Source organism: Mya arenaria, chromosome 6, assembly GCF_026914265.1.
Source record: "Mya arenaria isolate MELC-2E11 chromosome 6, ASM2691426v1".
Lineage (NCBI taxonomy): Eukaryota > Metazoa > Mollusca > Bivalvia > Myida > Myidae > Mya > Mya arenaria.
In genome coordinates, this window is record NC_069127.1 from 17,049,415 (window position 1) to 17,184,944 (window position 135,530).

Below are 135,530 nucleotides of genomic sequence, written 5' to 3' on the forward strand. Positions count from 1 at the left end.
TGTCAGAGTCGCAGCCAGCAATGTTACACCGAATATTTTAGCCTAACCTGCAGTAACCAACCACAATTAATCCTAACAATAACCCGCCGTTACGTAACCCTTATACAAATGAAGAACTTACATTTTTATAGATATTTTTGGGAAACTGATAATATTCAAATTGAGTATTGAGTTGTGCCCATTTACGTTATAGACGACACCCCGAACCAAGATGCAGAAGTTGCTGTTGTTCTTGGTCGCCGTTGTGTGCACGCTGCTTCTGTTCCTGCTTATCATTTCAGGTACCCCTCGATTTAATAAACATAAGCATTATTTTGTATCAAAATTGAGCATACATCGTTATTGTTTAGAGTACTCCGAGTGGATTCTAACCCGTAAACTGAGATCGAGAAAAGATTACGATATAAAAACAACAACAAATATCATTACGAGATCCTTGTTTGACTGAAACTATGCGTAGAGACTGATATGTTTTTTGCAAGGAATATCTTTTTTTATTGACTTACAAGCAGATAAATAATAACTGGTGTTGCTTTTTATTTGTAAAACCATCTGCGAATTAAATAATTTTGCAGTTCTTTTCATGAACATACAATCGGAAGATATTTCATTCGGAAGATGATTCATTGTAATGTGTTTCCATGTCCAGATGCTGAGGTATCTTCGTTCAACATGTCCTTAAAAAGGATTGGTTTTAACGACCTATGGGGTATGGGCTATGCTTCTGGAAAACGGGATACTAGAGTTCAAAATTAAGTAAGCTTTGATAAAAATATTAAATATGTACAAGTTTAACAAGTGAAACAAATACATTTTTTGTAAAAGTGCGATACATTCTTGTCAACAAGGAGAGGAAAATGCCAAAGAGGAACTCCTAAATATGAAAGCGCGGGCGATGAGAGACACCCTTCTGTTCTACGGAATATCCGAATATACTCGAGAAAATAGTGAGAACTGCGAATAGCTCGTAAGACTTAATCAAGTTATAAATAACAGCTTGGCACAGACGTAATGAGTTTCGACCAATCGCTTGGGCTCGATGCAAGGGGACATGTATGACTTGCCCTATTGTGGTTAAGCTCCACAACTACAACTCCCGAGAGGCAGTAAGGGGGATCCCTCGAATTGGACATAAAAACTACTCTTAAATCGGAGTTCAATCCTCACAGGAGTACGGTGACGCTCTAGCCCATCGTGAAGGTCGCTAAAGAGTGGAAACACCGCCCGAATAATCGGAAATAACTTTACATCAACTGAAATTCAACAAAAGAAAATGTATTCGGAAAACTACGTGACCTTTAAACTAAAGTGTTAAAGACAGTCGAGACGAGTCAGAGAGCTTGGCTTTATATTATGGAATGTCAATGGTCTTTCGAGAAAAATGTCTGATATTCGCTTTAGACATATATACGTATAATATTCTTATATACATTACTAAAAGTATGACATTTTGTTCTTATCAGAAATTTCCAAACATACTTGCTTAAATCTAATTATTAAAGATTATTTATGTGAACATATAACTGGGAATAAGCCAAACAACACAATTTAACACATATAACCCCCAAAGAAACTCTAAAATAATAGGGAAAGACAGATTTGATTTTTTTGGAAGAAATATAACTTGGTTTTGAGAATTATCACCTTTTATTTGACAGATATATTGAAAATGATTATCATATTATTGGTAATGGTCGACTGCACAGCGATCAGCGTGTGCGCGATTATACGTTTCGTTCAATGAATTGGTCAGGCGTAGTGGATTATTCACTTCTTATGCCAAAAAATATCATTCATGAACGAATACGAATTTATTGAGGCAAAGTCCAACTAAAGGTTAAACGCAAGTATAAAAACAAATTCAATTTAAAGGAAAAAGAAACTGAAATCTGAATAAATCCAAACCTAGGGAATTTTGGAATAGAGTTATGAGTCAATACATAAGTCCCCCCCGCATTTATGGGAATCTAAATACGTCGGATATTAATGATCATTTTAAAACGCTATTGAGTACAACAAACAATATTTAAACCCCAACTTCTATTCCCTAAATGAAATGCCTTTCGGCATTTGCGTTTATCAATTGATGAACGCAACATCTTCTGATATGTTCGGATCGCAAGTCGTCGCATAACAATAGTAAACATGAACATTGCTGATCTTGTTATTGTTTGAATTGTGTCAATAGGTGCCATAAAAATAAAATAAATATTTTAGAAAGAGTTAAATTATGATATGTTAAATGTATCGTTGCCATAAGTGTCTCAATTTTTCGTTTAAAGGTGATTTCAACTGATTGATCTTTTCCCGCGTTATCTTGACGTCATTTGATAAAATTGCGTTTATACCCCGATAATGACATCAATCCCGCAATTCGTTCCTTAAATAATATTAACCCAGAATTAAGAGGATATATTAGCGATGATTATCTTGATAACGAAGTGAATCATAAGCGGAGATAATGGAATTAGTATTTTAATACTAGCAGTTTAGATGGAATAGTCGCAAAAATGTATAAAACTGTATTTACCGATATATCACCGTTTTTATTACAACTATTAAATCGAATATTTCAACAGGTGAATGTTCAAATCCTTTGAGGAAGGTATTAAAATGTCTGTTTTGAAAGGGGGCAGTGTGGACGATCCAAAGAACTATAGAGGAATAGCCCTCATTGATATTCTTTCTAAAATTTACTCTAAAATATTGCTTTATAGACTGACACAGTGGAGCTTTTCTAACCATGAAATTATGAGAATCAGTTTGGTTTTCAAAACGAAAAGTCTACGATTGATTGTATACAATACATTCAAATATTGCAAAGAAAAGAAATGGTGGAAAAGTCGGATGTTGTTTTCTTCGTGAATTATATATTTTAAATGTTAATAATACTATTAAAGGTATTTGCGCCATTAATGATGTTAAATTATAACTATTTTTATTTGTCGATGACGCTGTTATATTTGCTCAGACACCACACGCCCTGCAATCAATATGCAATGATCTACAAGACTAAAAGTAAATACATCAATAACTTAAATAATGATATTCGAAAGAGGGATAAAAAACTAAGTACACTTTCAACTTAAAAACGCAAATCTAGAAATAATTGAATCATCCAAATATTTTGGAATAACGTTGCTCAAATCAATTCTTAATTACGGATCAGAAATCAAGGGATATCATCCAGCAAATGACATAAAGTTAATTCAATGAACAAATATGAGAAAAAGCTAAACGTCAGAAAAAGTACCAATCTATCTGCGCTATACGGTGGATTTTGTAGACACCCAATGATCATTTAACGAAAAATAAGAATGCTTAAATATTGGATAAGAATTTTAAAATCTAAATACACATCACCAATGAAATAAAACGTATGCAATGTTAAAAAGTGAAGTTAAATTTTTTATACTTACAATGGACTGAATTGGGCAGAGATAAAGAAAATATTGTATGCAATTTGAATGTCAGTGATTTGCTTGAATCAAGGTATACAAACCATTCCGATCCAAATATTAAAACAAAGACTACTCGATATATATAAACAGTCATGGAATACAGATATTTATGAATCAAACAAACAAGACACATGGTTAGCTGGTTAAAGAATTAACTTAAGGAAGAAAAATATCTAATAAGACCAAATAGAATCGAATATGTACATTTTGCAACATGAATGTCCTCGAGAATAAATATATCATTTTCTCTTGGTATGTCCAAAATATAATAATTTACGAAAAGAATACCTAAAACATATTTTTCCATTGGCAAACAAAACAAATATTCGTTACACTTACGTCATCAGGCAGCAGAAGAAGTGTGCAAAATGTAAAAATAAATATTTCATGCATTGTTTTACGATCGAGAACTTAATATTGTTTAGAATATTTTTTATACTAAATAATCTACTTCTCTATGGAATATGTCTTTATATGTGATTTGTTTCAAATACTATGTCTTACGGCTATGAATGCTGCAACATTGTATATATGCATGTATGTATTATGTATATACGTATGTACGTATGTATGTAATATGAATTGCATTAGTCGACTATCTATGGCATTAATTGATTAGTAAACAAACCTATTTAAACAACTTTTTTCCGAACGCTTAAAGTAAATTTTATTGCAGCAATTTAAGCTTGTTTTTTTTCGATTTATTAAAAGCTAGTATTCTGACCTAGATTAAACTTAATGTTATAGAACGTTTAATGTAACGCTAAATTTATAATATGCTTTTAGATGGTTTATAGAGATTTATCAGTGAATAAAATTGATAGTAAATCCTTTCAAATAGTTAAAACATTAGTCGGATATTATTGTCAATTGTTTTGAAATCAAGTTAAGCCTTCTCTCACTCAGCGCACAGGCTGGGGCACAATTTCAACGTTACGTTCGCATACAATATAGCCGGCTTTACCGAAAAACACAATTAAATGTCCTTATATGAACGTTGAAGGAATATACTAAACAGAAAAGAAATATATGTTTCAATGTAAGATCGCATTATTTTTACCTCATTAACACCAAAGTAAACATTTCGCTCGTGGCTTCTCCGATCGAGATTATAAGGATCTTCCATGGCCGAGAGTGTAAGATAGGCTCATTCCGACCCGAGCGTAGGGTGTTTTCCGCTTTTTCTCTCACCTCAGTTAAACAAAATTAAGTAAAAATGTATTTTTCGCTGGAGCTCTTTTGTGCTTAGTAAAAATAATTGCGTAATGATATGCGATCATTCGTGGTTGTCATGGATATGCGCGCAATGATTCAGATTATGTTAATAGTCAAATCGGTCTTCAAATAGTTCTAAGGGGAGTGAAGCATTATTTCTTGAAAGGTGCGTGAAAACTGTTTTATGGTGACATTTGAAGCGAGAAATAATTAATTAGCGTTCTAAATATTGACAAGGTTTCCATGATGCTACAGACATTCTTTAACATACAGGAAAAATAGTTCATACCTAAGTCGAAATATACCAACATTACTTTACACTTTAATGAACTTAAATATATCGTCATCATTATACTTGAATATGAAAATGTAATAAATCAAAATGTTCGAAAAGGTCTAGAGATTCAATATTGCTTAGAACCCGATCCAGGCGTTCCATCTGAATAAACTAAAATACTGCCGGCGATAGCATTTATTGCTTATTTCACCATTTTAATCTAAACCCATCCGTATATAACCAAACACCTCCTCTGTCACATGTGCATTACAGCTTATACCAGCCTTGACGATCGACCCCCGGAAAGATATGACCTGCTGGTGAATGCCTACCAGAACGGAGGATCCCGATTCACATCGAATCTCTTCGGCTTTAGGTACATGTTGAGGAGAGTTTTCAGAGAATTCACTGCTTCATATCATTGTTGTTTAATTAAAGTGGGTAATTGTTTTCATCGTTCAGGTTTCAAACCTTGATTTAATTTTTTCAGTAAATCTGGTATTTTTAATGCCTCCTCAGCATACACCAACGGTAAATGACGTTGTTTTGCCTGTATGTTCCAGGCCTGATGCATTCTACTTTTACGAGCCGCTTTGGCGATTCTCTGTGCAAGAGTACTTCCGGTCGCCTGGCACCGTCTGCAGCATTCTTAACAACACGTGCAGGTAAGTTGCTGCAATGTGTACAACTACATACACCTGAAAAAAGTGATTAAAAACTGTCCACAGTCCATGTTTAGAGCCAGACATAGAAAATTGTTTTGCAAATTGAGTCAGAATATCTCTTTTATTGCTATCGGCTTCATGAAGCTGTTATCTTCACAATATGTGACTTTCTTTTATGTTTTTTGCTTTTCGATGAAATATGGACTTATATCAGTAAAATAATAACAGTGTTTTTTCACTACAAACTAAGGAGTGAATGTATATTATAGTGTCAGACCTATAGGGTACAGGCTCGCTGTTGAGCTAATTTCTATAGCAAGGCGGTTGTGGTGTCGACCCGAAATGTACCGGGTTCAAACCCCCGTTCGAGCATAAACTCTTTCTTCACTTTAATTGTGTCAAACGTAATTCAGTAGCGCATGGATGCAACGGTAACGGAATCTGTACTGGTCAGTGTATCCAGGTTTAGGGGTCCGGTCCGGTCAGTGTGGCTGATAATAACAATTTTATCTTAAAAAAGGTTGCATATGATTAAATAAAGATATGTCTGGAAATAAACATCACTTGGATTTTATTAGAAAATGTTTATCTTGTTTTCCAAACTCTTTTTTTCACTTACAAATGAATGTTCTTACATTTGATTTCGTAAAACAACAAATTACGGACGAAAATATATGCCAGAACATAAATTCGATGTAATGTTATGAATCATTTGTTTTTCACGCAACATTTGCCTAATCATTAAAATGTTTATTCCATCCACCAAAAAATAGTCAACAACCAAGCGTGGTCTTTACTTTTTATCTGGAAAACGACCCGTCTTCAAGCATATCAGACCGATGTTTGAAAATGAGTGTTGAATGAATATCCATGTAGCATAAAACAAGATCTAAAACTGTTATATATGCAATGTTTATTTGCAATAAACTGTTTACATTGACCAAAAAGGTACCTGTTTGATGAACTTTGTGTTAACTTCGCTAGTAGTAACATCGAAGTTGACGGCTGTATGAATACATTATAAGATATTGCATATGATATGTCATATAAGCTACATGGCATAACTTTTATCAAAGCGAAATCATGCAAAGTATAATAAAACAATAAAGCTACCTGGTTAAATAATGGTCGTTCGTCAAAATATGATTTTCAACATCACTCGTGAAATAAAAGCGATCTTTCACTGATATCAACAAGCATCTTCTTTATAGTTGTTATTATATCTTAGGGAACTAGGATTGGCTGCTGTAAACCGTGCACGCGACCTTAGGGACATGAAGCGGCTGGTGGCTGAAGTACCCATGTGAGTACCTATATTGTTGGGTATACTAGACATTTAAATATAAATCTTTATAAATGTACACAACAAATCTCGGAGAAATGAAGACTGTCGGTAAAAGTTTTTGTTTTGCCGTTGTCTGGTTATGAGCGTGTGAAACGCGCATAGTTTTGGCAACCTCATTTCCAAGTGAAATATAATATTAAGGGCAATATCAAAATGTTGTATATTTCGACTTGGAAAATGATTGAACAACAATAGATAGATGTCAGTATGACCTTTGAATAAGCTTTTTTATGAGCAGATCGTTGCAGAAACTGCGTTGTTAATATTGACACTAAGGTCAATGTCATTTTACAAAGAGGTTTTTAGACACCCAGGGTTGTCGTGAACATTCCGTGTAAATATCATACCAACTTATGATATACATTAAAAAGCATCGTTATACCTTGTATATATCACAGTTCCATTCAAACCATCATTTAATGCACGGTGATTGGAAATGTGACCTTTTATTATCTGACATGACGTCACAATGTCGAATTGTACATAAAAAGACCACGAAATGTAATAATAATGAACTACACTCCTTCTTTAAAACACAACTGAGATTTAATTATACATTCTTATTTTCTAACTGTGTGTATTATTATATGATTAAATACATGTTTGTACCTACCCGTGTTGTATTTTGTGTGATGCTTTACAGGAACTCCACCGTAGGCGACCTGATGACGGATGTGTTCGCGGACATCTTCCGCTGCGACTTCTCCCGAATATCCAGTCTCGTCCAGCAGCAGGTCACAGACAACCTCAAATATGCAGGTCTGTATAGCAGGATGCTTGTTTGACCATAATCCGCCGCTTGCCACTTAAGAAATGCTAGTCACGCTTATGAAAGAACGATGAATAAATTTATAAGTAAGCATAAAGAAATAACAGCGCGTAAACTTTGTAATTTAAAAACCCACAAACCCAAAGAGTACTGGTCGTATCTTAACAAAGTCAATAAAAAAGTGCTTTACTCCCCCCCCCCTTATCAGATATGTATAACCATTTCAAAACTCTGAATGATAGTAGTAATCAAGAAGTTTTCGAGTTGCCTCCCTTAGACCGCACAATAAATAATGACATATTAAATCGGCCGTTCTCCCGTTGTGAAATTAAAAACATGTATTAACAATTTGAATAACGGAAAATGCCCGTCTCAATTTTATTGCATCCTTAACGAACACATTAAAGCTACGTGCTCTTCTCTTATGCCATGTAATGTAAAACCATTTAATATTATCTTGGAGACCGGTCATATACCCGAAGTTTGGACAGCGGGTATTATTCGGCCCATTTATAAAAATAAAGGGGTCCGACAAGGAGAAAATTTGTCACCGGTAATGTTCGCAATTTTTCTAAATGATTTGGCATCCTACATTCTTAATCTGAACAACACAGGAGTCGAAATAAGTGTACGCAATGAACAAAATTTAAAAATACTCGCCCTACTTTACGCTGACGATACAGCGCTACTTAGCGAAACTAAAACTGATTGGCAGCAAATGATTGATGATTTTGATAATTATTGCAGTACTTTTGATTTAAAGGTCAATATCGATAAAACAAAGGTAGTTGTTTTTGGCACTAATAGGCCGACTCGCTATAATTTCAAAATAGGAGAAAATATAATAGAAACGGTTACTAAATATAAATACCTAGGAGTATTCTTTTCAAGCTCTGGAAGTTTTCTAAACGTAAAAAAATGACATTTAGTTGAACAGGCCAAAAAGGCAATGCACTTACTTTATCAACGTATTTACAATCTAGATATACCGACAGACTTACAATTACAATTATTTGACCATACAATGTTGCCAATACTAGTATACTCTGCTGAGGTATGGGGCTATGAAAACCTAAAAATTATTGAGCAAGTTCATCTTATTTTTTAAAGAAAAATAACAAAAACTAAAATGAGCACGCCTGCTTATATGCTGTATGGTGAAACTGGACGATACCCATTAGAAATTACCATAAAATGTAAAATGATAACAGTCTGGATATCCATTCTTCGAGGTAAACAAACTAAATTATCACATATTTGCTATAATTCTATGCAAAATGATAAATTCAGATCTTTTAAATGGACAGATCACATCAAATCAATTTTAGATCATACTGGGTTTTCCAATGTATGGTTAGAACAATCTACAAATATAAACCCTAATTTACATAATTGTGTTAAACAAGTCCTTATCGACCAGTTTAAACAAGATTGGCACTCTGTAATGAATAACTTTTCTAAAGGCAAAAACTACTCACTGTTCAAGGAAACCCTCGAATTAGAAAAATACTTTTTAAATCTTGTTCCTAATTTGAAACTCTTTATGAGTAAATTCCGTATGGCGAACCACAAATTCCCGATAGAAATAGGAAGGTATAATAATGTTGACTACGCAGAAAGATACTGTCATATTTGTAGGTCAGACCTTGGTGATGAATACCACTACTTATTAGTTTGCCAATCCTTTTCAATTGTCAGATGAAAATACCAACCAACCTATTATTTCAATAGGCCAAATACAATTAAATACAAGGAACTGTTAACTTGCACAAATGTTAAACTATTGACAAGAGTAGCCTTATTTGTGAAACATTTAATACGCAACGCATGTCAGCCAGTATAATTGCTCTAGGTTTTTGTTAAATTGAATTAATTATACTGAGTTCCCCAATAACGTTTGTAATTTATCTATACGATATGCTTGTCCAAGGCACAGCCTTTGAAATCTGGCACTATATTGAATATCCCTTTTATCCCTCATATTTTGTAAAGATATTTAAAATGATTGTCTCCCTCTTTTCCATGATAAGATATATATTCGATACATGTACGACCATGAAAAAAAATACAAAACCATTGTATTTCCGCCACTCGAGATAAAGCCATCGTTCTTCCTATTAGTATAATGAAGCTTTTATTGACACTGCTGACTAAACTTATTTGTCCTCATGTTGTCATGTATGTATGACCTGAGTGTAATAAAGATATTTGTTGTTGTAGTTATTGTTGTTGTTGCTGGTATGACATTAGTATAAGTTATTAATAGATTAATACATAGTTGATCGTGGGATTTGGTTGATAATTGCCCAAGTGGTAAAATAATTGCCCGAGGGATAATTATCAACAAAAGCGATGGTCAACCATGTATTATCCTGTATAATACATTTGTTATATCATTTATCAATGAATTGAACTGATTTAACCATTATTTTGTGGAATAATAAAATATATGATTACCATAAAACTGGGACATAGCAAATTGCTTATGAATGGTATTAGCTGTGAAAATAACGAGTGACTGGAAATTAATATAGCCAACCTTTTCATAGCTGTTTTCAGAATAAGTCTGCAATATTGCCGTTCTTCAAATATTTCCTTTTTTCTTCGGCTGATTTTGATGTTCATTACAAAAGGAGAGCAAAGCTAGGGTCGATAAAGCCTAGGAGAGTTCGGACAAGTATGCCATAATCGTTCTCATGTGCCGTGATAATCTCACGGGAGGAAACGATAATCAATTTTGGCGAGAAAAAAATCTATAATAAAATGTTACTATAAATAGTAACGTGTGCATTAATTAAAGCATATATTACTGAATACAGAATCACTGTTGAACAGGGTTTTAGCGATTATTTTCATGGCGATTATATGTTTTGCCTCCCGGGCCTATAATCGATATCATGTGACGGCCCGTAAACAGATTAATTGTGAAAATCATAAAAGGAGGCAAACGCGAACGCATTTTAGGAAAATGGCTAGTGTTCGATAACTAGTGAATACTATTAGGGCGCCGTTTTTAATCCGCTTTGCCATTCAAAAACAAAACAAACAAAGCCCCAAAATTGTACAAACTTGAAAACAACAACGTTGTTCATACATATTGACAACAAGACTACGAGGTCGACCTAATTGTTTACCATATAATAAAAAGATGTTCAGCTTGCTACGAGTTCATTTTTTATTAAACAGAATTGTGAAATTCAAGACATAAAAAGGTAGATGTCAGTGATTCCTACGCAATAAATTCGGATGAACGTGTTGCTGGAAAGTTGAAACTAATGGAAAAATAAATTGGCGACAAAGAGTTTTTGCCTTTTACCAAAATTGTGCTAGCTCTCAAAAACTAGAATACATTTGAGAGTAAGTTTACTCATCATCGTCAAGCCTAAAATAGATAACAATGTACAACTGGAGTGTAGGTAAACCATACGAAGAATATAATAAAATTATAAAAGAAGACTAAAGAAGGAGGTTTTTAAAAGGTTAATACATGTTGGAGCGGGACGTAATGAGGTACTCGGGCCAATTTTTGCGCGACGGCCCGGCTCCGCCATGTTTAAACCTCAAAATATAATAATTCATTTTAAATCATCTGGCTGTATACTTGCTACCCTACAATTTGTCAAAGAAATTTGAATTCATAAATTCCTAGGTCCGAGTTGGCGGCGATACGCGGAGTGCCGTTACAGCAAACGACATCCGAGGGACATCTGTCTGCCGATGCAGGCTCTGTACTGCTCTTACTATCGGCACCTTGTTGTCAAGACGCTCCGAATCACCACGGACTCATTGGGTCCTCTCCTCGACCGAAAGCCAAATCTCAAGGTCATCCAACTGTTCCGTAACCCATTCGCTATCATGAATAGCCGCTTGGAGAGCTCCTTCCATTCGATTGTCAGTGACTTCGTTGAAATGGGAGAAAGCCTGTGCAGAAAAATGGAAACAGACTATCAAGGCTCCATAGATCTAATGAAGAAGCACCCGGGCAGGGTAAAAATGGTGTTTTACGAAGATCTAAAGCGTAATGTGAGTGGGAAAATACAGAGTCTTTACGGTTTTCTGGGCATGAAACAGCGACCGGAAGTCGTGACGGCACTGGACGTCGTTATCCCGAACGAAGGCGACCTTAGCAACAAGACCATCGAGGACTTACGGAAGAAAGACAACACACAGTGGTGGAGGGTAAGGATTGACTTCAAACTGTACAGAGAGATTTTTCAACGGTGCACAAACGTTGTTAAAATATTCAGACTCACTGATTTCAAGACTGAGGAAGATTTGAGGAATTTGAACATTCCCGATATGCACCTACCTGATGTTTTCAAGATAAAATGCACGTGTTAATGGTGCTAGGACGAACTTTTGTGGCGGGGCTGTTTATTTCAAAGAGGTTAGCCGACATAATATTAACTCACGACCTCTAAACGCCAGCTCCACCACATGACGGTGGTGCAAAGAAAAAGAGCTGTCGACACTTCCGTGGTGGAGCTGTGCCCTATGTTTACATGAACAAACGTGAGTATGATTTATAATTTATTTAATAATTTCATTTAACGGACACATTTTGAAAATCGGAGAATGTGGCACCGTGTAAGAACACTTCTACTGTAGGCTGTTTACTATTTCGTTTCAATATTGTGCAAACTGTTGTGCCAGGAGCTTTTCTCCCGAATCGGACTTGTGCATATTTTGAGATCTGATTGCATAGCAAGAACATTTCGGTGCTTACACTCCCCGTAAGAACAGTCTCACGCATGCAAACATAACTGTTATGTATAATACCAATGCAGGAACACAACAAAATGACTCATATTTATGAATGTGGTGGCGCTGTTGCCTTAGTGGTGGCGCTATCGAGTATGTTTTGCGCGTGAAGTAATATAAAAAGTAAACGCTTTTGGAATGAATACAAAAGTTGCTATGTTTATCATATAACATTATGCAGGTTATACATACTACTTGCGGAAACAAAACTCTACGCGAACTACCTTAACATTACTGAAAACGGTCAGGTGCTGTTAATTTTACCATAGAACTATATGTCACAGAAGTCATACTCACGTTTGTTCATGTAAACATAGGGCACAGCTCCACAACGGAAGTGTCGACAGCTCTATTTCTTTGCACCACTGTAAAGTGGTGGAGCTGGCGTTTAGAGGCCGTGCAACTGTCTCGTTGAACTTCTCATTTAGTATTTCAAAAGAGCACTCAAAACTCACTTTTTCACTGGGATATATGGAAACTGATTACTTATAACATCAAGTAGATATAATTAGACTATATATAATTTTAAAACTGTATCATACTTTTTAAGCTTTTAAAATGTCACTACCTTTTACGAGTGAATGAATTATTTTGTAATGCTGTATAAAATGTTTTTGTTGATTGTGTTCTCTGTTTTATATTACCATAAGGCGTTGTGTTTGTCAAGTGTTACATTATTAAGAAAGGTTGTTTTGTTTTCATATCATTTTGTATTGTTTGTCTATAATCTGTGATATGAAGTTTTGATTTGAACGTGTATTTTTATATGGTATTAGCGCTATAAAATATGGTAATAAAATAACAATAATTATTATATTAGATGATTATAACAATATGAAAATCAATGCAAAGTTGTATAGTACAGTTGAACAAGTAATCTTAAATCCAAAAATGGGCAACGAGTGTTACCATTATCAGCTACAACCCTCTGCACAATGAGTTCTCATTTGTAATCAGGTAATCTAGCTCATCAGATCTACAGCTATTATAATCAAAATTAGGCTGCTGCCAAAATATCTATCTTCAACATTTTCAACAGGACGTGCAATGTACTAGTAGACGTATTGTGCATGATTGTGATACACGTTTTTGGTGTTGATCAACTATTATTTAGACGCCCATCTATATTAGTGTCCAGGGATCAATTGTTGGAACTAGAATTAACAGTTAGTTAACACTAAGACGGGAATATACAGCTAGATAATCTGGTGAGTGTATTTTCCTGTTGATATAAACTTATAAAACTGTTTACACTGAACTTCTGTAAACATTCAGTCCAATCCAAATCGTATTTTTTCTTTGTTTTGCGGAATAATTGAACTGATTTTTTTTTAAACAATTTTAAAGAGATCTTTGGGAAACTTCATCAAATGATACCCAAATAGAGTATTGAGTTGTGTCCATTTACGTTATAGAAGACGGCCCGAACCGCGATGCGTATGCGGAAGCTGCAGTTGCTCCTGGTCGCCGTCGTGTGCACGCCGCCTCTAGTCCTACTAATCATTTCAGGTGCCTCCTTGATTTCAAAATCATAGGCATTTTTTGTATTAAAATCCCGCCCCCATTATGAGCATACATATCCATCTTGTGATGTTCCTCAAGTTGATTATACTCCTTAAACTGAGATTGTCGAAAGATCACGATGTGAAAAACAACAAATATCATGACAGTGTTCTTGATTGACTGAAACTTATAAGCTTAGTGACTAGCATGATGTTTACAAGAGATATCTATAAAATATTGCCAAACTTAAGAGATAAGGTTTGTTCATATAAGTTTTATTTATTTTGGTGAAAAAAAATGAGATAAAGAAAATTGTAGTTATCTTCATTCTCATACATGAAAATATATTTCATTTTAATGTGTTTCCATGGCTAGACGCCAATTATTTGAACATATCCTCAGCGCAGGATATTTGAACACAATATACTATAAATGAGCATGATTAAATAAGTTCGAAATAGTTATTTCATGCCTGAAGTAACATGAGAATAAAAATAATACCCGTATACAATGGGTTCAAGTCAAACACAATATGTTGGACCTAGTAACGAAAATTGTATGCTTATATATTATAAATATAATCAACTAACGTACTGCATGGCGTGCATGCACAAATTCGAATGTTTCAGTAGTATTTAAACACAAGCGAACGTTTCTTATATATTGAATGCATGTTGTACAAAATGAAAACTGAGCTTGCATAACAGCAATTGTTTACAGTCTTCATCTTGTATGTAATTGCTCCCTAAGACAAACTCTCTGAAAATGGTCGAACCTTTTTTTAGCTAAGTCGGATCCGACTTGTTGACTAAATATTAAGTATTGATCACAATAAATAACTTTCACGTACGTTGCTGTGAGTTAACAAGCAGGAAAAATATGTCCAGTTTTGTCTAAGAAAACCTTATTTGCTAACTTACAAGGAGTACGGTAAAAACGGCTTGTCTAGCCACAAGATAGCAATGACGTGCGCAAGTCCGAGCGATTATATGCGGACTACCACACAGCACATGGTTCAATTTGTTTAAGGAGATTTTTGAACAGTAGAAAGTCTGTGTCACTGGTAAGTCTTTCGCGCCATAAAGTAAATTCAGCCTGTCTAACGGTTTTATGGACAGTGTTTTTTAGCCTGAACTCAAACGTTCTACATTATGCAATACGAAATCGTTAAGGCTATCTTGTAAGCGGCATTTGTTTACCAAAGTGCATATCAAGTCAGGTATAAAACCAAATATTGGAGTTTTTGTTTGGCGATTAAGAAATGTTATATATTAATAGCTGTCGCGTTAAACTATCGGAAGGCAACGTCATTATCTTTTGCAGAAGAGATCATTTGCGGATCACGACTGAGCTTATTAGGCGATATAGTCCAACCATTGGCTTACGCATTTCGGAATGAGTGAGTTATTAAAGCCTTGGACCATTTTAACAGCATGATGTTGAGTTCTATTGATAATATCGAGATCCGATGCCTGAGCTTATTTCACAGTATACTTCCATATGAAATAGTTGGGATAATGACTTTTCAATAATTATATGCTTACCCAAGTGATTGGACTCAGACCTTCGCCATGTAAGACATAACCTTTCATAGTGTGGAATGAGTTTTGGCCCTTTTATACCGTTTATCTATACGTGTTGTACTTAGCATCCCATATTTAGAGTTCAATTATCCCTAAATGAGTGGAAGATTCGACATAATAAAGCGGTTGTCCGGCAAATGTTACTGACAATGGAACTGACAAGCGTTTTGTGGAGAATGACAAGCCACAAATTTGTAAAGGACCTGAACGATATCAAGCTTATATTGAAGACCAGAGGGCGTTAAATGAACGAGTGTAATGGCATTTGCGGGGGTAAGACTCCCTGTAGCAATTGTACCTATATTTGCACCATAGCCAGACCTTTCTAATCGATTAATTATGTCGTTAATAAACACTAAATAACAAAAACCTGATAATACTCCCCCTCGGCGGACAGATCTACGTAAATATAAAGAGTCGGATGTTGAATCAGACCTCTTCACGTATGTTGTGAGGTTTGTGCGTTTACCCTTTGCCATTAAACGGGGTTATGCTTAAACTTTCGGCTACAGAGCGCTTGTTTCTGTAGTTTTTCATATATATATATATATATATATATATATATATATTGGTAACAACTGATAAGGGTTTTCCAAACCTTCCCTTAAATTCCAAAATCGTATAATTAAAAAAATAAGGAGTGGTGCCAGACAACTTCAAAGGTGGCTTTTATATCTAACTAAGCTACATAAACATTACCTACACTTTTCGAGATCACCTGTTTTTCTTTTAAGTATCATTAGTGCTGTCTCAACGAATGATTATTGGCTGTTACTTAACGTATTTGTTACATTGGTATTTTGGCTAAACAATGTTGCTTTAATGTCAATAAACTTTTTTTATAAATGATTCGGCATGATTTCTGAAGCCTAACATAAGTTTTCTGTAATTCATCTTTCTGCTGGCTTACATCCTGCGCAGGAAGACGTGCGCGTATTCCATAAATAAAACAAATCAAAACAACCTGCTGGGGAAATACTTTTGTAATTCTTTCTTTTTTATCGAATAATAAATCTGTAAACTTCTTTTGCTGAAACTTTACATCATCAACATTAGCTTGGAGCTTGAGCAGTGTGACCAAATCATCCGATTTTTGAAGGCAGCTGGAAGCGGCGTGACCTTCATCGGTGTCGCCATTCCGCATGATTGACAATGAGTCATTTAGAAACACGTTTACAATACAATGTCGTGAATCTCCGAGGTGCTTTCGCCGTCAATAAAGTATTGTAAACATAACAGCTGGATTCCAGTTTTGCAATTTCGAGCTCGCATGTGTCGATTTTCTTGACTTCAGGAGGCCGGACGCGCACCCAAGAGATCCCCTTAGCCTAGGCTGTCCCATAGGTATTGGCGGTATTTGCTGAGCTACTGAGGGTTCCTTTTGTAGTGTTTTTAAATAATCACCTCGCGGTTGGCATAAAGTTCGTTCTTAGTTTCTTGAAGGAACTGTTCCCAAGGCAGTATCTATGAAACCAGAAGTTCTTCATCGTCGTTGTTTTCAGACAGTTGACTCTCTGCCTTGAATTTAGCAATCTTTCGTTAATAATCATCGATTTGGCGAGGCATAACTCAATCACATTAGTGATGCACAAAGTATCATCAATTATAGGGTTATTATCGTATATCAAGTAAGCTTTGATAAATATTTAATATGAATCACTAGTCGACTATTTATGACATTATTTGATTAGTAAACAAACCTATTTACCCTTTTCCGTACGCTTTTAAAGCGTACGGAAAAGGGTAAATACTTAATAAGTGAATATTGTTTCAATAATTCAAACTTGTATTTTTCGATTTATTGCAAGGCAGGAGACGTCTTCTTTTCTGACCGAAAAAAAATAAATAATATAATATAAAGTTTAATGTAACGCTAAATTCGTTAAATTCTCTCCGATGGTTTATAGAAATTCGTCAGTGAACAAAAAATGATATTAATAGCATCCGGTATAAGTTTGCAAATCCGGTTTACTTGCAAACTTAGTTTTTTTTATTATCTTAGATATCAACTTCAAAAGCGACACGTAGAAAGTTTGTCCATTAAATAAGAAATATTTTAAGTAAAATTAAAAAAAAAGTTTTAAGAAATATGAAAATTTTAATTCCAAAATTGATTTCTCCCGTTGGCCACCAATTGGATTTTAGGTCCCCCGCGGGGTTTTGGCAAACTCCAATTGGAGAACTTTCCATATGAGCCGAAACGGGGGAAAAAATCAGCAATTTGAAAAAAATCAAATATTACAATTTGGAACAGAAAATTACATTTCTATTTATGTTTTGAGTACTAGAGTTATTAACTTTATTAAAATCTAAAAAAAAATCAAAAATTATGATTTTGTAAAAACGGTTCTCCAATTGGAGAAATTTCCAATTGGAGAATTCCACAGTCAATTTCTATTAATAAAATTCACCAATTGAAGAATACAGAAGTTGGAGAACACAGAAGTTGGAGAAATCACCAGTTGGAGATTTCCACAGTATTACAGCTGCTGGGTTAAAAAAAGTTGGGATATATACATGTCATCATATAATTGCTAATTAATTTAATATTGATAGAATATTCAAGAAAATAACAATGCAAGATGTTAGTTGTTACCTGATTTCGCGTATACCATCGGCATTTTCAACTTGTGTGCAATCTAAAGCAGTTTTATTATATACAACTGCGTCAGATGTGTAGTTTAATTATTCCTTTTCAGAAAAATGTTTTATCAAAATGCATATTTCACTAATAAATCTAAAAAATCAAACTGTTTGCTTAATTTTGCATTTTCCAAAGATACTTCCTGGTGGTACTTGGTTATAATATTGAATTTTAATCGACGTTAAGGTTAGAGAACACTGAATGTATTCCTTAAGACCACTCGGTCAAGGATTACCCGTGAAAGCGCAAGCACTTGCTTCAAACAGGGTCCTTTAATTATTTTTCAAAGCACCGATGAAGGGGTACAACTTTCATTGGTTAAATCTAACTTAAATAAACAAGCTCGATTTTGCTAAAGGTGATTAGCTGATAAAATCACTCTCGAATCCGTTTCCTGGCTAGAAACTGTTACTGTGTCATTTTTGAGAGGCCATCCATGAGATAGTACCCCTGGTGGGGATCGAACCCACATAGTCGTGGGTAAGTTGCAGAAACCTACACCACTAAACCAATTTCATCCTTAAAGTACCGAGAGGCAGGCATCACGCGGCAAAGGGATCGAGCTAAATGTACCATGGAATGAACCCACGATTACGACTTCAATAGGCAACGCCTTAACCAATAGGCTACGGAGACGGTATTAATGCATGTACTCAATTGCAGATTTGCAGATTCAGGGGGGGGGGATCGGTCCCTCCACCCCTTTGAATCGTTCGTTTATACATTCTCAGTCAATATCGGGGGAAATACAATATTAAGATAAAAATGCCTTATTTCGGACTATAAATTAGAGGAGTACACCTACCCCGGCCCAACATTTTAAGCCATTCAATTTCTGTTCTGAAGCAGGGGCGGATGTGGAAAGATTGAGCCAATGAGTTTCTGTAATCAGAATTGTTGTTTCATAATGTTATAGTTCCTTTAAACAGTTTAAACGTTTTAGGACATCGAAATAAACAGACGCATGTTCAGTTTAAACATACTCTGTATACAACGTTCTCGTACTCCAGTGCGATGATGCTATGCATTATATTTATCATCCGACCTCTGATGAACAGTGTTGCGTTGGGTTATGGTGCGTTGAAGTACAATTCGAAAACAGTTTAACTTTTAATCAACTACATATTTTAGGTTCCAGACAACATACATCCATAATCATGCAGACAACAGTTTTACATCAAGTCTATAGTGCCATGAATTATATCCCTTGCTAGATACTACAACTCCTCCCTTCTTTAGACTAATACAAACTTGTATTACAACTCATGAAGTTCTAATAATCCTTAAAATCAAATGTTTACTTTAACAATTGACGATGATTATAATTCTTTAACAATCATTAAAGATCTCACTAATGCAATAATAAACTCTTATAGCAAATGTCTGCATAATGTATCTTAAACATCTTTAAACAATTAAATGTAACTATAATATTCAGAATGAGACAAAATCATACATAATCTCATAAAACAATTATGAATAGCTCAAGAATTTCAAATGAATTTTTCAATGGCCCTTACTTAAGGCAATTTAAACAATAATAACAATGAACAGTCTCTATGTCTTGCACAATAACCAATTAACTTTATCAGCCCATGTCATAGTCTTTGAATTTAACCGGTACACGTCGATCCCGCTGTGGTCTAGTTGATAGAGTATCCGACAGCGTAGATGGAACATCCGTGAAAGCATCAGCGTCTCCATGTGGTAGACTTAACGCAGGTGGATCATCATTGGTTACCTCTGACGTCTCAACTTCTGGTTCCCGGAATTCCTTCACATGTGTGGAGTTTCTGACTCGTGTTACTCCAGATGGCGATTCAAGTGTTACTTGATTTCCGTACTTCTCCACAACTCTATACGGTTCTGGTTCATAATTAGTGCTCAGTTTGTTCGTTTTGTCTTGTTTCAACAACACTTTCTGTCCTTGTTGAATATTTCTCTGTTCAGCACTTCTCTTAGTATCTGTATATACCCTACTTTTCTCCTTCCTGAACATGTCTCTATCTCGTACTTCCCCATCATTCAACGAAAACTGAATTTCAGGTAACTTAGTTCGGATCTTTCGGTTGAACATCAATTCCGATGGTGGTACACCTGTCGTACTGTGTGGTGTTGTGCGGTAAGCTAGGAGAAACTTTCGGATTTCAATCTTCCAATTCTTCCCTTCGGCATTCGCAATCTTGATACGTTTCAGCAGAGTTCGGTTTTGCCGTTCTACTTCACCGTTGGCACTAGGATGAAGTGGCGTTGTTCGTCTATGCTCAATATTGTTCTCGAACAAATACTTCTCAAACTCATCTGACACAAATTGTCTACCATTGTCACTAGTTATGGTCACTGGCAGTCCATGAATGATAAACATTTTCTCTAAACAGTCAATTATCTTCTCAGACGTAATAGTCTTGATAATGTCTATTTCATAGTATCGACTATAATAGTCAACACACACAAGTATGAATTCTCCTGAAGGTAATGGACCCATCAGATCTATCGCAACATCCTGCCAAGGCCCAGCTGGCAATGGAGTTGGCGTCATTGGCTCTGGATTACTTGATCCACTGACTAGTTGGCATCCGTGGCACGTTTTGACGAAACGTTCAACGTCTTGATCCATCTTAGGCCACCACACTTTAGTCCTAAGATTTTGTTTAGTCCCTACGATTCCTAAGTGTCCCTCATGTGCCAATTCTATGCACTTAGTTCTCAGTTTCTTTGGTACCACTATACGCGTTCCCCTCAACACTAACTTTCCTAGAGTGCTAAGTTCGAATCTCACCGGCATATATATCGAGTTTTGCCACTGATCAGTATGAATTGACTCATACAAGTCACACAGCTCTTCATCTGTAGCTGAAATTCTCTCGACTTCCCGTGTAGACAACGCACTTGGAGTTGCATTGGTTGCAACAAACCGAATAAATCCCTCTGTTTCACTCTCGTCTTCGCTCTTGTGTACAAGTCGATCCTTGTCAACTTTAATCCTAGATAAGAAGTCTGGAATGTTTACTTTGCCTGGTGCATATCTGACAACGAAACTATATGGCAGCAATCTGAACATCCATCTCTGGATTCTTGCAGATAGTTTGGACTTTGCAGAGTAAATGACTTCAAGCGGTTTGTGGTCCGTAACAAGTTCAAAATCAACACCATACAAGTATACATACAAGTATACATGATATCGTTCGCACGCCCATACAATAGCTAGAGCTTCTTTCTCTGTCGTCGAGTATCGCTTTTCACTGTCACTAAGTGTACGGCTAGCGTAACTGATAACTCTCTCTTTTCCGTGTTGTTCTTGTACTAACACTGCTCCGAGACCAACATTACTAGCATCTGTCACTAATTTAGTCTTACATCCTGGCTTAAAGTATGCCAATGTTTCTGTGTTTGCCATTCTTCTCTTAATCTCATTAAATGACTTCTTCTCTTCACTTTTCCACTGAAACTGTGCATTCTTCTTTGTGAGTTTTCTCAATGGTTCAGTTACTGTAGCAAGATCAGGTATGTATCGCGCACTAAAGTTCACCAATCCAAGGAAACTTCTGACTTCTGAAGCGTTCTTAGGTTCTGATGCATTGATAAGGTCTTTAACACGCTCTTCTGTAGGCCCTATGCCTTTATCAGACACAACATGTCCCATGAAAGTTATCTTATTCATGTTGAACTGTGACTTTTCAAGGTTCACCGTGAGACCTTTAGCTTTCAGTGTTTCCATACAGGTTTTGAGATTTGCATCGTGATCTTTCTGACTTTGACCATGTACTATAATGTCATCTGCAATGTTTGCAACTCCGTCACATGACTGTAACACCTGAGTTATTATGTGCTGGAACATTTCCGGTGCTGCGTTTACTCCAAAACTTAACCTCTTGTAGCGGTATAAGCCCTTATGCGTGACAAAAGTAGTTATGAAACGTGATTCTTCGGCCAATGGAATTTGGTAGAATGCCATATTTAGGTCAATCTTACTAAAATAACAGCTATTATTCATCTGTACCAATACTTCATACGGTTGGAATCGGATGTCTCTCTCTGGTTATAGCTTTGTTGGCTTGTCTCATGTCAACGCAAATTCGTATGTCCCCTGATGTCTTTGGCACCACCACCACCGGACTCACCCACGGCGTCGGACCCTCGGCCTTTTCTATAATATCTTCTTCTTCAAGTTCTTCAAGCTTTTCAGCCACCTTCTCTCTTAGTGATATAGGCACAGAATAAGCTTTCTGAGCAACAGGCTCTACATCTTCATTAATGTGAAGCTTCAACTCAAAGTCCTTGAGCTTGCCGATACCCTGAAAACAGTCACCATACTCAGTCCTTATGTCTTCAACATTATACACTGTCCCTATTTTCAGAATGCCTAACTCCTCGGCAGTTTCCCTACTGAGCAGAGCTGGAGCTTTCCCCTTTATAACATAGAAAGTCACATTGGTTAAATTGCTAGAATTGTCGTTTAGCGACACATCAGCTTCGAATTCTCCCAACAAATTTAAGGGTGTGTTGCTCCCATATGCATACAATTTCTTCTTAGTTCTTTTGTTAGAGTGACACAAGATTTTCTGTTCTTTTAAATGTTCCCATGCGTCTTCGTCAATAATATTGGCAGAACTCCCACTGTCAACGATAATGTTAATTGGAATCTGTCCGATCTTGATCTTGTATCTTGTGAGCTTACTATCTGGAATCGTAAATGCATACTGTCTCTCTGAATCATCGTCTTCAACATTTCTCACATACCCTTCCTTCTTAAACTTGTGTTTTGCCTTAGACTTACAACATTTCTGAAAATGACCTATGTTGTGACATTTGTGACATTTTCGCGACTTTGCCGGACAGGCTGGATCTTTACCAAAGTGTCCAATAGATCCGCATCTATAACATGATGGACCGTTTAGACGTTTGCTCGCAAATGGCGCTACTCCATTAGCTTTTGAACCCTTGTGTTTACTTGTCTCGGCATAGACCCTATTTACTGAACTGTCAATATTTTCAATATTTTTACTCCGGATATCATTGAGTTCCATGGTACTTGCCAATAACCTTACTTGATCGAGTGTTAATTCATCCCCCTTTTCAAGTAATTTTGCCCTAAGCCTGTGCGAATTGCATTTTTCAATTACCTGATCCCGAATTGCTTCGTCAGCATTGTTAAAACTACAATGTACAGCTTTGCTCCTTAGTCTAGTTATATACTGATCAACCGTTTCTGTACTTTCCTGACTAGTGTTCCTAAATTCATAACGTTCATACGCAATGTTTTTCTTTGGGGTAAAATGTTTCCGCAAAGTTTTCACACATTTGTCATACTCATCGTCCCCATCTACCTCGGTTAGAGTAAAATAAATGTCCTGAACAGCTAGTCCTGCACTATGCAACAATAAGGCTCTTTTCTGCTTTGCATCAGTTATCCCTTTCCCCGTTGCAAATAAATCAAAAGCACGCTCCCGTCTAACCCAAGCTTGACCTAAGTGGGTGGGGTTTACATTTGGATCAAATTTGTCCACTCCTAGAACATCAACCGTCGCCATTTTCCTGTTCTGTATTTAAACATAGGTTTGGCCGTATTTAAACATTGGTTCTGCTCCTCGTCGCCAGTTGTTGCGTTGGGTTATGGTGCGTTGAAGTACAATTCGAAAACAGTTTAACTTTTAATCAACTACATATTTTAGGTTCCAGACAACATACATCCATAATCATGCAGACAACAGTTTTACATCAAGTCTATAGTGCCATGAATTATATCCCTTGCTAGATACTACAAACAGGAATGACAACGTTTAAAAGCTATTATTTATACAATTATGATCATCTGACTGACTGAGTATCTGCCAAAACTTTTCTGTTTAATGAGACTCTCTCATGTTTTGACACCAGACATATTTTTTCACGTAATGCATCTGAACACTAATATTTATTTTACTCCTTGGTATTGAATTTGCAGAAATAATAGTAACCAGGTTGATTTTCTTTTATACTTCAATTGCATTCTTAAAAAAACAGATGGGAGCAAGCCCATGCCGGTGCAGATAACACATACTCGAAGATTATGTCAATCAACTGATTGTGCAACAGCCTTTTGTTGAATCGTGTTTGTAACGCATTTCAAAATTTTGGACTTCAAAGACTATATATTTTAGCACATATCAACATTTAGGGTTCCAGCCATCAATAGCTTAGCTTTAACACTTAGTTTGATTCACAATACTTTATTTCGTAATAACAATCTATAAAATCCAAGTAAAAGATGCATTTTCAAAACCCTGTACGCTTCGCTTAAATTCACTCAAAAACTCAAGTTCGAAAGATTTAAAAAAGTATGTCATAAACATATCCCCTTTAGCGGCTGAGGAAGCCGGTCCAAACCATTCACATACTAAAAACGGAGTTTCTTAATATATAAATCTCTAATAAATATGCCAAATAAAATTCAACATGGGTAAACAATTATAAAAAACTAGAAATGTGTCCATAGGACACGGATGCCCCCACTTCGATTTTTTGTCACAGAAAATAAGCCATAATGATTATTCAGGATAATCTGAGGGCTCTAACTCCTAAATGATTAAAGCGATTTCCATGGCTATCGAACTTGATCAAGATATTATGGTCACAAACATGTGTTAAAAGTTTGGTGAGGATTGGACAAACAGTTTTCAAGAATTAGATCGGAAACAATCTTCGGGACGTATTTTTCAAGTCTTTTTTTGCAAATAAAGGGCCGTAACTCCTAAATGACAAAAGCGATTTCCATGGCTATCGAACTTGATCAAGATATTATGGTCACAATCATGTATGTAAAGTTTGGTGAGGATTGGACACATACTTTTCAAGAATTAGATTGGAAACATATATTTTTGAAGTATTTTTGGCAAAAAAGGACCGTAACTCCTAAATGACTAAAGCGATTTCCATGACTATCGAACTTGATCAAGATATTATGGTCACAAACATGTGTTTAAAGTTTGGTGAGGATTGGACAAACGGTTTTCAAGAATTAGATCGGAAACAATCTTCGGGACGTACGTACGTACGTACAGACAGACAGACAGACAGACGTACGTACGGACAAGGGCAACCATATATGCCGCCACTTTGTGGGGGCATAATAACGTATTTTATGTATTGCAACATATTTATAAAAAGATAAAGTCAACTGAATCAAATGAATATTTTCAATATACTTTCTTTCCCGCCGTAAGTGGACTTTTCATCTTACTCCAACAAGTGAGGAGTATGGTTGATTCTCTTCGTGACTGAAATCAACTTTATAAACACTTTGTGTATTTCAAATCTAGTCCATATAAACATCCCCTTTAGATTCTTTGACGATTGCATTTTCCATGGGAGATCACTGCGTAGGATAAACATACAAGTGTTGTTTAGCCACACTGTGGTTTCAATAATGTCTGGGGCGTAGCTACCCCTCTATTCATGTGGATTCATATATGTGCTGGGGGGTTCGGGGGCATGCCCCCCTTAGAAAATTTTGAAAACTATGGTGCAATCTAGTGCATTCTGGGCCTTTCGATGTGCATTATTTTATACTGGAAAATAACCAGTTTTTGGATCATGTAGTCAAGTTCGCATACTGCTACTTCGGTGTTTTTTTTCAGAACTATGTTTTTTCAGCCGCGTATTCACGTATAGGCGGCTACACGCCTGTATGTTGTGCATATGAATGTATAATTTGGTTTATATGATGCATCCTTCATGTAACACCTCCTTGCTGCTACACCAATAGAAGCTTCATTGGATATAAGCAGTAAAAGAACTAGCACTGACGTTCCCAATTTTCGTCTGGGTCATTTAAATAATAGAAAACAAATTACATGATAAACAAATTAGTTTTGACTTCTTTAATGAATTATATAAACACATTGTACAAACATATCATGACACTTTTAAACAAAAAGTATGGCTGTCAATTAAACAGTATGCTAGCTTTAAAGATTGAGGCAAACCATTGGAATTTTACAGCGGTCTTAAAAAGGTGTATTTAAAGCTGCAATCTCACTAATTGATCGTTTTGACTACCGGCACTCTTTTATTGTTGGTCTATAAATAGACCATTTTTTGCATAGACAGTTTAGACCCAATTTTAAGTGATATAAGACTGCTGAAATAAGATCAGATTGCATTTTGTCATATTTATGGCTAAATGATGTTTTATGGGTATAGTAGCATTACGAACAATTTAATGTAAATGAACTTTTCGGCAGTCTTACCAAACATTTTTGATTGGTTCTATTGTGAATTATCTAATATGACTGAATTAAAGGAATGATAACCAAATCAGCTTTTGAGACAAATTTTTTAAAGTGTCTAAAATGACAATCTGTGAAAGTGCAGCTTTAAGTTTCATTTACACATTGTTATATTATAAATAACTGTTTAAAAGGTCTCATGTACAAAATAAGATAATAATTTTCATACAAATATCTAAAATTGATTAAAATAATAAAGTACCATTAACATATTTCTTAATAGTGCTGTTTCTCAACTGACAATACCATTCAAAGCCATCATTTCAACTATGAAGTTATTTTTAACTTTTCAACTTTTTACAGCATATAAGCAACAAAATATACCATAAATACAAGCCATGAACTATATGATTGTTCAACTTGCATTGTCCTTGACCTTTTAAAATGACCATTTTCCTGTTCTGTCTATTTGTAAGTTGTGCCCTGAGGAATGAAGTATGACTGTATGAATCACAAAAAGCAATAAAAACACTAAAAAAATCCCCCATTACCCCTGTAATTTCTAATACAGCAGTAAAATTAAGCAATTTTTAAGATTGATTGTGCTGCCAAATCAAAAACATGTTAGCCAAAACATTTAGAGCTGCATTCTCACAGATATACCGTTTTAACAACTTTTGTTTTGTCTTGGAATGAGCAAATTTTTGCGTAAATATCAGCAAACCAATGGTAAAAGATTGCTGACAAAACACCAAATCCCAGATTTCATATTTATGTCTCCCCCTCTCTGGGGGAGACATATTGTTTTTGCCCTGTCCGTCAGTCCGGTAGTCCGTCCGTACGTCACACTTCGTTTCCGATCGATAACTGGAAAACCGCATGACCTAGGATCACCAAACTTGGTAGGGAGGTTGGTCGTGAGGTGTAGAGGATCCCTATTGTTTTTGGGGTCACTAGGTCAAAGGTCAAGGTCGCGGCGACCCCCAATATAAAAAACATTTCTGCTCAAAATCTTGAGAACGGTTTGACCTAGGTTCACCAAACTTGGTAGGGAGGTTGGTCATGAGGTGTAGAAGATCCCTATTGTTTTTGGGGTCACTAGGTCAAAGGTCAAGGTCGCGGCGACCCCCAATGTAAAAAACATTTCCGCTCAATATCTTGAGAATGGTTTGACATAGGTTCACCAAACTTGGTAGGGAGGTTGATCATGAGGTTTAGAAAACTCCTATATTTTGGGGGGTCACAAGGTCAAAGGTCAACGTCGCTGTGACCTCTAATGTAAAAAAATATTTCCGTGCAATATCAGGAGAATGCTTTGATCTAGGTTCACCAAACTTTGAAGTGAGGTTGGTCATGATGTCTAGATGATCCCAATTGTTTTGGGGGTAACAAGGTCAATAGTCAAGGTCGTGGTGACCTTCCATGTAAAAATCATTTGCGTGTAATATCTTTATGTCTCCCCCATTCATGGGGAGACATATTGTTTTTGCCCTGTCCGTCAGTCAGTCCATCAGTCTGTCAGTCAGTCAGTCAGTACGTCACACTTCGTTTCCGCCCAATAACTATAGAACTCTTAGACCCAGGAACTTCATACTTGGTATGCTAGTTGGTCATGACTAGTAGATGACCCCTATTGAATTTGGGGTCACTAGGTCAAAGATCAGGGTCAACGTGACCTTGAGGTGAAGAAACGGTTTCCACTCAATAACTAAAGATCCTTTGGGTCCAGGAACTTCATACTTGGTATGCTAGTTGTTCATGACTATTAGATGACTCCTATTGATTTTGAGATCAAAAGGTCAAAGGTCAAGGTTACCTTCAGGTAAAAAATGTTATGTTGGCAGTGACCTTAAGCTTAAAAATGGTTTCTGCTCAATAACTAAAGAAAGCTTGTACCCAGGAACTTCATAGTTGTTCATGACTAGTAGATGACTCCTATTGATTTTGAGATCAGTAGGTCAATGGTCAAGGTCACCGTGACCTTGAGGTGAAGAAACTGTTTCCGCTCAATAACTAGAGAACGCTTGCAACCAGGAATTTCATACTTGGTATGCTAGTTGGTCATGACTAGAAGATGACCCATATTGATTTTGAGATCACTAGGTCAAAGGTCAAGGTTGCCATGACCTTGAAGTGAAGAAAAAGTTTCCGCTCAATAACTAAAGATCCTTTGGTTTCAGGAACTTCATACTTGGTAAGCTAGTTGTTCATGACTAGAAGATGACCCCTATTGATTTTCAGATCAAAAGGTCAAAGGTCAAGGTTACCTTCAGGTAAAAAATGATACGTTGGCGGTGACCTTAAGCTTAAAAATGGTTTCTGCTCAATAACTTAAGAACGCTTGTACCCAGGAACTTCATTCTTGGTACGCTAGTCGGTCATGACTAGTAGATGACCCCTATTGATTTTGAGATCAGTAGGTCAAAGGTCAAGGTTGCCATGACCTTGAGTTGAAGAAATGGTTACCGCTCAGTAACTAAAGAACACTTGCACCCAAGAACTTAATACTTGGTATGCAAGTTGGTTATGTAGATGATCCCTATTGATGTTGTGATCAGTAGGTAAAAGGTCATGGTCACGATGACTGTGAGCTGAAAAATGGTTTCCGATCAATAATTGAATAACGCTTGCGCCCAGGAACTTCATACAATGCAAACTTCGTTTACATTTTCCATGATTAATCAACAACACTTTCTTCTCTTCACTATTTAATATAATCGAATAAACCAAACTTCACTGTTGGTTTGTCTCCAGTCCAAAGTTACAAATTTCATGTCCATCATTTATTTTTTCTCAGCTACGACCACACAATAGGGGAGACAAGCGCTTTTTCAAAAAAGCAATCTCTAGTTCCTTCGAAGATTAATGTTACTAAAGGTTTAAGAAAAATGCATAAAACATCAATGTTTTAACTTAAATAGAAAAGTCTGCGATTTAATTTTTTGTCAGTAGTCTTATATTACTGGTTTCCATGCATTTTCGCAAAGATTGGATGGTACCAATCCAAAACAAACAAGAGGCCCAAAAGGGCCTATGCTCTACTGGCTGGGTTTGTGTGGTCAACATCACTGTTTTCGAAAAGAAGCAACCCCTTATGGTTATCTGAATACTCAAAACTGAAGACTGTATCATATTCGCAAGCATTTATTACAAAATAGCATTTTTTTTATACTATCAAGGCCCATCATCTAATAATTTCAAGGCCAATAATCCAGGACACATGGGCAGATCAGGTTTTTGAAAGGAACTGCGCTCTAATGGATATACTGGACAAGTTTCATCAAGATACAATCAAAACTGAAGACTGTATTGTGTTACCGAGCAATTGTTTACTGGCACTGTCACACACTATTTTTTTTATTATCAAGGCCCATAATCTTGGCATGCATGGGCGGATCTGGCTGGTTTTCGAAAGGAACCGAGCTCTAATGGATATGTAGATACTGTACAGGTTTCATCAAGATACAATCAAAACTGAAGGCTGTATCATGTTAACGAGGATTGTTTACAGACGCACATACTACGTACACATTACCATCGCATAAGCTCTTCTGGCCTTTGGCCAGTAGAGCTAAAAATGAAAAAAGTTGCCAAAACATCCAAAGTGTGAGAGTGCATCTTTAACATTTGAAAGTAACTCTGTTTGCCTCATGCCCCTAAACAAGGTTTAATCATATTATATGAGCAGTGGGTTTGTCCCTGTATTTTTTATTGTATGATTGCAGTAATGGATACTGGTCTCATTACCTTCTGACAATTTTTCATCAATATTAAGGAAACAGAAAACACATATTAAGCTCATATAACGCTGTACAAATTAAATCTATTTCATTACGTTGAGAAATAGTCCCTAAAAATATTAATTGTGGAAACATATCCTATTTAAATACATACAAGAAATGGCGACATCATTTACCCTTTAGTATGAAAAATGCAGTTTCCTGATATTTGAATAGCGGTTCTTTATTTAAGCATCTCAATTCATTCAACATACACATAGTATGTATCAAGTTTCAAAAGAAACCAAATCATTGTAACAATTGTTTTCAAAGCAAATATTCACACTCTTGACAAACTTCTTTTCCTAGTTTCAACTTTGAGACTTTTTGATGAGCCTGCACCTTCCCTCCTCTTATGCAGTGGCTTCAAGCAATAAAGCTAAAAGCTCAAGTTGCGCAGCTGGTGAACAAGACTGCTGTGTTGATAGTTAGTTGACAAACTGCACACTTGATGCCATAAATCATGTCCATCAACCTCCAGAATGAAGAAATGACGCAGCACACAATTGATTTCAATTGGACCTCTCTGTACTTTCATCCCCTAAGGCCTTGTTGTAGTCAAAGACTATGTCTTAGTGTGCAGTGCGTGATTTTGAGATTTTTTTAAATCTGCTTGTCTGAGGAAGTAAGTCTGGCAGAGTGTGAAACTCCTGTCTACTCATATGGCTAGACGCCTGTGATCTATGTCTTCTTGTGTGTGCCCAACCATCACCTGAAGAGAATTTAGAGGAAGTTAGTGCTTGATTACAAGTTAATGTGACAAAACAAGGTCTTTTATTTATTCCACCAAGATCTAGTATTCCAAGTGTCATATCTTGTATGTTAACTCAAAGCAATTGAGCATAAACTGTTTGGTAATTTATTTTAAGTCACTGCTTCCACTATAGACGAATTTCACGTTACGTAATATTTACACGGCGGCCATCTTGGAGGCACATGCGCAGTGCCATACACTATTCCGCTACAGCTGAGTAACCAAGCAGAACTGTCAAAACCAACAAGTCATTATTATCTTGTTCCCGGGGGCTTTAAATGTCAAAATATGATAATTAAGTGTTCAGTAATTGGTTGTTCGAACAGAAAGGATCGCGAGAAAGACTTACAATACTACAGAATACCTGCAGTGATCAAAAATCAAGGTGATGAATGTGAGAGGCTATCTACAAATCGGAGACGACAGTGGTTAGCACAACTTGGGCAGAGCTTTGAAAACAAAAACATAGATAATGTCCGAATATGTTCAGCTCATTTTGTTAAAGGTAAGAATATTACAAATGATTAGCAGTACATTCACAAGAGATGTTTTCATGCAGTTACTAATTATATATACACTGAATCATTACAAATATTTAGCTCTTACCAGTTGAGTTCATGAATACTGTAGAAAAACATTTACAATTTCATGGTTCAAGGAAAAAGTTCATGTATGATAGTAATAAAAAATATATGTGACTGTTTCCCTCATTCTTCAGGAAAGAGGGCAGACCTGTACGATCAGCTCAATCCGGACTGGATTCCTACCATTAACCTCAGGGGATGTGCTACACCGAAACCACCAGTCCATAATGACAGCACAACTCCGTCTACCAGTCGTTACAATCGCCAGAAAGACAGAATACAGCGAAGATTAGATATGTCCCAGTTTGCCACAGGTAATCAACTTAATTTAGCAGCATACTGTATATAACGGCTTAACCATAGGGTATATAATATAGTTACCAGTGAAGTTGTGGGATTTAAACCTGTGCCAAATGGAACACTCATTATAACCTTCAGTTGACCTGTTATGGTCATTGTTATAGCACAGCTGTTATACTTCCTATGTGTTTTATATAAATTTTAGTTGCACTTCTTATTTTGTTCATGTGATGTTTCAGCTGAGCTGACAGACACAGGCCCAATGGATGAAGATTCTGAGACTCCATGTTCTTCAACCAAAACAGACATCAACGGGCAGTACATAGAGGGAATGAAACATGAGATTGAAGCACTCCAATCTCAAAATCAGCACTTGAAGTCTCAGCTATCAGACAAGTTCTCAGAGAAAGACTTTGAAGGGAATGATGAAAAGGTGAACCACTTGACCGGTTTGTCATCTCATGAAACTCTGATGTTGGTGTTTGAGTACCTCCTTCCCTATTTGCCATCTTCATTTGTTATGACACAGTTCAAGATGTTGATCATGACTCTTATGAGACTAAGACTCAACTTGTCAGTGATGTTCCTGGCATATGAATTTGGTGTTTCTCAGGCGACAGTGTCACGAGTGTTTACCAATGTAATGGACTGCATGTTTGCTAGACTACACCCAATGGTACATTGGCCTCAGCGAGAAGTGTTACAAAAGACAATGCCAATGCAGTTTCGAAAAAACTTTGGGAAGAAAGTTGTTTCCATTATAGACTGTTTTGAAGTGTTTATTAAAAAACCTTCTAATTTACAGGCTTCGGCAGAAACCTACAGCTCCTATAAACACCATCATACAGTTAAATTTCTTATAGGAATAACGCCTCAAGGAACTGTGTCTTATATTTCAAAAGGTTGGGGTGGTAGAACCAGCGACAAGTATATAACTGAACACTGTGGGTATTTGAATAAACTGTCTCCAGGTGATTTGATCTTAGCTGACCGAGGTTTTGATATAAGTACAAGTGTTGGCTCACTTGCAGCGTCGGTTAACATACCAGCTTTCACAAAAGGTAGAGATCAGCTGTCAGCGGCAGACATTGAATCAACAAGAAAACTTGCCAATGTCCGAATTCATGTAGAACGGGTAATTGGGACTGTCCGTCAAAAGTACTCATTTTTAAATGGAACTGTGCCTATAAGATTTCTAATGTTTAAGGACGAAAATGATTTCACTGTACTTGACAAAATTGCCCATGTGTGTTGTGCATTAGTTAACCTAAATGCATCAGTTGTTGGATTTGATTAAAAGTGAACTACATGTTGTTGTTTGTTTGCACATCATGTTAGTATTGTTATTGCAGGCGCCACTGCTACATGTGCATAATAAATATAAATATGAAATGTATTGCGCGTAGTTGTTACACCCTGCTGATATTCTTGACCATGTGTTCACTGTTCAACATGGAACCTTGGTGTCTTTAACAGCTCAAACAGGTTTACGACAAATATTAAACGTTCTCGAACATGTTCCGTGTAGAACCAGTACTAAGCATGCTTGTTAAATGCCATTATAACTTGTTCAAACTTGCACTCTGCAACCTTTGAGCACCAAAAGCCACATTTACCTGAATTTCACAGGCTGTGACCAAAGAAAGCATAAAAAAGAAAAAAACAAACTTTTGAAATCATTTATCTTTCAATGAACAATAATTATACTGGTAAGGTATGAAATGCAGCAATAACAAGTGAATTGTACATGTTAAGAATTGACTATTATTGTACATATAAAACATAATCAAAAACTTGCCAGTCACAGAACAAATGCAAGTACATGAATGTGTTAACTTCTGGAAATACATTTACATATGATAGATCAAATTCACTTATTAAACAGTCAACACAATGATCCAGTTAATGACGAGCAAGACGCCTGCGCTTAAACTGTGGCAGCTTCCTACATACATGGCAAAACCATTTCCCAGCTGGAGCACTTTCAATATTTACACAACCATAATGAAACCACTCAATTTCACAATCATCATTGTCACAACCTATCATTTTACCAAACTCAACCTGGTTGCACACACAATAAAGTTTTTCATCACTTTTGACAGGGCTTTGGATGTTTTCTGATGATTTGAGCAGAGGAGTACATAAAGACTGGTATAGATCATTTTTGTCAACAACCAGAGTTGTATACACTTTAGCTACCAGCTCGGGCAGTATAGCAATTCGGAACAAATTGTCAGCTTTCATACAAATATTTTCATAGAAGTTTTTGTCAAATGGAATTGTCTCAACAAACAAATCCTTACTGGTCCACACTACAAAGTAAGTAACATCCATTTTACACACTCCCATTTGTGTCTGAACCTGGTAGAAATAGCTGTGTTCCCGGTTTAGTGTCAACTGGCCTTCTTTGATTTCAAGGCATGTACAATTGCTCTCTGAAATGATATCATCCCTTATTGTATATGGGCATTTAACTTCCACACAGGCAGAGCCGCAACACGCACATGTGAGAATTCCGTCAGGTGACGCCCCAAGAAATGGCCTGTCTGTGCTGATGAAAAAACCACAGTCTGAAATGCACATTCCCTCGTGCTCATGGCTCACATGCTTTACAAACTGGTCACGTGCTCTGTTTTCATTACTTAGACCCCACTTTGTTGCAATGTTTTCAAATCTGCTACTTTCGGGGTAGCAAATACTCTTTACAAGGCTTTCAGATGGCTTCAGTGGGTTGGTTACACATGCAGCCTTCATTTTTGAAGCAGTTATCCGACCAGCTCTAAATCTAAACCAAAGTCCAGATTTTGACTGTTGCCGTGTCTCCATTTCCACATTTGCAGCTTGCTCAGCTGTGCAAGTAATTGTAACTTCGGAACATTTCAAAAGAACAGTTGTAGTGTCATTGCCGATGAGGTCTGGATCACGAAGTTTTGTCAACTGTTCTGGCAAGTCAAGTTTGTCTGCTTTTGGGATGAACTCATCAGCAAAAGGATCAATGACAGAGAGAAGGCCAGGTTTTTTCTGCAACCGTTGGGCTTTCTCACAAAATGACATTAAGTCTGAATATGAGGCTTTCGGAAAGCTTGCCTTTCGTGTGGTTGGTGTTTTCTCTGGCATTTCCGATGTTGATGTCACCTTCCGGGCTGCGGATTTCTTTGATGTGAAGTCAATCTCACTTATTTCTTTATAGTTGATCGCCTTTGTAGCTGTTGGCTGTATCCACCAGCATTTGCTTTCTGTCACAGACTTAGAGTCTCTTACTTCCACAGCAGCCATGATAGAAAACAATAGGGCTGCAATGTGAGTACACGCCTCGCCAAGACCAGCCATGCAGTTGCAATGGGCAGCAACAACAACACCATCTGGCTTTGCGATGACCCATGGTTGTAGCGGCTTTTCTCGCAGCCTCTGTGAATGCAGGACCTGAAGAAATAAGAAACTGAATGAATATGAAACCAAATAGTTTTCCATGCTGGAATGGTTTACAAAGACCACAGCATTTACCCAGCACTGTCGGGCCACCTGGAAGGTAAAAACATGACCCATTTCCCCAGCTATCCCCGATATACCCCCAGACCAAGGGGGCGGGGGGCGTTCTTAAATAAATATTCCTTCATATATATAGTTTAATTATTTACCATGAGTTTACTTAAAAAATATTTTAATAGTAGTCAATAACTGATAACCATTAGCTAAGGGAATTTATATCATTAATTACCTTTGTCTTCACAACGATATGCCCTGCTGTGTCTATGGCACCTCTTTCTCGAACCCAACCAAAGCACAATTGGTTTACAGCTTCTAAAAATTTCCAGGCTTTCAAATCATCAATCTTAAATCTACTTGGAGTGAATATCAGGTAGTTCACAATGTCTGGATAGGTAACAGAAGGAAGAATGGCAACATCTGTTGACCACTTCAAGCTGCTGTCATAGGGGTCAAGTCCACCAATTACATCCAACTTCGTTTCATACCGTATTCTATCAGAAGATTCAAGTCCATCCTTGTAACTAGAGTTTTTTTTGTTGTTTTCCTGATGTTGTATCCATACCTAGAGTTCATTTATCGTGTAACAATGTGAAAATAATCAACAGAAATACTGCCGATTAGTCATCGTTCCTTGAATGCCTCCAAGATGGCCGCCAACTGGTGCGAGGGTAAAAATTTACCCCGTCGTGAAATTCCTCTATACTATCAGTAATATTGAACATGAACCGACTGACCCAAATATTATTCTAAATATTTTTATGTGCAGAAACCTTAATCCTATTAACCCAAAAGTAATCCAATTGTATGTCTTCACAAAACATTTTACAACAATATTTGTCAATTTAACTCAAATATTGATTATTGTTTTTTTGTCAGACAAACACAGAGATGGCCCTATATATATTGCTCACCAGATTTGAGAAAGGATTCTAAATTAGTTATTGTTTGAACACTTACTGGACACTTTTGGTCTGACTTTATAATGCAGCTGGTGAAAATATTTTAAAAATGTCCCTTTATAATGGGCTTACAAAAACATAAAAAAATGTATTTGTTTAAAAATTACAAAGGGCCATAATTCTTTCAAAATAAGTTTGTATTGAGCAGAATAAAAAGGCTTTGCCTAAAATACAACCTCAGAACTATATTTACAAGTAAAACAAAAAAATCTACAACTTGAAATATGTTTGCTATATCTGGTTTTGAGAGAGAATGATCAAAAGAAAACATCACACATTCACAATCATATAAAAAAATAATTTAGTTTTTTTTTTTAATAAATTCTATTTCAAAAACACTGCAAAAGACAAGACACTTACATTTCAATTTCTTGATTTAATACATTGATGATTATCAATTCTCATGAAGCGAGATGGGTCTTACACTCTAACCAGTGCAACTTGCATGTTCTTAGTTGCTCAGTTATTACCTTTTTTAAATTTCTCCTCTTGATCTGAGCCACGCCAAAATGATGGGAGATGCTTTTGTTGTCTTTTCCATCAGAATGTATAGCACCTCTGTGTTTCTGTTTATCTCCTGAAACAATAATAGTTTATGAATAATAATAACAATAATAATAATTAGTGACTTTTATTGGAATTATTTTCACCGCTTGTGCCTTGCACATTGGGGAACAAAATTGACTTTAAGAAAAATACAAATTCAGGCCAGCATCGATAATATATTGGTAAAATATACATATTTTATTTATAACAGTATGCAGTTGTTGTTTTTTTCAAATCCTACATAATTATATTATCAATGATATTTCATAATACCATATAATTTATATAAAAATTGAAATAACATGGCATAGTTGTTGACAGAACATGAACAAATAAATGTGTAAGACTACTACTTTATGGGGTGTAAATAACTCAGGGCTTTCACTTTAGGGACATTTGAACACTTTTGGTGAAGATCCACTACCACACCCACTAATCCGCCCCTTCTGAAACCATATTTTTTATGGATCAACATATGGTAAAGGAATTTGACAGATGGTAACCTTAGGAACATTTCTGTGACATTATTTTGAAAACAGGCCAGCAGGATCTGAGGAGAAGATTTTTCCATTTAGACATATAGCGAAAAGTAGCTCAGCACCCTACAGCAAGTTTTTTATGAATCAATATCCGGTGAAGAAAATTCATACAGGGTATTGAAACATTTTTTTGCTTCATATGAAGATAACTTAACTAGCTCTTCATCATATTAAATAAAAATTAGCACAGTCTATGCCGCACACACAGAGCCCCGCATTTGATATTTTACCAAAGTTTGATTGACTCTCTGAGTTTAGTTTCTTGGCACACTATGACAAGTCTTTACAGGTCTTAATTAAAGCTGCACTCTCACAGATTGATCGTTTTAAAAAAGTTTATTTTTTATCTTGGTTTGAGCCAATTTATGCGAAAATGAATGGAAACCAGTGATATAAGAGTGCTGACAAAAAATCAGATCACCGATTTTAATTTTTAATTTAAAAAATGGATACTTGTGCATTTTTCTTCTGTTAGTAATGCTTTATGCCATTAAAATTAGTTTATTTAGATCTTATGTCAGCAGTCTTATATCACTTCTTTGCAGATATTTTGGCAAAAATTGGCTCATTCAAAGACAAAAAATAAAAGATTTGTCAAAATGGTAAATCTGTGAGAGTGCAGCTTTAAAATGTTTGAGAAAAGTAATCACCTTATCAACACCGGTAAGAAAACAAATACAGGGCTCTTTGCAGCTGTATAGTCTGTCCTTTACTTAATTCAAAATGGTGAAGAAAAATAAAAGTTGTCTTCTGTTTTAACTTTTAAGTCATTCAAAGGAATATTGCCTACTGTTGCAGCTTTTGTGACTGCACATATCATGTGGTATACACACACTGATATATAACAAAACCAAGTTCATTTGTCTCAGTATTTGCCAATTTTGGGCTTTCACTTCTTGAACATGTTTTGAGTTTTAGTGATCTGAATAGGCTAATGTTTTTTACGACAATGATGCAGGTGATCTAAAACATATTTTTTTCATCAAAAGATCCAGGAATGAACAAATATTTTTTGTGTGAAAAAACAACAGTTCAATTCATTTTTTTTCTGTATTTTAGTTAAAAACAAAATTTATTTAAGTTTAACTATATATATATCTCTATATAATTCTATTATTTATTCCACAAAATATATTCCAATGTTGTTCAGCAAATTTTAATGATATGCTTTTTTCAACCATTCCAATTTATTTTGTCAATAAGATCATTTAAACTATTAGCAGGCAATAACCACCCTTTTGTTGACTATATTTAATAAATATCAGTAGGAAAATGACCAACTAAGATCTTAATTATACACAGTAAAGACAGTTACCATGACAATACTTGGTGCTTTTAGATGAATGCAAAGATAACAGTCAGAGAGTTGCTACTGAAAAATTTCTTATCAAAATTTGATCAGGGTCAGTAGCCTTCAATGATATATTATGTCATGGACCTATAAACCATAGTTTATGACATAATATATGACGTGATTTATGTATATTGAATTAAAAATAAATAAAAATGTACATTAATTTTACTATATTCTTCTTTATAACTTAAATTCTGAATAATACAATTTTATTGTTTTATGTCACTGAATGCATGACTTGTGTTCTTTTTTAGTTGCTAAACTTTTAATACTAACATGCCACACATATATATTAATGTTTTATGCAGTTTTCTTAAATCGTTAGTAAGGCTTAAGCCATTAATCATTAATTTCCGAACGAAATATGCCAATCTTTGATGTTAGCTTTTGTCAGCAATCTTCAATCATTGGTTCGCAGATATTTACCAAAAATTTGCTTTTTCCAAGACAAAAATAAAAAAAGTTGTAATATTGGTAAATCTGTGAGAGTGCATCTTTAATTTATTATAATTTGGCGATTAATTCACATTTACATATCATATATGTATTTCAAGAAATGGAACTTGATTGGATATTTTAAATATCAAAATATATATTTGATAATCCTATGTGAGTGTCAACAATTATTAAAGTGTGTCAACGTTAATATACCATCCTCCACAGCTCCAACCCTGAAGAACACTAGCACAATATTGTCCCCCACCGCCACTAAGGAAAGTCCCAATAAAATTTAAAACATATTGACCTTAAAACTACTTGTGAATAATAATTTATAATTAATATACTGTCATTTAAACCTTAAAGTTGTTGAAATTATAATAGCTGCATTTTCCACATACTAATAAGTCATTTAAATAGCATAATTCTAGGCACCACCATACTTGTAAGTTTTCTTTTTCTAAGTCTAAATTTAAGTTTCTATGAAATGGCCTTATTTATTGCCTTTCCTATGTATTGAATGACTTCATTCTTTGAAAAAGGCCTTTTCATTGTTTTTATGATCCTTGTGGGAAACAGTGACACCATTCTGTGTATATCATAAACTTGTCAGACACTTTTAAAAGCCCCCCACAGTAGGACTGCAGGAAAAACCTTGACACTACCTAGTACAGAAAAGATGCTACACTAAATATTAAAAGTTGTAAGTTTCTGGTTCTCAAGCTCTTCAAATTTGTTTAAATTATTACATATAGCTCGATATTTTTAGAATCATTCAATTTTTAAATTATTATCAAAGTGAAGAGTTTGATAAAGATTTAATTTAATACTTTTAATCAATAGCCTTTTTGATACTATAAAATCTATTACTTTAATTATTTTTCCTCCAGAAACCATTCCCTTATATTATAACAAATTGTTCAATAAGGGTATGATTAAGTAAAATCTCCTATTATAAAGAGTACCATATATATTCATAAAAGAAACACAACTTTCACTGCACTACAATTAAAAAGACAAAGCATTTGCAAAGCAAAGCAGAACATTAGGTCTCTGACTAACTGATACATTCACTTAATCATATGACTGAAAATTTTCTTTCTAAAATTTCTTTTTCTCAAGTTCTTCAACTTTCTTTAAAAATTCTAAAATGGAAAATATGACATCCTTTAAGAAAAAAAAATAAATAAAAAAAAAATATTTTTCAGGTAAAGAGTATGATTTAGATTTGAATTTTAACAACTTTTTTATGTAAAATCTATTATTTTTCATTGCCTACATTCTTAAAGCAAACCCCTTAAATTTCCATTTCCAAAATCTCCAATTATAAAGAATTCCATATTCATTACAGAAACACTGTCTGTTTCACTATTAACTAGTCTAATAAATAAGCAAAGCAATTATTTAAACATAAAATGATATGATGATGAAATAAGAAATGCTTACAGCAATACGGGATTTTATTTACTTTTAGAAATGGGATCACAGATGAGACTTGACATTCTAAATGAACGAGAATGCTTAGAAAATATACAGAAATATGGAAGATAGTTTTGTTTCTTAATGACACAAATTCAAAGTAATGTTCCTTTCTTGATTGGGTGGGACTAATTTAGCTCCGCCTAAAAATTGTTTTGTCATCAGATTAGGTATAACAAACAATCTGATTGGATCAAAATCCTGACCAATATAATAAACTCTGAATGGAGGCATCCAATCAAAATCTAGTAATATTTCCATTTGTTTCCAATTGATTGCACCATCAGTGATTTACACAATCAGTGATTTATGGCCTTTTAACTTGTAATGGTCTAGTGGCAAGTGCAAACATGACTTATGTTAAATCATGTTTTAAGAGCTAATTAGAATTTTAAAGTCTAAGCTATATGTGACAGAAAATTAATACCAAAATCTTTTTTTGAATTGTAGTAACTGATTCTTTTGCATTTGATAAGGTCAGACATTTTAAGATATATAATATTCAGTGGATATGTGTTGCAACATGCCACAAAGCAGAATATTTATTAGGTCATTTTTTTTTACTTCAGACCCTGGGGCAAGTTTGGAGAGTTGCACAGAATGCTTAAAGAACTTAAGTGTTGGGAATCAGTTCCTGTTTGCAGTGTGTGTATACCACGTGATAAATTGCGTCATAAATGCTACGTCAGAAGGCAATATTTTGATTTGAAAAAAAACTTTAAACAAAGATAACTTTACTATTTCTTCACCATTTTAAATGAAACAAAGCGCAGTCTACGCCACCTACCGAGCCTTGCTTTCGGCCATTTACCAGCGTTTGATTGCGAGTTTAATTTCTTTAAACACTTCGACAAACCTTTTCACAATACGGCCGTCTGACGGAGCACTGTCAAAACATGATTTTGAAAACAGGTTTGTCGAAGTGTTTGATGAAACTAATGACTTTATCAAATGTCGGTAATAAAACAAATGCGGGGCTCTTTAAGCGGCATAGACTGCCCTTTGTTTCATTTAAAATGGTGGTGTAAAAGAAAAGGTATCTTTAATTTAAGTGTTCATTTTAAGCAAAATGTTGCCTTCCGACGTAGCATATATGACGTAATTTATCACGTGGTATACACACACTGGTTTGACTATTGGTAATCGGTTCCACTCACGTTGCTGTTAATTAATAGAAGAAATGTTTTTTGACAATACCTGGTACCGTACTTGTAATTTTATTCTTGTACAAAAACTCATCATCCTTTACTCTACTTATGTTAGGTAAAAGATTGAAAATATCTTGTTAGTGTATTTTATGGAATTATTTTTACCACCTGTACAATACATTTTGGGAAAAAAAGTTGACATTGGGAAAAATACAAAATCAGGCTTAAATATCTAATTTAGATTTTAATGGCAAAATATATCATCGAAATTAGAGTTTGGGATGAACAAGCCTGAAATATTACTCTATTGCTTGGCAAGCCCTGCTATATTAAATTCAGAATTAGAACAAGCCCGGATGACATAATTTTCACCAGTGCAGGGTTGTGGGCTTGTGCTAATTCGATATACTACATGTTTTTAAGATTTTTATGCATATATTATTTTGTTAATTTATAGTAAGTCTTGTCAAGATTTTTTATTTATTAATGTTATGAAAACTCCACTTATCAAATTTGGAAAACATAAAATATGGTGAAAAATGGACAAGTTTTCACTTGGGAAGAAGGCAGTAAGGCACTAAATTTCACCAAAAAAACCACTATTAATGATGTTGTTGCTTTAGCCATATTGTTAATGACTACAACTGAACAAAATTGACAAGATGAAAGAAGAAAAACTGATTTCAGGAACATACCAGTTATTTTTTCATTATAATTGATCATCAGAACATCACTAATTAGTATAGTCTATATATAAGCAATAGTGTTGTGCCGATGACCAGTTATAATCGACAATTGATCGGAAAGGCCTTCATCGGCGACAATTGATAGTGATATTTGAACAATCGATTATAGAAACAAGAGACATAACCACTACCGACTACCAGTTAAAAGATTGCCTTGAAAATATATTTTGTTTCTGGTCAATACATGTTAATGTTGAAATGTACATGTGGTACTATGTTGTGTTATCTAGTCATATTATCATGTCAGTAGCTCACTACAGTACCTTATTACAAATTTTCTTTGCAATTTAACTGCAAAAGGATTGGTTCTCAACATCACACTTTCGTGGTTTTAAAATGTTATTGTTTACTTCTTATATCATGTAAGAATTTAGTTTTCTCAGTTTTCTGAAAGAAAATGTTCTTATAAAACATACAGAATATTCAACTGCTTGTTTTACTTGTTACTGACTGATTATCAAAACGAAATTGATATTTTTCTTTGTGTTTACTTTACACATGTATTCAATACCGTACACAAAATTTAGAGCCTGCGGTCTCATGATCTGTAATAGTAACTAGTAAACACTAAAGTATAGTTGCGTTCTGAATAAATAATGTAATTTATACAAATAAATGTACAAATAATATTGTAAGGGAACATTTTTTCTTAAACTGGTTCATGTAGTTTATCTATATGCCTTATATATGATGACCAAAGATAGTTAAATAATGATTAAAGCGATTAATAATCAATCATTGATTGTTTTCATAAACCGATTATCTATAGTAATATTTCAGTCTGATTCCCAACACTAATAAGCAATAAAAACAGTCAATTGTATAGATAATATATATCAACATCTACAGATACTTAGCCATAAGTTTTCAATTTTGGATAAAATTAACAAAATTAGAATTGCATACCTTCCTGTGCACATCTGTTTAATAAAATGAATAAATTTCCTTTATCATTAAGTAAAACAGTTTTTAAAATAACAATTGAAGGATTAAAATTTTGAGCTACTAATTGCATTACCATAGATCTACTCAAATTTTGACACTTTTTAAAGAATAACCAATAATAATTTCCAAATTTTCAAATGTAAAAGATCTACAGCATTCTTCCAAAATGGAAATATTTCATACTTGACTGAGTTCTTATTGAAAAATTGTCCTGAGGTAGAATGGTATTATTAAAACATGTGCTAACAATATTCCCAAATAATTTGGTACAGTATGACAAACAAATAAGCTCATGATTGTGACGAATCACTGTTTCTATGTCTGCATAAGCTCACGATTGTGACGAATCACTGTTTCTATGTCTGCAATCAATTTTTTGAAAAAAAAGGTAAAAAAGTGTTATTGTTTATCCTTCAAACTAAATTCAATTGATGCCAAGTCTATTGCTAACTATTGCACTAGTCTAAAATAATAGACGTGTTATACGGGATTCTTCCAATCCCTTACGTCTAAACGGGAATGTGCAAAAAACGGGGGTGTTTTAAAAATATTGAAATTGTTTTAAGTGAAGTATATTATGGTTGAAATTGATCATAAAGAGTTATTTTCATATTTTATCATGTAAGTGAAATGTTATTTTGCACTTAACAAGCATTTAATGCATTAAAACAAGTTGTTTACCTTTCCAATAAAACGAAAGTTGACTGACACAGAAAACAATTATGCGAAGGGGAACAACTCGATACAATCGTAATAACTCGGCCTCCTCCGACAAAGCTTCGAGATAGACCTCGTTGCACAATCGTAACAACTCGGCCATGGCCGAAATGTTCCGAGCGATTAAAACTGTGCCCTAAAGCCTTGCAGGTGCCCTTCATGTATATATCGTTATGTTTTGACAGAATGAAATGAAGAAAAGCCGTCAAACTCATAATTATAAGTTCGATATTTATTTTTTGTGTACGGAACTAATATAAAATAACATTATCTGGTAATATTTCTTGTTTTTATGATATTTTATAGACGCTATATGCTTTAACCCGGAATCCTGATCGGAACAACTACCCACTTTTGATACTAAACAATTTGTACGTGAAGGATTTGCCATATCAAAAATCTAAAAAAATCCGTCAACGTACAATTATTTGGACTAACTATTGCACCAGTCAATTGTAACCATGGCCTCCCCAGGTCCGGGGAATAGTGGGGATTTTCGGTCCAGCCAACCCCGGCTTTATAAAGCTACAATAATTAGCGATCAGGGATACTTTTTTATTACTTTGACATTTGTTATTAAAGTAAACCTGGGAGGAAAAGTGCTCCCCGTGTGGGGCTCGAACACTCGACCGCCGGAATACTAGCACGGCACTCTAACCAAATGGGCTACCCGGGCGGCTGGTTCTAACCGACACTAACTACATTATATATCCCTGTCTCGAGTCTGTCATAGTCTAAAAATCTTCAAAAGACTCGTTGAAGGCCATTTAGGTTGACTAACCCCCGCTTAAATTCCTTCCCTGCAGGGATGAACTGATGGTAAAATGTCCTCGCACCAAAGGGAACCTAGGTTACGCCCATTCCCAGGGAAATTTTGCGGGGAAAAAGCAGACAAAGCTTTGCGGAGTAATGTCACTATGTGGGGGTGGGTGGGCGCATACCTGTGCGTGATCAAAAATAACAAACAATTCTTATCATTTAAACCATCATGAAAACAAACGGCATTTAGACTTACCATACAGTTGTCTTCAATAAGTCCATAGCCCAAAATTTTATGATTGTCCATATCAATCCATTTTTTACACAAATATTCGTCTGAGGTCACCGGAGTAGGTCCATTCGGAACTCCTCGGCCGTTGTTTTTGAAAAAAATGGCTGAGGAGCTCCGAATGGAGTAGGTCCTACTTCATTTGATGCTAAACCGGTTTAAGAAAATGTTCGTCTCCTACGCAGTAACCTCCCCTATTGTAAAATCTTCGCCTAACTCTCATAAATGTGATTTAAAAATATGTTAATATTTAATCAACGCGTTTAACGATCTAGCATTCATCTTTGAAACATTATTACAGTATCTTTATCCTCCATTCACAAACACGTGGACATGATAAGCAAAGTACATGCGTATATTTGATAAACGAACAAAAACATGCAAACAGGTAGCAGAATGAAACAATATGAACAATATCATTCATAATGCTTAGAACGTATACTTGATCAAAGATAATGACATTCAAGACATGAGTTTTTAAACTATCATGAATTGCGTGAAGGGCTATACACTTTTGCAAAAAAAAATACCCCTTGCAATAGTATTTGGATATATTTACTTCTTATTTATCAATGTAAAACTATCATTCAGTTACGGCAGGTGTTCAATGTAACTGAGCACAATTTAAGAGTGTAAACGAATTTCGTCACTGCTTTTAGCTACAGCTCCTAAACCCTGACAATAAGTGAACCGAGAAAATGGCTCCTTTTCAAAGAATCATTTGAAATGGATGAATTCTGAAACAAAGAATGATTGTTGAGCTTATTTTTTACGAAGTATTAAGTCAATACACAATATTATAGAACATTTATAAATAATATCACTGACTTATAAATAATTGTTTAACCTATAATAGGTTTGTGATAGTGCTATCATACATATATGCACCCATTTCATATGGCAAGAAAAATAACATACCGTGGGTGATGGAAACGAAATAATATAAAGAAGCCACTTTTGCATAGGATAAAAGATACACATCGAAAGGTTTTTTTCTTTAAATTGGAGTGATCAAATTAAGTTTGTCACTAAGTCAACATAGTTTAATGTACCCAATGTGTACACACCGGTCTCAAAAAATAGTCAGTAAGACCGGTGTGTACACAACGTAACGTACCTACTGACAATAAAAGATGGTGTTCTCTAACCTATTCGATTAAATGAAAGACACAAATTGAGCCGACCAGGAACAGTACAGACATACATAGAAATGTAATTTTCTGTTCCAAATTGTAATATTTGATTTTTTTTTCAAATTGCTGATTTTTCCCCCGTTTCGGCTAATATGGAAAATTCGCTTTTGAAGTTGATATCTAAGATAATAAAAAAACTAAGTTTGCAAATAAACCGGATTTGCAAACTTATACCGGATGCTGTTAATATTATCTTTTTAAACCGCGAACACATCAGTCTGATATTTGTCACTTGTTTTGAAATTTAAGCCATTTCTCACTTCCGAAACAAACACAGCGCACATAGACTGGGACGCAGTTCATACAAAACATAAATCTTTTAATCAAAGGAACTTTATCATCTATATGTTAGTGCATTATGTTGATTTCTATGACGGCTGATAGCAGTCAACAAAATATGCATCGTGCAATTTCACACGGGTAAAGTAAATATTCTGGTACAGCTGCGCTGATAACGTTCAATTACCTAAACGGTAGTGAGTTGGAGCTTCGCCGTAGTTGACGATGTTCAAGTAAGGCATAATGCCCCGAATAAAACCAAATCATTGACATGTTAACATTAAAATTTCAAATAAACTCATAAAACTACTTTTAGAACTGCAAGTGAATAAGCGCATTTGAATTGAAAACAAATCTGCATCGTAATCTGCTGGAAGCTATCGGATGTATATATATTATATAAATAACATAAATAAGCAAAACAAATTTTAGCTCTATAATTCAATATTTCTCAAGGTGACGAACAATGCCCTTAACATGGACAAAAGGTAAACATCATAAAACTAAAAAAAAACACACATTATCTTAAGAGCAAGACTTTTCCTAACAGATATGCACAAAAGTAAGTTGATCCGTTAAAAACTTGAAATACTAATCCTTAAGATTTGTTTAACCTTTTCTCCATATATAACTCTTAAGGCAATTTCACTACACTGGATTGTTAAAAAAACTGGCATTAAAGGCTTTTTAATTGTTTCATTTTCATCGACCACACATGTTTTGCTGATAATACTTCATTATCTCTAATAAACCCTTGTAAAGGTTTGTAAAAGCAAATGCGTCAACCATGTACTTCAAAAATATTTGTTGCTTGGATCAGAGCTGCGAATCAACATCTTAATCTGTGGACGGGGACACGTGCCCACTTCTAAATACATACATGTGACGAAGCTTCCTCTGTTTGGGAAGGAAGGAGTCGGAACTAATCTGTCTCAGGAAAAAGTCCCATAGATGTTCTTTTGGTTTTAAGTCGGTCTTGCGGGCTGTCCAATCCATACAATCAATGCCCTCATGTTCATATACGTGTTGACGCCAAGAGCTCGGTATTGGCGACGGTGATCACCCATAAGCACAAAGAAGCCACCAAAAGCACCATCATACAGGCTCACAAATTCATGTAAGATTTCTTCGCGATAACTAATACCGGTTAAAAACCGTTACGGGTCACATACAGGGCTGTAGATCCATCACAGGACACCCCATCCCAGACCACCATAGGTGGACCACCGAACCAATGTTCCATGAACCAACCATTCTTAAAACGCTCATTATTCTGCCTCCGCACACGTTAATATCCGTCATTAAAATAAAAACAGAATTGGGTCAAAAGTGAACGAACAGCTGGCCTTCGCATGAATATCTGGCGTCTAGCGTAACATTGACTCTGTCCAGCCAAAAGCCTCCCAATGATTTGCTCCATTTCACCCATTGGTAAAAGTCTTCGAACATGCATTATTAGTCTATAAACTTTCAGATTAAGAACAGCAACGGTTTCAAAAACCAACATGTAAAAATCGACAACAGTCTAAAACCTGTTTATTTAGGGTATATCTGTTCCAATCATAATACTCGGTTTACTCGTGAGGTTACGCACGATCGATTTGGTTTACATGTAGGCATTTTACTGAAATGCATTCATAAGCAAAAGAAAGAAAAAAGTAATCTTTGTTTTGGTTATTGATTCAAACCTAAGGTACCTAACTTATTGAGGAGTATATACCACAGTTGAGTAAGGTCTTTTTTACGCAAGTTAAAGGCCTTCCACGTTGCAAAAGTGGTATGTGATGGCCAAAAATTAAAACGTTTCAAAAGTTCATGTTTTATTTAGCTTTGAGGAACATTTTCTTTTTTTTTGGGGGGGGGGAGGATAAAACATACATCCTTTGCGACATTTTTTTGTGGTAATCAGCAGTTTCTATATTCGACGAAATATTTTATCAGTATTTGGATCAAAAAGCATTTGCATGATGTATTTTTTTAGAAAAGTTTGTGCACACTATATTGATGTCTATATCTACTATCTAATCATCAATGTATTGTGGGTTTTTGATGATATCAATATCAATAAAAAGTGAAAACAGATTTTTATTTCTGTTAACAAAGCCACAATTTAGTGTTAATCTGGTATTGTCCTTGTAACTCGGTTACTTCCCCTGATTTATAAGGGAGGCTACTCCATTTCCTACTTCCGGGTAATACATTTTGCAAGATGGCTGACATAGACAATGAGATCACTGGTGCGTGTATGAATAACAATGAGTTGACACCATTTAAGGTCGTCGATTTGAAAAGATACATTGCGAACCGGAAATTGAATGTATCAGGTGTTAAATGCGAATTCATTGAGAGAATAAAAGGCGCATATAGACTTTCTATAACTGACAAACGCGTGCTGGAGGAGAGAGTAGCTACAATAATGAGGGATCAGGGATACTTTTTTTTTATTATTTTGACATTTCTTATGTATCCCTGTAACGCTACAACTCTCTACCATTTAACAACGGGCGAAATGATGTACTGAAATAATATGCATTGATGTTGAAAAATAATGACAAAGTTGTTCAATTTTTATCCGACAGTGATCTGAACTGGATTAAATTTGTCATTAGAGTTGTTATTTTCACATTGATATATTATGGGTCACAAATACCGTTATACATGTACACAACCAGTCAGATTTGTCCCAGATTTACCGATATCGGGATACTTGATAAACAATCGACACTTGTAAGTGTTTTATGATAACTTAACATGTTTTTTGGGCATACTGACATAACTTAATATGTGTTTAATACTGTAGTAGGCAATAATATTTTCGTAGAAATTTGAATTTATAACGGAGATAATTTCAAAATTGTGGCCGCGAGGATTCTCTGCGCAAGGACCGCTTGCTACTTTTTGCTGGGATGGTGGACGTCACGAGTCTGCCATATAAAAAAAATCGTCAAAAGACTCGTTGACGGGCATTTAGGTGGACTAGAGGAGAGAGATCGGGAAGAAAGAGAGAGAAGAGCAACCGAACGGTTTATCCTCCCATGTGGCGAGGGTGTTTCACCGCCATCAACACTGAAGGCATGGAAGTCCACTATTTATCTGTTTCCTGCTGTAGAGGAAAAGGATATATACAACTACATTGTTCTGAAAAGAGACTCGAAACGTCAATTGAAGGCAAGGACTTATTATGTGGACGGACATGTACAGAAAGTTGAGGTATGTGAAATAGTGAGTTTATAATAAGTCTGAGGCTGTTTTTTTTCTGCTATGTTTACTTCATCCAGTTATATAATTAGCTCAAGGGGACTATTTTGACTTGGACATAAAAATAATTTGGTGTGAAAAATTTACTCAAATTTTTATGTAGGCGGGGCTAGCCACAATTAAGGGAGGGGGGGGGGTTGGAGACAAGCACAGGTCTGTTTCGAACCACACCGACTATATACCTATCTTAATTTAAAAAACAACAACATATTTTGTACAATTTTCATATGTTCTATGATGTACGTATTCGTATGTTGTTTATTTATTGTCATTTGAATTAAAATATTATTTATAATTTATTCTTCAGGTCCATCTCATAAGCGAAGAGTGCAGCCACTGTTATGTTCAAGCTTCCGTGCTGCCATCATTTCCAATTGCAGACAAAAGAAAGTCACCAGTGTACCAACCCTGGATCCTTCTGTCGAAAGTCTCTGTCTCTGATCTGCATTGATGAAAGGTGTCCAACCCACATACGCTAGGCTATTTTGTCAGTATTATCAAATACTTAAACTTGGGGCATTCTTCAAACTGTTTCATATCTTCTTATCGAACTTGGTACACTTGTTACAAGAGACAAATATGCACATGTTATAACTGTCATAATTGTGGCTTTCATGGTTAGCTGAGTTTTGCTATTGTTTTCTAAATGAAAGAACAGGCGAGCTTATGTATTGATTCAATGAACTCCCTTCACCGTGTTGGTGTTTACTTCATGCACTCTTTGTGTTTTGTATGTTCATGGTCTACCAGGAAATACTAAGTGTAAAATACTGTATATTCACCTCCATTTTCAAACTTTAATGTTTTGGGATATACATGTAAGTATAACAAGTAAAAAGGCAGATGTAAATGTTTTTTTTTTATTTTATTTTAATCTAGTGAAGGTGAATGCTGCAACCATATTGGGGCCTTGCTGTATGGACTTGAAGACCTGACGCGTAAGAAAACCCTTGCTCCAACATCCAAAGCTTGTGCCTCGAACAACTTCAGCATGCTTTCTGCACAAAGGAAACGTAAGCTGTAGCCTAGGAAATCTGAAGATCTTATGTTCTCAAAGAAGAAACTGTACAACGTGTCAGTGCGTAAAGTTTCTGTAAACAAAAACCATGAACTGTACTCTATCAATGGATGCACTGTTAACATTGACAGATTTAGGCAGAAACTGGTTGGTTCGAAGCTGAATGTAGGCTGGTTAAAAAACTTTGAAATTGAAACAACTGAAAATGAACCAGATCTCCCTGTATTACATTCTGTGCCATTCAACTACCATGAGAACTTGAGAGACAGTTCTAGTAAGACAGTGTTTTTGGATCATTTTGACTCTTTGAAGCAAAGCGCTGGAGAAATTTAATTAACTGAAATCTTAACAAGGGGCCAAAAAAGTGGGAAATGGCAAGAGGCCAGAAAAGAACGCCTAACAGCTTCAAACTTTGGCAGCATCTGTCGTAGGAAAGAATCAACTGAACCTGACGGACTCCTGCGGCAGCTGTTGTATTCCAATTTCACAAGCAAGTACACATAATATGGAATTAAACATGAAAAGGCTGCAAAGAGAATGTATGCGAAAGCAAGGCAAACTGACCACAAAGGACTAGCAGTTAAAGACAGTGGTCTTGTTGTATGTGCCGACAGACCCTACCTTGGTGCCAGTCCAGATGGGCTTGTGTTCTGTTCACATTGTACAGAAAGTGTTGGTCTGGTTGGGATTAAGTGTCCTGCCTCTAAGAAATGGAGAATGCAAACGCCTAAGGAATGCTGTGAAGACAATGATTTTTTTTTGTCAGATAGAGAATGGCCAGGTGTTACTCAAGGAAACACACAAATATTACTACCAGTTCCAAGGGCAGATGGGAATCACCGGGAGGAAATGGTTTGATTTTGTAGTTTGGACATGTGTAGGTCTTTCTATACAGATAATTGCATTTTGTGAATCATTTTGGCTGAAAATGTTGTGTCAACTTGACAGATTTTGCCTTGAATCATACATTCCTGAACTGTACGCACAACGTGTTCAAAGGGGAATGAGTCTGTTCAATTGATTTGTACATCGTCTGGTTTATGTGTTGTTCATACATGTACATTTGAATGATCAATAATGACAAATTATGTGAATATCTTGTTTGCTTTCAGTTATTTTCATAACTAAATTCAAAATGAAACTCCAAAATGACTGTATTGTCACTATGAATTTGAAACAATGAATAGAAAAGTTGTGGAATAGAAAAGTTGTAAATCTAAATAAATGACAGTATTTTGGAAGTATGTGTACTTTTTGTCAACATATTGTGATCATGTGATGCTGTAAATCTACTTTAATTATTTCCTTGTTTTATGTTTGACCTTTTCTACTTCTCCTTTCCATTTATCTAGTTTGCAGGGATGTATTTCTGAGCTTAATAAATGGACATATGTTTAACCTTTCAGATGTGTTATTATTGCATTTTTTTGTGCAGGATAGTGATAGCGTTTATATCGCCATTGTTTAAAAAGGTAGCTGATTTTTACTGAATATTGGTTTGCATGTAGCTACTGCATGGCCCATAACTCAAGACTGTCGAGTTGTTCTCCTTTTCTGACTTGCTAATTAAAAAACAACAACAAATGAGTGTTACTTTCTTATGTTTGCATAATGCAAAACTTAAAGGGGCTATACACCGTGTGATGAAATAGCGAAAAAAAGAAACTTGTCAAAAACTGACATAAACTTGGTATCAATATGTACAATGCATTGAAACTAACTAACTGAAGTACCACATAGTATACAATTAATTTATTTTCGCATTTTTTTCCCATATTTCTCCATTATTTTTTTTACTGGGTATGTAAACCTAGTAGAATCATTCTTATGCGTGATTTGCTAGTTGATGATATCATGGGATATAACCAGGTTAGGTATATTAGCTTAAACATTCATATGGTTTCGGGTAAGCCTTCGTAGCAAAGTGGATACAACACTGGACAGCTATTTTGGTGACACTGGTTCGAACAATAGCTCATTTTTCTTTTACATTTTGGTATTTCTTTACAATTATGATATCAGAAGAGTAAAACATTTTATTAAATAATTTGTCCTGAGATTTGTTACAGAAAAAAAACTTTATTGGTGCCAATCTGGTGTACAGTCCCTTTAAACATTGGGACATATCATGGGGCTAGTTTTTTTAATCTAATGTATCTTAAAGTTAACATTGTCGGGCATTTCAGTTTTATCTATGGCACTCTTGCCTATTCTTATTTCCACTTAGTTCAATTATGAAACTGATATGTAAATGGTTCATGCTGAAGAATCCTAAGAGATAAGCAATTCAATACTCATGATTTGAAGTACGTGGTAGATCAATTACACATGGCAAATAAAAAAAAACTCATTTCAGAGCCAAACTTAATAAGTGATCTTTGACTTTTATTCTTAGAAATGTTACAAATAATAAAACCACAAAATACAAAGCAGATGTTTCACAAACAAAAAAATATATCAATAAATTGATCACTTAATGCATGTTTCAAATCAAATCTTGAAATCCATTCACATGAGCATATTTCCTTATCCATTGTTTTCAAACCTGAATCAAATGTGTAATCTCATAATTATATCATATAACTTGCTCGAAAAATGGATTTAAAAACAAAATTACAATTTCATTAGAAGAAAGATCAACAAGTTGTTCTAGTTAGAAGTATACAAGTTTTATCCCTAAATCTAATGCTTGATATATACAAACGCTTTCATTGACACATGAGTTATTATTGAACAAGTGGTGGCCATAGATCTGTCAAATATGTGCATATTTTGAACACTTTAGAAATTCTCCTTGACTGTGTTATTGGAATATTGCCATGCAATATTCGAAAGTTCTTGATTCTCTCCATTTGCCTTTCAACATGTATTCGTAAACTTGCAAAACTTTTGTAAGGAGAACCTCACGTTTAGAGAATTGTTTTCCTTTATGTTTAAATGGTGGAATAATGAGATGAATGCCTCTTGGAGTAGTAAGGTCTGTAATAGTGAAACCCTTACCAACCATATGGCGTCTCCTTCTTCAAGCAAGCCCAAGAGTCCACATTTTGCTGTGAGTTTCTTGTCACTGGTACAGCCCACCCAACAGTCAGAAGCAAAATTTACAACACCATTTGGGCTTATACCCACCAAAATCTTATGAGTCATGTGAGACTTGTAATCACTGTACATTAAACTTTTCAAAGACAGGAAACTGGATGTTTCACTGTAAATTTCAGTGCAGTCGATAATAACTCTAGTGTTAGAATATTTCTCTTTAAATTGTTCAGGCATGTTATTTGTCACTACCTGACGAGATGGCCATTGAACAAGAAAGGATAATTGTTCATGTAAATAGTTGATCAATCTTTCAACAATGTCACTACATTGTGAAGTGGATACGCAAAACCTAGTACCTAGATCTTCAAATAACAGACCTAGACGTAGGCGCATCAGCACCATGAAAAAATAATCCAGAACACTTAGAGTTCTTGGCCGTCCTCCATCTAAATCTTTAAAGTTAAGTTTCCGCCTTGATGTCCGCACTTCAGCTTCATCCTTGATTTCATCAAAAAAAGCTTCAAACACAACTCGATTAGAGATTCCGGTGTACAAACTGTGTTTTACGTCATCACATGTGAGCATAGGTAGCTGACAGTGTACACCAAAGTCTTTAGTAGAATGTTCTGTTTGTGAACTGAAGTGTGCTGTTTTTCCCAGGAAACTTTCTTCGGTTTGTACTTCCATCTCTGCACAGTTGTTCTCAGTCTGTGTGTCACAACATCTGAAACATATACAAATTGATCATGTACCCATTTACCACATCTTACATGTACAGTCTGGTAACCCGAACCAAATGTTTGATTTATTGGCCTTAAACATTTACAAACACTTACATTTTCCTATTTTTGTTAAAGAATGAAGAAAAATGATCAGAAGTAATTAAATAATCAGATCGATTTTATAGCACAACAAGCAATATCTATATATTGAACAATACCTAAAGGACTGATTCTGTGGCTGTAGTACTGGTCCGATGCAGTAATCATGCAGGTGGACCGAGGTATCAATGGCATGTCCGAAAGGGTATACAAATGACAGTTGTGGCTGTATACTATCATCATTTGACAGTTCTAGGTCTAAATCGTCATTGACCGTATCACCATCATCATCATCATCACCTACGTCTTCATCAAGGTGCTGAAATTGCAAAAGAAACTGTATAAGATAAATGTTTTGGTACAAATTCTGCCAGGCTATATGGTACACATTTATCAAGGCTGTATTTGAAAACAATTCTTTAATTATTTCTAAAATTACAAAAATTACAAATAAATGCAGTGACATTGTTTTTTGCACCGTTGATATATCATAATTGCACCGTTGATATATCATAATTCATTTTGAGGTGCATGTAAGGAAGAATTAAAATAACATAAGAAAAAAAATACCGTTGGTTGGAAGGTTTTGGTAGCACCAGTCTCAGTTGGAAACATAAATGGAAGTGTATGCTGGGAAGAAGGTCCTCTGAAGCCAACAAAATGCTCACTACACAATCGTCTGTGTTCATTCCAGTGGAACGATATCATGACCGTTTTACATCGCTGCACCCACACACGTTTGCATAAACGTTTGTTCTGAGGAAAACGGTGCAATGACACTTTTCTCCCATCAATAACCTTCCCTCTGTAAATTCCTTTACAAATACAACAGTACTTAGGGGTTTTCCTGCCCGTTTTCTTTATATGTTTTGAATCTTTACTTTCCATTTTCACTTGTTGCTGTTTAGTTCCTGGTTTGTGTAGTCCCCGAAAGTAAATTTCCGCTTTCTGCGCATGTCCACTTGAAGAGTATTCAGGGAAAGATAATCGAGTTATCGGAAAGGACAATAGTACTGATCGTATTGACACAAAGGCATACTCATTTCTGAATAAAGACATTTTTGGAATTTACAAGCAGTCATACTTATTTACATAAAGGTAAAATAGGTCATACCTAAGTCGAAATATATCAAAAATCATTTACACTTTAATGAACTTAAATAAATCGTCATCATTATACTTGAATATGAAAATGTATTAAATCAAAATGTTCGAAAAGGTCTAGAGATTCAATATTGCTTAGAACCCGATCCAGGCGTTCCATCTGAATGAACTAAAATACTGCCGGCGATAGCATTTATTGCTTATTTCACCATTTTAACCTCAACCCATCCGTATATAACCAAACACCTCCTCTGTCACATGTGCATTACAGCTTATAACAGCCGGGACGATCGACCCCCGGAAAGATATGATCTGCTGGTGAATGCCTACCAGAACGGCGGATCCCGATTCACAGCGAATCTCTTCGGCTTTAGGTTCGTGTTGAGGATAGTTGTACAATTATTTGATTCATATTGAACTGAAGTTTTATATAAAATTTGAATTCTAACAGAGCGGATACAAATTAAAGCCCGAACATGTATTTTCAGAGTGTTCATTGCTTCATATCTTTGTTGTTTAATTACAGTGGCTAATTTGTTTTTATCATTCAGGTTTCAAACCTTGATTTAGTTTTTTCAGTCAATCTGGTATTTTTAATTACTCCTCTTCATACGCCAACGGTAAATGACGTCGTTTTGCCTGTATGTTTCAGGCCTGATGCATTCTACTTTTACGAGCCGCTTTGGCGATTCTCTGAGCAGGAGTACTTCCGGTCGCCTGGCACCGTCTGCAGCATTCTTAACAACACGTGCAGGTAAGTTGCTGCCATGTCTACAACTACATACACCTACAAAAAGTGATTAAATACTGTTCACAGTCCATGTTTAGAGTCAGACATAGAAAACTGTTTTGCAAATTGAGTCAGACTATCTCTTTTATTGCATATAATTATATAAAGATATGTTTGAAAATAAACATCATTGAATTTTATTAGAAAATGTTTATCTTGTTTTTCAAACTTTTTTTTGCACTTACAAATGAATGTTCTTACATTTGATTTCGTAAAAAAACAAATTACGGACGAAAATATATCAGAACATAAATTCGATGTAATTTTATGAATCAATTTTTTTTCACGCAACATTTACCTAATCATTAAAATGTTTATTCCATCCACCCAAAATTAGTCAACAAGCAAGCGTGGTCTTTACTTTTTATCTGGAAAACGACCCGTCTTCAAGCATATCAGACCGATGTTTGAAAATGAGTGTTGAATGAATATCCATGTAGCATAAAACAAGCTCTGTTATATATGCAATGTTTATTTGCAATGAACTGTTTACATTGACCAAAAAGGTACCTGTTTGATGAACTTTGTATTAACTTCGCTAGTGGTGACATCGAAGTTGACAGCTGTATGAATACATTATCAGATATTGCATATGATATGTCATATAAGCTACATGGCATAACTTTTCTCAAAGCGAAATCATGCAAAGTATAATAAAACAATAAAGCTACCTGGTTAAATAATGGTCGTTCGTCAAAATATGATTTTCAACATCATTCGTGAAATAAAAACGATCTTTCACTGATATCAACAAGCATCTTCTTTATAGTTGTTATTATATCTTAGGGAACTAGGATTGGCTGCTGTAAACCGTGCACGCGACCTTAGGGACATGAAGCAGCTGGTGGCTGAAGTACCCATGTGAGTGCCTATATTGTTGGGTATACTAGACATTTAAATATAAATCTTTATAAATGTACACAACAAATCTCGGAGAAATGAAGACTGTCGGTAAAAGTTTTTGTTTTGCCGTTGTCTGGTTATGAGCGTGTGAAACGCGCACAGTTTTGGCAGCCTCATTTCCTAGTGAAATATAACATTAATGGCAATATCAAAATGTTGTATATTTCGACTTGGAAAATGATTGAACAACGATAGATAGATGTCAGTATGACCTTTGAATAAGCTTTTTTATGAGCAGATCGTTGCAGAACCTGCGTTGTTAATATTGACACTAAGGTCAATGTCATTTTACAAAGAGGTTTCTAGACACCCAGGGTTGTCGTGAACATTTCGTGTAAAAATCATACCAACTTATGATATACATTAAAAAGCATCGTTATACCTTGTATATATCAAAGTTCCATTCAAACCATCATTTAATACACGGTGATTGGAAATGTGACCTTTTATTATCTGGCATGACGTCACAATGTCGAATTGTACATAAAAAGACCACGAAATGTAATAATAATGAACCACACTCCTTCTTTAATACACAACTGAGATTTAATTATACATTCTTATTTTCTAACTGTGTGTATTATTATATGATTAAATACATGTTTGTACCTACCCGTGTGGTATTTTGTGTGATGCTTTACAGGAACTCCACCGTAGGCGACCTGATGACGGATGTGTTCGCGGACATCTTCCGCTGCGACTTCTCCCGAATATCCAGTCTCGTCCAGCAGCAGGTCACAGACAACCTCAAATACGCAGGTCTGTATAGCAGGATGCTTGTTCGACCATAATCCGCCGCTTGCCACTTAAGAAATGCTAGTCACGCTTATAAAAGAACGATGAATAAATTTATAAGTAAGCATAAAGAAATAACAGCGCGTAAACTTTGTAATTTAAAAACCCACAAACCCAAAGAGTACTGGTCGTATCTTAACAAAGTGAATAAAAAAATCGCAGTGCTTTACCCCCCTTATCAGATATGTATAACCATTTCAAAACTCTGAATGATAGTAGTAATCAAGAAGTTTTCGAGTTGCCTCCCTTAGACCGCACAATAATTAATGACATACTAAATCGGCCGTTCTCCCGTTGTGAAATTGAAAACAATTTGAATAACGGAAAATGCCCGTCTCAATTTGATTGCATCCTTAACGAACACATTAAATCTACGTGCTCATCTCTTATGCCAATTTATGTTAAATTATTTAATATTATCTTGGAGACCGGTCATATACCCGAAGTTTGGACAGCGGGTATTATTCGGCCCATTTATAAAAATAAAGGGGACCGACAAGGAGAAAAATTGTCACCGGTAATGTTCGCAATTTTTCTAAATGATATGGCATCCTAACTTCTTAATCTGAACAACACAGGAGTCGAAATAAGTGTACGCAATGAACAAATTTTGGTTACCTATTTAAAAATACTCGCCCTACTTTACGCTGACGATACAGCGCTACTTAGCGACAGTGAAACTGATTTGCAACAAATGATTGATGATTTTGATAATTATTGCAGTACTTTTGATTTAAAGGTTAATATCGATAAAACAAAGGTAGTTGTTTTTGGCACTTATAGGCCGACTCGCTATAATTTCAAAATAGGAGAAAATATAATAGAAACGGTTACTAAATATAAATACCTAGGAGTATTCTTTTCAAGCTCTGGAAGTTTTCTTAACGCAAAAACCCCATTTAGTTGAACAGGCCAAAAACGCAATGCACTTGCTTTATAAACGTATTACAATCTAGATATACCGACAGACTTAAAATTACAATTATTTGACCATACAATGTTGCCAATACTCTGCTGAGGTATGGGGCTATGAAAACCTAAAAAATATTGAGCAAGTTCATCTTAGTTTTCTCAGAAAAATAACAAAAACTAAAATGAGCACGTCTGCTTATATGCTGTATGGTGAAACTGGACGATACCCATTAGAAATTACCATAAAATGTAAAATGATAAAATTCTGGATATCCATTCTTCGAGGTAAACAAACTAAATTATCACATATTTGCTATAAGTCTATGCAAAATGATATTTCCAGATCTTTTAAATGGACAGATCACATCAAATCAATTTTAGATCATACTGGGTTTTCCAATGTATGGTTAGAACAATCTACAAATATAAACCCTAATTTACATAAATGTGTTAAACAAGTCCTTATCGACCAGTTTAAACAAGATTGGCACTCTGTAATGAATAACTCTTCTAAAGGCAAAAACTACTCACTGTTCAAGGAAACCCTCGAATTAGAAAAATACTTTTTAAATCTTGCTCCTAATTTGAAACTCTTTATGAGTAAATTCCGTACGGTGAACCACAAATTCCCGATATAAATAGGAAGGTATAATAATGTTGACTACGCAGAAAGATACTGTCATATTTGTAGGTCAGACCTTGGTGATGAATACCACTACTTATTAGTTTGCCCATCCTTTTCAAATGTCAGAAGAAAATACCAACCAACCTATTATTTCAATAGGCCAAATACAATTAAATACAAGGAAATGTTAACTTGCACAATTGTTAAACTATTGACAAGAGTTTCGTTATTTGTAAAACATTTAATACACAATGCATGTCAGCCAGTATAATTGCTCTAGGTTTTTGTTAAATTGAATTAATTATACTGAGTTCCCCAATAACGTTTGTAATTTATTTATACGATATTGTCCAAGGCACAGCCTTTGTAATCTGGCACTATATTGAATATCCCTTTTATCCCTCATATTTTGTAAATATATTTAAAATAAATGTCTTCCTCTTTTCCATGATAAGATATAATTCGATACATGTACGACCATGAAAAAAATACAAAACCATTTTATTTCCGCCACTCGAGACAAAGCCATCGTTCTTCGTATTAGTATAATTAAGCTTTTATTGACACTGCTGACTAAACTTATTTGTCCTCATGTTGTCATCTATGTATGACTTGAGTGTAATAAAGATATTTGTTGTTGTTGTTATTGTTGTTGTTGCTGGTATGACATTAATATAAGTTATTAATAGATTAATACATGGTTGATCGTGGGATTTGGTTGATAATTGCCCAAGTGGTAAAATAATTGCCCGAGGGATAATTATCAACAAAAGCGATGGTCAACCATGTATTATCCTGTATAATACATTTGTTATATCATTTATCAATGAATTGAACTGGTTTTAACCATTATTTTGTGGAATAATAAAATATATGATTAGCATAAAACTGGGACATAACAAATTGCTTATGAATGGTATTAGCTGTGAAAATAACGAGTGACTGGAAATTAAAATAGGCAACATTTTCATAGCTGTTTTCAGAATAAGTCTGCAATATTGCCGTTCTTCAAATATTTCCTTTTTTCTTCGCCTGATTTTGATGTTCATTACAAAAGGAGAGCAAAGCTAGGGTCGATCAAGCCTAGGAGAGTTCGGACAAGTATGCCATAATCGTTCTCATGTGCCGTGATAATCTCACGGGCGGAAACGCTAATCAATTTTGGCGAGAAAAAAATCTATAATAAAATGTTACTATAAATAGGAATGTGTGCATTAATTAAAGCATATATTACTGAATACAGAAACACTGTTGAACAGGGTTTTAGCGATTATTTGCATGGCGATTATGTTTTACCTCCAGGGCCGATAATCGATATCATGTGACGGCCCGTAACCGGCTCGCGCGTTAATTCAATTTTCGCCTTAAAATCAAATTTTGCGACTGTGAACTAATGTCTTAACTAAATAATCACAATTTATTGATCTGCTTGAACAGATTAATTGTGAAAATCATAAAGGGAGGCAAACGCGAACGCAGTTTAGGAAAATGGGTAGTGTTCGATAACTAGTGAATACTATTAGGGCGCCGTTTTTAATCCGCTATGCCATTCAAAAAACAAAAAAAACAAACAAAGCCCCAAAAAGGAAAGTTGAAACTGATGGAAAAATAAATTGGTGACAAAAGTTTTTGCCTTTTTCAAACATTGTACTAGCTCTCAAAAACTAGAATACATTTGAGTGTAAGTTTACTTTTCATCGTCAAGCCTAAAATAGATAACAATATACAACTGGAGTGTAGGTAAACCATACGAAGAATAAAGTAAATTTATATAAAAAAAAAAAGCTGTTAATGCATGTTGGAGCGGGACGTTATTAGGTACTCGGGCCAACGGACCGGCTCCGCCATGTTTAAACCTCTAAATATACTGCTGCATTTTATATCATATGGCTGTATACTTGCTACCCTACAATTTCTCAAAGAAAATTAAATTCATAAACTCCTAGGTCCGAGTTGGCGGCGATACGCGGAGTGCCGTTACAGTAAACGACAGCCGAGGGACATCTGTCTGCCGATGCAGGCCCTGTACTGCTCTAACTTCCGGCACCTGGTAGTCAAGACGCTCCGAATCACCACTGACTCATTGGGTCCTCTCCTCGACCGGAAGCCCGATCTCAAGGTCATCCAACCCGTAACCCATTCGCTATCATGAATAGCCGCTTGGAGAGCTCGTTCCAGTCGATTGTCAGTGACTTCGTTGAAATGGGAGAAAGCCTGTGCAGAAAAATGGAAATAGACTATCAAGGTTCCATGGATCTAATGAAGAAGCACCCGGGCAGGGTAAAGATAGTGTTTTACGATGATCTAAAGCGTAATGTGAGTGGAAAAATAAAGAGTCTTTACAGTTTTCTGGGCATGGAACAGCGCCCGGAAGACGCGACGGCATTGGACGTTGTTATCCCGAACGAAGGCGACCTTAACAACAAGATCATCGAGGACTTACGGAAGAAAGACAACACACAGTGGTGGAGAGATAGGATTGACTTCAAATTGTACAGAGAGATTTTCCAACGGTGCACAAACGTTGTTAAAAAATTCAGACTCACTGATTTCAAGACTGAGGAAGATTTGAGGAATTTGAACATTGCCGACATGCACCTACCGGATGTTTTCAAGATATAATGCACGTGTTAATGGTCTAGGAAGAACTTTGTGGCGGGGCTGTTTATTTCAAAGAGGTTAGCCGACATAATATTAACTGTCTCGATGAAATACTCATTTAGTATTTCAAAAAAGCACTCAAAACTCACTATTTCACTGGGATATATGGAAACTGATTATTTATAACATCAAGTAGATATTATTAGACTATATATAATTTTAAAACTGTATCATATATTTTTTAGCTTTTAAATGTCACTACCTATTACGAATGATTTCATTATTTTGTAATGTTGTATAAAATGTTTTTGTTGATTGTGTTCTCTGTTTTATATTACCATAAGGCTTTGGATTTTATAAGCGTTACATTATTAAGAAAGGTTGTTCTGTTTTCATTTCCTTTTGCATTGTTTGTCTATAATCTGTGATATGAAGTTTTGATTTGAACGTGTATTTTTATATGGTATTAGCGCTATAAAACATGGTATATAAAAATGTGACCGAACAAGCAGAAACAATATGTTCAGTTTTATCAAAGAAAACTCATTTGCTAATTAACACGGAGTTCAGTGAAGAGGGCTTGTCACAAGTTAGCAATGAAGTGCGCAAGTTTTAAGTCCGAGCGAATATTTGCGGTCTACCACTCAGCACATGGTTCAATTTGTTTATGGAGATTTTTGAACAGTAGAAAGTACGTTTCACTTGTAAGTCTTTCGCGCCAGAAAGTACATTTAATCTGTTAAACGGTTTTATGGACAGTACTTTGTCAGCTTGAATTGGAACGTTCTACATTATGCACTACAATATTTTTGTTTTGACGATTAAACTATCGGATAGCAACGTCATTATCTTTTACAGAAGGGATAATTTGTGGATCACGACAAAGCTTATTAGACGATATAGTCCCACTATTGACTCACACATGTCGGAATGTTATTTTAAGTCGTTTATTAAAAGCTTGAATCATTGTAACAATATAATGTTGAGTTTTATTGATAATATTGAGATCCGATGTCTGAGGTTTTATCACAATACACTTCCATATAAAATAGTTGGAATAATGACTTTTCGATATATGCTTACTGAAGTGAGTGGACTAAGACCTTTGCTGTATAAGACATAACCTTTCATAGTGTGGAATGAGTGTTTGCCCTTTTGGCACCTTTCATTTATACGTTTTGTTTTTCACATCCCATATTTAAGTGATAGAGTTAACTTATATCCCGAAATGAGTGGAAAATTCGACATAACCAAGCGGTTGTCCGGCAAATGTTACTGACCATGGAACTGATAAGCGGAAGCGACAAACAACTAGATTTTGTAATATTAATTCCAATTTTGTGAAGGACTGCGTAGTCTTAAATGATATCAAGCTTAAGCTGAATAACAGATTGTGTCAAATCAACGAGTGTAATGTCGTTTTCGGGGGTAAGAATCCCTGCAGCAATTGTACCAACATTTGTGCCATAGCCAGAATTTTCTAATCGATTTAGTAGGTCGTTAATATGCACTAAATAACAAGATCTGATAATTCGCCCAATTTGCGGACATATCTACGTATATATTAAGAGTCGGAAGTTGAAACAGATCTCTTCACGTATGTTGTGAGGTTTTGGCGTTTACTCTGTGCCATTAAACGGGGCTATGTTTAAACTTGAATAAAACTTTTCAGACCAACTTGCAGGAAAAATACTTTTGAAAGTCTGTCTTTTTCATCGAAGAATAAATTTGTATTCTTCTTTTGTTGAAACTAAGGCATCAATGTCAGTTTGGAGCTTGAGCAGTGTGGCCAAAACATCCAATCCTTTAAGGCAGCTGAAAGCGATGTGACCGTCATGGGTGCTGACATACCGCACGATTGACAATGAGTCATTTATTAACACGCTAACGATACAATGTCGTAAATCTCTGAAGTGATTTTCGTTTATACTCTTCGTTTTAGCTAGGCATGATAACCTTACATATCCTAACATATCTGATCAAAGCCAATGGATTTAAACAATACAAAAGGTATGTCATATTTCTCTTAAGAAAATTCACCCACTTTGAAGTTAGGCACTGTTAATTATTCAGCCAATAATTGTTGTATTGGGCCGGAAGTCAGCAAGAGATTATTTTTGAGCGATTGACGACTTCTTTTCTCTCTGATAGAAGGGGTTTGACTGAATTTCAAAGAATAACTACTATTAATAATTGCATTTCTCTAACTTAAGCAAACTATCAATTTCAAGTAGCATCTTAATTTGTGAGACCTTTACCACATTCACCGCATTTTTTTTATAACACAGACGTTTACCGATATTGGTATAAATAGAGGCTATTTGTTTATTTCAGTGTAAGATCGTATTTTATTTCACGAGTGTCATAGAAAAACATATTTTCACGAGTGGAGAATCCACGAGTGAAAATGTAGTTTTTTATGACCACGAGTGAAATTATATACGATCTTACACTGAAATAAACAAATTTTCTGTTTCTTTTATGCTTATTTTCGGAGTTTTATTTGTTTTTTTATTTATTTCTGAATAACCCCCTTTTTTTGAAAAGGGTGGGCTTTACGCCGCTACCCGTGGGGCGCCCCTCATGCATAATTATAGCTGTCAACTTTTCTACTTTCGGTTTGCTGAGAAATAGTTCTCTGCTATTCATTCTTAAAGCTTAATATTCGCTCGTTTTTTTGCAAAGCTTTAAGAACAGTAAACAATGAAGTATTATAAGTGCACATATGTTCCAAAAAAAAATGAAAAACTTTTTTATTTTAAGATGGGCATGAATACATAACCAAATTACTACGCCGCTATTTAAAGAATGAAAATTTGGAAGGTCAAATGTGTTAGCAATACAAATGTGGATACTCATTGGATTTTAACCATTCTTCTTAGTTTAAGGCTGCATGTACGCTTGTTTTTATAGTAAGTTAATATTCAGTCATCTTACTGTCAGAGACAAGTCTGTTTCGCTCTAAAATGTCTGTTTTCCAGATAAAGAGTAAATGCCACGCTAGTTTTTTGACACATTTTGAGGTGTGGGTGGGGTAAAAATATCGAATCTATCTGTAAATTATTGTGTGAATTCTCCAGGAAGCTCATTTTACGTTCTACAACGGCAAACAGTACAAAATACATTTGAACGATGATATAAAATTTTATTTATGTTTGAACAGTTGATTTTGTCTGTAATTTGTTTGGTATGAAAGCAAATGTTCGAACATTCATCGTCAAAGATCAGTAAAATGTTTGATAAACGGGATAACCGGTAATAAACGGTAAGTTATTAATTTCCAATTATATATTTATTTAAATTTATAAAACATCAAATTGATATTTTCACTGTTGTTATTTCACTGTTAAAACCCCATATTTCATCGTTAGGCATGAAAGAAAGCCAATTAAATACCTCGATACAACCATATTTGGGTTGTTATGTCAATTATTTGATGGGATTCCTAAAAAGATATTTAGAAGTGCTTGTTAATAATATGTTTACCTATGTTAAAAGTCGATGCAATTCTAAAGGTTTATTCCTGATAACTTATCATAATTATATCTCCATAAAAAAGTTTGATATTGAACATTCAAAAGGTCCATTATGCCATGGTTTACCTAATAATATGGAAATGTGGCCATGGCATCTATAATTAGGTAATTACTGTTCATCACATATTTCTCTTATTAGACCTAGTGTCCTACTTGTTAACTCGACAAAACATATATTCCATCTTTACATAGATTTAATGAAGACAGCTGATGCTACCGTGAACATTATTAAATTTTAATCTCTTAGTAGATCTTGTTGCTGTTATTTACTCCCGATTTGACCCATTTTCGAACTTAAACAATAATTACTGAAGGCAATCATTTTGTTCAATGCTGGCCTCTTTTGCCTCCGCGGTTTAGGATTGACAGTTGCGTACGCCCGATTGCCTACCTCATATTGGAGTGTTTTAGTGGGTTCAGGGCAAGTTAACGCCGCGGCAACATCATCACGCACACGAACCACTAGTAAATCCGAAGCCAGAGGCAAATCTATTACAGGCGGAAAGAATTTCACACTACACTTCCAAGGTCTGTGGATGACTGGTTATAAAAACCGTTATGTAGGGGCCGCGGACTTGTCCAAAGCTTACTCCAATATTATGGTATCACAGGTGTAACATGTGGTCTCCTGAAAAGTTACTTCTTAGAAAGAAAACAAGGAGTCAAAGTAGGCAACCACACAAGCACGAGACATCCCATTCTCAAGGTTGTCCCTCAGCGGTCCATGCTGATCAACAAGATATGTGTATTTACAAGCTATACCCATCTCAACAGTTAGACTAATGACAGCACAATTTCCTACTGGCAACTGAAAACAAAAGTATTAAAGTCAATACTAGAGACAGAAAGCAATCAAGGCCTTGACTGGTGGTCTTTTAATAAAATGCAGGCAAACACTTTATTAAATTAACTCATTCATCTTATCTAACAACACAATACATAGTGACAAACAGGTTAAATTTCAAGGAGTAGAACAAGATAACATGTAAAAATTTGACACACAAATATCAGACATGTGTGAAACAGCGGCAACTCAACTGAGCATCCTTAAAAAATAAGCAATAATATCACAGAAAATAACAGACCTATGATTTTTAAATCTGTTAACAGATAAAATCTTAACCATTATTTGGCAATTACTCTTAAACATTAGAAAAAACTTCAAAACAGGCAACTTCGAGTAGTCTTTAATGATTTTTATTATCTTATGAATTATCTTTTAAACTTCTATTATTACCTCTATTTAAAATGCTAGCATGGTATTTTATCAGAATAACTACATAATCTTGTTTCATAAAATAAAATGCATACATACAGTTTTAGACTTGCAAACACAGTTGGCATTTCTAGGGTAAGAACTTCCACATATGGCAATTACATGCCAAAAGATTTTCGACCAGTAGACAATTGTATTTAATTCAAAATACTTAAAACAGCGTGTTTGAATTTTAGTGATAAATGCTAGGTCTGAAGGCAACATTTTGCTTCAAATGATGACTTAAAACACAAATATCTTCTTTTTTTATCTTAACCATTTTAAATGAAACAAAGGGCAGTCTATGCCCCCCAAAGAGCCCCGCCTTCGTTTTGTTTGCCAAAAGCTGATTAGGTGATTAGTTTCCTCAAACACTTCGACAAACCTGTTTCCAAAATAATGTTTTGACAATGCTCAATCAGGTGGCGATTTTGCGAAAAGTTTTGTCAAAGTGCTTTAAGAAACTAAACATTCGATTAAACACTAATAAAATACCAAAGGCGGGGCTATGTAATCGGCACAGACTGGGTTCTGTTTCATTTAAAAGGTGAATAGCGAAACCATCCTTGTTTAAGGTCTTCCTTTAAATAAAAATATTGCTTTCCGATGTAGCATTGATGACATTATTTATCACGTGATACACACAGACACTGTTTAAACCTGGTTAGGACCAGATTGCATATCTTACGTCAGTGCGTCACCGTTTCATTCGCATACAAGGCTCTCCCTTACGATGAAATGCCCAAAATGTCTTAAAATGGGGAGGTTGATCTCGAAGATATCTCAGCGACCCTGCACGTGCCGAGACTGGGACCAGTTTTGCCATTTAGGGGACCCTATACCATACAAGATGTACTCGTCGAGGTTCCGGGGACGTTTTTGATCACCGGATTCTAACGCGTCAAAGTTTACCCAAGTTCGTACATTTCAACGCGCTCCGTCAGTGCTTGTAAAGGGAAGCTCATCTCGAAGATATCTCCGGACCAAAATGGTAGGAGGTCGGTACTGGTCTTGTAATTTTGTCTCTCGATTCCCTACATTACGCCATCATCGGTGCATCTCTGTCGTCATTACGTCACCGTTTCCATTCGCCTACGAGGCTCTCCTATACGCTGAAATAGCGCCAAAAATGCCTCACAATGAGGTATTTAATGTCGAAGATATCTCAGCATCCCTGCACGTGCCGAGGCTGGGACCAGTTTTGCCATTTAGGGCCTATACCCTACAAGAGGCATTCACTGCGGAAAATGGTTGAATATACGGGAAAGAACGGTCCCGTACATCTTGAATATACGGGCGTGTTCGGACCCGTACACCCAACGTGTACGGGACCCGTACACGAATACGTATAAGGAACACCACGTGTACGGACTTCCGTATATCCATCCCCGTACCCGTAGATATACGGAGTTATCAATGTTTTTAAAAGTTTTTTTTTTATTCCTGTCATGTATTTTAGAAGAAATACATATTTTAAGCATAGCATTTTTGGCCAAAAAATATGTATGGATGTACGGAGCCCGTACACTCGCATGTTCGGGATGGATATATGGACCCCGTAAATGCAACGTGTACGGGATGAATATGAGGACCCCGTACATGCAACGTATACTGGATGGATAAACGTACCCCGTACATGCAACGTATACGGGATGAATATACGGAGCCCGTACACGCAACGTTTACGGGATGGATATACGGACGCCGTACATGCAACGTGTACGGGATGGATATACGGACCCCGTACACGCAACATGTACGGGATGAATATACGGAGCCCGTACAAGCAACGTGTACGGGTTGGATATACGGGCCCCGTACACGCAACGTGTACGGGATTGGAATACGAACTCCGTACACGCAACGTGTACTGGATTGATATGGGACTCCGTACACGCAACGTGTACGGGATGGATAAACGGACCCGTACACGCAACATGTACGGGATTGGAATACGGACCCCGTACACGGATGAATGTACGGACCTTATACGGGATGGACCTAGGTAGGGTTTGACCGTATTATACACTGATGATAAGAAATAACAAATACATGCTGTTTTTTATAAAACATTATTTATAGACATAGGAAAAACAACTATTTATATAAATTCATAAGATTTAAAAATAGCATGTTTGAGGAATCAATGTTAAATGTCATTCTAGACCTGCCTTCACATAATCATTTCATTGTGGCATTTGCTCAAACAAAATGTTGTATGATTCAAACTCCACTGTCTTGTCAAACAACAATTTATACAGACTGTTAAATCAACATTCAGAAAACATTACACAACTAATATGAGTTCATTCCGCGATTTCTTGGCTTCAGGCATAAGGTTAAATTGCGCACGGACAACAGGTCACTGAAAAAAATAATATACAGAGAAACCAAGCTTATGCCTTACAGATATTTGAAATGCAGGTTTGATATAATACAGCATATGGCAAATTCATCACCATGAAGTTAGAAAACCCCATGATAGAAAAACCATTAGAAAATGTGACATAAACTATATAATTATGTCTAAGTCTAGACTTGTTAAAGATGCACTCTCAAAGCATTAAAAACTGTAATCTTTGGCAGTTTTTTAGCAATTTACTGTGATCTTAGTGCTTGAATTGAAGGAATTTATACAAAAGTTAGCTAATCTGAGACAAAATATTCTATGTCAAAACGGTCAATCTGAGAGAGTGCAGCTCTAAACAATTCAACCAGTCCATTCCCAGATGTGATGATAATACATAAACATAAATCTGTGGTGTACATGACATTTCTATGGAAAATTGTCAATGTATGCCAACTAATAATTAATCAAAGTAAATTCAATACATAGCTTGTATTAATTCATAAAGGCATACATATTTATTATTTTGTTTCCCCTCAAAATTGTACCAGCGAGCCAAAAATTGTCTAATGTCAAAATGTCAAACCTTTTAAATTGCCATCTTTATTCTGATGTGCATTTATTCTACTTTAAAATATTTTAAGCTCACAATTCGGTTTGTCTCGGTTTCCCATACTTCTTTGCTCGAATGACTTCCGGTAAAATGTCTGCCCTATTGACATCGACTTCCTTGTTCAACTAGAAAACATCGACTAATTGAGTGATTTGTGAGGTATGCGTTAATTTATTCATTTAATTGCATTCCATTATGATATTTATTTTAAATAAATTAGAACTACCCAGATATAAATGCATTGAATGAGCATTTTGGTGTATTCAGCAGGCCACCTTTCGGAAATGGTGGAATTTTGGTACAAAGTTTGACAGTTGTTATTGTTTGTCTTTCTGGTGTTACCGTGTATATTTTAACCGTGCTGTACATTATAAATCTAGTTATAGATAACTTTTGTGTAAAGCAAACGCTACCTAGCTGGAATATTGAATTATTTAATAAACAAGAACAATTAAAGCCTTGACATTTGCAGTTCAACAGCTTCGGTACAGGCAGTGACATTCCTTGTTCAATCACACTTATTAGTGCTTTTTATTACAAACATCAATTAATTGTGTAATAAGTTTATATTATTATATTCTTCAGATTATTTGACAGCACTGCTAGCTCATAATGTCAGAACAACCCAATCCAACAGCCTCTCGAACCGGTTCTCCGAAAACACATGGTCGTTACACTGGATCTGTTGGAGATTTCTGTTGTGTACCTGGCTGTTCGAATGCACGTGGGAGGTGCAACCGGCAGGGCCTGAACATCTCATTCTACAGGTTTCCAAAAGAGAAGAAGCGGGCAGATCTGTGGCTTAACATAATAAGACGAGGGGAAATGAAGGACAGCAAGGTTGTTCCATTTGTGCCAAAGGGGGCATTCCAGGGTGTGCTCCATTCACTTTGAATGAGGTAAAGAATACTTACATTTTTCCTTATATTGGTAAATAGTCAGTGTTTTTAAATGTACACATGCCCTTAGTGAAGCAGGAGTTCAAATGAAATATATATAGTATTTATTATATTGAGGTTATTTTAACTTGATTTTTCATGATGTATATTTGTAAAATGGGTACATTAGCCGCATGCCTTTAACCAAAATAAAATCACTATCAAGAGTTCTTGACATCAAGTATGTTCTAGAAATTAACATGAATTTTTTTTTTTTTTATTTTTTAACTGTTTGGCACCAGCAAATCAGTCTGAATATATGTATTCAGCTGCAAATTATACATGCATGGAGTGTTGTTTTTACTATTAAGATACTAACTTGCATTTTATCATCTTTCAGGAAGGAAAGTTGATGAACCAGCTCATGTAGCCTATATAGCAACCATATTTCCGAGAAACTCTGCCATCAAAAGGTCAACTCAACGGTCAAAACAAGCTGGTATGATTTTTTCTTTACATTTTTTTGCAATGTAAATGTAACAAAGTGAACAAGATAAGTGTTTTGTGTTTTATTAAAGATTATGATTATATCTACATTGTGTTCACTGACGGATCAAATTTGAAGGAGATATGGATGAAGAAGTATCCCTGTATTCGAGCTGATGGATAATATAATATTAATATATGGTAAATAAGCAAAACATGAATTATGGTAAAGTTCCAGGAATCCTTTTTTTGTGAAAAACCTCAAAGACTAGACTCAATCTCCATTGTAATTATGTTATTCTATGGCAGTGCACTGTTATAAATATGAAGTTCCACTCTAGATTTGAACATTAGGTTAAAAGATGAAACTCATAAAAGTATGTACTTGCATATTTCAGATATGACCACTCCATCTCCAACTACCGAGAAGATGCCAAGAAAAATAGAAACTTCAACGTCAAGTGGACGGACATCAACATCAACTCGGCTGAATTTCAATTCTGAGCTAGAAAACGCTGTGTGGAATGGTGACCATAACTATGTGGCATGTGGAGTGAAAACAAAAGTTACAGATGCAGAGACTATAGATGAGTTAAAGGAAAAAGCATCTGTCTTGATGTATAAACAACTTCGACTTGAGAACATAGGGGACAACCCTGCCAAATTTCAATTTTACACAAACATGCCCAATTACCAAGTATTTCAAGCTTTGACTCAGTATATAATTATGCAAAAAGCTACAGCAACATGCTCAGTAGCAAAAAGTTTAAACATAAACCCGGTTTAGTGGCAATGGGCAAACGCCAAAGACATAGAACACAAATTCACAAACAAGAAACATAGAACAGCACAAAACTCTACAAACAGCACAGTGCATAAATACTATATATATATATATATAAATAATTGGTATGTTTATCAAGAATTGTTAGGTACTTGCAATCAGTACTTGCAGACTAGAATACGTGGTGGCAACCTGAAGTATTGGAAAGGATCAAGAGGGACATCAACATCATCATCAACTAAAAGAGGGCCTGAGCGAAAATTAACTTTTGAGGAGGAACTTTTTATTGTGCTTGTTAAACTTAAAACTGGAAATTTTAACGAGGACTTGGCCATGACCTTTGACATCAGCCCAACCCATGTATCGAGTATATTCACGACACACATCAACTTGTTGGCAAATGAACTGAATATTTTGTTCGAAATACAGGTATCTGATGAGGAACAAGCCAAGTGCTTTCAGGACTTGAGTAGTTTAAAGGTGGTACTTGAGCTAATGGCACAGAGAGCAGCAAACTTGGATGTCAGGAAAAATACCTTCTCCAAATACAAACATTATGACTCCGCAAAGTTTCTTGTAGGCCTCTCACCAAATTTAACTGTGAATTTTGTATCCAGAGCCTGGGGTGGGAGAGCATCAGACAAAAAAATAACATTAAATAGTGAAGGGTTCATGGACAATCTTAAAACTGGTGATGCAGTCATGGCTGACAGGGGTTTTAATGTTGCCATGGAATTCAAGAAGAAGGGTGTTCAACTTCTCATTCCCGACTTCAAAGGGCGTGATCGAGCGCAAATCACAGCAGAGGAGGCGAAGCGGTCTGAATATATTTCAAAGGCAAGGATTCATGTGGAACGAATCATTCAAAGAATAAAGACATTTACTTACTAGAATGGACCGTGCGTTTGAATATGCAGGACAATATTACCCAGGTGTTCATTGTATGTGCATACTTAACAAACTTTCAAATGCCAATTGTAAGGAACTGAATTAAAGAAGCACTCTATGATGGACTTGACAAATGTGCTAGGCTAATCTTTATGAAGTTTGCTGAAATATATAGGTCACTCATAGATATTAGTGTTTTCTAGTTTGTACATGCCCTTGATGTATTCTTTGTCTTGATGTTGTTTAACATATTGAAGTATATTATTCTATGAATAAGTTATAATTTCATGTATCATGAAAATAAAATTTTAAAATGGTAACTTTTCTTCAAACCATCAGTGCATGCTTTATGGAATCAAAACTTCATTTGACCAGCTCAGTTAAAGCTTACTACTTCAAATGAGTTGGTACAATCTAACAGGTTGTCGGTTCGAGCCTAACCAGGGCCATATTTTAAGTGGAGCAACAAAAGTAGTTATGATTGATTTTAATAACATTTATTTAAAAAGTTGTATGACAATATTTTAAATTGGATACTATCACAATTCCCAAACATACATGTAACCGGTATAAGCAGGCAATTAAACGCAATAGAATGAAGCTAACTATGAGATCAAACTTTAAACAAGTATGCATACTGTGCTGAAAATTTTACCAATTTGATTGAATGACAAAAATTCATCACACATGTAAGAACACAATTTATTTAACATCAAATGGTTATTTAGCAAGTTAGAACTTGTGAAATCTTTGGCACAGTAAAATGCATACTGGTATTGGCACAAATCAATGCATTAAACACAGACATAAGTAAATACTTTTTACTATAACTAGTAAACTGCAACGACTTGTATCATTATTATTATGATACTTGTAAGTTTAACGATCAATAAGTAGCAAACATTAATCACAATTTAGCACATAAGTTAATATCAGATCTGCCACTGAATCACAGAAACAGTCGAGTCAACATAAGGTATGCCATCCATCATTATGAACCGATGATATGTTAAGTGCATTCTATTTATAATGATGTTTTTTAATTGAGGTAATAAAACAAAACAAAAATTAAATAAATTTGTTGGTTAAAAAACATAATGTCTTTATAAAGAATCTCTCTGCTGAATCTTTTAAAAGGAAATATTCTAACTTAAAGCTGCACTCTCACAGATTTAACATTGAACGTTTTTATTCTTGGAATAAGCCAATTTTTGCGAAAATGCAAGGAAACAAGTTATATAAGACTGCTGACAAAAATAAGATCGCAGATTTTTTATATAAGTTAAAAAACTGGATGTATATGCATTCTTCTTAAACCGTATGTAACGTTTTAAACCATAAAACATTAATTTTCGAATGAAAATATGAAAATCAGCAGTCTGATCTTTTGTTAACAATCTTTTATGTCGGTTTGCAGACATTAAGGCAAAAATTTGCTCTTTCCAAGACTAATAAAAATGTTGTAAAAATGGTATATCTGTGAGAGTGCAGCTTTAATATTTTGTAACATCCAACGAATGGAGTAATATAGATGGTACTAAGGATGCACGGCTTATCTTCAAAAACATGTTTACACATTTACTTGCAGAGATCAGTGAATAACATATCTATATGAGATGACATGTTCAAAGTGCATATGTGCATATGCTGTATCATGATAATTAAAAGTTCACTCAACAATTAAGGCCCCAATTTCTCGCCACTTCTTAAGCTTGACAGGCTTATTTCAATTAGTTGAATTAAATACCTTGAGTTTAATTTGGCAGAAAGGTGCCTAAAACATGGTATTTCTCCTTATGAAATGATGATAGATCACAGTAAATCTTTTAGCACTCACCCATCATTTTATATTTTGCGTTTTCAGCTAATAAATACACGGTTTCCCTACAATATTTCCAACAGTAATGAATATGTTCCATAAATGCATTATTCAGGACGTAGTTAAAGGTTTATCACTCAAAATTGATGTTTGTTATACATGTGTGTATGTATTGATTTTGAATAAAAGTGTCACTTTAATTTGAATTTTAATAAATGAAAGATGGTTAACATTGTGATTTACATAAAGACAATTCCTTTAAGTATAAAAACTCTTAAAAAAGTACAAATTAATTAAATAATTGAAAAAATAGAAAGCTAAGCCTAATCCCAAGGGATTTGATAAGTTTTGAGAAAGTTTGGCCAGTTTATAACATATATGAATGAAGTATCACATATAACGTGCAATGTGCATGAAAGACTGTAACTGTAAAACATATTTGCATAGTCAGAAATAGAAACCAATGAATACTGAATAACATATCAGTATCTAATGAACAGTTGAGAGAAACAAATTTAACTTAAAAACATATTTATATTTAACACATGTATCTTGGTAGTAACTACTAGTAAGTAACAACGATCAGTGAATAGCATATCTGTGTATCACAAGGAAAATATCATTATATAGCACACTGAGATCAGAATAAAGCACCATTCATTTTCTATGCATAAGGTAAAAACAAGTATTTGTTTATACCTGTGTTGACACAAATTCACATAGAATGTTACAGCACTCATCAGTCACAGCACTTTGAATATTTTAATATACCAAATCACAATCTCTCGTGCACTGTGGACAGAACCAATCTATCCTTTCAAGTTCCCACTCCTCTGTGTATCTAGCACATGGCCAGCACATCCAAATGTCACAGCCACCACAATTGGGACAATCACACCCACACTTGCATTGCTATTATTTTCTTTGATGTCACCAGAATCTTCAGGAAGAACTTTGAGGCACTGATCACATTTGTATAGCATCTTCTGTGATGAAAGGGCTGAGGTTGTTGATAATGATACTTCTGGTGTGTGATCAGATGTGTTCTTTTGGTCAGCATTATAGTCAGTTGTGTCAATCCCAGCTTCTTTCAAGGCATGTTGATCATCAACGGCATTTACATCAATTGTCAAAGTGTTGTCAGGTGCATCAGAGGAAATCAACAGAGCTGGTGCACTTTGCTGCCGGAAAAAAAGACTGACATGCTGACAGTAACCGATTTCTGTTGAAATCCTCGTCAAATTTAACAGTAACGATTTTCAGATATTTCGTTGTCCATATGACAAGATTGGCAAGAGACAAGCCTGTAATGCCAAGAAGACCTTGTATCTGCGCAAAATACCCGTCATGAGAATTGTTCTTCAGCTGTAAAGTGTTATTTTCCTTTACGAGGTATTTTATGTAATTTTGATTAATTCCCTCTTCCACAGTCAAATTCCTGGATTTATAGGGACATTTAATCTCGAGCAGTCTATTCATTTTATTGTGGCATTGGCATTTTGCTATGCCATCCGGAGATCCTCTGACAAAATTGATTTCCTTAGAATCCATTAATCCATGTTCTTCAATGTGCAAGTTAGAGTGAAATTAAGACAATTTCTGTAAATACATGTTTTTGGCATTTTCTTCATGTTTCCTTCCCCATTTTATTGCAGGCACTTTGGCAAGATAGTCTTTATCACTTTTGTTTATAATTTCCTTTACCAAAGATGGGTTTTCTTTTTTTTCTTTTCCACAGATTTGATTACGTTATTAAATTTTGTTGCTGTGATGCATCCTTGCCTTTGTTCTTTCCATTCTCTATTGTTGGCCTGACCGACTGTTAATACATCTACATCTCTTCTGTCTTCCCACTATATGTGGCAGCCTTTTGGGTAAAATGACTGACTTCTTCAGCAAACTCTGCTTCTGAAGGTGCCTTGAAGAGCTTGTGGTCTATCCTTGTTACAGGTAGAGGGGTGGTCCTGGTGTTTACTTCTGATAAATATGCGAGCATGGCATCATTTTCCAGCATGGTGTCTTCCAGTTGTATTTGAGTTTGTACATAGCCCTTCTGTTCTTTTCGAAACCTCCCTGGATTCAGCACATGAATGGCTAGACAGTACTGTCCCAAATGATGAGTGGCGCTGATTAGGTTTGAATGTACCTCTGCAACTGCATCAGAGCTTGGTTGATCAGAAACCAATACTTTCTTCCCGAAATCATCTGTTGTTCTGCGCATTCGCTTATTTTCTTTTTTTAATGTTAAAGTTCTCAAATATGTCAGGTTCAACATGGCTTCCTTCAGGCTGAGCCCATCCACAAAGTTTATCAGTACATGACCTTTTGTCATTGCTTGTGAATTTTGCTACTCCATTCGCCATCTGCTCTGCCACGAGGAACAATGTAGCACCTACATGTCCACAAGTTCCAGAAAAGCCTGCAGTACATGTGCAGTATCCACTGTAGGGTTCACCAGTTATTTTATCAATAACCACAAACAGTACTTTGACTTCATCCGCATTTGAGGATTGTGATGCGTTACATCGCGCAGACAGAATTGCAAAACTACTTGATTCTTCATTCTCACAGTATTTAATAGAATGCACAATGTTCCTTTGCTGGTATGGACGCGATAATTTATAAGTTCTGGCAGAGGATTTATCAAGGATATTGTTGTCAAGAAGGTAGCGTTTCACAGAAACATCATTTATTTCTGGTAATTTTGTTATGTCTTTTTCCATTCTGCTGCTGGCATGCAATGCAGTATTTTAGTTTTCAACTGTTCTAACTCTTCAATCTGTTTTGATGTAAGATTATCAAATGTCTTTCTAAAGTGATTTACACTGTTATTGTTAGTGTTACCAGTTGTTGAAATTCCAAGAGTTTGACTTATAAATACTATTTTGGCCTTCTTAGGTAATGTTGGGTCTATATTGTACTGTCCACACAACTGCTTTAATTTAACTGCAGACAAGGATGAAACTTCATTGTAGATTCTGTAACATTTCGGCTGAAGCACACTTGTGGTGGATGGCTTTGTCTGGGCATTCTTCTTTGGCCGCATCGTGACTGTAACCTGAAACACAAAGTTGTTTACTAAGAGAAAAAAATTGGAGCCACTATGCCAGGTTTAAAAAAATCATTTTTTTTACCAATAATTGCATAATAAATTTGTTTCGGTAGTCCGGTTAGCGCAGTGTTTAGCGCACTCGCTTCTCACCTAGGCCTACCGGGTTTAATTCCCGGTATGAGCGCATGTGACCGGGTTCGATTCCTGGCCTGGCCGCTTGCAAGTTTGTGGTCACCAAGACAAATGTGTGAAACTACTTATATAATACAAACCACTTAATTCCACAATTTTAGCTAATACACAGGTGGTTGCGGATAATGTCTTATACATTAATTTGTTTTTATTGTGAGTGCCATAATAAAAACAAAAACAAAAATCAAACAATTAAAGTTATTGGTTGAAATATGGCAATATCCCTGAGACATAATCAAAAAAATAAATTAGTATGTCTAAAAAAACCTCTGCATCTTACTTAGGCTTAGACACAACAACAAATTTAATATAAATGTAATTCACTTCAGTTCTACACTACAGTATTTGCCTTAATATTACTGTTAACATACTTAGACAAGATGTTCGTTGAGGTAAAACAGCCCTGTTGACCAACCCGTGGAGCTCTGTCATCACAGAAATATGTAGATTAGATGGACCTTCCACTTTTTGCCATACTTGAAGTCCTGTCTCTAAACATAACGAATTTGTTTTAAAATTCACCATAAGCACAAATTGAGGTTAGTTATTCTAAAATACCGTCCAGACTTTTTTTTAATGATGTTTAGCCTGTCCAGGCTTAAAAAACGTCATTTTTTATTCAAAACAGAAGCCTGGACAGAATTTTAGAATGACTTAGTTTGATATAGGAGTAAAATTACTGCATCCAATAATTGTATTGGAAATTCTAAATAACTGTAATATAAAGGTTAAATTTTCATATACTTATAATTATTCAGAACCCGACATACCATAATTCATAGCAAGAAATCTGCTCTGCAAATTTACTCCACCCACTTAATCAAACTAGAGTGTGATCGTGTACAATGGGATAAATCTTTGATTTCTTCTACAAATATGAACTATTTATATACTTTTTTTTATTCCCACCATATCGAAAAGCGGTACTTTGATCGGATTAACTGCATTCCTGCTGTTGTATTTCTTCACAATTGCTAGCGTCTTCCTTATTTACATTTTACCGGAAGTCATGCGTGCGCAAGGGATTATGGGAAACCGTAAAGTCACGAACCTTAATTAAAATAACAAACCCACATTTCATCAGAAGTAAAGTTTATCCGGTTGTTCAATGGTTCACGTTCGAATTATAAATACCAATTCACGGTTCACAGACATAATAACAACTTATAATCGAAGTCCCACCAAAAAATAAATAACAATTATATCTTATAATATGCTAGCTCGTAGTCTTACCTCATTATTGTTGGGTATTCTTCCTTGTTGCTATTTGGCTCATGTTATGACACAAATGGTATCGATTCTCGCGCTATTGGCTATTGATTATACGCTCTTGATTGGTTAAATGACCAGCAGCTTTATATTGACTGAAACTTACGCATTTCTTGCGATTGACCCCCCCCAGACATTAGCCCGTAGGACCATATCCCCCCGGATGATAGCCCTCCCAGACAATAGCCCCCAGACGATACCCCCCCCCCCCCTGCATATATATATATAAATGACTTTACATATAAAACATCTTCAAAAAAAAACAAAACATATAATGTCATTATCGCATTAAGGATTATCACCCTATTAAATAATTAAAGGTCAATGCAAATGATAATTAAAGGTGATAACTTCCTGATCAAAGATTATTAAATAAGTGCTTAGTCAACAAATAACAGAGAAAACAATTAACTTTTAAAATAATAAATGTTTCATTGTAAAATCACATGCTTTTCCCGTTTATTTGTCACTATTCATGATTTTTTTCATTGATTTATGCCTTTGGGTTGTTTCATTTTATAATAAAAATCTTTGTTTTGCAAATTTGTTATAATATGCATTTTAATATTGGGGGGATATCGTCCGTTTTTTTCACTAAGGGTATCTTCCGGGAGGGTTATGGTCCTAGGGGCTAATGTCTGAGGGGGGGGGCAATCATCCGGGGGGAATATTATCCGTATCTCGTATTGCAACTCCCTCATACCAATGGATGGAATAGGGTCAATCGCTATCAATGAAATGAAGTTAATAATGGGAAACAAACAATGAAAAAGTAAGCTAACAATTAGAGCCGTTGAAAATAAATTTAGAAATAGAACAAATCTGATTTTTTTGCTTCTTAAATTTTGATTGAATTGTTAAACTGTTGTTTTTTTAAACCACGAAGATGAACAATAAGTTTCAATTCAGAACTTTCACTATCATGCAAACTTGAAATTAATAATTATTGTTCTTGATTTTAATAAGTATTAAGTCTAATTTCTTTAAAAACAGATGCCTCTCAGAGCGGATTTTATCAGCATTTTTCAAAACAGTTGTCACAATTGTTTAAATACACTAATTAGTGAGATAAGGAAGCTGGCTAATGCATTTCAATCTATATTTAATTCGGTAATAAAATTGCCCGCAGTCTGTCGCATTAATTAATATGTTTTAGAATGTGTGTGTTTTAATTGTATTGCGTATAGTTTTATGACCCACTGGCCATGTGTTTTTTCAAAATGTCACTAATTGACATCACGAGGGCTGTCAGTTAAACTAGCCGGCCAATACCCGACTGACCAATCAGCGTCCAAATAATGCGTGGCTTATCAGTTGTCCTTTGCTATCCGCCATGACCACCGACAATCTGCACTTCATTCCGCCCGGTTAGCTCAATCGGTAGAGCGTTGGACTCTGAATCGGACAACCCGGGTTCGATTCCGGGCGGACCAGGTCACTTCTGTTGTGATTGGTTATGAAATCCTTTCTACGACCATTCGCACTGTACCACTGCCCCTGGCATGTACAGAAGTTGTCAGTTCCTTGCAGAGGTGAAGGCACCCAGAACTGGTTCTGCCCAGAATAGGTGTGCGGTGGTTGAACTGTCACTCTGGGACCCAATGTGCTCACGCCGGGACCCGGAGTATAAACTACCACCACCAATCTGCACTTCAGTAGTATAATAATAAAAATATTAGACGACCGTCCCCGCGACTTAAATTCTAACAAGGAATGTCTACACACATAATAATAAATGAGTATTATAACTGCACTCTCACAAATTGAACGTTTTGACAATTTTTCTTTGTCTTGGAATGAGCCAATTTTGCGTAAATTTCTGGAATTCAGTGATTGACTGCTGACAAATGATCAGATCACAAATTTTCATATTTAGGTTTGAAAATTGATGTTTTATGGCTAAAAGCGTTACAATAATACTAACGCTTAAAGAAAAACAACTAAATATTTCGGCAGTTTTCAAAACAGTTGAGATCTGTTATACTGTAAGTTATCTTATATGACTGAAATGAAGGCATTGATGCCAAATTCAGCAGATGAGACAAAACTTAAAAAAATGTTAAAATTTTCAATCTTTGAAATGCATCTTTAAAGGGTATCTTTATTTTAACTCCCTCATACCAATGGGAGGGTTAGGGTAAACTGCTTTCAATGAAAAGGAAGTTCATAATAGAAATCAAACTATGAAAAATGTAAGCTAACAATTAGAGCCATTTTCAATAAAATTAAGAAAAAAAACAAATCTGGTTTCTTTAAAATTAGAACTTCATGCAATTTTAATAAAATGCAATTAGAAAACTGGAAATAAATGAATATTTTTGTTGTGTTTATTTAGTAAACGGTCTGTTTTGACGCCTTATCTTAGATATGATCTTATTTTATCAGCATTCATCAAAGCAAATGTCACAGATAATAAAAACATTTTTGAATACAATTATAAGTGAGATAAATCTGCAGGATATTTATTTATTTATTTATTTATTTATTTATTTATTTATTTATTTATTTATTTATTTATTTATTTATTTATTTATTTATTTATTTATTTATTTATTATAATTTTACGTGTTTCGTAGATTTATGACCCACTAGCCATGTGGTTATGAAAATAAATGATCTCCGCGCGACATGCGCTAATTGGAAAGGCCATAAAAGTACCCGAGAAAAAGACAGTGATGATACTTCTTAAATATATTAGGTGCCACTTTTCAATATAAAAACAACATAATAATTATGCACCCCATTTCTTCGGTCACCCATAAATTGAAAGTTGTGTGGACTTATCTGAAAAATGTATTAGTTAATTCCTACGATTCACTAAAAGTGATATAGCCTTGTGTGTTTATATATATATATAGTCCTAACATTTAGGAGTGAACCCCTCCCCTCATAACTTATATTCCCAATTGGTATATTCATCATATATGGGAAAACTAAACATTCCCGAACACTCAGCGTGTACGGGAAACACAACATGTCCGTGTTTCCATTTTGTACGGGTCATGTTACTTGTATATTTCCGAACATCCATAATATACGGGATTTGTTCACGCCGGTATATTCATCATGTACGGGAAACAAAACATCCCGGGCCCTAGCCGTGGATTTATCCACCCAGCATTGTCGAATTCAATTATTTTGTATCATAAAGATGTCATTGTCATTTTTTCAACGGCTGTTATAACACATAAAAGCGTTTACATTTCTACAAAACGCGACTCCTGTTTCTCTGCGAAACACGGAAAAACGAATAAGTCAATGGCATATGTAATAAATGTTGATCGTATCATATAATATTATGCTGTCAAAGGTAACACCACTCAGCATTGTCAAATCTTATTCTTCTGTATCACAAAGATGTCGCTTTAATTCTATCAAAGGCTGTTAAAACCCAAAAAGCATTTACAATTTCTACAAAACGTGACTCTTACTTACATATTCCTGTTTCTCTGCAAGTCAATGGTATAAATGTGCATATCATATATGCTGTCAAATGAAAGAACAATTAACCTTACTTGATTACAAAATTCAAAACTATTTTAAAGCATGGGTGTACGGGAAAGAGTACATTTCCGTATATCCATAGTGTACGGGAATTGTTACTTTTCCGTACACTCAGCGTGTACGGGAACTTGTATATTTCCGTACATCCATAATATACGGGAAATGTATAAGCCCGTATATTCATCGTGTACGGGAATGGTATAATCCGTACTCTCAAGGTGTACGGAAGAGCATAAATTCCCGTACACTTAACATGTACGGAGACCATACATGTCCATCCCCTCAAGATATACGGAGATGTACAGTGCCGTACATTCATCAAAATGTTTTTAGTACAAGCCGTAAATCAACCCTAGCCCAGCATTGCCGAATCTCATTTTTCATCATAAACATGTCGTGTTAATTTTATCAAAACCTGTTAAAACCCGAAAAGCCTTACATTTTCTACACAACGTGACCCTTACTAACACATTGCTGTTTCTCTACTTAACACGGAAAAATATAATTATACATGTCAATGGTTTAAATGTTGTTCATATCATATATGCTTTCGAAAAAAATCCACCAAATTACCTTACCTGATTACAAAATTCAAAACTATTTTATTTTATGGGTGTACGGGAAAGAGTACAAGATATACGGAGATGTACGGTGCCGTACATCCATCAAAATAGTTTAAGTATTAGTCGTTAGTCAATAAACTCAGTATTGTCCAATTTATTTATTTGTTATCATTCAGATATTTTAATCATTTCATCAAAATTTGTCGAAACCTATTAAAGCATTCGATTATCTACAAAGGTGATTTTTACTGACACCATCCTGTTTTTCTACGTAACAGTAATTTTTAAGTTAATGGTAAAAATGTCGTTCACATCATGTATGCTATCAAATTAAACACCCAAAGACCTAAATTGATTACAGAATTCATTTTTTTATTATAACACGGATGTACGGGTTAGTACACGCCCGTACATCAAATCCCGTATACTCGAGATGTGCGAGTTTTATGAATATACAGGTCCGAACACACCCGTATATTCAACATCCCGTACTCTTACCGTACACGTTGGATGTACGGGTTTCAGTACATGCCCGTATATTCAACCATGTTCCGCAGTGACTCGTCTGGCTTCCCGAGACCTAAAAGTGGGTCACATTGGTCAAAAACTAGATCACTAGCTCACATCTTAGAAAAATCTTTGGAACACATTAGAGGCATTATGTATGGTCTAATATTCATGAACGTGATCAGAATGTTTTTCTTGAGAAACTCTTTTACATGTTTAAAACTAGGTCACATGTGATATAAAATTAGAAAACTTGGTCACATGTGATAAAAAATTAGGTCACTAGGTTAAACCTTACAAAATTCTTGTCTGAAACCATTTCATGGTAGTAATTGGTTGGATAATGTTCATACATGTATAACTGAACACATGATAATAAATAGCATAGCAGTAAAACTCGATGAGCTTGAATAATAACACACAGTTAACATGATCAACAGGTATCTTAAAATGTCATTTTTTCACTATTTATTGTTATCACTTCAGACATATCTGAATTTTCACTTGAAATCATTCAAATTCATATAAACTTTTGCAAATGTTACTCTGTAAACAAAACATTTATTTCAAATAATACCAAACAAACTCAAACTTATATCCAACGTTCATAACAGTCCATTTCTCTGCAGCAATATAACATGTTAATAGGAATAATCCATCTACTTTTCATTTCCAATCTATGAACTTTGCCTAATCAGACGGAAATTCAACGAATTTGCTTGTTTTTCCATCAATAAGGTTTGTATTATTGTATTCATTTATGTCATGACTTATTTCAGAATATACAATATTTAGATATATTTTTATTGCCAGTTGTATTAATTTTATCTATTTATTTTATACAAGTTTACCAACCAGGACTTTCCTTCTGACTCAACGAACATTTAGTTTTATCTGTTATAATAAAATCAGGATTCAATTTTTATTGGTCAAAATGAAAATCAACCCACAAGAAATATTATTGCCAGTCTATTTGTTGATGAGTATTGTTCCTTAGATTGCCCTACCAATTAAAATATATGTTTTATATTTGAACCAAATATGTTGAAATAAAAGTCCTACAATAACAGAAATCGCACATGGTTTAATATGAAAAGAGTCAGGAGTTCGATGATTGAAACACTTTTAAAATCCCTTAACATTTTTAGATGCAGATATTGTCAAACTTAATCAATTTATCATGATATAACACAGCACAAGTTTGATTTATTATTACGATAACATAAAGAAATAAACACATTATAAGTATCCTCGCCCACTTTTATAGATAGAAAATGAATAAATAAACATATATCTAACAGAACAAAATAGATGCCAGTTTTTGCTTCGAATCTGACTTTCTGACTTGGAACATATCGAGGAGTAATATATATAACATAATTTTACTAAGTAATCTTTATTAATTAAGAATTTAGCGTTCGGAATTCTCCGAAATCTCTCATCAAACTGTGCATTTTTATACAGCGTTTTGGCTCTGCTTCCACGCTTTGGGCCAAGCTCCCTGACTTTTGGCTGCAGCTCAACTCAGAAAAAAAGAATAAACATGTTTCTTTCATGCTTTACGATGAAATATGGGGTTTTAACAGTGAAATAACAACAGTGAAAATATCAATTTTATATTTTCACTGCAAAATGAGGAGTGAAAATATCAATTTTCAGAACTACTTTTAAAATCCTTTGTTGTTACATGTACTTGCCTTGGTCAAAACAGAACACTGGACTTCAGTAAATTATGTCAAAAAAGGTTAAAAAAATAAAGAAATATTTTATAAATTTAAATAAATATATAATTGGAAATTAACAACTTACCGTTTATTACCGGTTATCCCGTTTATCAAACATTTTACTGATCTTTGAAGCTGAATGTTTGAACATTTGCTTTCATTCCAAACAAATTACAGACAAAAACAACTGTTCGAACATGAATAAAATTTTATAGCGTCGATCAAATGTATTTTGAACTGTTAACCGTTGTAGTACGTAAAATGAGCTTCCTGGAGAATTCACACAACAATTTACAGATAGATCCGATATTTTTTACCCCATCCACATCTCAAAATGTGTCAACAAACTAGCGTGGTATTTACTCTTCTGAAAAACAAACATTTTAAAGCGAAACAGACTGGTCTCTGACAGTAAGATGACTGTATATTAACTTACTATAAAAACACGCGTATATGCAGTCTTAAACTAAGAAGAATGGTTAAAATCCAATGAGTATCCACATTTGTTTTGCTAACACATTTGACCTTCCAAATTTTCATTCTATTAATAGCGGCGTAGTAATTTGGTCAAAATAAAAAGTATTTTCATTATTTTTTGGAACATTTGTGCACTAATAATACTTCATTTTTTACTGTTCATAAAGCTTTGCAATAAAAAACGAGCGAATATTAAGCTATAAGAATGAATAGCAGAGAACTATTTCTCAGCAAACCGAAAGTAAAAAAGTTGACAGCTATAATTATGCATGAGGGGCGCCCCACGGGTAGCGGCGTAAAGCCCACCCTTTTCATAAAAGGGGGTAATTCAAAAATAAATAAAAAACACAAATAAAACTCCGAAAATAAGCATAAAAGAAACAGAAAATTTGTTTATTTCAGTGTAAGATCGTATTTAATTTCACTCATAAAAAACTACAATATGTTTGTCTATGACACTCGTGAAATAAAATACGATCTTACACTGAAATAAACAAATATCCTCTATTTATTCCGTTAAACAGGCGGTCATTTTTATTCCCGATAAAATAAAAGCGCTCGATAATACTGGTTTTTTAATAAATGTAAACTTCTTGAGTGAAATTCAGCTGAAAATAAGTGAGAATGTTCTACTTTCGATTGTATACATGCATGTGTTTGATGAGAGAATCGGTCTTATAACTCCATAAACAATATGCTTAAAAAAAACGAATTACGTGTCAAACATATTGATATGGCACTGCATTCCCCGATTTCTCAAAAAAAGCATTCATAATTGTGATATTAGATTAAATAACGAGTCACACTTACCTTTTATGATGTCGGTCCTTTTGCTCGAGCTCGGAAGTGTCATTGACTCTTTTTTATATACAGCAACTAAAAGAGCTGGAGCCACTGTTTTGCACCCGTGTATATACTACGTTCGCAAGCAATTCGGCGCTTCACTACAATTACTTGTCATTTTAAATTTGAGCTACACAGAGCATAAGTCTGTCATTCAATAATTGCTTTAAAACATCTCCTCTGAAACTACATGGCAAAATTCAATGATACTTCACAGGAAGCGCCCTTTGATGTCCCTCTACAAAAATACAACAAGGGGTCTCGATTGATTAACAACAACACAAAAATGGCCGACTTCCTGTTTTGCTTTAAAAAAACAAATCCTCTGAAACTATCAGTCTAAATTCAATGTAAACTTAATAGGAAGCTTCCTTGGGTGACCCACTACAAAAATATTACAAGGGGTCATGATTGATCATCATCATCAACAACAACAACAACAACAACAAAATTGCCAACTTCCTGTTTTGCTTTAAAATAAAATCACCTCTAACACTTCCAGTCCAAATTCAATTAATCTTCACAGGAAGCGTCCTCGGATGTACCTCTTCAAAAATACAACAAGGGGTCTAGATCGATTAACAACAACAACAAAATGGCCGACTTTCTGTTTTGCTTTAAAAAACATCTCTGAAACTACCAGTCTAAATTCAATTAAAACTTAACAGGAAGCTTCCTTGGGTGACCCACTACAAAAATATTACAAGGAGTCATGATTGATCATCATCAACAACAACAACAACAACAACAACAAAAAGGCCAACTTCCTGTTTTGCTTTAAAATAGTATCACCTCTAAGACTTCCAGTCCAAATTTAATTAAATTTCACAGGAAGCGTCCTTAGATATCTCTCTTTAAAAATACAACAAGGGGTCTTGAATGATTAACAACAACCACAAAATGGCCGACTTCCTTTTTTGCTTTAAAAATCATCTCCTCTGAAAGTACCAGTCCAATTTAATTGAAACTTAACCTTCTACAAAAATACTACAAATGTCATGATTGATCAACAACAACAACAACAACAACAACAACAACAACAACAAAATGGTCGACTTCCTGATTGGCTTTAAAAACATCTTCTCTGAAACTAGCACTCCAAAATCAATGAAACTTTACAGGAAGATTTCTTGGGTGACCTTCTACAAAAAAATAACAACAAGGGGCCACGATTGATTAACAACAACAACAACAACAACAACAACAACAGCAACAACAACAAATTGGCTGACTTCCGGTTTTGCTTTAAAAAAACAAACTCTTATGAAACTACCACTCCAAAATCAATGAAACTTTACAGGAAGCTTCCTTGGGAGACCCTCTACAAAAATACAACAAAGGGTCACGATTGATCAGCAACAACAACAACAACAAAATGGCCAACTTCCGGTTTGATTTAAAAAATATCTCCTCTAAAACTACCATTTCAAATGGTAACCTTCTACAAAAATATATTAAGGGGTCGCGATTGATCAACAACAACAATAATCTGTCCAACTTCCTGTTTTGCTTTAATAGATATCTCCTCTGAAACTGCCAGACCAAATTGACTGAAAACACTACAGGAAGCTTCATTGCATGACCCTCTACGAAAATAAAACAAGGCATTGAGATTGATCTACAACAACAACAACAAAATGGCCGACTTACTGTTTAGCTTTTAAAAAAACCTCTAAAACTACCAGGCCAAAATCAATGAAACTTTATAGAAAGCTTAATTGCATGACCCCTAACACATATAAAACAAGACATTGTCATCGATTGAGATATTTTTTAAATTGCAACATTTTTATTGATGCTTTATCACAGAGTTGTGGCCCTTTGCTTAGGCGTGCGTTTAGGGCCATTATGGCCCTCTTGTATTAGGAAAGACAGTGTTTGTTTCAGTGTAGAATCGTGAACAACAGAAGTAAATATTACTCGTGGCTACGTCACTTGCGAAATCACATTTTTTGCTCACTCGCCGTTTCGTAGTCGCTCACAGCATACTTTAGTGAAACAAATTTTAATCTAGGTAGATATCAGTTTGTGTGATCATGTTCACACCTCGATAAACATTCCTTTCGTGCAACGAATTCATGTAATGTATATCTGACTTTTTTGAATGTTGTCAGACTTTATTTGTTTTTACATTGTGATACTCAAGAACCTTTTTTCATTTTATACATTATCATATTCTAATTCGGTAATACATATAATTGAACGATTGTATTCTAACTGGCGTTCAATGTCAGTGGTTTAAATTGTGTCCTGTAACCTTACAACTTGCATTCCATCTTAGCGTCCAGGACCCAATTTCTCGAAACTTCTTAAGCTTAACAGGTTTAAGTAGCTTATTTCAATTAGACAAAATACATACTTAAATTGAATTTTGATTAATTAAAAATGGTTTAATGTAATTTACATACAGATATTTTCTACGTAAAGTATAAAAACTCTTAAAGAAGTAAATATTATGCAAATTATTGAAAAACAAAAAAAGTGAGTTTAGCTTAATCCTGTTATAAGAGACTTAAGAAGTTTCGAGAAATTGGGCCTAGATGCACAACATTTTATTACTGAATAGGTCACGCGAAAATAAATATGTGCGTGTATGTATTACATGAAATATTGGCCATCAAATATATATGTTTGCAATGTAATTGGCCAAAGGCAGTATGCCGATCTGCCAATAAACTTTGAAACTTTGAAACTATGTCACATAGCTGTGAACAATGAAAGAACTGAACAGAACATAACAGAAAAGAACAGAACATATATTTTATTATGACTTGTACAAAGTACATCATCTTCTTAAAGGGGCTGTTTCACGTATTGGCACCAAAAAAAAAAGTTTTTTTCTGTAACGAATCTCAGGACAATTATCTTATAGAATGTGTTACGCTTTGATATTGTAAAAAGTACCAAAATGTAAAAAAAAATGTGTCGGAGACCGGGTTCGAACCCGTGTCGCCAAAATTGCAGTCCAGCGTCGTACTCACTGAGCTAAAAAGGCTTACTCTATTCGGGTGACATAAGTTATAAACCTACCTCGGTAATATCACGTGATAACACCGACTAGCCAATCACGCAAAAGAAATGAATCCTACCTGGTAGACATACCCAATAATCTTTTTTAAATGAAAAATACGAAATAACTGCTAAACTTAGATAAATTGTAAACTATGTGGCACTTCAGTTAGCAAGTTTCAATGCAGTGTACACATGGATGCCAAGTTTATGTCAGTTTTCGACAATTTTCTTTAACTACAAATGAACAATAAATAAACATATGGTATGACATAGGTTATACATTATATGAAATAAAATCATATGTATATTAAAAAGTGTATATTCAAATCAGGTGAGGATGAACAAAACTGTTATAATTGTAAATCAATATTTAAAGTTGATCTGCTAATACTCAGAGTTTGTTTGACAAATAAAGATAATTTCTAATAAAGTTCATTCAGCGCCAAAACAGTCATTGTTTTCACACAAGCACGCAAAAAGAAATAAAGTTTAAGGTTTATAACTATAATAATTTTGAGAATAAAGGATCAGGCAAAGATTGTATAAGATTTGAAAAATCATTTACAACATCATCTACATATTGTCCAGTGCTATCAATATTATTAACAATTGTATTGAATTGTGGCAGACAGCCAATAATATTCATTTCACACGTTTCGTAAGTATAGCGTGAAATATTTGTCTTGGCGAAATGATAGTATTTTAATACAGTAGTGGTCAGTCTTGCACGAGGATTTCGTGCTATATTGGTATATTAGCGTGTAGAGTCATTCTACCAGTCGAGTTCACTCAGTTCACTCCGTAACCTAAATTTCTAGTTTTGAAGGTCGTGCAGCCATGGAAGAAAATAACATTTTATCTAATTTAGAAAACATTATTACAAATAAATTGGATGCTTTTGAAAAGCGTATTTCGGATAGGCAACACGTTTCTCAAGCTCAGCTTTCTTCGATACAAGAGAATCTCGCCCAGCACGAGTCTTTTTCTTTCCGGCAAAAGGGAAATGAAGAACAGCATAAGGTCAACGCGAAAGTTCTTGGCAAATTGAAAGAAGCTGACGGCTATCTCCAGGACTCCTTGAGTAACCACTCCGCGGAACCCGTGGCCGAGGCGCACAGGAAAATTTCAGAGGGTATGGACATTTTATCTCATAGACAAAAAATGATTAAGCTTGCGGATTCCTCTGATAGTGGATGGAAAGTTGTTCAAGAGTATGAGGCTCACCCTCTTGCAGAAGACTCGGATGACGAGAAGAAAATCTACAGGGCCCAGATGAAAGCGGACCGGAAGTTGCGTCAAGACCGGCTGTCACGTGGTCGGCGTTTCGCGCCCTATCACGGAGTTCCTTCATCGGACAATGTCGACGTGAGAAGCAGGACCCCTTCTACGATACCTGTGGTCGGTGGCGGTGGTACGCAGACGAGGCGTCTGGGCCTCTGCTTCCGATGCGGGCGTTCGGGACATTGGCGGGCGGAATGTAAGGTTGTGGTGCCTGACGTGGGTGCTGTAAGCGATCAAGCAGTCGTCTTTTGTGACGCCAGTGGAGCTGGGTTTGGTGGTTATATTGAAGGCATTGACGACAGCGTCGTGGTAGGTTGTTGGTGTGAAACTGAGAGTGATTTAAGCTCGACTTGGAGAGAGCTTGAGGTTGTATACAGAGTTTTACATAGCTCAGTTGGCTGCCTGGAAGGGCGTGAGATCATTGTTAATTCAGACAATAAAAATGTGCCTAGCATTTTGAAGGTTGGCAGTAAAAAGCCTTATTTGCATGATATTGCCTTGAATGTTGACAATGTATGTAACACGCACAATATTACACTCGTCCCAAAGTGGGTACCTCGGGAAAACAATACTGAAGCTGATTTTCTGAGTAGGTGTACGGATAGTGATGACTGGTCTATTAAGCAATTTGTTTTAATGACTTAGAAAGTGTATGGGGACCGCATACATGTGCTCGTTTTGCATGCAGCTACAATGCGAAATGTGCCAATTTTAATTCAAAGTACTGGTGTCCGGGTACTACGTCCGTTGACGCTTTTAGTGTACAATGGTCGGGAGAGAACAATTGGCTAGTTCCTCCACCGAGATTGATCAATGACTGCATTATTAAGATAAAAAAGAACAGTGTAAAGCAACATTGTTAGTTCCTATGTGGAAATCTGCTCCGTTTTGGCCAATATGTTTTCAGAGTGACGGCGAAAAGGCTGGTTTTGTACATGATTGTATTGTTTTTCAGCCTGGCCGTCTCACAAGGCGGGGACACGGAAGGAACGGAATTTTTGACGGCAGGCCGCTTAAATTTGGATTTGTGGCTTTGAGATTTATGTAACTCATGTATGTTTATGTTTCGCAGGCCTAAACCTGAGAGAGGGTATCCAAAACGAGTTAAGCACCAGTGGATTGGATGGTGACGTATTCGGTAATCTGTCGGACAAGATGGCGAACTTTTTGGCGGGTGCAAGGAGTGACAATACGAACATAAAGTATATGAGTTATTTTAACAAGTGGAAGCATTTCATTACATCAAAGGGAGGTAAGCAATTCCAGCTTCACCAAATCAGGTTGCCTTATATTTGACTGAATTAATCGACAAACGCATTTCTAGTTCTGTGATAAGCGCAACTGTGTACAGCATTAAATGGGCACATTCACTCAGGAATTTACCGGATCCTACTGCTAATTCATTCGTGTCAAACCTGCTCGAAACTGCAAAAAAGAATCCTTTCAAAACCGACACAACGTAAGGATCCCATTTTAACTGACACGTTAATAAGTTTGTGTAACAAGTATTCTAGCACTACAGATGTTTACATTCTACGTGATTTATGTATGATTGTTTTAGCGTTTAATGGATTTTTTGCGTTTTGATGAATTGATTCATTTGCATTGTAACGATATAAAGTTTTACGATGATTACTTCACAATAGCTATAAGGGGAAGCAAGACTGACCAGTATCGCAGGGGCGATAAAGTAGATATTGCTATTGGTTCTACAGCGGCTTGTCCATACACTTTGTTACAAAGGTATTTTAGCGCAGCAAATTTGTCTAGTCTGAAAAATAGTGTTTTTTTCGGCCTATCAATAGATCGAAAGATAAATGCAAACTCATTTTAAAGAATAAGCCACTGAGTTACACGAGAACTCGTGAGTATCTTTTGGCTAGATTGAGAGAAGTGGTTGGGGATTCGAACATAGGTTTGCACTCTTTGCGTGCAGGTGGCGCCACGTGCGCGGCGAATGCTGGTGTTAACGATCGTTGTTGGAAACGTCATGGTCGCTGGAAGAGCGAAAATAGTAAGGACAGATATGTCTGTGACTCCTTGGAGAGGAGGTTGCAAGTGTCTAAATCTTTAGCTTTGTAGTTTGTTTTTTTCTTTAAAGATTACTTTAAGTGTAATGATTCAAAATTCGTCATTTGTTTTTTTGCAAAACATATTATCTTTTTGATAAGCTATTCTTTTCATCTCATTTTTCGAGCCCGCTCTTTTTGTATTCTAAACAACTCGTCTGGTATTGCACATTTGTGTTGTTGTTTTTATGGTAAAAACGAAGTATAGCAAAGACTATTCATTTCACGCGTTTCGTTAGTATAGCATGAAATATTTGTCTTGGCGAAATGATAGTATTTTAATACAGTAGTGGTCAGTCTTGCACGAGGATTTCGTGCTATATTGGTATATTAGCGTGTAGAGTCATTCTACCAGTCGATTTCACTCAGTTCACTTCGTAACCTAAATTTTCACCTCAATATTTTTGGTGATTTTGTTTCACTGTTTTATATCCATATTGAAACCAGACAAATGAATGAGGTTCGACATTCATACGAGGGTTGATCCAGAATTACGTGGACTTTTTTAATAATTCAAACATCATTTCACATAGAACTTAAAAACTTCACATTCAATACATATAACATATTCTACATAAGTCCTGCAATTTTCAGAGCAAAACATTGAATTTTCGCTGAATTGCAATCAAATGACGATACATGGTTGAACCCGACCGGCACAGTCCAATGACGTCGATGACGTTGCGCTCATAAAGCGTCATATTTTTTCGAAGCATTACCTAACAACACTGACACATGGCGCGTAATCCACTGCATATATTATAAAAATATAAATAGATGGAAAAAATGAACCCCTAAATCGTCTCTTAAAACTCTTTGCACTTCCGTATCCTGCCCCGACGATGCTTTCTTCAACAAAAACCGTCAAATGGCGATCCACTCTGATGACGTTCTTCACCAACGTCAAAAACGTCGTGCCACTCGTCTTCATCTGGATTTTTCCTTATCGTCTTCTATGGAATATCATCATTCTCTTAAACGTTAATGCCAGTTAAATACTAATGAACGACACATGTTGCTTCATTTTCACCTCGGCCATCATTATCATAAATGCAAAACTTCATCGTCTCGCGCTTCCACAAAGTCCGATGACGCCATGTTGTGTCCTAGACTGTGCTTGTAATCAAGTCAGAATATAACAACTTTCAAACGGAAATGACTTAAGAAACTTGAACAGTATATTAGTATGAAGTCAACGTAGTATGTGACGTAATTTGGCGGAATTTCATAGATAAACATGGAAGAAAAGCATGTTGTAAGAGATACATAAAAAGATTGTAAACGTTAATTTAAGACGGTGTGCCGACCGTGCGTTCCTGTTATTTTACATTCCGTAATTTTGCAATACTCATTAATTTTATAGACCTAAATTTCATACCGTCTATGCAGAATACTTTGGACGAAAAATATAGAAAATATGTAAGAAGTCCACGTAATTCTGGATCACCCCTCGTACTTTGTGGATCGACACTAGGCAAACGAACACAGGTTTCCAGAGTTAACCGTCTCTGGTTTTTCGTGGCCGGTCGGTTGCACTGCATAGGACTTTATTAGCCAGGGAATTTTATTGTGTTGTGCTCTACATAAATACATGTGCTCGTTTTATACTTACTTAACCTGACTGCACGTCATCATCTAATAAACAACTCGTCTGGTATTGCACATTTGTGTTGTTGTTTTTATGGTAAAAACGAAGTATAGCAAAGACTTCCTGGGCGAAACTGTTCTCTCTGTTCATTGTTCCATTTGTACGTTATCTCTGATCTTTCTTGATCTTCTCGTGTAATATAATTACATAGCAATTTAAAATGCAAAAGTCACTCCATGAAATGAATGGACAAATATTGAAGTCGCCAATCATTGAAAAGTTTCGTTCATGCATCAATAGATAACCTATAACGAACAACTATTATTTGAAAAGTATGTATAATTATTTGAGCGGCCTACTCTACCATTAACAATGCGTATCGATGACGATTTACATAAATCTAATAACTTGATAGTGTGACTTTTATTTACAATATCGATGGAGGCCCGCACAGGGGTACTGTCTGGGTCATATTCTAAATCGTTAAATAAAATATAAACATTATTATGCATAATAAAATCATGCATTTTACTAGTTCTACTATTTAGATCGCCATTTATAATTACACAGCCTAAACCACTGAGCTCAGATATATCGTTTTCAAGCGTGTCAAATAAATCAGCATTATTAAAAACATTATAAGCTGGCGGTTGTCAACCCCATAAGTAGACACCACATAAATAAATATCTTATTTAGTCTTAAAAAATGAATGATCTGGCTTTAACCAAATAATTTTATCGTGATGATTTCTGATAATTTCAAGTCCATTTTAAGTGATCCTTATAATACAATACAATACGTCCACTACTCCTACGAGCATTACGATGTTGAAAGTGCGATACAACCATTTAAAGATACATTGCTAAGAGAACTAGTCCATGATTAATATAAGAAAAAGATATCAGAATTAGAAACAATATATACAAAATCATGTGATTGTTATGTTAATAACGCGTGTGTTATACATTTGATCTCATTTTACTATTAACGGAAAGAAGTGTGAACGGAAATAAACGGGCAATTTACGTTAAATGTTATTGGTGTTTGTTTCATGTGTAGTCAATACAATGGCGATGGGCTTTACATAAGTACAAAATACGATAATAATGCAGTTGTTTGAATTTGTATTAATGATAAAAATAATGGTCATTTGAAATTTGTTTTCCTAATCTAACCTTAACCCTCGATCAAATGACATGTACACTATGTCTGGCTTCTAAACAAGATGAACATTGATCAGGTAACTCTAAATTCATCGAGCGGGTCGATAGTTAGAAAAAAACACAAACACGACTTATGACTTGGTATACTGTTAAGTATCCATCACTTTCAACTTCATTTTGTTAAACGTTTACCACAGGACAGTACCACACGAAGTCGCGATGAAATCTCCTAAGCAACAATGGAACCATAACCATTATTTTTTATTCATAACGTTTTCAAGGCATGGCGATCTACCTGATTCATTGCAAAATGGTCCATTGACAGAAAGATGTGTACACAAATTGACGACTCACGACAAGAAAGCTGATTTGGGTCATCATTGGAATTGATTAGGAGTTCTGTACATTTGCAAGTGTTGGAATAACACTCCCCGTTCTTCTAGTTAAGTGTCCATTTTCATGCAAATAGAGGTTATAGATACAATTCAGAGAATTACCATCAGTTATAGTCGACACTAAAGGACTAACATAATTGAGAACAAATGCGACTATAAAACTCATCAATGCAACCTGAAATACACTCTGGCCAATCCATACAAACATCATCTTTGCAATTTTTTTGACATTCACAGCATGCATCAATTTCAACTTGTTTGGCATATACATTCATTAAAATTTGTTCCCGATACATTCTGTTGATACACACTTAAAGTGTTGTTCAGGACTAACGTACCCATGTGTACATACAAATATATTTTCCGATTCAAATGCTCGATAAAAATAGGTTGTTTCATTTTTCCATTGTAGCATGACATTCAGTAAAGTGAACTCAGACGGAAATAGTTTATGATCACCATAATACCCATACTAACATTCACCACACGTACTTCCCCTAAATCTGGCCAGCATTCATAACAGCTTCCTTTGTCATACAATAAATACGATTAGTAGTAGAACAGTTTCAGTAGATTATCGGCAGTTATGATTATTACGATATAATGGACGCGCTGTGCTATATTTTCCGGGAATGGCCAATGTACATGTCACATTTAATTCCCTCGAAATGTTATGTACAAAGGCTAAATGTCCGATTACCATTATAATTATTATTGATTAAAACAATAACTGTTATCAGCAAAAATGTATTTGAATATCAAAACAATAATTATAATTGTAACCGAACCACAACGAGTGGTAGTAAGCCGCACGGGCAGTTACAAGAACCGTCAGGTTCGACACAGGGCAAAGGCAGGGAGGTTGGGTGTGAAGAACAACTAAAATGTTTCCATTTTTTATACAATCTATTCAAGAATTCAAGTTCATTAATTAAATTCAAATGGAAATAACACTATGAAACTAATAAATGCCTTAGATACACCTAGCTGCTCAGGCAAGCTATAATGTAACTCTAGGCTGTAAGTTTGAAATAATCCTGTCGAGTGTCGAAAATTGACAAACACAGTATAAAAAGATGAACTCCAAGTAATTTATTTATAACTATAAAAATCAAGAGAAATTTCACATCTCATGTGCAATAATTAAGTTTATATTGGAAAACCTATATGAAAAATGTGAGTTGCCCATAGGGAATCCACGCACCACCATACCAGAGCCCAGGGAAGTTATTTTTTTTCTTTTTCATAAAATTTATTCATATAAAACAAACATGTGGGTGGAGTGTATAGCGCCCCACCATACATGCATCAAGAAAACACAATAACAAAACTAACTGAAACATATATATATATATATACAAGTACAAAATACGTTTTAGAAAAGATGAAAAATGAAAGTCACATAATAACACTGGCCCCAATTTCTCGAAACTTCTTAAGTCCCTTATAACAGGATTAAGCTAATCTCACTATTTTTGTTGTTCTATAAAATGTGTTATATCTACTTATTCAAGATTTTTTAGAAATTATTTAGTAATAATCTGTATGATTATCAGAATAAACCATTTTTCATTTATCAAAATCCATTTTCAGTATGTTTTTTGGCTAATTGAAATAAGCGACTTAAGCCTGTTAAGCTTAAGAACTTTCGAGAAATTGGGGCCAGATGTCTCTGGAAAATTCTCATTGAGCATGATAAATATTAGTAGTTGAATAATGTTTATATTACATAGTTTAAATGGTGAAGACATCGTTTGAAGACAGAAATCATGCTACAACACGTTCAGTCGGTCTTTATGTAGAAAGAAAAACCAATCCAAGTATGGTTTGTTAGATATGAATATAGATACAAGTAGCACAGTTTAATTTGGTTATAAAATCAACCAAAAGACAAAGCTAAACAACTTTATAACAAGCCTATAGGTTGCTAATTATAAAATGTTTTAATGATATAATTTATTCCAAACAAGCTACTTAAAGAAATCTATTCCATATTTAATTTCAAAATAAGCATATTTCCCAATGAATCATTTACGAACAAAATGAAACTAAAAAGATTTGCATATACAGTTATTAATAGACATCAGAGAGTAAACTCTGAATATAAAATCATATGAAAAAGTATAACTTAAGCTTTATATGAAATTGATAGAAGTACAAATTGTAAATCATACTTATAATCCAGATATTGTAATAAACCTTTATAGCATGGGAAAATGTAGTAACATGTGCCCAATAGTCTACACTATAGACTTCCGTCATAGTGAGTTGGTAGAACCCGTTAAATAATTATTACTGATTGAAACAAGAACTGTTATCAGCAAAAATGTATTTGCATATCAAAACAATAGTTTGTAGACATGATATTAATGTATGTTACAAACAGTGAATAATTTAAAGAAGAAACATTATCTAAACATAAAAGAAGCAGTCAGCATTAGTCATTGATGCCATGTCAGTCACGCTTGTATGATATGACTATAAACTTAAACTACGTATCGCGCAATTGTCCGTTCCACTAACGGTGGCCTCAAGTGACCTTAATTGGACAATGACATGACAGAAGTTACGCAGGACATTTTCCCATTTGAATGGCAGTAGAATGACTTTAATCAACAAGTGGTTTGTTAATGATTATGTTTTTGCCGTGTCGAAAAAAGGCACATAAAGAGGCAATAAGAATGGATTTATGTCAATATTCAATCCGGAACAAAAACGGATCTGTCTGCATTCAAGTTGCTATTGTTTAAAGTATGCCAGTTTTAAATGGGCACAGTGAAGCATTAATGTCAACATCGACAGCGATCCTTTACCTTTTTGGGGCTTAGCATATACCATTCGAAAAGTGCAAATAGTTGAAAACAAATCCATTTAAGGGAAGACATTCTGACTTTTCTATTGTCTGATTATATCGTTTATTAAAAAGATACACGAGACTTAAATGTATAGAAAATCAAATGCATTTTTTATGGTCATATATAATTTTAACTTTAAAATATTGTACAACAATTGCAAAATGAAAAGGCCAAGCTATTTCAATAAACACATTTAAATTTAAATACTAAGTTATTTTTAACGATTCGGTTAAAAATTATATTTATGTGAAAAACTACAGCTCAGTAACCAGAGTTTGATTTTACGCCGCTGAAGACGATCCCGATCAATGCTCTATGACTGCAATACTACTCAGGCGACATACGATAAAACTGAGCACCATAGGAATGATATAATGTATAACAACTTCGAACTAGCTACGGTTGTCAATGATGTAAGAAGAAGAGACTTAGTAAACAAATTATGGTTAATTCTAACTTCTGCGTTTTATTCACTGTTTATGGATGCATCCCTCCTTATTGTTTGTATGTTTTGAATTATCTGTAGCTCAAATGCTTTTACTTTGTTCAATAATATGGAAGGATTAAATCCCTGAGTTTTAAAGGCTGTGATATAAAGGACAAAAGTCTGTTGACAAAGACGTTTTTAATTTCATATTTGGATCAGCGTGACATAATTGACATAAAAATCCGATTTATTATTAGAATCAATTTTATTTTGAAATGATTGGAATCCAAGACACCTGAGTGCAACGTTTTTGCGTGATTCCTTTGGGAGCCCTTGGTACCACTTAATGCATTGCCGGTGGATTCTTTCCAAGGGGAGCAACTGGTTCGATGTGACACCGTTCCAGAGTTCGCTCCCGTATAGATCGGCTGAAAGAACTTTCGTTTGGTAAATGCGTTTGAGGTGATATTAAGCCCGTTTTGACCAATTCCGCAGTTTGTCACACTGAAAAACGTGTTTTCGAAGCTTATGACAGCTTTCTGTAATGTTTTCATTGATACTTAATTGTTTATTACGGATTCATCAAGTAAATAATCGCCAAGTTTCCATGTCCTATTGCTCTTTCTATTTTCATTAAATACGAAAACTTTACATTTTGATGGATTATAGTAAACTCTTTCCTTTCGTACTTGTTCTATTCTGAAATGCCAAACGAAAAGCACAAATAATGTTTCAGTTTCTTCACTCTGCATACTTATGACACTAACAAATAATTCGGCCATAATGTCTACATTTGATGTGAAAATATTACCCCTACAGCAAACGCTGAAAACAGTGCAGCATTCAATGATCAGTGTGTGTATACCACGTGATAAATTGCGTCATAAATGCTACGTCGGAAGGCAATATTTTGATTTGAAAAGAAGAAGACTTTAAACAAAGATAACTTCACTATTTCTTCACCATTTTAAATGAAATAAAGCGCAGTCTACGCCGCTTACGGAGCCCTGCCTTCGGCCTTTACCAGAGCTTAATTGCGAGTTTGATTTTTTTAAACACTTCGACAAACCTTTTCACAATACGGCCGTCTGACGAAGCACTGTTAAAACATGATTTTGGAAACAGGTTTGTCGAAGTGTTTGATGAATCTAATGACTTTATCAAACTTCGGTAATAAAACAAATGCATGGCTCTTTAAGCGGCATAGACTGCCCTTTGTTTCATTTAAAATGGTGGTGTAAAAGAAAAGTTATCTTTGATTTAAGTGTTCATTTTTAGCTAAATACTGCCTTCCGACATAGCATATATAACGTAATTTATCACGTGGTATAGACACACTGAATGATAGTCATTTACATGTCAATGAAATGGTGAATGACAAAATCTCACTAACAACAGAAATGAATTATCTCTTTGCCGGTGCAGTTCTGAACTTCACTTTATCGTTTAATATCAACATGAATTAAATCAATTTAACATGTGGTGATTGTTTGTAAACACTGCTGATCTTGAACCTTGACCGGTATGCTGTAGTCTTTGACTTGCGTATTTGACGTATTTTAATGCAATTACTTTGACTGTAAACGTATGGAATAAAATTGTGTTTTTTCAAGAACTATTATTTGGCATATTTAAATATAGGTATCTAGTGTGCCGATATCAACAGGGAAAAACAATTGTCCCCCTTTGTAAAAAGGTATTTGTTAAATTTAATTTATCGTTTTTAATATACAAAGTAACAGAATTAATAAAATACTAGGTTAGTGCCGTGGATGTAGAAAGTACGCATAGTGTCATCACTCTGGTAAACTCGAATAATCAATACTAGTGAACAAAAAATAGTTTGAAAGCAGACGATGGCCAAAATCCATTTTAAATTGATGAATACATAAATTAATCCCATTGATCACAAGGGGTCCATGACGTTTTTTCTATTCACAAGTTTTAAAAGCAATCCACCTCTTTACAACCTTATATAAATGAAATACCATTGAGTTTTCACATTTTATTCGATCCCTAGCTTTCGTCCTAAGCAGAAGACTGACTGTAATAGTATTTGCATGAAATATAAGCTTATCACGTGAGTACGAATACCTTGTGTTTAAATGTTGATTACACAATTGATATCAAGTCAGTAGGACTTGCATATTCACCAATTACGTAAACCAGACATACGGACATACGAACTACTACACTATACTTCTGTCGTGGGTAACCTACAATATTGAAATAAGGTTTTATAGACATCCATGTATTCTTACTGGAGTTAACATTCATGTATTCTGAAGTGGAATGGACACCCATTTATTCTTACAAGAGTGGACAGTCGAAGTGGAGCGTGAAACTCACGTATTCTAAGTAAAGTGGAAACTCAAGCATTCTTACTAGAGTGGAAACTCAAGTATTCTCAAGTAGGTTGGAAACTCAAGTATTTAAAGTGGAGTGGAAACTCAAGTATTGAAAGTAGAGTGGATACTCATGTATTATAAGACGAGTGGAAACTAAAGTATTCTAAGTGGAGTAGAAACAAATTTTCTAAGTGTAGTTGAAACGCATGTATTCTAACTGGAGTGTAAACTAATGTATTCTAAGACACATGGACATCCATGTATTCTAAGTTAAGCGGACTTCAATACTAGTAGTTGTACATGACTTGGATACACGTGTTTAGTGTTGGGCAACTATTTTTAGACGCCCATTAGTATTTTTTAACATCTTATAGTATTCAAGAACCAATTGTTGGAAGTAGAACCGAGTGTAGGACTGCTACATATAGATGCAGTAGGAGTTAACACTCAGACGAAAATAAACATGCATTTGGTGAGTGTTATTTTAAATTAATATAAACGTATCAAACTGTTAACACCGAACCATTTCAAACAAATTGTCCGATCAAATCATTATACTAATTTTGGAAATAGGTAAAAAACTGTTTTAAATACCGCTGCAACACAACATTATCAGAATGTCAGAGTCGCAGCCAGCAATGTTACACCGAATATTTTAGCCTAACCTGCAGTAACCAACCACAATTAATCCTAACAATAACCCGCCGTTACGTAACCCTTATACAAATGAAGAACTTACATTTTTATAGATATTTTTGGGAAACTGATAATATTCAAATTGAGTATTGAGTTGTGCCCATTTACGTTATAGACGACACCCCGAACCAAGATGCAGAAGTTGCTGTTGTTCTTGGTCGCCGTTGTGTGCACGCTGCTTCTGTTCCTGCTTATCATTTCAGGTACCCCTCGATTTAATAAACATAAGCATTATTTTGTATCAAAATTGAGCATACATCGTTATTGTTTAGAGTACTCCGAGTGGATTCTAACCCGTAAACTGAGATCGAGAAAAGATTACGATATAAAAACAACAACAAATATCATTACGAGATCATTGTTTGACTGAAACTATGCGTAGAGACTGATATGTTTTTTGCAAGGAATATCTTTTTTTATTGACTTACAAGCAGATAAATAATAACTGGTGTTGCTTTTGTTTTGTAAAACCATCTGCGAATTAAATAATTTTGCAGTTCTTTTCATGAACATACAATCGGAAGATATTTCATTCGGAAGATGATTCATTGTAATGTGTTTCCATGTCCAGATGCTGAGGTATCTTCGTTCAACATGTCCTTAAAAAGGATTGGTTTTAACGACCTATGGGGTATGGGCTATGCTTCTGGAAAACGGGATACTAGAGTTCAAAATTAAGTAAGCTTTGATAAAAATATTAAATATGTACAAGTTTAACAAGTGAAACAAATACATTTTTGTAAAAGTGCGATACATTCTTGTCAACAAGGAGAGGAAAATGCCAAAGAGGAACTCCTAAATATGAAAGCGCGGGCGATGAGAGACACCCTTCTGTTCTACGGAATATCCGAATATACTCGAGAAAATAGTGAGAACTGCGAATAGCTCGTAAGACTTAATCAAGTTATAAATAACAGCTTGGCACAGACGTAATGAGTTTCGACCAATCGCTTGGGCTCGATGCAAGGGGACATGTATGACTTGCCCTATTGTGGTTAAGCTCCACAACTACAACTCCCGAGAGGCAGTAAGGGGGATCCCTCGAATTGGACATAAAAACTACTCTTAAATCGGAGTTCAATCCTCACAGGAGTACGGTGACACTCTAGCCCATCGTGAAGGTCGCTAAAGAGTGGAAACACCGCCCGAATAATCGGAAATAACTTAACATCAACTGAAATTCAACAAAAGAAAATGTATTCGGAAAACTACGTGACCTTTAAACTAAAGTGTTAAAGACAGTCGAGACGAGTCAGAGAGCTTGGCTTTATATTATGGAATGTCAATGGTCTTTCGAGAAAAATGTCTGATATTCGCTTTAGACATATATACGTATAATATTCTTATATACATTACTAAAAAGTATGACATTTTGTTCTTATCAGAAATTTGGGTTTCAAAACATACTTGCTTAAATCTAATTATTAAAGATTATTTATGTGAACATATAACTGGGAATAAGTCAAACAACACAATTTAACACATATAACCCCCAAAGAAACTCTAAAATAATAGGGAAAGACAGATTTGATTTTTTTGGAAGAAATATAACTTGGTTTTGAGAATTATCACCTTTTATTTGACAGATATATTGAAAATGATTATCATATTATTGGTAATGGTCGACTGCACAGCGATCAGCGTGTGCGCGATTATACGTTTCGTTCAATGAATTGGTCAGGCGTAGTGGATTATTCACTTCTTATGCCAAAAAATATCATTCATGAACAAATACGAATTCATTGAAGCAAAGTCCAACTAAAGGTAGAAACGCAATTATAAAAACAAATTTAATTTGAAGGAAAAAGAAACTTGGCAAATCTGAATAAATTAAAACCTAGGGAATTTTGGAAAAAGAGTTATGAGTCAATACAAAAAAGTCCCCCCCCTCCAATTTATGTGAATCTAAATGCGTCGGATATTAATGATCATTTTAAAACGCTATTGAGTACAACAAACAATATTTAAACCCCAACTTCTATTCCCTAAATGAAATGCCTTTCGGCATTTGCGTTTATCAATTGATGAACGCAACATCTTCTGATATGTTCGGATCGCAAGTCGTCGCATAACAATAGTAAACATGAACATTGCTGATCTTGTTATTGTTTGAATTGTGTCAATAGGTGCCATAAAAATAAAATAAATATTTTAGAAAGAGTTAAATTATGATATGTTAAATGTATCGTTGCCATAAGTGTCTCAATTTTTCGTTTAAAGGTGATTTCAACTGATTGATCTTTTCCCGCGTTATCTTGACGTCATTTGATAAAATTGCGTTTATACCCCGATGATGACATCAATCCCGCAATTCGTTCCTTAAATAATATTAACCCAGAATTAAGAGGATATATTAGCGATGATTATCTTGATAACGAAGTGAATCATAAGCGGAGATAATGGAATTAGTATTTTAATACTAGCAGTTTAGATGGAATAATCGCAAAAATGTATAAAACTGTATTTACCGATATATCACCGTTTTTATTACAACTATTAAATCGAATATTTCAACAGGTGAATGTTCAAATCCTTTGAGGAAGGTATTAAAATGTCTGTTTTGAAAGGGGGCAGTGTGGACGATCCAAAGAACTATAGAGGAATAGCCCTCATTGATATTCTTTCTAAAATTTACTCTAAAATATTGCTTGATAGACTGACACAGTGGAGCTTTTCTAACCATGAAATTATGAGAATCAGTTTGGTTTTCAAAACGAAAAGTCTACGATTGATTGTATACAATACATTCAAATATTGCAAAGAAAAGAAATGGTGGAAAAGTCGGATGTTGTTTTCTTCGTGAATTATATATTTTAAATGTTAATAATACTATTAAAGGTATTTGCGCCATTAATGATGTTAAATTATAACTATTTTTATTTGTCGATGACGCTGTTATATTTGCTCAGACACCACACGCCCTGCAATCAATATGCAATGATCTACAAGACTAAAAGTAAATACATCAATAACTTAAATAATGATATTCGAAAGAGGGATAAAAAACTAAGTACACTTTCAACTTAAAAACTCAAATCTAGAAATAATTGAATCATCCAAATATTTTGGAATAACGTTGCTCAAATCAATTCTTAATTACGGATCAGAAATCAAGGGATATCATCCAGCAAATGACATAAAGTTAATTCAATGAACAAATATGAGAAAAAGCTAAACGTCAGAAAAAGTACCAATCTATCTGCGCTATACGGTGGATTTTGTAGACACCCAATGATCATTAAACGAAAAATAAGAATGCTTAAATATTGGATAATAATTTTAAAATCTAAATACACATCACCAATGAAATAAAACGTATGCAATGTTAAAAAGTGAAGTTAAATTTTTTATACTTACAATGGACTGAATTGGGCAGAGATAAAGAAAATATTGTATGCAATTTGAATGTCAGTGATTTGCTTGAATCAAGGTATACAAACCATTCCGATCCAAATATTAAAACAAAGACTACTCGATATATATAAACAGTCATGGAATACAGATATTTATGAATCAAACAAACAAGACACATGGTTAGCTGGTTAAAGAATTAACTTAAGGAAGAAAAATATCTAATAAGACCAAATAGAATCGAATATGTACATTTTGCAGCATGAATGTCCTCGAGAATAAATATATCATTTTCTCTTGGTATGTCCAAAATATAATAATTTACGAAAAGAATACCTAAAACATATTTTTCCATTGGCAAACAAAACAAATATTCGTTACACTTACGTCATCAGGCAGCAGAAGAAGTGTGCAAAATGTAAAAATAAATATTTCATGCATTGTTTTACGATCGAGAACTTAATATTGTTTAGAATATTTTTTATACTAAATAATCTACTTCTCTATGGAATATGTCTTTATATGTGATTTGTTTCAAATACTATGTCTTACGGCTATGAATGCTGCAACATTGTATATATGCATGTATGTATTATGTATATACGTATGTACGTATGTATGTAATATGAATTGCATTAGTCGACTATCTATGGCATTAATTGATTAGTAAACAAACCTATTTAAACAACTTTTTTCCGAACGCTTAAAGTAAATTTTATTGCAGCAATTTAAGCTTGTTTTTTTCGATTTATTAAAAGTATTCTGACCTAGATTAAACTTAATGTTATAGAACGTTTAATGTAACGCTAAATTTATAATATGCTTTTAGATGGTTTATAGAGATTTATCAGTGAATAAAATTGATAGTAAATCCTTTCAAATAGTTAAAACATTAGTCGGATATTATTGTCAATTGTTTTGAAATCAAGTTAAGCCTTCTCTCACTCAGCGCACAGGCTGGGGCACAATTTCAACGTTACGTTCGCATACAATATAGCCGGCTTTACCGAAAAACACAATTAAATGTCCTTATATGAACGTTGAAGGAATATACTAAACAGAAAAGAAATATATGTTTCAATGTAAGATCGCATTATTTTTACCTCATTAACACCAAAGTAAACATTTCGCTCGTGGCTTCTCCGATCGAGATTATAAGGATCTTCCATGGCCGAGAGTGTAAGATAGGCTCATTCCGACCCGAGCGTAGGGTGTTTTCCGCTTTTTCTCTCACCTCAGTTAAACAAAATTAAGTAAAAATGTATTTTTCGCTGGAGCTCTTTTGTGCTTAGTAAAAATAATTGCGTAATGATATGCGATCATTCGTGGTTGTCATGGATATGCGCGCAATGATTCAGATTATGTTAATAGTCAAATCGGTCTTCAAATAGTTCTAAGGAGAGTGAAGCATTATTTCTTGAAAGGTGCGTGAAAACTGTTTTATGGTGACATTTGAAGCGAGAAATAATTAATTAGCGTTCTAAATATTGACAAGGTTTCCATGATGCTACAGACATTCTTTAACATACAGGAAAAATAGTTCATACCTAAGTCGAAATATACCAACATTACTTTACACTTTAATGAACTTAAATATATCGTCATCATTATACTTGAATATGAAAATGTAATAAATCAAAATGTTCGAAAAGGTCTAGAGATTCAATATTGCTTAGAACCCGATCCAGGCGTTCCATCTGAATAAACTAAAATACTGCCGGCGATAGCATTTATTGCTTATTTCACCATTTTAATCTAAACCCATCCGTATATAACCAAACACCTCCTCTGTCACATGTGCATTACAGCTTATACCAGCCTTGACGATCGACCCCCGGAAAGATATGACCTGCTGGTGAATGCCTACCAGAACGGAGGATCCCGATTCACATCGAATCTCTTCGGCTTTAGGTACATGTTGAGGAGAGTTTTCAGAGAATTCACTGCTTCATATCATTGTTGTTTAATTAAAGTGGGTAATTGTTTTCATCGTTCAGGTTTCAAACCTTGATTTAATTTTTTCAGTAAATCTGGTATTTTTAATGCCTCCTCAGCATACACCAACGGTAAATGACGTTGTTTTGCCTGTATGTTCCAGGCCTGATGCATTCTACTTTTACGAGCCGCTTTGGCGATTCTCTGTGCAAGAGTACTTCCGGTCGCCAGGCACCGTCTGCAGCATTCTTAACAACACGTGCAGGTAAGTTGCTGCAATGTGTACAACTACATACACCTGAAAAAAGTGATTAAAAACTGTCCACAGTCCATATTTAGAGCCAGACATAGAAAATTGTTTTGCAAATTGAGTCAGAATATCTCTTTTATTGCTATCGGCTTCATGAAGCTGTTATCTTCACAATATGTGACTTTCTTTTATGTTTTTTGCTTTTCGATGAAATATGGACTTATATCAGTAAAATAATAACAGTGTTTTTTCACTACAAACTAAGGAGTGAATGTATATTATAGTGTCAGACCTATAGGGTACAGGCTCGCTGTTGAGCTAATTTCTATAGCAAGGCGGTTGTGGTGTCGACCCGAAATGTACCGGGTTCAAACCCCCGTTCGAGCATAAACTCTTTCTTCACTTTAATTGTGTCAAACGTAATTCAGTAGCGCATGGATGCAACGGTAACGGAATCTGTACTGGTCAGTGCATCCAGGTTTAGGGGTCCGGTCCGGTCAGTGTGGCTGATAATAACAATTTTATCTTAAAAAAGGTTGCATATGATTATATAAAGATATGTCTGGAAATAAACATCACTTGGATTTTATTAGAAAATGTTTATCTTGTTTTCCAAACTCTTTTTTTCACTTACAAATGAATGTTCTTACATTTGATTTCGTAAAAAACAAATTACGGACGAAAATATATGCCAGAACATAAATTCGATGTAATGTTATGAATCATTTGTTTTTCACGCAACATTTGCCTAATCATTAAAATGTTTATTCCATCCACCAAAAAATAGTCAACAACCAAGCGTGGTCTTTACTTTTTATCTGGAAAACGACCCGTCTTCAAGCATATCAGACCGATGTTTGAAAATGAGTGTTGAATGAATATCCATGTAGCATAAAACAAGATCTAAAACTGTTATATATGCAATGTTTATTTGCAATGAACTGTTTACATTGACCAAAAAGGTACCTGTTTGATGAACTTTGTGTTAACTTCGCTAGTGGTGACATCGAAGTTGACGGCTGTATGAATACATTATAAGATATTGCATATGATATGTCATATAAGCTACATGGCATAACTTTTATCAAAGCGAAATCATGCAAAGTATAATAAAACAATAAAGCTACCTGGTTAAATAATGGTCGTTCGTCAAAATATGATTTTCAACATCACTCGTGAAATAAAAACGATCTTTCACTGATATCAACAAGCATCTTCTTTATTATATCTTAGGGAACTAGGATTGGCTGCTGTAAACCGTGCACGCGACCTAAGTGACATGAAGCAGCTGGTGGCTGAAGTACCCATGTGAGTGCCTATATTGTTGGGTATACTAGACATTTAAATATAAATCTTTATAAATGTACACAACAAATCTCGGAGAAATGAAGACTGTCGGTAAAAGTTTTTGTTTTGCCGTTGTCTGGTTATGAGCGTGTGAAACGCGCATAGTTTTGGCAACCTCATTTCCAAGTGAAATATAATATTAAGGGCAATATCAAAATGTTGTATATTTCGACTTGGAAAATGATTGAACAACAATAGATAGATGTCAGTATGAACTTTGAATAAGCTTTTTTATGAGCAGATCGTTGCAGAAACCTGCGTTGTTAATATTGACACTAAGGTCAATGTCATTTTACAAAGAGGTTTTTAGACACCCAGGGTTGTCGTGAACATTCCGTGTAAATATCATACCAACTTATGATATACATTAAAAAGCATCGTTATACCTTGTATATATCACAGTTCCATTCAAACCATCATTTAATGCACGGTGATTGGAAATGTGACCTTTTATTATCTGACATGACGTCACAATGTCGAATTGTACGTAAAAAGACCACGAATTGTAATAATAATGAACTACACTCCTTCTTTAAAACACAACTGAGATTTAATTATACATTCTTATTTTCTGACTGTGTGTATTATTATATGATTAGATACATGTTTGTACCTACCCGTGTTGTATTTTGTGTAATGCTTTACAGGAACTCCACCGTAGGCGACCTGATGACGGATGTGTTCGCGGACATCTTCCGCTGCAACTTCTCCCGAATATCCAGTCTCGTCCAGCAGCAGGTCACAGACAACCTCAAATATGCAGGTCTGTATAGCAGGATGCTTGTTTGACCATAATCCGCCGCTTGCCACTTAAGAAATGCTAGTCACGCTTATGAGAGAACGATGAATAAATTTATAAGTAAGCATAAAGAAATAACAGCGCGTAAACTTTGTAATTTAAAAACCCACAAACCCAAAGAGTACTGGTCGTATCTGAACAAAGTCAATAAAAAAACTCGCTGTGCTCTTTACTCCCCCCCCCCCCTATCAGATATGTATAACCATTTCTAAACTCTGAATGATAGTAGTAATCAAGAAGTTTTCGAGTTGCCTCCCTTAGACCGCACAATAAATAATGACATACTAAATCGGCCGTTCTCCCGTTGTGAAATTAAAAACATGTATCAACAATTTAAATAACGCAAAATGCCCGTCTCAATTTTATTGCTTCCTTAACGAACACATTAAAGCTACGTGCTCATCTCTTATGCCAATTTATGTAAAATTATTTAATATTATCTTGGAGACCGGTCATATACCCGAAGTTTGGACAGCGGGTATTATTCGGCCCATTTATAAAAATAAAGGGGTCCAACAAGGAGAAAATTTGTCACCGGTAATGTTCGCAATTTTTCTAAATGATTTGGCATCCTACCTTCTTAATCTGAACAACACAGGAGTCGAAATAAGTGTACGCAATGAACAAAATTTGGTTACCTATTTAAAAATACTCGCCCTACTTTACGCTGACGATACAGAGCTACTTAGCGAAACTAAAACTGATTTGCAGCAAATGATTGATGATTTTGATAATTATTGCAGTACTTTTGATTTAAAGGTCAATATCGATAAAATAAAGGTGGTTGTTTTTGGCACTAATAGGCCGACTCGCTATAATTTCAAAATAGGAGATATAATAGAAACGTTTACTAAATATAAATACCTAGGAGTATTCTTTTCAAGCTCTGGAAGTTTTCTAAACGCAAAAAAAGACATTTAGTTGAACAGGCCAAAAAGGCAATGCACTTACTTTATAAACGTATTTACAATCTAGATATACCGACAGACTTACAATTACAATTATTTGACCATACAATGTTGCCAAAACTAGTATACTCTGCTGAGGTATGGGGCTATGAAAACCTAAAAATTATTGAGCAAGTTCATCTTATTTTTTTAAGAAAAATAACAAAAACTAAAATGAACACGCCTGCTTATATGCTGTATGGTGAAACTGGACGATACCCATTAGAAATTACCATAAAATGTAAAATGATAACATTCTGGATATCCATTCTTCGAGGTAAACAAACTAAATTATCACATATTTGCTATAAGTCTATGCAAAATGATAATTCCAGATCTTTTAAATGGATCACATCAAATCAATTTTAGATCATACTGGGTTTTCCAATGTATGGCTAGAACAATCTACAAATATAAACCCTAATTTACATAAACAAGTCCTTATCGACCAGTTTAAACAAGATTGGCACTCTGTAATGAATAACTCTAAAGGCAAAAACTACTCACTGTTCATGGAAACCCTCGAATTAGAAAAATACTTTTTAAATCTTGCTCCTAATTTGAAACTCTTTATGAGTAAATTACGTATAGCGAACAATAAATTCCCGATTGAAATAGGAAGGTATAATAATGTTGACCACGCAGAAAGATACTGTCATATTTGTAGGTCAGACCTTGGTGATGAATACCACTACTTATTAGTTTGCCCATCCTTTTCAAATGTCAGATGAAAATACCAACCAACCTATTATTTCAATAGGCCAAATACAATTATATACAAGGAACTGTTAACTTGCACAAATGTTAAACTATTGACAAGAGTAGCCTTATTTGTGAAACATTTAATACGCAACGCATGTCAGCCAGTATAATTGCTCTAGGTTTTTGTTAAATTGAATTAATTATTCTGAGTTCCCCAATAACGTTTGTAATTTATCTATACGATATGCTTGTCCAAGGCACAGCCTTTTAAAATCTGGCACTATATTGAATATCCCTTTTATCCCTCATATTTTGTAAAGATATTTAAAATAACTGTCTCCCTCTTTTCCATGATAAGATATATATATTCGATACATGTACGACCATGACAAAAAATTACAAAACCATTGTATTTCCGCCACTCGAGACAAAGCCATCGTTTCTTTCTATTAGTATAATTAAGCTTTTATAGACACTGCTGACTAAACTTATTTGTCCTCATGTTGTCATGTATGTATGACCTGAGTGTAATAAAGATATTTGTTGTTGTTGTTATTGTTGTTGTTGCTGGTATGACATTAATATAAGTTATTAATAGATTAATACATGGTTGATCGTGGGATTTCGGTTGATAATTGCCCAAGTGGTAAAATAATTGCCCGAGGGATAATTATCAACAAAAGCGATGGTCAACCATGTATTATCCTGTATAATACATTTGTTATATCCTTTATCAATGAATTGAACTGGTTTAACCATTATTTTGTGGAATAATAAAATATATGATTAGCATAAAACTGGGACATAGCAAATTGCTTATGAATGGTATTAACTGTGAAAATAACGAGTGACTGGAAATTAAAATAGCCAACCTTTTCATAGCTGTTTTCAGAATAAGTCTGCAATATTGCCGTTCTTCAAATATTTCCTTTTTCTTCGGCTGATTTTGATGTTCATTACAACAGGAGAGCAAAGCTAGGGTCGATAAAGCCTAGGAGAGTTCGGGCAAGTATTCCATAATCGTTCTCATGTGCCGTGATAATCTCACGGGAGGAAACGATAATCAATTTTGGCGAGAAAAAAATCTATAATAAAATGTTACTATAAATAGTAACGTGTGCATTAATTAAAGCGTATATTACTTAATACAGAATCACTGTTGAACAGGGTTTAATCGATTATTTGCATGGCGATTATATGTTTTGCCTCCCTGGCCTATAATCGATATCATGTGACGGCCCGTAACCGGCTCGCGCGTTAATTCAATTTTCGTCTTAAAATTAAATTTTGCGACTTTGAACTAATGTCTTAACTAAATAATCACAATTTATTGATCTGCTTGAACAGATTAATTGTGAAAATCATAAAAGGAGGCAAACGCGAACGCATTTTAGGAAAATGGCTAGTGTTCGATTACTAGTGAATACTATTAGGGCGCCGTTTTTAATCCGGTTTGCCATTCAAAAAAACAACAAAACAAACAAAGCCCCAAAATTGTACAAACTTGAAAACAACAACGTTGTTCATACATATTGACAACAAGACTACGAGGTAGACCTAATTGTTTACCATATAATAAAAAGATGTTCAGCTTGCTACGAGTTCATTTTTTATTAAACTGAATTGTGAAATTCAAGACATAAGAAAGGAAGATGTCAGTGATTCCTACGCAACAAATTCGGATGAACGTGTTGCTGGAAAGTTGAAACTGATGGAAAAATAAATCGGCGACAAAAGTTTTTGCCTTTTTCAAACATTGTACTAGCTCTCAAAAACTAGAATACATTTGAGTGTAAGTTTACTCATCATCGTCAAGCCTAAAATAGATAAGAATGTACAACTGGAGTGTAGGTAAACCATACGAAGAATAAAGTAAATTTATAAAAGAAGAAAAAAAAACTATTTTAAGCTGTTAATACATGTTGGAGCGGGATGTTATGAGGTACTCGGGCCAATTTTCGCGCGACCGACCGGCTCCGCCATGTTTAAACCTCTAAATATACTGCTGCATTTTATATCATATGACTGTATACTTGCTACCTAACAATTTCTCAAAGAAAATTAAATTCATAAACTCCTAGGTCCGAGTTGGCGGCGATACACGGAGTGCCGTTACAGTAAACGACAGCCGAGGGACATCTGTCTGCCGATGCAGGCCCTGTACTGTTCTAACTTCCGGCACCTGGTAGTCAAGACGCTCCGAATCACCACTGACTCATTGGGTCCTCTCCTCGACCGGAAGCCCGATCTCAAGGTCATCCAACTGTTCCGTAACCCATTCGCTATCATGAATAGCCGCCTGGAGAGCTCCTTCCAGTCGATTGTCAGTGACTTCGTTGAAATGGGAGAAAGCCTGTGCAGAAAAATGGAAATAGACTATCAATGGTTCCATGGATCTAATGAAGAAGCACCCTGGCAGGGTAAAGATAGTATTTTACGATGATCTAAAGCGTAATGTGAGTGGAAAAATACAGAGTCTTTACAGTTTTCTTGGCATGGAACAGCGCCCGGAAGACGCGACGGCATTGGACGTTGTTATCCCGAACGAAGGCGACCTTAACAACAAGACCATCGAGGACTTACGGAAGAAGGACAACACACAGTGGTGGAGAGATAGAATTGACTTCAAATTGTACAGAGAGATTTTCCAACGGTGCACAAACGTTGTTAAAATATTCAGACTCACTGATTTCAAGACTGAGGAAGATTTGAGGAATTTGAACATTGCCGACATGCACCTACCGGATGTTTTCAAGATATAATGCACGTGTTAATGGTCTAGGAAGAACTTTGTGTCGGGGCTGTTTATTTCAAAGAGGTTAGCCGACATAATATTAACTGTCTCGATGAAATACTCATTTAGTATTTAAAAAAAGCACTCAAAACTCACTATTTCACTAGGATATATGGAAACTGATTATTTATAACATCAAGTAGATATTATTAGACTATATATAATTTTAAAACTGTATCATATATTTTTTAGCTTTTAAATGTCACTACCTATTACGAATGATTTCATTATTTTGTAATGTTGTATAAAATGATTTAGTTGATTGTGTTCTCTGTTTTATATTACCATAAGGCTTTGGATTTTTTAAGCGTTACAATATTAAGAAAGGTTGTTTTGTTTTTCATTTCATTTTGCTTTGTTTGTCTATAATCTGTGATATGAAGTTTTGATTTGAATGTGTATTTTTATATGGTATTAACGCGATAAAACATGGTATATAACAATAGCAATAATTATTATATTGCATGATTTTCTTTATTACAATAAGAAAATCAATGCAAATTTGTATAGTACAGTTGAACAAGTATTTTTAAAATCAAAATAGGGCAACGAGTGTTACCATAATCAGCTACAACCCTCTCCACAATAAGTTTTCATTTGTAATCAGGTAATCTAGCTCATCAGATCTACAGCTATTATAATCAAAATTAGGCTGCTGCCAAAATATCTATCTTCAACATTTTCAACAGGACGTGTTGTAAGGATGAGAAGTGCTATTTACAACTCAAAATTGAAACTTTTGTATATGCATTATATTTACATTTCTAAATAACTTAATTTGCCAAAATACCGTGGCTTTGAATGTTGCATTTTATTTTCATTACTTTATTTTTTTCCATTTACTAGGCATTTACGCTTGAGTGCTAATTATCTAACAGAAATTATCTGTCATTGTTATTCGCATTACATTTAAACACAATACAAAGCATTTTTACACAAGCTTTGGGTCCCACGACACTCTTCTACTTTTTGTACACGAATGGTTTTTACGAAATATTAAAGGTAAACGACCTCTCTAGTAAACTTGTAAACTGAACATTATTTTCAATTATTTCGGCTCTCTGCGCATCATTCTCATTCATCAGAGGTTTAGTCATGATAAATCTTTTAGTACGCATTTCATTATCACTCTAGTGAAAGCGAATAATATTAGTAAAAAGTTAAATAGTTTGAAAGCCGACATCGGCGAAAATCAATTTTCATTTATATTTATGAATAAATAAATTAAGCCGATTGAATCCAAGAGGTCTATGAAGTTTGGTTCTATTCACAAGAAGTGAATTTAATCCACCTCTTTCTAACATTGAACACAGGACATACTTTTGAATTTTCACATGTTATTTTTACATGACTGTAATAGTATTTGCATAAAAAATAAGCTTATCTCAAGAGTACAAATTATTTCTTGATATCAAATCAGTAGGGCTTCTATATTCACCAATTGCGTAAACCAGACGTACGGACATACGAACTACTACACTATACTTCTGTCGTGGGTAACCGGTCATATTTATATAATATTTTATAGACATCCATGTATTCTTACTAGAGTGGACACCCATGTATTCTAAGTAGAGTGGGAACTCATGTATTCTAGGTGGAATGGACACACATGTATCGTAAGTGGAGTGGGAATTCAAGTATTCTAAGAGAAGGGGATCCTCATTTATCAAGTAGAGTGGAAACTCAGGTATTCTAAGTGGTGTGGGAACTCATGTATTCTGAGTGGAGTTGAAACTCAGGTATTCTAAGTGAAGTGGAAACTTAGGTATTCTAAGTGGAGAGGAAACTCAGGTATTCTAAGTGGAGTGGAAACACATGTATTCTAAGTAGAAAGGACACCTATGTATTCTTAAATGGAGTGGGAACTCAGGTTTTCTAAGTGGAGTGTGAAGTACTTTATTCTTAGTGGAGTGTGAACTCATGTATTCTAAGGACTGATTGCAATCAGTGACTAGTAGAAACAATAAAGAATGCACGAAGGTATATTGACGTGCATAGTTCAAACATGAACAAATCAATATTTTATTGTTGCAATTTGAATATTTACTAAAGTGTATGAATATATATATATATATATATATATATATTAAAAATATAATCAGCTAACGAACTGAAAGCACAAATGTAAATGTTTCAGTAGTATTTAAACGCGAAAGAATCTTATATATTGAATTCATGTTGTACAAACGAAAACTGAGCTTGCATAACAGCAGTTGCTTACTTTCTTTATCTTGTATGTCATTGCTCCCAAAATCTCTGAAAATGGTCGAACCTTATTTTAGCTTAGACAGATCACTTTCACGTACTATTGCTGTGACCGAACAAGCAGAAACAATATGTTCAGTTTTATCAAAGAAAACTCATTTGCTAATTAACACGGAGTTCAGTTAAGAGGGTTTGTCACAAGTTAGCAATGAAGTGCGCAAGTTTTAAGTCCGAGCTAATATTTGCGGTCTTCCACTCAGCACATGGTTCAATTTGTTTATGGAGATTTTTGAATAGAAGAAAGTACGTTTCACTTGTAAGTCTTTCGCGCCATAAAGTACATTTAATCTGTTAAACGGTTTTATGGACAGTGCTCGGTCAGGTTGAATTGGAACGTTCTACATTATGCACTACAATATTTTTGTTTTGACGATTAAACTATCGGATAGCAACGTCATTATCTTTTACAGAAGGGATAATTTGTGGATCACGACAAAGCTTATTATACGATATAGTCCCACTATTGACTCACACATGTCGGAATGTTATTTTAAGTCGTTTATTAAAACCTTGAATCATTGTAACAATATAATGTTGAGTTTTATTGATAATATCGAGATCCGATGTCTGAGGTTTTATCACAATACACTTCCATATAAAATAGTTGGAATAATGACTTTTCGATATATGCTTACTGAAGTGAGTGGACTACGACCTTTGCTGTATAAGACATAACCTTTCATAGGGTGGAATGAGTGTTTGCCCTTTTGGCACCTTTCATTTATACGTGTTGTTTTTCACATCCCATATTTAAGTGATAGAGTTAACTTATATCCCGAAATGAGTGGAAAATTCGACATAACCAAGCGTTTGTCCGGCAAATGTTACTGACCATGGAACTGATAAGCGGAAACGACAAGCAATTAGATTTCGTAATATTAATTCAAATTTTGTGAAAGACTGCGTAGTCTTAAATCAAGCTTAAGCTGAATAACAGATTGTGTCAAATCAACGAGTGTAATGTCGTTTTCGGGGGTAAGAATCCCTGCAGCAATTGTACCAACATTTGTGCCATAGCCAGAATTTTCTAATCGATTTAGTAGGTCGTTAATATGCACTAAATAACAAAACCTGATAATTCGCCCAATTTGCGGACATATCTACGTATATATTAAGAGTCGGAAGTTGAAACAGATCTCTTCACGTATGTTGTGAGGTTTTGGCGTTTACTCTGTGCCATTAAACGGGGCTATGTTTAAACTTGAATAGAACTTTTCAGACCAACTTGCAGGAAAAATACTTTAGAAAGTCTGTCTTTTTCATCGAAGAATAAATCTGTATTCTTCTTTTGTTGAAACTAAGGCATCAATGTCAGTTTGGAGCTTGAGCAGTGTGGCTTAAACATCCGATCCTTTAAGGCAGCTGAAAGCGATGTGACCGTCATGGGTGCCGACATACCGCACGATTGACAATGAGTTATTTATTAACACGCTAAAGATACAATGTCGTAAATCTCTGAAGTGATTTCCGTTTATACTCTTCGTTTTAGCTAGGCATGATAACCTTATATATCCTAACATATCAGATCAAAGCCAATGGATTTAAACAATACAAAAGGTATGTCATATTTCTCTTAAGAAAATTCACCCACTTTGAAGTTAGGCACTGTTAATTATTCAGCCAATCATTGTTGAATCGGGCCGGAAGTCAGCAAGAGATTATTTTTGAGCGATTGACGATTTCTTTTCTCTCTGATAGAAGGGGTTTGACTGAATTTTAAAAAATAACTACTATTAATAATTGCATTTCTCTAACTTAAGCAAACTATCAATTTCAAGTAGCATAAGCAATCTTAATTTGTGAGACCTTTACCACATCCACCGCAATTTTTTTATAACACAGACGTTTTCCGATATTGGTATAAATAGAGGATAATTGTTTATTTCAGTGTAAGATCGTATTTTATTTCACGAGTGTCATAGAAAAACATATTTTAACGAGTAGAGATGCCACGAGTGAAAATGTAGTTTTTTTTGATCACGATTGAAATTAAATACGATCTTACACTGAAATAAACAAATTTTCTGTTTCTTTATGCTTATTTTCTGAGTTTTATTTGTTTTTTTTATTTTTTTCTGAATAACCCCCTTTTTTTGAAAAGGGTGGGCTTTACGCCGCTACCCGTGGGGCGCCCTCATGCATAATTATAGCTGTCAACTTTTCTACTTTCGGTTTGCTGAGAAATAGTTCTCTGCTATTCATTCTTAAAGCTTAATATTCGCTCGTTTTTTTTACAAAGCTTTATGAACAGTAAACAATGAAGTATTATTAGTGCACGTATGTTCCAAAAAAAAATGAAAACACTTTTCATTTTAAGATGGGCATGAATACATAACCAAATTACTACGCCGCTATTTAAAGAATGAAAATTTGGAAGGTCAAATGTGTTAGCAATACAAATGTGGATACTCATTGGATTTTAACCATTCTTCTTAGTTTAAGCCTGCATGTACGCGTGTTTTATAGTAAGTTAACATTCAGTCATCTTACTGTCAGAGACAAGTCTGTTTCGCTCTAAAATATTTGTTTTCCAGATAAAGAGTAAATGCCACGCTAGTTTTTTGACACATTTTGAGGTGTGGGTCGGGTAAAAATATCGGATCTATCTGTAAATTGTTGTGTGAATTCTCCAGGAAGCTCATTTTACGTACTACAACGGCAAACAGTACAAAGTACATTTGAACGATGATATAAAATTTTATTATGTTTGAACAGTTGATTTTGTCTGTAATTTGTTTGGTATGAAAGCAAATGTTCGAACATTCAGCGTCAAAGATCAGTAAAATGTTTTAAACGGGATAACCGGTAATAAACGGTAAGTTATTAATTTCCAATTATATATTTATTTAAATTTATAAAACATTTCTTTATTTTTTTTAACATTTTTTGACATAATTTACTGAAGTCCAGTGTTCTGTTTTGATCAAGGCAAGTACATGTAACAACAAAGGAATTTAAAAGTAGTTCTGAAAGTTGATATTTTCACTCTTTATTTTGCAGTGAAAATATCAAATTGATATTTTCACTGTTGTTATTTCACTGTTAAAACCCCATATTTAATCGTTAAGCATGAAAGAAAGCCAATTAAATACCTCGATACAACCATATTTGGGTTGTTATGTCAATTATTTGATGGGATTCCTAAAAAGATATTTAGAAGTGCTTGTTAATAATATGTTTACATATGTTAATAGTCGATGCAATTCTAAAGGTTTATTCCTGATAACTTATCATAATTATATCTCCATTAAAAAAGTTATATTGATATTGAACATGCAAAAGGTCCATAATGCCATGGTTTACCTAATAATATGGAAATGTGGCCATGGTATCTATAATTAGGTAATTACTGTTCATCACATATTTCTCTTATTAGACCTAGTGTCCTACTTGTTAACTCGACAAAACATATATTCCATCTTTACATAGATTTAATGAAGACAGCTGATGCTACCGTGAACATTATTAAATTTTAATCTCTTAGTAGATCTTGTTGATGTTGTTTACTCCCGGTTTGACCCATTTTCGAACTAAAACAAGAATTACAGAAGGCAATCATTTTGTTCAATGCTGGCCTCTTTTGCCTCCGCGGTTTAGGATTGACAGTTGCGTACGCCCGATTGCCTTCCTCATATTGGAGTGTTTTAGTGGGTTCAGGGCAAGTTAACGCCGCGGCAACATCATCACGCACACGAACCGCTAGTAAATCCGAAGCCAGAGGCAAATCTATTACAGGCGGAAAGACATCCGTCACCCCACCGCCACCGCCATCCCCATCGAAAGCTACGAAGAGGCCTCCCAGTGATAACTCATGAGAGGATGCGTCCGGTTAAGGACAGCCGCCAACACATTACGTACATGATCAGTTGGTTACCTACTTCAAAACCATTTTTAAACCATACCTTTGTGCTTTAATGTCAAACTTTAAATTTCACACTACACTTCCAAGGTCTGTGGATGACTGGTTATAAAACCGTTATGTAGGGGCCGGGGACTTGTCCAAAGCTTACTCCAATATTATGGTATCACAGGTGTAACATGTGGTCTCCTGAAAAGTTACTTCTTAGAAAGAAAACAAGGAGTCAAAGTAGGCAACCACACAAGCACGAGACATCCCATTCTCAAGGTTGTTCCTCAGCGGTCCATGCTGATCAACAAGATATGTGTATTCACAAGCTATACCCATCACAACATCTCAACTAATGACAGCACAATTTCCTACTGGCAACTGAATACAAAAGTATTAAAGTCAATACTAGAGACAGAAAGCAATCAAGGCATTGACTGGTGGTCTTTTAATAAAATGCAGGCAAACACTTTATTAAATTAACTCATTCATCTTATCACACATCTTTGACACACAAATATCAGACATGTGTGAAACAGCGGCAACTCAACTGAACATCCTTCAAAAAATAAGCAATAATATCACAGAAAATAACAGACCTATGATTTTTAAATCTGTTAACAGATAAAATCTTAACGATTATCCCATTATTTGGCAATTACTCTTAAACATTAGAAAAAAACTTCAAAACAGGCCACTTCGAGTAGTCTTTAATGATTTTTATTATCTTATGAATTATCTTTTAAACTTCTATTATTACCTCTATTTAAAATGCCAGCATGGTATTTTATCAGAATAACTACATAATCTTGTTTCATATAATAAAATGCATACATGCAGTTTTAGACTTGCAAACACAGTTGGCATTTCTAGGGTAAGAACTTCCACATATGGCAATTACATGCCAAAAGATTTTCGACCGTAGACAATTGTATTTAATTCAAACTACTTATAACAGCGTGTTTAAATTTGAGTGATAAATGCTAGGTCTGAAGGCAACATTTTGCTTCAAATGATGACTTAAAACACAAATATCTTCTTTTATTTATCTTAACTATTTTAAATGAAACAAAGGGCAGTCTATGCCCCCAAAGAGCCCCCCCCCCTTTCTTTTTTGCCAAAAGCTGATTAGGTGATTAGTTTCCTCAAACACTTCGACAAACCTGTTTCCAAAATAATGTTTTGACAATGCTCAATCAGGTGGCGATTTGGCGAAGAGGTTTGTTAAAGTGCTTTAAGAAACTAAACACTCGTTCTGTTTCATTTAAAAGGTGAATAGATAGTCAAACCATCCTTGTTTAAGGTCTTCCTTTAAGTAAAAATATTGCTTTCCGACGTAGCATTGATGACATTATTTATCACGTGATACACACAGACACTGTTTAAACCTGGTTAGGACCAGATTGCATATCTTACGTCAGTGCGTCACCGTTTTATTCGCCTACAAGGCTCTCCCTTACGCTAAAATGCCGCCAAAAATGCCTTAAAATGGGGAAGTTGATGTCGAAAATATATCAACATCACTGCACGTGCCGAGACTGGAACCAGTTTTGCCATTTAGGGGACCCTATACCCTACAAGATTCACTCGTCGGCGTTCATGGGACGTTATTTTGTCCACGGCTTTTAACGCATCAAAGTATACCCAAGTTCACGATTTTTCGTACTTTTGAACGCACTCCGAAAGAGCATGTAAAGGGAAGCTAATCTCGAAGATATCTCCAGGACCAAAAATGCTAGGAGGTCGGTACTGGTCTTGTAATTTAGGTCGCTCGATTACGTACGTAACGCAACCGTCCGTGCATCCCTGACGTCATTGCGCCACCGTATCCATTCGCCTACTGGTCTCTCTCTTACGCTAAAATACCGCTAAAAAGCCTTAAAATATGGTAAGTAATCTCAAAGATATCTCAGCGACCCTGCACGTGCCGAGACTGGGACCAGTTTTGCCATTAAGGGGACCCTATACCATACAAGATATACTCGTCGGGGTTCCGGGGACGTATTTGGTCACCGGATTCTAACGCGTCAAAGTTTACCCAAGTTCGCAACTTTTCGTAAATTTCAACGCGCTCCGACAGAGTTTGTAAAGGGAAGCTCATCTCGAAGATTTCTCCGGACCAAAAATAGTAGGAGGTCGGTACTGGTCTTGTAATTTAGGTCTCTCGATTCCCTACATTACGCCATCATCGGCGCATCTCTGTCGTCATTACGTCACCGTTTCCATTCGCCTACGAGGCTCTCCTATACGCTGAAATACCGCCAAAAATGCCCCTGAGGTATTTAATGTCGAAGATATCTCAGCATCCCTGCACATGCCGAAGCTGGGACCATTTTTACCATTTAGGGGCCTATACCCTACAAGATTCATTCACTGCGGAAAATGGTTGAATATACGTGAAAGAACGGTCTCGTACATCTTGAATATACGGGCGTGTTCGGACCCGTACACCCAACGTGTACGGGACCCGTACACGAATACGTATAAGGAACACCACGTGTACGGACTTCCGTATATCCATCCCCGTACCCGTGGATATACGGAGTTATCAATGTTTTTAAAAGTTTTTTTTATTCCTTTCACGTATTTTAGAAGAAATACATATTTTTAGCATAGCATTTTTGGCCAAAAAATATGTATGGATGTACGGAGCCCGTACACTCGCATGTTCGGGATTGATATATGGACCCCGTACATGCAACGTGTACGGGATGTATATGAGGACCCCGTACATGCAACGTATACGGGATGGATAAACGGACCCCGTACATGCAACGTATACGGAATGGATAAACGGACCCCGTACATGCAACGTATACGGGATGAATATACGGAGCCCGTACACGCAACGTTTACGGGATGGATATACGGACGCCGTACATGCAACGTGTACGGGATGGATATATGGACCCCGTACACGCAACATGTACGGGATGAATATACGGAGCCCGTACACGCACTGTGTACGGGATGAATATACGGACTCCGTACACGCAACGTGTACGGTATGGATATACGGACTCCGTACACGCAACGTGTACGGGATGGATATACGGACCCGTACACGCAACATGTACGGGATTGGAATACGGACCCCGTACACGGATGAATGTACGGACCTTATACGGGTTTGACCGTGTTAGACACTGATGATAAGAAATAACAAATACATGCTGTTTTTTTTAAAACATTATTTATAGACATAGGAAAAACTACTATTTATATAAATTCATAAGATTTAAAAATAGCATGTTTGAGGAATCAATGTTGAATGTCATTCTAGACCTGCCTTCACATAATTATTTCATTGTGGCATTTGCTCAAACAAAATGTTGTATGATTCAAATTCCATTGTCTTGTCAAACAACAATATATACAGACTGTTAAATCAAACATTCTGAAAACATTACAGAACTAATATGAGTTCATTCCGCGATTTCTTGGCTTCAGGCATAAGGTTAAATTGCGCACGGACAACAGGTCACTGAAAAAAATAATATACAGAGAAACCAAGCTTATGCCTTACAGATATTTGAAATGCAGGTTTGATATAATACAGCATATGGCAAATTCATCACCATGAAGTTAGAAAACCCCGTGATAGAAAAACCATTAGAAAATGTGACATAACCTATATAATTATGTCTAAGTCTAGACTTGTTAAAGATGCACTCTCAAAGCATTAAAAACTGTAATCTTTGGCAGTTTTTTTAGCAATTTACTGTGATCTTAGTGCTTGAATTGAAGGCATTTATACAAAAGTTAGCTAAATCTGAGACAAAATATTCTATGTCAAAACGGTCAATCTGAGAGAGTGCAGCTCTAAACAATTCAACCAGTCCATTCCCAGATGTGATGATAATATATAAACATAAATCTGTGGTGTACATGACATTTCTATGAAAAATTGTCAATGTATGCCAACTAATAATTAAAGTAAATTCAATACATAGCTTGTATTAATTCATAAAGGCATACATATTTATTATTTTGTTTCTCCTCAAAATTGTACCAGCGAGCCAAAAATTGTCTAATGTCATAATGTCAAACCTTTTAAATTGCCATCTTTATTCTGATGTGCATTTATTCTACTTTAAATATTTTAAGCTCACAATTCGGTTTGTTTCGGTTTCCCATAATCCTTTGCTCGCGAATGACTTCCGGTAAAATGTCTGCCCTATTGACATCGACTTCCTTGTTCAACTAGAAAACATCGACTAATTGAGTGATTTGTGAGGTATGCGTTAATCTATTCATTTAATTGCATTCCATTATGATATTTATTTTAAATAAATTAGAACTACCCAGATATAAATGCATTGAATGAGCATTTTGGTGTATTCAGCAGGCCACCTTTCGGAAATGGTGGAATTTTGGTACAAAGTTTGACAGTTGTTATTGTTTGTCTTTCTGGTGTTACCGTGTATATTTTAACCATGCTGTACATTATAAATCTAGTTATAGATAACTTTTGTGTAAAGCAAACGCTACCTAGCTGGAATATTGAATTATTTAATAAACAAGAACAATTAAAGCCTTGACATTTGCAGTTCAACAGCTTCGGCACATGCAGTGACATTCCTTGTTCAATCACACCTATTAGTGATTTTTATTACAAACATCAATTAATTGTGTAATAAGCTTATAATATTATATTCTTCAGATTATTTGACAGCACTGCTAGCTCATAATGTCAGAACAACCCAATTCAACAACAGCCTCTCGAACCGGTTCTCCGAAAACACATGGTCGTTACACTGGATCTGTTGGAGGTTTCTGTTGTGTACCTGGCTACTCGAATGCACGTGGGAGGTGCAATCGGCAGGGCCTGAACATCTCATTCTACAGGTTTCCAAAAGAGAAGAAGCGGGCAGATCTGTGGCTTAACAGAATAAGACGAGGGAAATGAAGGACAGCAAGGTTGTTCCATTTGTGCCAAAGGGGCATTTTAGGGTGTGCTCTATTCACTTTGAAGGAGGTAAAAATACTTACATTTTTCCTTATATTGGTGAATAGTCTGTGTTTTTAAATGTACACATGCCCTTAGTGAAGCAGGAGTTCAAATCAAATATATATAGTATTTATTATATTGAGGTTATTTTAACTTGATTCTTCATGATGAAAATTTGTAAAATGGGTACATTAGCCGCATGCCTTTAACCAAAATAAAATCACTATCAAAAGTTCTTGACACCAACATTAATTTCTTTTTTTTAATTTTTAACTGTTTGGCACCAGCAAATCAGTCTGAATATATGTATTTAGCTGCAAATTGTACATGCATGGAGTGTTGTTTTTACTTTGAAGATACTAACTTGTATTTTTATCATCTTTCAGGAAAGAAAGTTGATGAACCAGCTCATGTAGCCTATATACCAACTATATTTCCGAGAAACTCTGCCATCAAAAAGTCAACTCAACGGTCAAAACAAGCTGGTATGATTTTTCTTTACATTTTTTTGCAATGTAAATATAACAAAGTGAACAAAGATAACTGTGTTTGTGTTTTATTAAAGATTATGATTATATCTACATTGTGTTCACTGAAGGATCAAATTTGAAGGAGATATGGATGAAGAAGTATCCCTGTATTCGAGCTGATGGATAATATATAATATTAATATATGGTAAATAAGCAAAACATGAATTATGGTAAAGTTCCAGGAAACCTTTTTTTGTGAAAACCCTCAAAGACTAGACTCAATCTCCATTGTAATTATGTTATTTTATGGCAGTGCAATGTTATAAATATGAAGTTCCACTCTAGATTTTAACATTAGGTTAAAAGATGAAACTCATAAAATTATGTACTTGCATATTTCAGATATGAACACTCCATCTCCAACTACAGAGTATAGAATAGCCTTATAGGCGAATAGGACCGGTGGTCGAATATAATTCCCGGCACCCCGAAGGGTGCTTCTTGTAGGGCATCGAGAGACCTAAATTTAAAGACCTTAACGGAACTCATATCATTTTTGGGTCCGGAGATATCTTCGAGATAAGCTCCCCCTTACAAGCTATATGGGAGCGCGCTAAAAGTACGAAAAGTCGCGAAAGTTGGCATACTTTGACGCGTTAAAAACCAGTGACTAAATATCATCACAAGCACCCCAATGGGTGCTTCTTGTAGGGTTTAGAGCCCCTAAAGGGCAAAATTGGTCACAGCCTCGTCAGGTGCAGGGATGCTGAGATAACTTCGATGGTGCATACCCTAGTTTTAGACATTTTTCGCTGCATTTTAGAGTATAGAATAGCCTTATAGGCGAATGGGACCGGTGGTCGAATATAATTCCCGGCACCCCAAAGGGTGCTTCTTGTAGGGCATCGAGAGACCTAAATTTCAAAACCTTAACGGACCTCATACCATTGTTGGGTCCGGCGATATCTTCGAGATTAGCTCCCCTTACAAGCTATATGGGAGCGCGCTAAAAAGGGACTCTAAATCTTACAAGAAGCACCCATTGGGGTGCCTGGGGTGATATTTGGTCACTGGTTTTTAACGCGTCAAAGTATGCCAACTTTCGCGACTTTTCGTACTTTTAGCGCGCTCCCATATAGCTTGTAAGGGGGAGCTAATCTCGAAGATATCTCCGGACCCAACAATGGTATGAGGTCCGTTAAGGTCTTGAAATTTAGGTCTCTCGATGCCCTACAAGAAGCACCCTTCGGGGTGCCGGGAATTATATTCGACCACCGGTCCCATTCGCCTATAAGGCTACTCTATACTCTAAAATGCAGCGAAAAATGCTTAAAACTGGGGTATGCACCATCGAAGTTATCTCAGCATCCCTGCACCTGACGAGGCTGTGACCAATTTTGCCATTTAGGGGACTCTAAACCCTACAAGAAGCACCCATTGGGGTGCCTGGGATGATATTTGGTCACTGGTTTTTAACGCGTCAAAGTATGCCAACTTTCGCGACTTTTCGTACTTTTAGCGCGCTCCCATATAGCTTGTAAGGGGGAGCTAATCTCGAAGATATCTCCGGACCCAAAATGATATGAGGTCCGTTAAGGTCTTGAAATTTAGGTCTCTCGATGCCCTACAAGAAGCACCCTTCGGGGTGCCGGGAATTATATTCGACCACCGGTCCCATTCGCCTATAAGGCTATTCTATACTCTAAAATGCAGCGAAAAATGCCTAAAACTGGGGTATGCACCATCGAAGTTATCTCAGCATCCCTGCACCTGACGAGGATTGTGACCAATTTTGCCATTTAGGGGACTCTAAATCTTACAAGAAGCACCCATTGGGGTGCCTGGGATGATATTTAGTCACTGGTTTTTAACGCGTCAAAGTATGCCAACTTTCGCGACTTTTCGTACTTTTAGCGCGCTCCCATATAGCTTGTAAGGGGGAGCTAATCTCGAAGATATCTCCGGACCCAAAAATGGTATGAGGTCCGTTAAGGTCTTGAAATTTAGGTCTCTCGATGCCCTACAAGAAGCACCCTTCGGGGTGCCGGGAATTATATTCGACCACCGGTCCCATTCGCCTATAAGGCTATTCTATACTCTAAAATGCAGCGAAAAATGCTCTAAAACTGGGGTATGCACCATTGAAGTTATCTCAGCATCCCTGCCCCTGACGAGGGTGTGACCAATTTTGCCATTTAGGGGACTCTGAACTCTACAAGAAGCACCCATTGGGGTGCCTGGGATGATATTTGGTCACTGGTTTTTAACGCGTCAAAGTATGCCAATTTTCGCGACTTTTCGTACTTTTAGCGCGCTCCCATATAGCTTGTAAGGGGGAGCTAATCTCGAAGATATCTCCGGACCCAAAAATGGTATGAGGTCCGTTAAGGTCTTGAAATTTAGGTCTCTCAATGCAATACAAGAAGCACCCTTCGGGGTGCCGGGAATTATATTCGACCACCGGTCCCATTCGCCTATAAGGCTATTCTATACTCTAAAATGCAGCGAAAAATGCCTAAAACTGGGGTATGCACCATCGAAGTTATCTCAGCATCACTGCACCTGACAAGGCTGTGACTAATTTTGCCATTTAGGAGACTCTAAACCCTACAAGAAGCACTCATTGGGGTGCCTGGGATGACATTTGGTCCCTGGTTTTTAACGCGTCAAAGTATGCCAACTTTCGCGACTTTTCGTACTTTTAGCGCGCTCCCATATAGCTTGTAAGGGGGAGCTAATCGCGAAGATATCTCCGGACCCAAAAATGGTATGAGGTCCGTTAAGGTCTTGAAATTTAGGTCTCTCGATGCCCTACAAGAAGCACCCTTCGGGGTGCCGGGAATTATATTCGACCACCGGTCCCATTCGCCTATAAGGCTATTCTATACTCTAAAATGCAGCAAAAAAATGTCTAAAACTGGGATATGCACCATCAAAGTTATCTCAGCATCCCTGCACCTGACGAAGCTGTGAATAATTTTTACAATTTAGGGGATTCTTAACCCTACAAGAAGCACCCGTTGGGGTGCCTGGGATGATATTTAGTCACTGGTTTTTAACGCGTCAAAGTATGCCAACTTTCGCGACTTTTCGTACTTTTAGCGCGCTCCCATATAGCTTGTAAGTGGGAGCTAATCTCGAAGATATCTCCCGACCCAACAATGGTATGAGGTCCGTTAAGGTCTTGAAATTTAGGTCTCTCGATGCCCTACAAGAAGCACCCTTCGGGGTGCCGGGAATTTTATTCGACCACCGGTCCCATTTGCCTATAATGCTATTCTATACTCTTAAATGCATGAAAAATGTCTAAAACTGGGGTATGCACCATCGAAGTTATCTCAGCATCCCTGCACCTGACGAGGCTGTGACTAATTTTTCCATTTAGAGGACTCTAAACCCTACAAGAAGCACCCCTTGGGGTGCATGGAATGATACTTAGTCACTGGTGTTTAACGCGTCAAAATATGCCAACTTTCGCGACATTTCGTACTTTTAGCGCGCTCCCATATAGCTTGTAAGGGGGAGCTAATCTCGAAGATATCTCCGGACCCAACAATGGTATGAGGTCCGTTAAGGTCTTGAAATTTAGGTCTCTCGATGCCCTACAAGAAGCACCCTTCGGGGTGCCGGGAATTATATTCGACCACCGGTCCCATTCGCCTATAAGGCTATTCTATACTCTAAAATGCAGCGAAAAATGCTTAAAACTGGGGTATGCACCATCGAAGTTATCTCAGCATCCCTGCACCTGACGAGGCTGTGACCAATTTTGCCATTTAGGGGACTCTAAATCGTACAAGAAGCACCCATTGGGGTGGTTGGGATGATATATGGTCACTGGTTTTTAACGCGTCAAAGTATGCCAACTTTCGCGACTTTTCGTACTTTTAGCGCGCTCCCATATAGCTTGTAAGGGGGAGCTAATCTCGAAGATATCTCCGGACCCAAAAATGGTATGAGGTCCGTTAAGGTCTTGAAATTTAGGTCTCTCGATGCCCTACAAGAAGCACCCTTCGGGGTGCCGGGAATTATATTCGACCACCGGTCCCATTCGCCTATAAGGCTATTCTATACTCTAAAATGCAGCAAAAAATGTCTAAAACTGGGGTATACACCATCGAAGTTATTTCAGAATCCCTGCACCTGACGAGGCTGTGACTAATTTTGCCATTTAGGGGACTCTTAACCCTACAAGCAGCACCCATTGGGGTGTCTAGAATGATATTTGGTCACTGGTTTTTAACGCGTCAAAGTATGCGAACTTTCGCGACTTTTCGTACTTTTAGCGCGCTCCCATATAGCTTGTATGGGGGAGCTAATCTCGAAGATATCTCCGGACCCAACAATGGTATGAGGTCCGTTAAGGTCTTGAAATTTAGGTCTCTCGATGCCCTACAAGAAGCACCCTTCGGGGTGCCGGGAATTATATTCGACCACCGGTCCCATTCGCCTATAAGGCTATTCTATACTCTAAAATGCAGCGAAAAATGTCTAAAATTGGGTATGCACCATCGAAGTTATCTCAGCATCCCTGCACCTGACGAGGCTGTGACCAATTTTGCCATTTAGGGGACTCTAAACCCTACAAGAAGCACCCATTGGTGTGCCTGGAATGATAGTTGGTCACTGGTTTTTAACGCGTCAAAGTATGCCAACTTTCGCGACTTTTCGTACTTTTAGCGCGCTCCCATATAGCTTGTAAGGGGGAGCTAATCTCGAAGATATCTCCGGACCCAACAATGGTATGAGGTCCGTTAAGGTCTTGAAATTTAGGTCTCTCGATGCCCTACAAGAAGCACCCTTCGGGGTGCCGGGAATTATATTCGACCACCGGTCCCATTCGCCTATAAGGCTATTCTATACTCTAAAATGCAGCGAAAAATGTCTAAAACTGGGGTATGCACCATCGAAGTTATCTCAGCATCCCTGCACCTGACGAGGCTGTGACTAATTTTGCCATTTAGGGGACTCTAAACCCTACAAGAAGCACCCATTGGGGTGCCTGGGATGATATTTGGTCACTGGTTTTTAACGCGTCAAAGTATGCCAACTTTCGCGACTTTTCGTACTTTTAGCGCGCTCCCATATAGCTTGTAAGGGGGAGCTAATCTCGAAGATATCTCCGGACCCAAAAATGATATGAGGTCCGTTAAGGTCTTGAAATTTAGGTCTCTCGATGCCCTACAAGAAGCACCTTCGGGGTGCCGGGAATTATATTCGACCACCGGTCCCACTCGCCTATAAGGCTACTCTATACTCTAAAATGCAGCCAAAAATGCTTAAAACTGGGGTATGCACCATCGAAGTTATCTCAGCATCCCTGCACCTGACGAGGCTGTGACCAATTTTGCCATTTAGGGGACTCTAAACCTACAAGAAGCACCCATTGGGGTGCCTGGGATAATATTTAGTCACTGGTTTTTAACGCGTCAAAGTATGCCAACTTTCGCGACTTTTCGTACTTTTAGCGCGCTCCCATATAGCTTGTAAGGGGGAGCTAATCTCGATGATTTTGTCCGATCCCAACAATGGTATGAGGTCCGTTAAGGTCTTGAAATTTAGGTCTCTCGATGCCCTACAAGAAGCACCCTTCGGGGTGCCGGGAATTATATTCGACCACCGGTCCCATTCGCCTATAAGGCTATTCTATACTCTAAAATGCAGCGAAAAATGTCTTAAAACTGGGGTATGCACCATCGAAGTTTATCTCAGCATCCCTGCATCTGACGAGGCTGTGACCAATTTTGCCATTTAGGGGACTCTAAACCCTACAAGAAGCACCCATTGGGTGCCTGGGATGATATTGGTCACTGGTTTTTAACGCGTCAAAGTATGCCAACTTTCGCGACTTTTCGTACTTTTAGCGCGCTCCCATATAGCTTGTAAGGGGGAGCTAATCTCGAAGATATCTCCGGACCCAAAAATGGTATGAGGTCCGTTAAGGTCTTGAAATTTAGGTCTCTCGATGCCCTACAAGAAGCACCCTTCGGGGTGCCTGGAATTATATTCGACCACCGGTTCCATTCGCCTATAAGGCTATTCTATACTCTAAAATGCAGCGAAAAATGCCTAAAACTGGGGTATGCACCATCGAAGTTATCTCAGCATCCCTGCATCCTGACGAGGCTGGGACCAATTTTTCCATTTTAGGGGACTCTAAACCCTACAAGAAGCACCCCTTGGGGTGCCTGGAATGATATCTGGTCACCTGTCAACTAACGCGTCAAAGTATGCCAACTTTTCGCGACTTTTCGTACCTTTAACGCGCTCCCATATAGCTTGTAAGGGGGAGCTAATCTCGAAGATATCTCCGGACCCAAAAATGGTATGAGGTCCGTTAAGGTCTTGAAATTTAGGTCTCTCGATGCCCTACACGAAGCACCCATTCGGGGTGCCTGGAATTATATTCGACCACCGGTTCCATTCGCCTATAAGGCTATTCTATACTCTAAAATGCAGCGAAAAATGCCTAAAACTGGGGTATGCACCATCGAAGTTATCTCAGCATCCCTGCATCTGACGAGGCTGGGACCAATTTTCCCTTTTAGGGGACTCTAAACCCTACAAGAAGCACCCATTGGGGTGCCTGGAATGATATCTGGTCACCGTCAACTTAACGCGTCAAAGTATGCCAATTTTTTGCGACTGTTCGTACCTTTAACGCGCTCCCATATAGCTTGTAAGGGGGAGCTAATCTCGAAGATATCTCCGGACCCAAAAATGGTATGAGGTCCGTTAAGGTCTTGAAATTTAGGGCTCTCGATGCCCTACACGAAGCACCCATTCGGGGTGCCTGGAATTATATTCGACCACCGGTTCCATTCGCCTATAAGGCTATTCTATACTCTAAAATGCAGCGAAAAATGCCTAAAACTGGGGTATGCACCATCGAAGTTATCTCAGCATCCCTGCATCTGAAGAGGCTGTGACCAATTTTCCCTTTGAGGGGACTACAACCCTACAAGAAGCACCCCTTGGGGTGCCTGGAATGATATCTGGTCACCGTCTTTTAACGCGTCAAAGTATGCCAACTTTCGCGACTTTTCGTACTTTTAGCGCGCTCCCATATAGCTTGTAAGGGGGAGCTAATCTCGAAGATATCTCCGGACCCAAAAATGGTATGAGGTCCGTTAAGGTCTTGAAATTTAGGTCTCTCGATGCCCTACAAGAAGCAGTCTTCGGGGTGCCGGGAATTATATTCGACCACCGGTCCCATTCGCCTATAAGGCTACTCTATACTCTAAAATGCAGCGAAAAAATGTCTAAAACTGGGGTATGCACCATCGAAGTTATCTCAGCATCCCTGCACCTGACGAGGCTGGACCAATTTTGCCATTTAGGGGACTCTAAATCCCTACAAGAAGCACCCATTGGGGTGCCTGGAATGATATTTGGTCACTGGTTTTTAACGCGTCAAAGTATGCCAACTTTCGCGACTTTTCGTACTTTTAGCGCGCTCCCATATAGCTTGTAAGGGGGAGCTAATCTCGAAGATATCTCCGGACCCAAAAATGGTATGAGGTCCGTTAAGGTCTTGAAATTTAGGGCTCTCGATGCCCTACACGAAGCACCCATTCGGGGTGCCTGGAATTATATTCGACCACCGGTTCCATTCGCCTATAAGGCTATTCTATACTCTAAAATGCAGCGAAAAATGCCTAAAACTGGGGTATGCACGATCGAAGTTATCTCAGCATCCCTGCATCTGACGAGGCTGTGACCAATTTTCCCTTTTAGGGGACTCTAAACCCTACAAGAAGCACCCATTGGGGTGCCTGGAATGATATCTGGTCACCGTCAACTAACGCGTCAAAGTATGCCAATTTTTGCGACTGTTCGTACCTTTAACGCGCTCCCATATAGCTTGTAAGGGGGAGCTAATCTCGAAGATATCTCCGGACCCAAAAATGGTATGAGGTCCGTTAAGGTCTTGAAATTTAGGTCTCTCGATGCCCTACACGAAGCACCCTTCGGGGTGCCTGGAATTATATTCGACCACCGGTTCCATTCGCCTATAAGGCTATTCTATACTCTAAAATGCAGCGAAAAATGCCTAAAACTGGGGTATGCACCATCGAAGTTATCTCAGCATCCCTGCATCTGACGAGGCTGGGACCAATTTTCCCTTTTAGGGGACTCTAAACCCTACAAGAAGCACCCCTTGGGGTGCCTGGAATGATATCTGGTCACCGTCAACTTAACGCGTCAAAGTATGCCATTTTTTGCGACTGTTCGTACCTTTAACGCGCTCCCATATAGCTTGTAAGGGGGAGCTAATCTCGAAGATATCTCCGGACCCAAAAATGGTATGAGGTCCGTTAAGGTCTTGAAATTTAGGGCTCTCGATGCCCTACACGAAGCACCCATCGGGGTGCCTGGAATTATATTCGACCACCGGTTCCATTCGCCTATAAGGCTATTCTATACTCTAAAATGCAGCGAAAAATGCCTAAAACTGGGGTATGCACCATCGAAGTTATCTCAGCATCCCTGCATCCTGACGAGGCTGGGACCAATTTTCCATTTTAGAGGACTCTAAACCCTACAAGAAGCACCCATTGGGGTGCTGTGATGATATTCAGTCATGGTTTTTAACGCGTCAAAGTATGCCAACTTTCGCGACTTTTCGTACTTTTAGCGCGCTCCCATATAGCTTGTAAGGGGGAGCTAATCTCGAAGATATCTCCGGACCCAACAATG

General features: G+C 35.8%; 1 protein-coding gene and 2 long non-coding RNA genes across 3 annotated transcripts; 2 read left to right on the plus strand and 1 right to left on the minus strand.

Moving 5' to 3' along the window:
* Window positions 1-13,542: 13,542 nt before the first annotated feature.
* On the plus strand, window positions 13,543-115,553 carry LOC128239409 (carbohydrate sulfotransferase 3-like). The gene is made up of 7 exons (XM_052956036.1): window positions 13,543-13,701; window positions 13,909-14,002; window positions 108,328-108,430; window positions 108,618-108,719; window positions 109,938-110,012; window positions 110,699-110,814; window positions 114,581-115,553. Exons 2-7 carry the CDS (start codon window positions 13,927-13,929, stop codon window positions 114,940-114,942), a joined length of 834 nt encoding a protein of 277 aa, XP_052811996.1. The 5' UTR covers window positions 13,543-13,701; window positions 13,909-13,926; the 3' UTR covers window positions 114,943-115,553.
* On the minus strand, window positions 30,816-45,274 carry LOC128239411 (uncharacterized). The gene is made up of 3 exons (XR_008261874.1): window positions 45,226-45,274; window positions 36,769-36,875; window positions 30,816-30,921 (listed from the first exon to the last, which is right to left on the minus strand). It is a non-coding gene; the product is annotated as an uncharacterized LOC128239411 (long non-coding RNA).
* On the plus strand, window positions 56,270-57,622 carry LOC128239410 (uncharacterized). Its single transcript, XR_008261873.1, has 3 exons — window positions 56,270-56,344; window positions 56,623-56,724; window positions 57,547-57,622. It is a non-coding gene; the product is annotated as an uncharacterized LOC128239410 (long non-coding RNA).
* Window positions 115,554-135,530: the final 19,977 nt, after the last annotated feature.

Excerpts from the sequence above, each read along its gene's own strand:
- LOC128239409 (XM_052956036.1), top strand. The coding sequence starts at position 13,927 with ATGCGTATGCGGAAGCTGCAGTTGCTCCTGGTCGCCGTCGTGTGCACG. Across the intron at positions 110,013-110,698 it reads CTGGTGGCTGAAGTACCCAT|GAACTCCACCGTAGGCGACC; the intron begins GTGAGTGCCTAT and ends AATGCTTTACAG. Across the intron at positions 110,815-114,580 it reads AGACAACCTCAAATATGCAG|GTCCGAGTTGGCGGCGATAC; the intron begins GTCTGTATAGCA and ends ATAAACTCCTAG.